This window comes from Motacilla alba, chromosome 3, assembly GCF_015832195.1.
Source record: "Motacilla alba alba isolate MOTALB_02 chromosome 3, Motacilla_alba_V1.0_pri, whole genome shotgun sequence".
NCBI lineage: Eukaryota > Metazoa > Chordata > Aves > Passeriformes > Motacillidae > Motacilla > Motacilla alba.
Genome location: NC_052018.1, coordinates 24,200,718 through 24,314,352, shown reverse-complemented (window position 1 = coordinate 24,314,352; position 113,635 = coordinate 24,200,718). Strand labels below are relative to the sequence as shown.

The following is a 113,635-nucleotide window of genomic DNA, read 5'->3' as shown; positions in this document are numbered from 1 at the left end:
AAAAAAAAAAAAGCATTAATTACTTGAAACAAGTTAATATTTTTTTCATTTTCCCCCAAAATTACATTTTCGGTGCCTAAAAAGTAAACTACAGAATGGACATGTCCTGTAGCAAAACCAGTGGGCTCACTGTGGAAACTCCTTCCATTACCTTGTTTGTGTCACTTTTCTTAATATAACCACTAAGACTTTCTACACTTAAAAAAATTCGGTTTTGTTTGAATCACACATAACTAAAAATCAAATTATTTCAGACACTCTCATTTAATGGGATTAACAGCCTACATTGAAACTCAGAGTCCTTCAGCTGGAGCACAGACAGGGGGCTGCCTGTGCACTCCTGGTCCTCCGCAGGAAGAAGTAAAATAAAGCCATCTAAACAACTTGGGGCAGACAATTCAGCTGCAGTGTTGGCTGCAAAAATTCTTTCATACTGAAACAGGATAGGGACAAGCCCACAACTAGTTTCATGCTTGAAAGCAGTTTATAAAATAAAACGTGATAAATGAGATGTCTTGCCAACAGGTTAACATCTAATAATTTTTAACTTCCAGATGCACACATATGCTTTCCTTACCTACTTCTAGTCAAAATGTTTGTCCAAAATGTTGCAGAAGAGTCCATAAAAGACGGTTCATTATGTCTTTTTATAATTTTTTTCTAAACTAAAACTGAACAGAACAAACCCCATCATCTTGTTTTTCTTTTATAAGCATTTCCCTTACCCTGGCCTCTGCCAGCCCACAGATCCATACTCCAGTATTATCCAGAGAGGGAAGTTCTCAAGGCAACAGTCACAGCTACAACCCAAGATTCTCATCAAAGGCAGAGCGAGCAGCGACAGGGCAAATCGCAGCTGGCATCAAGGCCAGCTGCTGGGGACAGAGGCTACAAATCAGAAGGTGAAATGACACATGAAAGGCCAAAGTTTGATGGAATAAGGGCAGGAAGAAAGAATTTGGATTGACCTATTTTAGCAAGAAAACCAGACATACTTTTAACTCTAGTTCGAACAGATAAATTTTAAAAGAAAATATTCCCCAGCTAGAAAACACCTGTAATAGGGATGCCTGCCTAGCTCTGCTCATATTGAAATTTGTATTTAAATAATGCATATTTTTAAAATTTGACTTTACAGCTGATCTGCACTGACTCCAGTGCTAAGGATGGTAGCCTTAACTGGGGAAAACAGGGGAAAACAAAATCATCAACACAGTTGAGAGCATGTGCAGGGGTTTATGGAAACCTCGTGAATAATGCTGTGATTTCATACTTAGTCTTATCTGTTTTGTCATCGCTGGGGATGGAAGTAGTTTTTAGACCTGAACAGCAAATTTAGACTTCTCACTAAACAATGGAAACAGTCCTTTTGCTAGATGCAAAAGATCACATTTAATAATGACTGTATTCACAGAAGAAACTGTCTAAATCTAATTTAGTAAAGTAGGGCATTTACTCATACCTAAAAAACATTACACAGCTGGACTTATAAATAACTTTTAAAAGAGGATGCAAAAATGCATCCAACACAACAGCAGAGAAAGGGAAGATCTGAGTGCATAGTTCACAACAAACCAGCATCTAATAGTGTTCTTAACTGATGTCAGCAGCAATAGAAAAAAAAAATCTTCCCAAAAAGAAACAAGGAAATACAAGTCAAAGAGAGAAAATGAGATCAAATTATCTCCTTGTGAGTCCTTTACTCATAAGCAATCCCACTTCCAGGTGGGAGCGGGCACAGCAGCCAGGGCACAGCTGGGGCAGGGTCAAGGGGACAGAAACCAGCTGATGCCCAGCTGTGTGTATGAAAACACAGGATCCTGGAAACCCTGTCTAGGTGTTCAACACAGCTCCCCTTTCACAGCATATCAGGGATGTTTCAATAAGCATGTGTTTTATGGTTCACCCTCAACTCTGCGGTTGTAGAAATCCCTGGCTGCATCCCTTTCCCCAGCACTTTACAATGCTATTTTACTGCTGTGTTTGACGTCTGGCCAAACCCTAGAATTTGTAAAGTCGGATGGAGAGAGAGGTATAAACCTCTCCTACACTCTGGGGAAGATAAATCTTTGCTGAGGCATGGATGAAGCACCTCATTACACTTGTCTACAGAGGACCTCTGCACAAGGAAAGGTGTGTGACCTGTGCTGCTGCACTCAGGGAGCAACTGGCTCATGACAACACCTTTTGTTGCTTGGGGTCAGGAGAGGGCAGCACATAATTCAGTTCATCCTTGCCTTGGAGCAGCCATACCACTCTCAAGCACTGAAAGAGGAGCTTTGACACCATGCTTTTGGAAGTGCTGCCTCAGTTTTGTGTGCAGCAGCCTGGTGAGGGCCCTGAGCAGGGGCTACCCTACCAGCCCATCCCTCTGCCCTGTTGCTGTTCCCACACTGTGCACAGTGATTTACTCCAAAATCTAATTCAGCTCAGTATGATTTCCTGGAAGTCAATGAACCAGACAAGCAGTGAAACACTGGAACAGGTTGCTCAGAGAGGTGTGGATTCCCCATTCCTGGAAATATTCAAGGACAGGTTGGACAGGGCTCTGAGCAACCTGTTCTAATGGAAGATGTCCCTGGTCACTACAAGTGGGGTACAAGACGGCCTTTAAAGGTACATTATGACCCAAGCCACTCTATGATTCTATGGAAATTTCCTCTGTGTGAATTTTCTAGATATCGATATATTTTATAGCCCAGTTTTAAAACTGAGTATTTTCTCTACTTCTTGGAATAGCAAGAGAACATCTTGCATGTTTCATCTGTCCTCCAGCATGCAGTATATAAAACATTTGGTCATGTCACATTTAGAGCAAAGCTCCTTTCTGTTCTTGCTCTCTGCCAAGTGCCTCCCAAGGGCAATGCACAAGGCAAGGAAGATGGAGCTCTGTCAAACTCAACACAAAAATGGAAGATCAATTCTCATCATGTCATATCTGCAATGCTGTCAGGCACAAAAGGCTTTTTATATGATTCAAATTGTGTATGAAAAATTGTCCTTGGTCCATTTCTTTCATCTTCTAATGTACCACTGGACAGTGACTTCCCTGACACTGGAACCTGACTTACAGATTTTGATGTAAGTGCTTTCATGTAAGTGTGTAATCATTTATGGTCTGATGCTATGAAAACATCAAAGAAAATTCATTGCTCTGACCGCATCAGGAGACTTAAAAGGCATTGCCCCCATAAGCAGTGCTGCCCGTGGTCCAAGTTGCCAACCCTTTGATTTTTTTAAAGAAAACTCATCACCCCTGTGGAAGGCAGTGGCTATCTGAAAGCCTGCAGGAACTCTGTGCAGTTTCTTCCCCTACAGTACTCCCAGAGTCCATGAGGAGGCCTTTCACGAGAGGACATTGTTTATCATTTGTGTAGTTCTTTCTTTTATTCTCAAATAATATGCTATCCTACAGCACAGTTCAAGGTGCCTTGCTTGAATCTGTTTTTGCTTATATTGCCTACAGTGCTTATATTGTCTACCATATGATGGGCTCATATTGTAGATTTTCTCTAACTTGGACATATTTTAATATGTAACTTAAAAAGATCAATTAATGTCCTGTTTTTAAAAAAGGTTTTTTCCTATTTAGCACTGTTAATTACAAGCTTTGCAAAATCCAAGAACTTGAAAGGAGTCGGTTTTGACTGAGTGTGTGAGAAAACTACTTAAAAGGAAGAGAGAAAAAGATACAGTGTGCAAACAGAAGCATTTGTTGGGAGCAGGAACTTAATTTCAAATTCCCTACCCACTACACTATGGAGGCAAACACAGTGTCTACAACACACACCTTTTATGTTCCATCTTTCATTGTGACTCAGAAATACTCAGTTGCTTAGATAAAAGCAGAAGGAAACTAGGGGATGAAACAGAGGAGGCAATCACATGGCACATGGGTGCTCACACTCCACTGGAGCTCACACAATGACTAAGGTTACCTAACCCAACAAGGCTCACAGGCTTCTTTAGAAACATATGTAAACCCGCACAAGATGCAAGGCAGTGGAGAGTTAGATTTCTGACTTCTTAAACAAACTTAGCTTGTCAGAATTGAAAAAAGAATAACATAAAAACACCAACACCCTTACCTGACAAGATTAAAAGAGTCATGAAAATGTTTTGGAGAAGAGAAAAAGCAGTTCCTCATACGAAACTTGAAATAGTAGATCTTACGGTGCTATAGGTCAGTCAAACACTGTATGTGATGTGAGCAAGGTCTTTACTGTTAGAAGCAAACTTAAGAAGAAACCTGGCTTTGTTCATGATAAGGACATTCTGAATCTGACTTTAGTTGTCTCCTTTTATTCTGCTTCTCTGACCTGAGTACTACACTGGCTTTGCTTTTAAAATTCAACAAAGTAAGACAATGATTAAGGAAACAAAAGTTTTATTTTATGTTGTATGATTTCAGTTTTCTGATATGTTTAGAACATGCTCAGATGAATAAAGAAAGGGTTTGATAATTAGATTTTTGAAGATTTTTAACTAATGTAAGTGGATCAAGGTTTTTTTCTTGGAAAGTCTTTATCAGCTGGAAATGAAGAAGGTAGATCTGCTGGGATTCTCATCCATGTAAGATTTCTCATGACTTGCATATGAACAATATGAGACAAAGGCAGAAGACCTGCAACTGCATACTGTGGGAGATGGTGTACCTGCTTATGCATCTTCTGCAGGCACAAGAGGATTTCATTTTGATACATGTCACAGGTTCTAGTACACTTGTCAGTTTTCTCAGCAGATTTAGGAACATTTGGTATCTCTAGATTTTTAACAGAGCAGCTAAAAACTTTGGCTTTTTTAGCCTTCTAAAGAAGTTCTTCAGATTTTTTCAGTACTGTAAGCTTCACCTTTTATTTATTTATTCACACAATCACTTTTAATCGGTAATTCTTATTTTAACCTTCTTTGAAAATCCCAGTATCAGTGACTCTTGTACCCCATGTGAACTAAATGAAAAAATATAATTGAGGAAACTCCCAGGGCAAAGGCATAAAATTAAATAAAATAATGTGCTAATAATTTAAGTTAAGTACTAGATTGAAATATCTTGAAGATTTGATAATAATTATAAACTACCTAATATCCTTATTATGTTAATAGCCCCAAAAATGACTCAAAGAAGATGGCATGATGATACATGTTATGAAATTATAGAATATGCTGAAACCTGTCAACACTCTCCATTCAGTCAGACAAAATCCTCTGGAAATTTCAGTCAGAGGTTGAATGAAAATGTTGATGATGGAGAAAGATTGTGAAGAGTTTGCTCTATGTTAGAGAGGATGGATAGGAAACAATAACAAAACTATAGGAAAAACAATAGGAAATGGAGACTCCAGAATCCAAGTTAAAGTTCCTTCTGTTACAGTCAGTATGGGCATTTGTTGATACCCCTCTTTTTAGTTTTGTTTAGGTTCAACTCAAATATTTGTATTTATATATATATATATTAAATAAAGTAAAATATATTTTATTAATTTTGAGGTGTGATTAGCACAAATAAGGCAAGTCTATAAAATACTGTATGTAAAAACTATCTACTTGTAATTAAAGTTCTGAGCCCTCTATCTATATGTCAGCAAAACACTCAATTATAATTAAAACCAAGGAAGATTCTCATTTTTCCTTTGCAAAACAATGACTCACTGTGAAAGAACATTTAGTTTGTCCAATTAATTACTGGTCATTCACACTGTCATGAAATCTTTAAGCTGACACAAAGGGTTTGAAATTGAGTTTGGCCGGATGAGTTAACAATTACAGGAGTCTTTTAGAAGCAGTTAGAGCGACCAAGCCTGTGGAAAACAGAGAGGAAACCTGAACCCAGCAGCAGCGTTGCCTGTTGTAATGCCAGAGCAGCTGGCTCAGAGATGGGGTGGGCTGTGGCTAGCAAGAATGAGACAAATATTATCACAGAGAGCATATGCAAAGAGGATGTTTATTAAAATTCAATAAAAATAAACAGATGAAGACAGTATCTGCTGGAAGGCAGGATGATGACATGGAAGAGAGGGAGAAGAAAGATGACACCATCTGGCTCACTCAGTTTTTGTAGATTAGTAATAGGAATCTCTGGTTTCTCTGCCATTATGCTTCAATCCTTCCCTCCCTTGACGTAGACACAACCATCTTCTACTGAAACCTGATCAGAAACACAAAGCAAATGAACCTTCCTATATTCCTAGCACAGAAGAAGATTCTGCATTAAGGTCCTACTGCCACCTGCTTATCTGAACATGCAAAGCAAGTCCCCCATGAGAAGCCAGGCTCTAAACATTTTTCAGATAATAAGATTTCCTTCAGTTGCTGAGGAATAAGAGAGACTTCAAAGTGAGAACAGATGAGAAATTGAACAGCCCCAAGTCAGCAGGATACTCCCCACAAGCCCATAATCCCTAAAATTGATGAATGCTGCTCCAGGTTACAGGCAATAACATGTATCATTTGCTACAGCACCAGGATTTTGATTTCAAAAAAGAAACAAAACCAGAAATACAAATGTTTCTTCACAAAAGAACTTGCACATTGGTTACTTTTGACACTTGGATCATATTCAGCCAGTTGACTCCCTCTGAATACTCTGCTCTAAGTATCTCAGTCTAATCTGCCTCTTCCCCCCACTACACCTGAAGAACTTTAAAGGGAGGCATACAACATAAAAATACAGTAATTTCTCCTTTTTGGATGAAAATACTATAAGTCAGATACTACTGCAACAGATCCAGGCCACTGCCAATGTATGAATAAACCCTTCCAACAGTGGATCCTCTAACAGGAAGCCTCAACCTTCCTGCACCACTGATAAAGACTAAGAAACAGCTACCAGGTAAACCTGGACCAAAAAACCCCAAACTGATTAAAGTGTTTTAAGCTGGAAAATAAAACTGGTCTAAATGATGATCTCTACAAGATGATGTTGGAGGCCAGAGGCCTCAAATAAGTTTCTTTAAGCAACTAATAGAAGGGAAAACTTTTCTTAGTCTATCTCATGGACAAAAGCTGTAGCTCAACATGTAGTTGACTGTTGAGCTGTAGCTCAACATGTAGCTCAACAAATAGTGACTAACACAGGAAACCAGAGAAAAACAGTTGCATGATCTATTTGCTCACTTTTCCAGTCAACTGACAAATCACGTTAGTTATCTAAATGGTTGACAAAAACTGCTAATGGTCATTGATTACAGTCTTTTATACAAACTTTCATTTTTTGCCATCAACTGGGTTGTGAATGGTATTCATGGAGAAAGATTTAAACAAAGACTGAAAGAAGAGGAATCAAACAAAGCATTCCTCTGGCATTTGCTGTAGGAAAAACAGTTGTTGCTTCTTGGTACTTCAAGCTCCATAGAAGTAAGATGCTTTTTGACCTTAACTGTTCAGATACCTTGATCTTATTTTATCTTCCTAGTGAAGCCATAGTTTCAGTGGTGCCCATAGATGACCAAGATGAGGGCGGGTCTTCAGAGAGTTGAACTTGCTAGAGAAGTTCAAATAAGTGCATTTCTAAAAGCCACCCTGCAGGCTCAGCTGTTGCCTTCTGTGACATGTGCAGTAGGCTTTCTCTCACCAGTCGCCTAAAATACAGGCATGTCTTAGCCTGTGACACAAGTTCCCCCTCCAGTCAGATGAGAATGGTCACCTCCAGGTAGCAGTTCACCCTCTCCCTCCTAAAAAGAGGGACCCTGGAAATGCTGCTCCTTCCATTAGCTAGAGACAGAGTCCAGACAACAGAATGATGACTCAAACTGGGGGGAATGGACACCACCCTGGAGTCCCCAAACCAGAGTGCTTCAAAAGCTCCGCTCTGCTATGTGGGAGCTCACCCAGGAGCTGAGCTCCTCCAGAAGCCACGTCCCAGCTGCAGTGACAGCCACCTAAATGCTTGGTAGGGTCTCTGATCTTTGACATGTGTTGAGTTCTGTGCCAGTCTTTACTACCATTAATATAAAGACAACACAAACATTTAGACAACACAAATTTCTTAGGTAAGAGTGACTGGTTATTTACTGGGGGCATCCTACTTACTGTTATGACATGGTTGACTGTCGGGGAGGGGCTGCCCTTGGGGGAAGCTTCAGTCGGACCAGCATTGAGGGCAGCAGGTTCTGAAACAAAGGTTGCCTTTAAAAGAAAAAAACAGAAACATATTTTTATTCTGAATGCTGTTTTAAGAAGAAGAGTTCCCTCCCTCTCAAGTTAGTATACTAACACCTGGCCCTATTGCTACATGTGGTTGTACAACAAAAGCAAATAAAATTGCAATTCCTGCTGTTTCCCATTTTTGGTGAATTTTATATTTGAACTGTTGAAATTACCAGTTCAAGAATAAGAAGTTGTAACATACAGTGTCAAGAGAAAAATGCTTGTTATTTGTACACAGATTAGTCCTGTGGTAAAAACAGCAGTATTTCTATAGCACACCTCATTAATTCCTTCTCATCACACACACACAAAAAAAGCAGAGAGTTGTTTTCTATATTCTTTAAACAGATGAATGATTCTGCCATCTTGTGGGAGATGGAGAAATCCTAACTATTTGTGCAATAACAGCAGGGCAGAATAGGATGGAACAGAAATTTCTTCTTTTTCACTTGTTTCACTATTGATTAAGTGAACAGACATTAACACCTAGTATATTCCAAATAGTCCCCCCAAATAAATAATTAATTATAGCCTCATGGAAGAACCTGAGCAATGGGGTTGATTTTTAAGATATTAACTTCACCATAAACTCTTCTCAGAAGGTAAAGGTACAGCAACTAAAAACCCTGTGTTTTTTTCCCAATGATCTGATAATGTGAAATTTGTAGAAAATTATTTACATTCTCTCCCATTCGTTACAATATCTTTCATAAAAGAAAAAATGTAAAATTATACCAATTTTTATCCACAATTAACCTTTTAAGTCAGTTAAATACTTTACCACAGTATTTACATATTATGAAACACCACCTTCTATCAATAATTCTATAGTATAGTTTTACAAAATTATTAGATTAATTTGTCATTAAAGTCTTTGGCCGATACAGGTTGTATCGTTATTCCTGACAATTCAACAGACATACAATATTGCTTGCTCTATCCCACCTTAATTCAACATGGACTATGCTGGAGTAAAAACTATTAATTTAACCAAGTATAAATGACAGTTTAAGAGAACAAGAGCTGAGAGAAATATGGACCAGTTACACTTTATAGTAATTCTGTAGAGGTTCTCTTCCTACTCCACCATTCTCAGCAGGTAAAACCCAAACGGTACATCAAAAGTGTGTAACACAAAATTGTATGTGACCACTTTTTCTCCGTTGTTCTTGGGAAATTCTGAAGCTCAAGAATGTTTCTTCTGCTAGGGAAGATGAGGCTTGAGGTGGAGCAGCCCAAGGGGAACATTTATCCCTCGGCACTTGGCACTGCAAGCCTCCATCGGGAGAGTTATTTTGAGCTGTTCTCTTCCCACCAAAAATTACCTTGGGGAAACAAGCTCATCTAGTTTATATTTCTTTGTTGCAACTGCAATGAACTTATCTAGTAAATCTAATACCATGTCACAAGAAAGCTTCTTGGATCAAATACTTCATTTATACTTACATAACCACTTAAGACCATTATTTTCCTTTGTAAATCATTCATTTAAGTGAATAATATTTTGTTAAGCACTTTGAACATAAAGATCTGACAACTAGAACATAATAAGAAGGAATACAACAATTTAATGTTATTATCATTTCTTCATAATGGCAAGCATCTAAAAAGCTAAGGCAAGCCTAGATCTGGATGTCAAGTTTCCCAGCTCTAAGTGGTTTGATTTAAAGACAACAACAAGAGAACACACTCCACAGTGACAAACAACCCATCTACCTCAGCCACTCTGTCTCCTGCTTGTACACCAGCAAAGTCTGGTGGACCATCTTTTGGCAGCCGTGCAATCAGGATCCCCTGGCAACAGAAAACATAGGTTTCAGAAGTGACAGTTTCTCCCATTGTTCTCCGATTGATATAAAAAGCAAATGGGAAGTAATTAATTTTCAAGACTTACTGTTTTGTTGCCTCTATAAAATTAAAAATTAGATGCCTTAGCACATAACAAAAACAAACAAACAAACAAACAAAGCCTCATGGCTGACACATACAACAATGAACAAGAGCTAGCAATTGTTTACACTGTGCCATGGGGAACAGACTGGAAAACAAAGATTTATTTAAAAGATAAACCAGTGAGAAGATGTGTGAAATATTTCTCTCAAATCAAGTTGCTCCTGGGAATGAGCAAAGGAGATGGAAGAGGCATGTGGATTGCCAAGAGAGTGACCCCAAATTGAGGCAGAAAATGAGAATTAGAACAGTGTTTCAGCAATCAGGTTGCCTTTGCAAAATCATTGGTTTACATTTGGGTATCTCTCCCAAATCATCCCTTCTGGAGCTTCCCATCAAAATCTAATGCCATATCCTACTCTGGGAAATAAGCTACCTTGTTAGCTTTAGAAAGACGGAAATGTTACATGAAGGACAATCTCAGAAAGCAAACAACAAAACACAATAACTCAAGGAACTACTCATCAGTCTATTCCTAACAATCACTAGATATATTTTTAAAAATGAAATGCACCTCATCACTTTCTTTACATGAAGATGAGCCCTTTCCACCAGCAATGCTAATACCAAGACTCCCCATTTGACTGCACACAGTAATGGTTACCTGGAAAAGAATTATAATGGATAAGTGAGCTGATTAATCAAAAATATTGTCTCCTAATTATGTAAGCATTGAAAATCTGCCTCCCACTCTGAACACCAGCAGACATGCCCCTGAAGAGCCCAGCCCAGAGAAAAATGGTGCTACACTTCAACATGGGCACATGCAAGACTTATCACCATTGCTTTGAAACCATGGACTGAACGAAGACTCAGCTCAGTGCCCATCTGCACGTACCTTTGAATTGGCCTCAAAATATTAAAGCTGAATATATAAAGCAAGATGCATGGCAACAAGGAAAGTAGACTTTGTTGGGGTTTTTAAATGGGAAATTCTTTTTCCATGGGGAAAGCCGTGGGGAGCAATGACAACCCTTATCTTACTCTCTTTAAGGTAACCCTCATGACTTCTGCCATGCAATGTCCCCTCTTCTTTGCATCTTTGATAAACTGCCTCACCCAAAAGGAGTTCCCCGCAGACACAGGGAGTGCCCCACAGACATGCAGAGCCCCCAGCAGCAGCAAGCCCAGCCCTGCAGCAGTTCCAAACCTTCAGCGGGGGCTGCGGCACTTCCAGCACCCGCAGCTCCTCCGCGGTCCGGCCGCTGTCACTGGGGAAGCTGCCTGCTGCTGACACAGGTGGCTGCACCCTGGTGTTAGAACCTGGAAGAGTCTTCCCTTTCATCGCCAACTTGTGCTTTTCTTGAAGCGTTGTTCGGGTATTTCTTTGATCTCGCATGCTTTCGTTGCTATCAAAGAGGCTGCCGGAGAACTTGGAAATAGGTTGCTGAGGGTTAAAGATAAAAAAGGTAAACACAGCAACAGCAAGGAGAATCTGAAACACAGACCTTACCCGTGCTAACATGAACTTGTTCCACACTCTCACATTGCTGTATGATAGAATTTATTTCACTGAAGACAAAACTGGAAATTTACAGCAAACATACAAAGATTTCCTTTACCATTATTTCTCTGAGCATGTTTTGCCTTCAACCCTGGGGTTGAAACTATGGGAACAGGGAGAGGACTGGGATTTCATATATCCTTTCACTAGATTCCCTGGCACACACAAGCACAGGTAACACACACATATCCATGTGTGCATAAATCCTGCAATGCCCTGTGAAAATGGCAGAGCATGAGAACAAGACTATTTTGGGCAGCCTCTGGCAGTTCTGTAGCACTGAATCCACTGTTCCGGGGGAAGGAACCACACACACAAGGCAAAGGAAAGATATTTCCATATAGAAAATAAAACGTTTCTTCTAGTTCCTCAAAACTCACATGCCATTCTTGGGAGCATGGGTGTGAGAGGGAAGGCAAGTCCCTACCTTGCATCTACGTATTTAAGACTTGTTTCAGTCATTGGATTTACTTCAGTTGCAAATGGCAGCAAGTGGAGACCTGCAAACTTAAATGATTTAGGAGTCCTCTGGAAATGGAACCTCAAAGGTGATGCATACTCAAGGTGACTCTGAGAAGCCTGGCCCTAGGGTGAACCTACTGTGGGATGCAGTGAGAAGCTCACAATGTCACCCTATGCTTAGCTAAACCACACAGGCTTGAAGAGAGAAATACACAATTAAAATACATCCACCAAACAACTAAAGCTTCAGACAAGTCTGACTGCAAAATGTAATGATGCTTTCCAACTATCAGTTATTCCTGGCAAAGGGTTAAATTAAATTCAGACACAATGCTCAAATTCTGTTCACATTTTAGGAATGCTTTACTTATATTTAGCTGATTTTTGCTCCTTAATTTGATGGGTTCATGTCAAATCAGATCTTCATATTGCCCAAATCCTTCTATCTTCTGTTGGCACTAAAATGATGCAGCAAACACAAATCAAAACCTCTGAAAATAAACCCCCTAAGTGTTTTTCTAAGCTTGGAAGTTTAATACCAAAATAAAAAGCAGTGGTATTACCTTGAACAGCTGTGCAGAACCCCACTGGACAGATTATTTTTCAATCTATATTGGCGCTTTCCCACAATCTCTTTTAGGTTGGGAGGGAAAGAAGTATTGCCAACCCCAGGGAAAGCATACAAGGCATGATTGCTTCCCATTTTCACTTAAAAGGGAATTTGCTTAGCTTTGACTCACATAAAACATTCATTACCTTTCTTCTCTTGAGAGAGATTTCTCTTTACAGTGCCAGGCTAACTAACCTGGACACGTCTGCAAGGCTGTGGTGCTGTGGGTGCCAGGGAAGAGACTGTGGCTGGAGGAGTCAGACACCAGCAGCACTCACAGGGGCTAGGAAGGAAGCAGAGGTCCTGGAAGAGGAGCAGGAGCCCCAATTCCTGCCTCATCTCCCACCTAACATCAGGAAGAATGGTGAGCAATGCCCTGAAAGGGAAAGGCTGCAAGAGTGCAATCACCACCTCCTTTTCCCAGGCTCGGACCGAGAGGACAGCCAGGCTGCAGCACAGGTGACAGACACCTGGCAGGCACAGGCTGGAAGAATTACAGCAGGCAGGGGCTCACAGACATCAGCAACCTGGAAGATCAGCACCCAAAATCAACATGAAGTGGAGGAGCTCTGCAACCTCACTTTTCTAGCATCCAGGCCTAGGGAGACACTGAGCCCCAAGTGCTGCCAGCAACCTTCTTACCTGAAAGAGATGGAGGCAGCTTGGTAACTGGGGATGTATGCAGGAGTAAAGTAAAAAATGTGTCCCATCACTGCTCAGGTTACTCATCTTAACCTGCAGGTCAAACTGTACTCTTGAGGGTTGGATTAACTAATTGCAAGCAAAGTGAAGGAATAAAACATTGGACATAGCTCTGTACCCTCTGCACAAGCAAGGACATGAGAGTATAAGCAGTGCAGGTCCCACAAACCCAAACACACCGCAGTGTGAGCAGCTACAGCCTCTTCACAGATACACACCGTCTCTCCCAGTTTCAAGACTACTTACATCATCAGGATCCTCGAGTTCCTCTGCTTCTTGCTCGGGACTGATCCTTCCTTCTCTCCATTTTCCATTAGCAGAGCTGAATTTGTACAGGTTACCACCATGAAAACCTTCCTTCCCTTTCAACGAGGCCCAGCGAGAGCCCTGGGAGCTCCAGTTATGGCCACTGTACAGTTTAGGAGACTTGGGAAGCCACTTAATAGAGTCCTGAGGGAAAGAGGACAGAAAAAAAAAAAGGCAATGAATAGATTTGAAGAAAGCAATTGAGGTATGTAAGTGCAGAAACTGCCTGGCAAGTTCTGCAAGGTATTTTAGATTCTTGAAAATACTGCATTTCCCTTTTTTACCTTTAGAAGTACCTTCAGTCCCACAGAGACGCTTTGCCAGTTAATGGGTGTTACTGGTGATACAAAGAGCAAGCAGAGGCTGCTGAAAATAGTGGAAGCCTTTAAGGACTTACAGGAGCATGGGACCAACCCTACCTTCAGCATCGTAAAGAAGAATTAATGATCGACAACAGTCTTCAATAAAGTGTATGACTGAGAAAATAAACGAATACTTAGACCTTTAGTGACCATCTCATCTCATGACCTGAGTTAAAAAAACTATTAAGTCACTCCCCTCTTCATTATTCATTAAATAAAATGGTTCATTTGTTGAATGGTACCAATAGAAAGCACAACACTTAACTGATCTTTTAAGGATTGCTGATTTACAAAGTCATTATAGTTCAGTTCAAAATGTCCATTACTTATTTGCATCCAAAATACTCCACCTTTCTCACTCAGAAGTTTATACATGACAAGCTGTGTCAAGGTTGCTTACATACCTAAATTTCACTGAATTTTAGAAGTAATTTTTCAAAGTAACCTTTGTCTTTCTTTGAAGCTTTCTTTACATCTCACTTCTGCATTTTCTTACAGTAATACAAATCCAATGGCAAAAAGCAGCCTGATGCCAAACAAAAAAGATACATCAATGGAGAAAACAAACTAACAAAAACAATTTTCAGCAAGCTTGTGGTGGAGCAATCAGAAGCACATGGTGACTTTCACAAGTTTTAACAGGTATTTGATTCAGATTTAACAGTTCTTTAAGTTTTTGTTTTCCTTTTTAAATGCAGAATGGTTACATTCACACACACACACAGATACGCTGCTGCTACCAGCAACCCAGATGTCACCATCTCTATGAGATCTAAGGTAAAAAAAGACAAGGAAATAGGACAAGACTGTTCATGCTGGACACACTGATTCATCTTCAGCTGCCAAAGAAGGTTGTCCCCTTGGGATTCTTCATTTGCTTTCAGTTTTAGGATGGCTGAAAACACTAGGAAATGGAAATGGACAGTATCCCAGCATGTCATTGGAAAACAGCATAGACCTTTCTGTGAGTCTTGAAGAGATGATAACCCCATCACAGGATTATTTGTATTGTACAAGGAAGGCATGATTGGCCTTTTCCTGCAGGAAATTTGCTGTTAAACCACATTTTGAACTTCACTGACACTCAGTGATACTGCTATTTGCTGGTAAATAGCCCATATTTCTGGTTATTCTAAACCACATTGCTCAGGACAGTGGAGCTGATTGTCAATTTAGTTGATCAATGAGAAAGCAGCACGAACAATCACAACACAGCAGTAGCTCCCTTTCCCTCTGACAACTCAAAATGCAAGGCAGAATATCTCCTGATATTTCTTCACACTCGTCTCGAATAAGGAAGCATAGGCTGCCCTTAAACAGAAACTTTGCCTTCTGTGAATATTAACTAGGGGGATAGCAATTCTAATCAGACAGATAAACAGTACATTAGGTGAAATTGTTTGCTATTGGCTTGGACAGTTGTATTTCAGACTAACTAATGTGCCATCTCTCAGTGTTCACAGTATTTCAAGACACAGCTTAAATCCTTGTCAACTTTTAAGCTCATTAGGAAGTCATAAAGCAATTTCACTCTAAAAATAAACATGGGTACAGTGAAGCATTTAACTTCTTCCAAGAAAACATCTCATTCTTGTTTGACCCTGATCCCTAATCCTAAACAACAGCTTCTCAAATTCAGCCTGCCAAATTCTGCAAAGCCAGTAAAAGACTATTCTCTCAAAATAACAGACAGATTTCAAATTAAGCTTATGCTGACAATTCCTTCATCTTTTGAGGCATAGACTCAGCTGGAGTGGCAGCCTCCTGTATGGAAAGGTGATGAACATCAGTAGATTTCACATCCCTATGCCTCCTGCAGTCCAGCTGGGAACACAGAGCTACAGGGCACTCCTGTTCCCTGTCAGCCTTCTCCTACAGCAGGAGGCTGTTCCTCATGCTGACATACAGCTGTAAGGAAAATTCAGTACCTGTTTTTACCCCAAAAAATTTAGTCTTTAATATTATTGATCTACAGTACTGCAAAGCAAAATTGAAACAACAGAACAATTCTGGCAAAGAATTTTCACCAGGTCTACACAGTACTGTGGATAGCATTATCTTTATGAAAGCAGTTTCATGATTTGGTTGTATCAATAGCAAAAGATGAAATGGAACAACTAGAAATGCTCTTTAGTCTACATTTTCATGTACCTGCAAAACACATGAATTATACATACTTCCACAAAGTAAAATGGAGAAACCAAGCCAAAGAATACTACTGCTGTGAGTGCAGGCTAATATTATTGTGCAAACAAATCTTAATCCCCAATTGTTTTTTAAAACTTGATCCTTTTTGATGAAACAGAAGAGAGAGAGCTGGAAATAAGATAGAGAATTCAACCTCTCAGTCTGATTTTTTTTTACTGGATTTTGTTTTCCCTGCCAAAAATAAAACAAATTCCTTATTCTAATGTATTAATGAAAACTGATTTCGATAGGCAACAAGCTTCCATTACCCCTCAATGTCATTCAGGTAATAGACAGCAGATTCGTACTCCAAAAATGAAGCTCTCTTTAAAAACTTGCAGTAATTTATTAGCTCATTCTCATTTTATTAAATACTACAGGACCATGCTTTGAGACAGGAGGCTACAGGCAAATACCCTAATATGAAGAAAGAAAAATCAGTTCTTACAGAATTTTACAGATTTTAATTGGTTTTCTTACTACACAAGTAGAGTTCGGAAGTTCTGTTTCATATTTGGGGAAGCTAAGACTAAAAAAGATTAAAAACGTGATTGGTTTCAGTCATTAGCAGCAAACACAAAGTGAGATGCACATAGATTTACATTTTCTTAACAGTAACTGGAATGAAACTAAGAAGGCACATTCTGTATTTAGGACTTAAAGCTCCATGGGTGTGTGGGTGGTGTAACACTGCTTGTTTTGTAAAACCAGAAGTGTTTGGAGGGAGAAAATATTTATCAGCCTAGCAGATATTATGTTCCATGGAAACACATTTTTCTTCTCCCTTCACTGTTAATGAGTCTAACTGATTGGTAACAGATCATTTTGCTTCAGTATTTCACCAGCAAGTCAAGTGACATTTTTACCTCCTTTCAACACATTTTTAATCTTTGCAAAGGCAGTCTCTCCATAACATAACTACTGCTCTGTATCATACCCCTGTAGTTAAAAGGACAAATTGTTCTCATAAAGCACAAGGTGTCTATTCTGATTAAGATCTCACTAACAGATGCCCTAGAGAATAAATTTCTTCCAGAAAACAAAGGTGTGCAAATGCTATGTATCACCCTAAAACATTCTGGTAAATGAAAGAGAATCCAAACCAGCCTAACAATAAAGGCCAAGATATTAAGGCCTCCCTTGTCTCTGAAATCACAGTGACAGTGAAACATCCTGCTTACAGCCACAGCCTGGTTTCCACTGGCAAGTAGGATCCAGTTACCTAGAACATTTTAATGGTCATAAACCTGCTATTACAATTCAACTCAAAACCCCAAACACACATTCTCACCTATTTTTCTGTTTAAAAGATTATTTGCTTAAATAGCACAATTATGGGAGAGAAAATGGTTTTAAAGATGCATTTCCTAGGACATAAACACTTTCCTGCTTCCAAGTACAACTATACATAACATATTCTACTAATCAAAAACTATTTCAGACTAATTCCCTTTTTAAAGTACAAAAGACTATTTTAAACTTTGTGTAATTCACATTAAACAAAACCTCAACAAAATGCTGCTGAAACAAAGGCATCCTTGAATATGCTTCCACTGGAGGAGAGGCAGTGTAAAAGCTGCCTGAACTGATTATGCAAGCAAGCCTTATACACTTTGCTAGCAGTAAATACATGATTTAATTTCAAACTCAGATAGTCAAGTACTAACTATCCAGATGAGATTTTTTTTATTTCCTGAAAATACAATTTTTTAAAATTTCTGTTGGTTATCCTAAAAACATCCACTATGCAAATGCTCTTCAGACTTGAAGCTTTCTCCCCTTATGAATGAAGAAAAGTCATCAGTAATATTCAAACAAACCTTTTTGTTAGTTAGTTTGTATTTGGTTTTGGTTTTAAGTTGCTTAGTGGAAGTCCAGGATGCCATTAACAAAAAAGAAAAGAAATGTAAAGAAACTATATAGAAAATAAAGAAATTCTATAAAGAAATTCACTCATGTTTACAATTATGTAGTCATGATTATAATGTTTAATGTCCCAGAAGTAAGGGACAATCCTATCTCCTATGAGCAACTTCAGAATGATTTGAAGCAGCCCATTTATTTTGGAACTGAGTAAAACTGGCAAGTTACTGAGAGTGATCATAGCACCAGACTGTTTCCATCACAAGCACATTGCCACAACTTGCCCAAGTTTGCTGCAGGAGAAAAAGACAGGATTTTGAAGCATTTAATTAGTTTGTGTCCAGCTAAAACTTTCTCTGCATTATACTGGGGATGTTTACAAACTGAAATTCAAGCTGCTGATGCTTTAGTGGTATTTCCAAGCTCTGTGTGCATCTGTGGATCTTGGGGAAAGTTACTGCAGTCAGCAGTGGTCTTCCGCAGTGCATGTTGGTAACATGTTGTGTTTGGCTGTTAGCACCAGCTGCACATCAGAGATCTCAGCCAAGACAACAATCCCAGCAACAGATGAGCACATCAGAGAAATAGTGTCAAAGGTTACTGTACATCAGGTGTCCACTTCCTGGTTTTAATGCTGAGGAAGGTTTGCTAAAACCCTTCTCTGAAACATCACTGAGGAGCCACACAGTTCTCTCCATGGGCAGTAGTGATACTGTATTTTCAGGAGAGGTCTTCTCCTGGGAAAAGATAAGCTTCTTGTTAAGATCTCAGAGTTAATGGAGTAGTAACAACAGTGTTTAGAGGCAAACACCCTGAACAGGTTACAAATTCAAAAGCAGACTGCCATGAACCCTCGAACCTGAAGTTAGCTCACAGTCCAGCTACACTCCTTGAGCTCCTTCCTCCAAGCCCTCTGCTCTGGCAGAACCCATGACTGACCAGCCCACTGCCCCAAGAACTGCACAAGAGGGAATGAAGCAGCGTCTCCAACACCCACCAGAAGAGGAGACAGGATGGCTTCTGCAAAGCAGCTCACTGAGGCAACTCAAATCAGGCATGTGCTACCCACTTTGGGAAAAAAAATCACATTCTTCATTCAGCTGATGGAACAATGATTACAGACCTGACTTTACAATAAAAGACACGTCTGCAAGGCTGTGGTGCTGTGGGACGCACTGTCCCACTGAAAACTTCACAATTGCTTCAGGCAAAAGGGAACACCCAAAACAATTACTGATAGTCAAGACCAGCTTTTGTCATATTCCCTGACAGCAATCTGAGCACAGAAATAGATTTATGTGTTTGTCAGAAACCCAAGATGGGAAACACTCTTATCAAGCCAATTGAAAAACTAAAGTAATTTTATTTTCTGGAGTCAAGGCAAAGAATGGTGGTGAATTGTCCATTAACAAAAGGTCTAGACATTTCTGATAAACAGTGTGCTTGTGTCTCAGTGGGAGGCAGACCTTTACAGCAAACCTGGATGGCATCAACCAATATACTAAAAAATGCACTTTTAATAAAATTAAATTACTGGCATCACTACTCTCTCTTAAAAACTGAAATTATGAGCTCCAACTAGTGAAACCTGCTAAGTAGCTAATCAGCAAAAAGCTGCTCACCCAGCACTGGTAAAGCATCAGTGCCAGGCCAGAAGCAGGCCAAGCAGGACACAAACAAGTCACTTGCTGGAAAGAACAGCGTTATACAACTTTCCAGTACACACTTTCCTACAATACAGTGATTATCAAAAATATGGAACTTAAGCCAGAAAAATAATCTCAACACATAGATTTGTGGGAAGTTGTGGGAAAAGCCTGGAGCAACACACAGGGGATGGAAAAATCCATTGCTACACTAACTACGGTAGCACAAGAGTGCCTTTTGTCTTCTTATTCTTTTAAGACTAGGAATTGTCACTTTGAATAAAGAGAACTTGTATGCAGTGACTGGCAGGTTAATATTAAATCCACTCCACCACTGTGGTCAGTTGATTTACCCTGTTTATGGCTAATAAAACAGCATGCAAATTTTGTCGCCTCTTTGCATTAAACTCACCTCTCAAAAGAGAAAGTAAAGAAGGAAAAGTTTATAGAGAAAGAAGTCATATTCATATTCACTACTCAGGCTCGTCACAGCATCAGCAAGAGAAAAAATCAGAGACTGGGAAGAGAGGGCTCAGGCTTTCAAGGACAGACACCGCTTCATCAGAAGATATGTCATCAACTTTTTCTGGCTATAAAACAGAGTTGAAACTGCCTGGAATGTTATCAATGCTGTTGGGTGGAGAAGGGTACTTCAACCACTCTATAAAATGGCACACACATGGATCACTTAAAGAGATGAGAGGGACTCCTGAGGTCTAGACTGATGGAAGTTTGATCAAACAGAATGACATGCAAGTCACTCTGAACCAGCATTAGGAGGAGAGAGGGTAGCCACTTGTCTCTGTTTGCACAGCAAGAATCCAAGCACCTTGTCAGCCCTGAAAAACACCACTTGATCTGCTCTTACTCCATACCACCGGCTGTTGCCATACCTCAAGGTGCAGCCTGGAAATTGCACTTACTGCCAGACTCAAACACTACCCTACCTTGCACACACTGCTGAACTACCTGCAGCAGAGAAGAATCTCAAATTGCCTCACCAAAAAGCATAAACGAAAGATATTAATGAGATACAGTGCTACACAGTATTACTGTAGAAGCTTGAAAAATACACCTCCTCCTTTATCTCTCCCCAGACACTGACTGAAAAAACATAACAAAAATCCAGATTTCCACTACACAGGTTAACCAAGTGAAGAAAGATGGCAGTGAAAAGCAAGGAATGCCAACACTCCTCTGGGGATAGTAGCTGGCTGGTCTGATGATGGACTTCCACTCCTCTAATCTCTCATTAAGCAAACACCTTCAATATGCAATACACCCATCATATCACCCATCTTTGGCTGAGATGACCACAAGGAAACAATACCAGCCACCCTTGGGTGCAGGAGTGTGGAACTGCTCTAAACAAAGGCAACCAGCCTGGATCACTCACTCATTTATCTAAAGCCAGAGAAACCACAAGTATTCCTTCCACTATTAAAAAAAAAAAAAAAATTAAAAAATCACCAAAGTAAAAAAAATCTGACTGCTGACCAGTTACTTTGTGCCAAAGTGGATGAAGCAAGTAGTGCTGGCCTTGTGGTGAGTTTGTGGGCTGCAGCAGCCTCCACGAGCCTGCTGGAATGTACAAAAAGCAAACGACACAGCACGTGTCACAGAGCTGCAACAGGATTTACATCTTGTTCTGACTGCAGCAGGAGAGAGTAGGTAATAGGAGTAGTGAGGGCAATTAATTATTTTCATCTGGTGGCAGGTCAGGCAAGGCCCAAATCCAGGCTTTACACACTCATCTTGTTGATGGAGCAGATGCTAAAAACAAAACAAGCCACAGCCTCCAAATGAGAAACTGGCATCACAGGATCTTGCTGCCTTTGGCTTTTTTAGGAACGGTCTCTTTTAGGAACTGTATTTTTTAGGAACTTCCTTTCATCTCAAACATGTTTGTTGCTGCTTTCTTGGGTACAGGGTTTACTACAGTTTTAAACTTCTGTTGTGTCGATTCCAGTAAGAACTTTAAAAAGAAAATTCTACCCAAGGCTGGAGTCAACCAAAAGTTGATTTTATTTTTGGTTTTATTTTAACAGCAGCTTACCAAGAATAACCAGGAGAACTCTCCCTTGAGAAGAATAGAACTGCACTACCACTGAACTGACCTAACATCTACAAACCTTCAGCATCCTTCTGCAAAACCATGTCTTGAAGCTTGAATGAGGAATCTTGGGGAAGCAAAATGAACAGAACCCAGAGACATCAACATCAGTCTTCATCAGGCTTTTTGCAAAATTGTTATTTACTGAATGAAACTCAGTTAATACTTACCTTTATTAACAAATCAGAACCCACAGATTTAGTAAGACCTTGAAATCAGCATTGGACAATTGAAGTGCAACACAGTTACAATGACAGCATTAATGCAGAGATACTTTAATTGCTGTTTTAATGATACATCACATCTACTGAAGCTTTTAAAGATGTTTTTATTATGGTTTTATAAATTTTTATAAAACCACCAAAGCACTTTAAAGAATCATGCTTTCTTGTGTAATACATAAAACTAATTTCATACTGAATTTCATACTGTGCTTCTGAAAGTCTATCGTGCTGTTTTTCAAGTTATTTTACAGATGGCACATTTAGAAAAAAAACAATGGAAGCATGAATTTCTAGTGACTGCAACGCAACAAGGCATCCAAACCAAGATGTTTCATTACAACTAAGTTAAAGTGTGAGTGCATTATGTAATAAACAATAGCAGTTTGGTCATTTCATCTTAATTCTGTTTACAATAAAACTAACATTTGTGCTTCACATCCTAAGATCCCATAATATAAACATTAAGTTCTCTGCTGTAAAATTCCCGACAAATTACTGTCCAAAAAGAAAAACATATCTAAAGCAGGAGACCAAATCTACTCACTTTCCTCAAGAATTGCTATATTTAAGACTAGTATGACATACCAAACACAATAAGGCACAATGGGTGGTACAAACAAATGAATACAGTTGTCCATGAAACTTGTTCTCTTCCACAAATACTAAAATATGTACCGCTCAAGATAAATTTTCTCTTAAAAATGAAATACATCATCTTGTTATGAAAGTCCTATACAAAAATTTAAAATTTACACCATCTGAGCTGCCAAAAAAAATAAAAAAAGTGTATCGATTTCCCACAAAACTATATTTCTCACCAGCACATCCAGCCACTGGGAAGAAGATATCCCAGCACTCTGGAAAAGAAAAGCATTATTTCCCCTGTGTTTAAGACAAAAATATTGTATTCTGCATACAGTAGTGTATTAAACTTAAAAAAGCCTAGGATTATTAAAATTACAATATTGATTTGGAAATTATTGGTTCACTGCCTGGATGAAATAAGGCACTTTCTTCCAGCGGGCTGCACTTTTCGTGTGTATGGAGACGATGAATCAGGTTCTGGTTAAAAACAAAAAGGGGCTCAGTGAGGTCCCAGGAGACGACAGGAACATTTCAACAGCAGGGGAAGACACAGGAGGTAAAACCTGGAGATGGAACTCTACACGGAAGTGGTCACTCTGTCAATGGCATTATTGACCTCGTTTTTGTTTGAATCCAGTCCTTTAGCAGCATTCATATCATTCCGTAAATTCTCCACTGTCTTTTTCATGTTCTTTAATTCTCCAGGGTGTGGAGTGGCTCGCCTTAGAAGTGTTCTCTAAAAATAAACAGTGCAATAAGTGGTTTTGCCTTTGTCTCTGCAAAAACAACATACACTTACAAGGCTTCAGCATTCACATACCAAATAGTAAGTATCAATTTTTTTCCTTTTTTCCCCCATTTTCCTTTTCAAAGTACAATGCTCTGTGCTGAGCATTACTTTAAAAGCTACTTGTTTATGAAGACAGGGAAAGAGGTTTTAAGAATTCTCTAAGAGCAAATTTTGTCCTATTTTGGACTACTAATCTCAAAGCCACTCATGTGAAGTACAATTACAAGTTATGAAGTGAAGATTCTTTCATAACTATACTTGGGGATTTTTTTCTCCCCGAAACCATACAAGTGATTTAAGATCACACTTAAAACATTCGTCTGATTCTGAAAGAACCCCACAAGATCTCTTTATCATTTTAAATAGTGTTTGTGTGGAGCTCCATTTGCCTTTCAGCCCCACCACACAGTCTGGTTCTCTAGTGAATTGAGAACAAGCACCTTGAGAGGGAGCATTTCTCTCCCACCTTAGACAGAAGAATGTATATCATTGTGCTGAAACAATGGAAAACACAAGAACTCCAGTTAGCATCCAGGCTGGAGACAACAGAACACCACAAATACAATGTATGTAAAATACATGTATGCATGCAATTACTTTTTAGTGGCATGCATGTAACCTGTGCAGAGAACAGCAGAACTGATGACCCACACGTGGCTGCTTTGGTCAAGACTGCTTCAGAAATCTGCCCTTCCTTCTCCTCACTGAGATCATAACCTTTTTTCCCCTAGGAAGGTTCTTGCTTCAAAGCAGGCAAATCAAGCACTTATCTTCAACACTTGAGCCCTCAGTACTCTATGGACATTCTTGGGTTGGCATAGATGTTAAGCAGCATCATTCTGAAGTCCCTATCAGTCAGTGAACCATGCCTGTTAAAGAGACATTCTGTTTCTGCTGCTTTGGAGTAAGCAACTACCTTACTTGCTCATTTCCAAACTAAAGTAAGAGTTTTTGTAGTCACTTTTTAAACTAAAACAATCCAGGCATTGCCCTGAAGTACCTCAAGCTGAGATCTAATGAGGACCACCAGGAATGTTTTAGAGCATCAGAGCACGTTTAAAACGTGATTGAAGCAGTGTTAATCTTTACAAGGAGTTTTAATTGTTAATAAAATCTAGTAAAACTACAGTTTGTGTTGTGTTTTGATCTTCAGGATATGCAGAGCCCAACTTAATGGAGAGGTCTTATAAGTACAGTGACAGATGTTCCCACATCCTTTGTTTAAGTGGGAAACTAATGAGCAACATTCCTGCTGTTTATGGACACTATGGTTGGTTCAATGCAAATGGTGGAAAAAAAGAATGAAAGAGAGCACAAAAGAGATTGGAAAGAGAAATTAGAGAGACAAACAACAGCAACTTAATGGAGACACATGCCAGAGTGCTGGAATCCTAAATTAGACCCTGTATACTTTCAGGCAGCAAAGCTTCACAGATGCAGAGAAAGATCCTATCTTCCTTCTCGAAAGAAAACATCCTGAGCAGACAGAGGAAAATAAAGCAAAACAGAAGACTGTCCTGCATCAGAATATAAAAGTTATATTCAAAGCAGAAAAAACAAAGGCATTCAAAGTCAACATAAAAAGTTTCAGCAGCCAACATGAACAGTTTCTTCTCCAAATGTACACACAAAGCATGCAGTCCAAGCTGAAATATTTACAGCAAGAATGCTCAGAGACTTTTTATACTTCTGCATTAATGTCACAGTGTCTGGAGGTATCCAAAGGCTTGGAAAACATACCATTTCATTTTCCTCTTCATCTTTTTCATCTTCTAAGAAGCGAATTGCACTGACTCTGTTCACTGCCCGCTCATTCCATGTTTCATCTGACATCTCATTTACCAAACTCTCCAATGCACCACATCGTGGTAGGTTATCTGTTGGAACAGGAAAATGTAACTCAAGATTCACAGCAACATGCATGTGAAGTCACCCAATCAACATGCTATATTGTTCATAATTGCAACATCTGAACAATCACTCATCCAATACCTACAAAAAGTGGCTATTTCTACTGTTTTTGGAAGAAAACAGAACTTGCATTAGTTTTCTGTTATCAAGTACATATACTAAATGGTTTCTGTACAAATTAGGTATTTCTGCACTTGGACTGTTTCAGAGTTTTAGAGTACTGGTTATATAATTTAATATACTTGCCACTATACATGCTTTTCTTGTGGAACATGGCTGCCAGCTGACATTAGCCAGTTCCCTAAATGGCATTCCATAACATAGGACCATTGCTTTTACTAACCTCATCCTTCCAATATTGCTAGGCACATACATCCAACAATCTAAATTCCACACCTTCTATCCTTGAAGCCACAAGATTCATCTGGAGAGGAGGAATTCTAATTTCTAGCCTTTAGAGAAGGTCAAGTCAACCTCTGTTACTCTTCTTGAACTAGCTTAATGCTCTCTAACTCTGAAGGGGTAAATTCATACTTTTATTTTAATTCTTAACTATTAAAATCCAGGAGCTGAAAACAGAGAAATTTCTACACTGCTAGTGTTTTAATGGTTTCTATTTGCTCCAGTCATATATTATTGAAACTTTGGAATTAAGTCTGGGTACCTATAATACAGATACCCACAGCTGATTTTTTCTCCTCAAGCCCCTTTGTACTCAGCGGAGAAGAATCCACATGATTTTCTTTTAAAAGTCCATTCCTGGATGGGATAAATCCCTCTCCAGTCATTACAGCAGAAATTTAAATATTAGCTCAGAGGAATCCCCCTGAATGTTCACATACAGCTCTAAAAGCTTGAGGACAAAAAATATTCAGATGTTACTGGAGCAGCAACACAGCCAGCAAAAGAGTTTATGATTCCACCTGGCCCAGAGGTAAGTTTCATCACAAAAGGTAAAAGCAACTTATACTACAATTCTACACTTGTTAATGAACATAATAAAGTTACTGTACGGCACCTCAGCTTGAAAGCAAATTAGCTTGCTAAAAAGTAAAACGTCCACTGTTTACTATTTGCTATGCAATTGATTTTACTGGTAAAGAGATTGAAGATGGAAAGCCACCATTTTTCCATTTATATATATTGATTATAAGATGTATCATCAATGTACACAAATATGGACACCACTACTGGGCCCACTGGCAAGCCTCAAAATAGTGATATGACTAATTCGTATTCTTCCAGATCTGTATTTTATTTATTGTAGCTGTCACTGTATTTTCAACAACACTCAGTGCCAAGTTTTGAAGCTTTCTGAAGACTAACAGGATAACAGAAAAAAAAAGGCTTAATATTAAAAATTCAACCAGAACTTTGCTACTTTGCTCCCTAGAGCACGTTTTACAAGCCTTTATGGGACAACTCAGTAAACAAAGAAGTAATAATTCTGTACATAATGAAAAGCTGACTCTAGGCACTTACCTTGGCAACCAGATTCAGAAGGCATCTGAGGAAGTAATACACATGTTAAAATCTTTTCTCCTGTTTCAGGGTCTGTGTCAGTCTGAAATGTCAGCAGAGGCTGGGACTGGTTATCAGACAACCACAAAGCCTTCAGCCTTAACGTAGTCAGTGAAATGGGAAGATACGTCAGCCTAGTTCAAAAAAGGAAAGTAAAATAGTCAGGGCAATCCCTGGGAGTCTTAACAGATGGTCATGAAGTCAACTCAAGTATACATTGTTGAGTTGGAACAAACAGGATTGAAATTAATGCCTTTAACAGAAGGCATTGCAGTAGTCATCAATTCCAACTACTCCATTCTTAAAAAAAAAAAAACAATAACAAACCAACAAACCCAAACCAGCAGCTTAACTTTATTATAACTTTATAATCCTCTGAAGCTGAAAACCAGGTAAAACTATGCTGAGCTTTCTCTACTGCAGTAAAGTGCCCTGGAAGGCAGACAGCTGCTTCCCATCAGGAGCTTTACATGTGAACAGTGGCTAGAATAGAAATACGTAAGGGCCTGTGAGACAATGATATTGCATAGATGACATACCATTCACTTTTCTTCTGTTTTGGGGTTGTTTTTTTTATTTCATTTCCAGCTAAGAAGCTGAAGTAATTTGCTGGTTTATGCTTTAATCCACTCATTTTTGCATGTTGATGTTTGAAGCACTAAGATTTGTGAGAAGCTGCAATGTCGAAGTGGCTTTCCTTGTTACTCACACTGTATCGTGAAGATACAACACTCAGTATTGCTGCCACTTGACATTACAGCTTGGTAGCTTCACCTGAAGCTCTATCCATTGCCTAGATTCTCACTTTTAATACAGAAATATATGTATCCAGAGGGGTTTTTTAAAAAATCCAATTGCTTCCTCAGGGTCAAAGTAATCCAAAAATCACACTCATGACAACACACAATTTATGCTACTTTTGGCCCAGGGGGAAGACTACTTTGACAATTTCAACAGTAACACTAACATGAATGTCATAACTGGTTTTTCATTACTCTCTTCTTAGACATAATATCTTTTTCTACAAGAATTAAGTAAATACAGCAAAAGAACATGAAAATACAAAAATCTCTTGCCTGTTTCCAGCAACATCCAGGACATGAAGTTCAGTGGCCTGTGAAATTTCAGAGGGAATTCGAGATAATCTGTTGTCACGTACAGAAAAGACGTTAAGACTGCAGCAGCCCCCAACCTACATTTGAGAAGAGAGGGGGAAAAAAAAGCAAGTCTGGTTTTGTTGCAATACCACAGTGTAACAAAGGCATGCAGTGCGGGTCACGGAGTGTGTCACAGCACATTCAAGTTACAATGCCTGCCAGACACTTCCCCCAGAGGTACAGACTGCAAACAAGGGTTAGCTTCGAAGAAGTCTGACCTGAAGCAAGGCTGTAGGAGCACTGTCTTGAACATCTGTATCAGCAAATAATGGATAACTTTACATATAGGTCACATTCTAGCTACCTTTCAGAGCCTTCCACACCCAGAAAAAATCAGTAACCCCACAGAAGCTACTCTGTGCCCAACATTCTCAAAAAACTCTACACTTAACATTTTCTAACTCTACATTTTACATATTAATTCATTCTTTCCTCATGGCAACTCTATATCCAAGCAAGTTCAATGGGCCTTGAAGCAAGGCAAAATGGTAAACATACCAACCAACTCCCAAAATTTGTTGAGTCCACAAAGATTAATGAAGAGCTCGCGAGAAGCAGAACACTGAGTAAAATCTTGGATGCCCCGATACATTGGAAGCACCTCATTTCAACACAATTCCCACAAGAACTGGCCTTCTTTAATCTGTTTTCATCTAATATCCTCTGTCTCTATCCAAATATAAGCATTTGCATTCTTTGGGTGCAAAGATGGAATTTTTCAGTTTTACCTTTAAAAACCACATCTTGCACCAAGAGTAGCTGCTTTCAGAAAGACCCCACATCTGATTAAAACCCCCCACATCTGATTAAAAAAGCACATTTCAACTTTATATTCCAGAGGGAACTTCTATAAACAGGAAGATTACTAGTTGCAGCAACTCAAAAGCTGTTTCAAGTAACTCTTTGTTCCTATTAACAAAGGCAAGTTACTTTTGTTTGCTTATCATACAGAGTTTCAAAAAGCACTGTTGTTTGTTTGCCAGTTCCAAAACTCACCATAAGAGGGGGAAAAAAATTTTTCTTTTCTTACTCCAAGTAATAGAGGCAAAACATGCCAATGCCATTTGAAGTTTTCAAGTTAAGCGGACTTAGAATGTAATTACGGAGTTAGAGTCCAAACTAAACACAGTGAAAAATCTCAGTTCAAAAATGAGAGGACATCTATAGTGACATACATCTAAGAAGGTTCTCCTCTCACATTACAGCCAATATTCAACTACACCTTGGCCAGGAGTCCCCAAAACCTAGCTGAAATTATTGTGTTCTTGTTAACTGTCAGTTGTGTCTTTGCAAAACCCACAATTCAGTCCAAACCCAAGACTGAGATTATAGACAAACAGCACAAAATATTTTAACTAGTCAAAGGAAAAATAGTGTTGATTTATCGCACACTATTTACTAAGGAAAAAGCCACTTTTAAAGGATGCAACTGTGACTCACAAAATAAAACAAAAGGAGCAGTTACATTCCACTCACCTTCCTTTGTATCATAAATGCTTTTTAATAGAAGAAAACAGCAATCAGCTGCTCAAGGCTTCTGATTCACAAGCTATTTACATCAGAAAGTTAAAGTGCTACATTCTTGACAAAACAAAATCTGTGCTATTTCCCTTAAATCACTGCACTCTTAAGATGCAGCTATTTCACAAGATTATCAGTTTTCCCAGCCCTGTGTGTACAACAGAAGTATGAACCTTGCAAGCCATTTCAGCTTGTGAATCAAAGCCCTTAGAAACCAGCACTCAAATAGTAAGCAAACATTTCTTGGTTCAAGAATTCTGCTATTCACTTTAAAGCATGTATAAATTCTTAAATAATGTGCCTTCACACGTTCACAGAACACAGTGTGATATTAAAAATATATATACACACTAAGTGTCTAATTGGTGTTGCTAACATGAGGAGCCGTGAAAAGCAAGAAATACAATTAGGGAATGTTGATGAGCTGGCAAGTGATGCCCTCAGTGTACACAAAAAGTGTTCCCTTTTCATGAATGAAGTTTGTGTTACTCAGTCTTGGAGCATGGAGATCCAAACAGGTTAGCCAAACAAACAAAGTAAAGCCATGCAGCCCTGATGAGACCAAAATTTCTATGCTTTTGACAATGGAAAAATGCAGCAGTGGAACTGGGACAGCCTGAGTCATCATGCATTTAAAGCAGCTTAATGAAACGTAATAGGAGAACCGTGGACTGAAGAATACTTACAGGGTTATCAATTTACCTGACCCATAATTTTCCAAGCGGCTAACAATTAAGAAAATACAAGAGATGTTCAATTTATTTTTCTTTATCCATATTGGACAAGAGCATGCCAACAAATGGAGACAGAACATACATTCTTCTACTGCCAAAGAGGGTTGTAACTCCTAAATCATTTAAACTTCAGTTAATTTAACTTTGCTCTCTATCAGTCAACAGGCTGCTGTTCAAAGGTTTTGTTTCATTCAAAGGTAGTGTAGACCTTTTATTTTAATAGGGTAGTAGGGTAGATAAAAAAGAGACACTGAATTTTTTTTAATGAAACTGTTTTTAGAAAATGCAGACAGCATTTAACGAGCAGCATTGAGTGAGATACCACAAAGGAAAAAAAAGACAAGCTGACAGTTAAAAATCAACTAAAATTCTTTGTCATTTCAAACAAAGATGGCACCCATCCAGCAGTACAGAAAGACATCAGGTCCAATGTTTGAAAACCTAAACATGAAGCCATACCACGGAGGCAAAGTGCACACACTACATGGCATGCGGAAAGGAAAACACTGTTGTGGCCACCATGAAGTTACGCGGTATCAGAATGTCACTGGTTTGGCTCAGAGTGGCTAACTGAGGAAGAGCCATGCCTTCCAAGGGTCACATGCTCACAACAAACTGTGCCAGACCACCACATCTGCACCAAGAACACAGCTGAGGCCACAAGCCCGTTCACCAGTTAAGCACACACTGCATTTCCAGCACAGACTTCACTTAATGGAGACAAGCAGGTGTTTAGTTCTAGGCACGTGAGTAACTGTTCCAAGGACTGGAGACTTAAAGAAGTCCTCACACTCTTCTGTAGTGAGCAGGACATCAGGAAAAGATCACACATGAGTTGTGCATGCCTAAGTCGTAATCCTGAGACTTAGTTCATTTTAGCAACTTTAGTTTAAGGGTTATTGACTTGTTTCATCACGCCAACTCCAAAGAACAGTGAGCCTAGATAAAGGAAAACCACAAAAACAAAGCCCACGGGTCAGTCAGGCAGTAAATGGTCATTACTATGAAGTGCTAGTTTTAACATCATTGGTACTATGAAGATGGAACAAAACTGCATATTTGCATTCAGGTGGGCTTGATTGAGAGGATGATTGTCACTAGGAGACCTCTGGATTCCACACAAAACTTCAACTCTTTAAACCCTTTAATGGATGATCTTATTGCTCTTTTCTTCTATCTCAGTCGAGGCCCATCTTTCTAACAGCTTTCTCATTCTGGACAAACAGTAAGGCTTGGACAAACATAGACAGGAGGTCAGCTCAGTTGCTAAAACCCCCTCTATGTTCTCATCATGACCAGCACTTAGCACTTCACCCTCCTGCTTTTTTGCCTTTTATACTCCCACTACTAGTGCACCTTAGACAGTCCTCCACAAACTGCAAGTCTTAACAGAATGCTTCTCTGCTGGTGTTTATAATGACTCTAAAGTAGATCTGTTTACTACTCAAAAGCTATGAATCAATTCTGCTGTCCTTTACCAGTTAGCATCTTTCACACAGCTATAAGCAATGCAAAAAAAAAATACATTATGACAAATACTGTAATGATCAGTCTTCAGTTGTCATGTCAATAGCTAAAAGTCCAGTGACACATTTCTTTTATTAAACTCTCAAAACAGCTGTCAGCACCAAAAACTCTCACAGACTTATACAAGTCTGATAAATACAGTGGTAATTTAAACACAGTTCCTCTTGTGTTGCAAAATCTTTTTCAACATGTCATATCCAATATTTTGTTTAGGTTCAAAGTAAATAAAGTCAGAATTTTCCTTGGCTCCACATAAAGCATACTAATTCTTTAACTGCAAGCACAGAATACATTTAGGGGTGGGAAAAACTGCCCAATTCATTATAATTAACTATTATTCTGTTGTTATTATTAACTTTAAATTGGCTAGGAAAATCTTCAGCAAACTCACTTTAACATCTCCTGCACCACTGGTGAACAGTAGGAGAGGAGCTCACCAAAACAGCTTCTCAGCCCTCTGACTTGTCAGCCCTCTGACAAGTTTTCCTGCACTTTTCCTTAGTGCCCCCTTTTTTTTTTTTTAAGCACTGAGACACACATACTTCTACACGAATAAGGGAAGAGACAGGACATCAAAAGTTAAAATCAGAAAAAACAAAATGGTCCCTACTCATTAAAAAAAAAATAATTAAAAAGCACAGTTATTGCCAAAAAAAATAACCCTGTATTTTTACCTAATGGAGTAATAATTCTCACGATATACCTCAGAGCCAGGAAGGACACATTACCAGATCTCTGCTGGGTGTAAAGACTCATTAACAAAAGCATATAAACTGGAAGACATTCCAAGGAGGTTATTTATGCAAGTGCCAAAATCAACACACCAGTTTCATCAGCGTTCCTGTGCCAGGGTGGGATTTCAATACCAAAGAGTCACCAGGCAGGTCTTTCAAGTTTAAGGGGAAAAACATTTCCAACTATGAACAGGTTTAGACATTCTCAGTTCTTGCTGAAGTCTGTTTTACCACTTCAGTCAGAGAGGCACTAAGCTGCAAAACGAGATGCTGTAGATGAAATCTGTCAGTGACTCAAGCCATGGTCATACATTCAGTTCCTCCAGGTTTTACCTTTATCACCACACAATACAGAAGAACCTTTGAACCAGGAAACTTTGAAGGTGTATTTGCATACAAACTCCTCAATAATCCCAAGTCAAGACATTTTACACCAAAAGGTAAAGAAGGGTTTTACAAGTGTGCCTTGAAGCCATCTTGCAATGTAATGGTTTAACACACTGACTCAAAATCCAATTCTCTTAAACTGTTAACAAAACAAAACCCAATCAACATCCTTCTACCCCCTTCCCCAAAAAAACACATACCACTACAGAAAAACTAAAACTCAGAGATTATCTCACCTGGCACATAATTTTCACCATCCTACCTATAAAAGTGGTCTTTGCTACAGGAATAATTCTGGGTGAAACAATAGCAACACCAAGCAGATACAGTATTGGGTACATGTACTCTTCTCTCCAATTAATTACACTTTTTTCTACACACATTAAAAGACTGTGCCTCTATCCTCTCCAACAGAAACCAGTAACAGCCTCTCCCACATCCATTTTTTATCAGGATGAAGACCACATATGCACAGCTGCTCTAGCACTCCATAAGGCAGAGAAAGAATGGAAGAAGTAAGAAAAACACATAAAGGAAAAGATACTGAGCAAAAATATCTGCAATGTATACTCTACTTCTGCATCCAACTCTGCTTCTGTGAGTTGGTACTCACAAGTACTAATTTTGTACAATACAAATACTAATTTTGATGTGCAGGGGTCCGAGACCCCAGTCTTGGCCGTACTGTCTCAGGAAACATCTTAAGCAACACAGAGCAGGCAGGGGTGTTTAAAATTACTTCTGTCAGAAGCTTGTGCTTGAGTTGTTTATTCATTCTATTTGTAACATTACCAGCTTGGAATTCAAATGCACTGATCAAGAGTGAGATGACCCCCCAGTTAGAGAAGGGCTGACTGCCTTTAAAATTAAATAATAAAAAATTAAATATTGGCAGAGCACAGCGTAAAATCTTAATTTACATGTAATTTCAAGGCATTTGTTCTAATGAGACAGATACATTTGTGTGGACACCTTTAAAGGAAATATAAAAACTCTATTTCAAAATCGTTGATAGGGAGCCAAAGAGCTCTGCTTCCTCTGTTTCCCTGCCAAGCTCCCTTGGGAACCACCCTCTCCCATTTTAATTTCCTGGACTTCCACAACGCCCCAAAGCTCACCTGATTCCAGACACTACCTTCCATTTTCTCATTATTCGCCTTCTCCAAACCCAGGCTCATCCCTGTCTTCATTCCACTTCTGTGCAGGTGTCCCCCTCCCTCTCTCAGGTGCACTGATGTTCTCTAGACACATTCTCATTCTTCTCTTCACCCTTGGATATCCCCCAACTTCTTCACCAACTGAGCAACACATTCCACCTCTGAAAAATGTTGCTGGTTCCAAGCCTTCAGTATCTTGCTCAGTACTAATGCCTCTATTGTCCTGCACTGAGCTCCTGACCCCACTATACCCCCAAAGAGACACACTCCATATTCACCCTCCTTTACCTGCTTCGGCAGCTGAGCCTTCTCCTCTTGCCTGCTCCTGTCCCTGCTTCTTCCAAGCCACACTGATTGCCCTTATGCACCACCTCCAATACCATACATTCCATTAACTGAGAAAAGTGCTTATACACTACACAAGCTATTAATGGCCAATCTGGAAATAAACTGTACCAGTAAAACTTTCCATGCAAAACTCAGAACAATTCTGCACAAAGGTGGAATGGACATAAAATTACACAAGTCTCAAGTACAGGTATTTTAGCAGAGAAAGTCTTCTGCTGAATGAACACAAGATCAGAAAGATATTAAGCTATTAGAGAGCATCCAAAAGAGGGCAACAAAGATGGTGCAGGGCCTTGAGGGGAAGCCGTGTGAGGAGCAACTGAGGTCACTTGGTCTGCTCAGCCTGGAGAGGAGAAGACTGAGGGGACACCTCACTGCAGTTACAGCTTCCTCATGGAGGAAGAGGAGGGGCAGACACTGATCTCCGCTCTGTGGTGAACAGTGGCAGGAACTGAGGGAATGCCCTGAAATTGTGCCAAGGAAGGTGTAGGCTGGATATTACAAAAAGGTTCTTCACCCAGAGGGTGGCTGGGCACTGGAACAGCTCCCCAGGGCAGTGGTCACAGCACCAGCCTGACAGAGTTCAGGAAGTGTTTGGACAATGCTCTCAGGTACATGGGATGACTCTTGGGGTGTCATGTGCAGGGCCAGGAGGTGGACTCCTGATGAGTTCCTTCCAATTCAGCATATCTTATGGTGAAAACTGCTATCACATATCAATCCTAGCAGTCTTCCCAGGGTCTTGTCTCTTGCTAGCCATCATGCAACCTGTCACAATTCTTTGTCCAAAACCAGAAGCACCACAGCACGGAAGACACTGTTCTGCTAGAAAAGCTGCAGTCCTGACATGTCTCACCCCTCAGCTTCCCTCAATTAGGTGGTTGGCCTGTGGCAGCTCAGACCTACGACACTGGAATTGCTGCCAGCACCACAGCAGCATCATCTGCCCCTGCTTGATCCTTCTTCAGACAATCACCTCTTGCCCATCTCCTTGCCACTTCACTTCCTTTTCACACCTCCTTCTTGAGCTGTCCAAGCTCCATGAGGAAGTGAGCCAGAGCTGATACTCCTCTCAATTTCCATCCCCTGGCTGTCACCTGAGTACATAACCCTCCTTCTCCTTAAGTGACTGGAAGTGGAGAACAAAAGCTCAGAGCCACATGTTAGATATCAAAATTTAAAGGGAGAACTACTTGGATAAAAATTACAGAGAAAAAGTAGTACAAACAGAACCAACTCACAGCTCCATGCTCCCATCACAGGATGTTGCTTTCCCAACTTCTTTCCACAATTTACTGCTGAACTAAACTTGTAAAGCCTTCATTATATTTAATTTCACAACACAAACTCTAGCCTCATTTCATTTCACATACTGTTACAACAGACAAGAAGTCCTAGTGCTCATAGCTGTAAAATTTGAGGTATCTTGGTCACATCAGGTTCCTATATTTAAGGGCAAAAATAGTCCAGAGCTCTCCAACACCAAAAAGACTGTCAAGACAGTCACTGAGCCACTTTTCAGAGTATGAAACCTTCCCTTTGGTATTGGTCACAGGAGTGAGGTGAGGAAGAGTGTGGCAGTAGTTTCATACTACATGCAGAAGAGACATATTGGTGTTGCATTCACCCTACCAGAACTCCAAGTCTTCAAATAGTGCGGGACTTGACATCCACACTGGGAATTACCAGTTAAAAGCTAATTAGACCCAAGTTAGTTACAAGCTAATTAGACCCAAGCCTTTCTGTTCAACTGCAAAGACATTTTGCAATGCCAAGCCACCAAATCACTACAGTTCAGATCTAGTGGACAAGTTTCTGGTTGTGATCAGTTTGGAAAGAATACCCACTGGACCAAAGTTGCCTGCTACTTCTCACAGGCATTTGAAATCAAGAGTTTTCTGTTTCTACAATGTCATCTGGGCAAAACTTACCTCTTTGGGCAAAGATGTTAATTTGTTTCTGTCAGCATTCAAATTGTTCAGCTTCTTTAGTTTTCCAATGCTCTTCGGCAATGACTGTGCCAACAAAAACAAAATAATACACAAACAAGTCATAAATAAATAGTCAGGAAAAACCACTTAACTCACTTTTAAAATTAATTAACAGTCCGATCCACTTTTGAAATTGAAGTGTAGTTAATCCTCATTACTGCCAGACTTTCCAAAGAAGATCCAAAGGTTTATATTGCAGAACAAATATCTAGGAATCTCAGTTTCTAACACAAATTCGCTCATTAATTATCTCTGCACTACAATAATAGACACACAACAGCTGTGTACAGAATGCATGTACATAGGATGTATTATCTAACTTTACACTCCCAAATTTGCTTCTCAATGAGCTATCTCCTAACTCAGGAGCTATGAATTGACTGTTGGAGAGGCATCTTCTTAACAGTCTTAAGCTTCTAACTCAACCAAGTACCAACTGAGCTTAAGAAATGCTCAAACCTAGTTTATTTGAAGACAGCTACTCTCCAAGTGTCAGTGTCATATGAAGTTTCAAAACAATAGAAGGAAATACCTAACAGAAGGAATTCTGAGATTTTATTTTAACTGACCACATATCATAGTTAACACCTGTCTAGAGCAGATCAGCAGAGCAAGGAGCAGTACAAGTTCTGCAGTTCTCAGGGCTTCTATTCAGTTCCAGCAAGACTGATCCAGATAAGGCACAGCAAAAACTGGCAATAATGCCACACAGCACAAACCCCCACATCAAAACCACAACTAAGTAAGTGATACCTGCACTCCACATGCTCCAATTCTCTCACTGGCCATGAAAGACTCCAGAGTGAATATGTAATTGCTTAAGCATTTGAAGGGTGGATTGTCACTACACACAACGTGATCTCCACATTCATTTAACAGGTAAGAAATAATATGCATTTAAAGAAAATGCACTGCTTAGCAGTAGCAAGGGTGAGTAACCTAATGAGCTAAGTGATTCAGCACTTAACAGCAGGTCTTATTACCACCTGCCATTTGAGCAGCCATGACCACGCATACCTGCAGTTGGTTTTCTGTGAGAACTAGTTCAGTAAGGCTTTCACAGTCTCCAATGGAATCAGTTAGTTGGATCAGTTTGTTCTGATCAACCTTCAATATGGACAGCCTCCGCAATTTTCCTGGACAGAAAAAACAACATGGTTTTTTAGTCTAGTAACCTCCCATACCTTTAAATACATACATTTTTACTGCTGCAAAACTCCCAGAAATCTTCTAAAACAATGAAGTTTTTTAGGTAAAATAAAACAGCCCAAGCACTGCTTCACTTGGTGCTTGCATTATTTCTGCAAGTTTTAATATCACTGAATTAATATTCAATATACATATTCATAGCCAACATTTAAGCATAATAAATTGTAATAAAGTTACTATCTGAAGGATATCCCATGTAAATATCAAGGATGTGTCTACCCAAATGCCTATAAACAAGTGAACTTCATCTGTTTATTCCTCACTTATACAATGTTTATTAATAAAGGAATGTTCAGAAGATCACCCACAGTGAGAACATGTTGCACTGAAGTGACAGCCCAAATCCAAACAGGATCATGGTCTCCTTGTCCTAACAGAGAACCTAATTAGCCAGACAGGAAACCCAAGTTTATTCTTTAGATGAGAAATCAAACTTCTCTGAAGGTGATTTTCTCATGAAGAACAAAATACTGTTTCAGGGCAGAAAACTCAATTTGTTCTACTCCTTTGTATTAGAATGGTCTTTGGTGCAAAAGCTGACTCAGGCAGAGCCCATAACAGAGAATTCAGGAGACAATACTAGGTGGTGATACCTCACTGCCATCCCTGTGTGGTCCAAAACAGCTGTAATAGTCCAAAGTATCAAATTCACTGATGATGCTAAATCATGAGGAGATGTTTGACACACAGAAAGACAGCAACCAAAACAGGAACCTGAAGTTTAGCACAGAGAAGTGCAGAGCTCTGCACCCAGACAGAATAAACTTGTGCAGCAGCACAGCCTGGGAAGTGAAATATACAGCTATACAAGAGCCCTGCTGGAAAGGACACAGATACCATGGTGAGCACCAGGCTGAATACCAAGCAGCAGTGAGCTCTCATCAGAAACAAACATCAACTAGACAACATTAGAATTATAGCCAACAGATCAATGGAAGTTGCTATATCCTATCAACCTGCAATTAGTGAAACCACACCTGTAAAATCATTCTCAGTTTCATGTGATGTCCTGTCTTCCCCCTCAGCTCCCCTCTTCAAGTGATGGGGGTCCAGTAGTTACGGACATGACAGAGCCAAACTCTTCTCTGCAGGGGCAGGTGAGGCAGCAATGGCTGCAAATTGCAGCGTGGGTGATCCCATCTGGACATCAGGAACAGCTTCTCAGTGACAGGGGGTGCAGCACTGGCACAGGCTGCCTGGGGGTGCTGGAGCTCCATCAGAGCTCTGGTGACTGAGGAGACATGGCCACAGCTGACCTGAGCCACTGGTGCTGGTGAGAGCCCTGCTTCCAGAGCTCTACAGATCCACCAGTCCCAAGGATTCAGTGATCAGCTGGGCAATGCCCAGGAGCTTCCACAGAGACCAGCAAGGTTCTGTTCTCCCAACAAGCTCCGTCCAGCCAGGTGCATGGGCTGCTGACTTTCAGAAGCTACAGCTCCGTTTCTGATGTACAACAACTGTACTGGCCAGCACACATCACCAGAGAGGGCTGCTACAACTCCCCGTCAAACACAGATTAGGCAGCTGTAGGACCCACAGTTGTCAGCCCACTTCCCCAAGTCTAACTTCTAGAGAAATTTTTCTTAGTCTTATATAGAATATATATGAAGGGGGAAGGTCTGACCACTCTTTTCTGAATGTTAAATATAAACCATATTCTCCTACAACGTGGAACTTTCCAGAAAACCAGCTGATGAGTAGAGGAAAAAAAAACCACTTGTTTGTCTACTTGTCACAACTACTGTATAGGTAAAAAACATACACCTTGAAAAAGGCACTGGTAATGCTTCAGGAAACATTCTTTAGTTGCTGAACCCAATCTAAGGGGTCAGACACAGAAAGGTTGTAGTTTGAATCCTCAATGCAAGGATTCATGCTCTGCAAGGCAAAGAGTCTTCCACTAGGTTCAGCAGAGGATTAATCACATTGCCCAATTGAAGATAAATACAGATCACCACTCAAAATTCTGTATTTTTTGCAGTGATACTTTCAGCCAGTCTTATCACGTGACCCACAGCATGTTACAAGCTAAAATTTTGCAGTGTTAAAGAGTTCTGATGGTGAAATGGATACAATGGGAACTGAAGGGATATATTAACATTTATGTTGTTTGGGAGGTATCAAGTGAAGATTGAAAGGGAGGATTATGAGGGAGTCATTATGCAGACAATTGAAATGCAGCATTAATAGAGCTATGCATTTGCTACTAAGCAAAAGAAATAAAAACCAACATGGGACAAGCTCATCTCTTGCACAAAAAGACTTTAAAAACCCAAATGACTTCCAGTTACAGTGGGTTGCATGGTTCTGTGTGATAGCATTCACTTTGTACTCACCAATGCCATCAGGTAAGACCTGAAGTAAATTCTGAGAAACAAGCAAGTCTGTTAAAGAAGTCAGACCACTAATTTCTTCAGGAAGGCTTTCCAATTTATTTTCAGAAACATCCAGACAAAGCAGGTTTTTCAGGTTTCCTACTTCCTGCGATACAAGGAAAAAAATTTAAGTCATGCCGAAACACGTAAGAAAGCACTTTGAAAAATGTACCATCACAATGAAAATTCCACAAAGAAAAACAATTATCTGTATGACCTCTTAATTGGCCATTCTTTGTATGACCTCTAAAAGCAGAAAAAAAGTAAATATTTACACTTGACTGAACTAACCAAGTGATTCAGTCACACTTTCTTATTTTAAATATTAAACTGGCTTCAGTAGTCAGGCAAGCTATGCTGAACACACCCAGGCAAGCACCAGCCAAACCTGGAGTTTTCCTCAGTAGAGACTGCAGAGCTGTTTTTTTCAGAATGGCAGATTATCAACCACCACATAATTAAAGTCTACCCCTCCCAATCAACCCTAGGCAAATTAGGATTAGTCTCTCTTGGCTGCTACAGCAACATGCCATGACATCTAGGGATTTCATATCTTCACATCTCCCAACTACAACAAATGTAGAAATAAGAATTGGGGGTGTTGCTCTAGCAAGCATATTTGAACTGCCAAGTTATACTGCCATCACCTACTATTATTAATAACTAATTAAGTTTTTATCGTGGCAATCCGACCACTGGACAGAGAAATACCTTTGTCTCTGTTAGCTATCAGAGCACCCCCCCCATTCCCCACGCACACAGACATCCCCATACACACTGAAGGACAGGTGTCATTTTAGCCATCCAAACCACCTTTCAGAGAACAGAATGGCTGACAAAGAAGTGCCTTTTACTTTTACATATATGAAGTTTTCATACAGCAATGGTATTGATCCTAACTTACAAGATCAGTTCTTTTACTTTTGAACTATCTGCCCCTCAAAAGGATCTTTCATTAAACACATATCCTTTATCCTACAAGTTCATCCTTTCAACTCTGGACAAAATACACAATAATGGCCAGTTTCAATAAAAATGGCTGCTGAAGTCACACTTCAGTTTTTATGAGTGATCATCTCTAATTACTAGGCCAAGCCAACAAAAACAAAGTCAACTAAACCCACTAAACTGTAACTGATTTACAAGACACACAGTTGAAAATGAGGTCCATATAGCAAGTAGCAGCAAACTGCAGAAGGAACAGAAGAAAGCAGGTTTTGACTTGGCTGTAAGGGAAAAAGAGGGAAGAAGAACCATCCCACATATTATGAAAGTTCTTAAGAAAGGGAATTTAGAGTGCTATAAGCTTTAAATGCTAAGTTCCCTCATCCCATGACTGATGTCAGAAGGAGGATTTCCCTGCATAAATCAAAATTTCTATTTATGGCAAGAGTTCCATTATTGCACTTCTTCCAAACACCATGCCTAAATGGATGAAGAGGACTACAAAAAAAGAAAAAAAATTCATACTCAAACCTTTTAAAACTGCAATTCAGATAGATAACCATCACCTTGGGTATCTCAGACAACTTACGGCTCCCTGATCTTTGGGCAAGAACTATAAACAGACGATGTGTCATCCTACAAACTGAACAATTTGCCTATTAGGAAACAATTCCTTTGTCAAAAAGCTTAAAAGAAAATTTCTGACAATGTACAGCATCATGGCCAATCCCTTGCAGAGGAATTTTTCAAGACAAAACCCTTACACACCTAAAATGAAACCCAGGCAAAGCAGACTGAGAAAAATATTCCATTTTAAAGCACTTCACTGTAGGAATGAATGAAAATGCTTTCTTTCAAAAACATCTTCAAAACAGTAGCAGTAGAGCTCATTTTTACCTGAGGTATTTCAGCTAATTGGTTTCCATCCAACCAAAGGTCTTTAAGATTGAAAAGTGCACCAATTGTTTCTGGCTACAACAGAAAAAGCAGTAAAGTTAAGTAGCATAGGAGCGTCAAGTAAAAAAAAAATTGCCACCCCACAATTACAGTCTAAATAAACCAATTCTTACTGCAAGCACTATTTAGAGGTACCTTGGTTAGAAGTAGCAAGGGTAACTGTAAGTATTTGGGAATTCCATCATACAAATTAATTGCTGTAACTTCATAATCTATCATTCTTTCCTGGCATGCACTAACAAATTGCCTGCACACCCTGAATCTACTGAAAATCCATCCAACGTTCACCTGAATCACCTTAAGGGAGATGACAGATATATTTTTTTGGTAGACCGATCTGTGACAATGTAGGACCTCTCGACCCTCAACAGTTTTGTTTCAGCCCTTTCCCAAAGATTCTCACTCTCACCCTGGAAATTTAACTTTCATCTGTGCTTAGGCCATCCAGTTCCTGACACAAGTCCATGTGGTCATCATAACTGCAAGCACAGACAAGATTTTGTGTCCCTCCACTCGTTTTTATTTCCATAAAAAAAAGCTGTGCCGCACTGTCATTTTCTAGAGATCAGCTGCAGTTTTTTGAGAAAAGTGATACTGTACTGAACAAGACTAAACAGATATGAAAGCACCACCTCACTCTCAAAATTCATCTGTACCTGTAAAAAGACTCTCCCTCCATGCATCTTTCTTTCCTCAGTTTTGGACATCCTACAACCTATTTAATCTAAATTATGCATGAAACAAGACCAATGTGCAGTTTCAGTGGTATGTTCTCTTACCAAATGATAAAGTTCATTGTTTCCTAAATCAAGTTCTTCTAGTCGCTGCAGCTGGGCAAGTGATCTGTGAGATGAGATAAATCAAAACAAAACCACATTAGACTAAAGCAACAGAAACCCCATGTATTTTAATAAGCTCATTTTACTGAAACTTGCTTTTCAATTACAATGTACTGTAGGCAGACAGTTATTTTACCAGGCACAGACTGTTTGCAGTAGTATTTTCCTGAAAAAATAATTTGGTTTGTCAGTGTAACTGTATGACCTTGAAACTTAAAACTTACTATAGGCAATCAAATCATTACTTTTTTTTTTTTTGTTATTTCAACAATAAGTCCCCAGGGGTAGCAAATACCATATATTTCAGTATAGTTAGTTAGATTTACTTTTAGAGGAAATTTACAGTTAAGCAACTAGATAAAAATTCCCTGTAGTAATCACATAACTATGTAACTCAAGACTCAATATCCATCATTTATCTTCTCAACATGATCCATCAGTTTCTGAAATACTTCTGGTTTTGAGACTGCAAACAGAGGGAAGCACAAAAGAAAGTAAAAAAAGTTCAAAGCACCAGACAAGAGAGGGCCACCCTTCAAATCAGGCTCATAGAGCTCTTGCTTACTTTCCCCAAAGCTGCAGTAGCACCAAAACTAGAGAGAATTATCAGCCACATTACTGACAGTCAGAATTTTCATGGAGCAATAAAACTGTCAACATTTCGGATAGCTTCATAATGACACTGCATGGCCAAACTTCACTAGCAATTGCTATCTTCTGACCACTGGCATTAAAATGTGTTGTGGCTCACTGCTATGATCGGCCACAACCAAGGCACTTGGGTAGACTGACAGGCAAAAATTACCCCAAAGCAACTGGGGAAGAAATTCTGATAAAAAATAGTTAAATCTTTTACAGTGTTACAGTATTAGATTACCTAAACAAGCAGAACAGGAGTCACCAGAACTCTTGCAAGAAGCAACCAGATAGTGAAGGAAGGAAGGAAACTCCTTCACTAGAGAAAGAAGAGGCCGCTCCCAGGCAGACAAAAAGGATCTCCAAAGTATAAGGTACCATATTAGTCTGACAAAAGACTACCAATTCCTCTGCCACAATACGGACAGTACAGAGATATCTAGAACACTTTTTTCTCCAAAAATCACAGTGGGTGAAGTCAGACTTCAGATATCAGTAGGCCTAGTTTGCTACCAAGGGTTTCACCTCTAGGTTTTAGAAGCTTTTGGCTACTCAGCCCTAAATACAAACACTTATTTAAATGTGATAAAGGTCTAGAGTGAAAATCTCAGAGCTCTTACTGCTCTACTTTCACAGTTACAAAATTTCACCATGAGAACAACCCAAATCACCACTCCCACTGCAGATGGGCTTGTCCAATGCATGCAGGATGTGTTTGGTAATGCTGTATGTCATAGAGAATACTTTTTTAGAGAACAAAGACAATCCATGCAGACTGCAGGTTCCTGCTATTAATCAAGTACAACTAGAAGTAATGGATGTAAGCAGATGTTGCTAAAAGAAGGCTGTATCTCATGTTGTCAATTAGCTTTGAATATTTTTTCTAGTTGTCATTCAGTTCCATATGTTAGCAGATTTTAAGAATAAGAACATTTTATGTTAATATAATGAAACACATGCAATGTGACTTACTCAGGTAAATACGTCAGCAAATTTTCTCTCAGTTCCAGTGAAGCCAGGTTATAAAGACTAAAAAAAACCCAAAAAACCACATTTTTAATGCCATCTTACTTTTTATATTCCACATCCTATGAAGAAAAGTGTGCAGTCACACAGTTTAAAACAAGTTGCTATAAACTGATTTTTGTTGTTTTAATTACACCACATCATCTTGTGAAAGGCAGAATAGAAAGACCAAGTTTTTGCTTGTTTCTCTGTGATACTTCGACACATTAAAGGTAGAAAGTAAACATACAAAACACAGATTTCCATTTGTTAAAAGGTTTGTAGTTACAAGCTACTAAACAGAGCATGCTATATTACATCTGAACTGCTTTTACTTACTTGCTTTCAGAATCTGGCATGGGCTACCAAAGTCAGAGAGCACCAGGTAAACCCATCACTGTCCTAATGACAGCGTGCTCATTACTCTAAGTGACATTATGCTGCTAAGCGGCTCACTTACTCCAGATCCCAGGCTTTTACTAGCATCACCATAGCAACATTCAGATTTCCCAGGGGTTTATTTATGACTAAATGGAACACAAGGAGTCAGACATTATCCCAACACCATAATCTGCTCTAATCCTCCGCCATCCCAGGGAAAAATGAAAATCAGATATGGTGACTGCAAATAAGTTTTCCACAACTGAAATATGTTCTGTCCTGGTGCGCAGGGAAGGGGGACAGTGTGCTAGGCCTTGAATAAAATCTAGATAAAAACCAAGGATTTCACAAAATTTGAAATAGCTGTTAATTCTAAATTGTACACTTTAAGGAAAAAAAACACAAACAAACAAGTCCGTGCATTTAGACTACATAAAACTGAAATATTTTCTCATCTCAAACAATACCAGCTTACCAAATTACAGAATAATTAGTTAGCTCCAGTAAAAAAAAACAGTTGATAATAAAACTTAAACATAAAAAAAAAAAAAGAAATCTTCACATTGCAACTTCAGTACAGTTATCTAAGCAGAGAAAAGGAACAGAATTGATGTAATGACTAGTTAAAAGGGAAAGAAGATTTTTCATGGATTGACTTTTGATGGTGTCTGAAAAATAAATCCTTATCTCATGCAGCTGTTTCATCCTGCATTCAAGAAAACAGTGAATGAAATCTCATGGGAGCCTTGATTACGGTCTCAGCAGCCCTTTCCAGCTTTTAAAATAAGCATATTTTATTCACTGGGTTCTGTATCCCTCCAGAAGTATAGTTTAAATATACCATACTAAAGATACTTTAGTAGAAGTCTATTACAAATTGAATTAAAAGCTAAGTGAGAATAACTCTGCTACTGCCACTCAAAATCATTGACAGGAATAAGCAAGCCACCACTCCAACAACACAAGAGAATCTTCACACATAAAAATTTTAGCACTATAAAACACAAGTCAAGACGGGACAGGGTATCCAACATCCTTGAGGAAGCCAAACAAGTGGAGTGGGAGAGGGAAGGGGTGATGAGAACGGCTTCTCTCCAAAAGGAGTGTGAGTCTGGTCTTGCTGGCATTGCCACCCACAGACTGCCATTACATTCGTGTTTACAGGTTTTCTAGAAACCTCTTTCCACCTTCCTTTGAATGTTCCACTTTCTCTTCAAGCTTATATTAGGGAAGATCCATGATTCATTTTTATCAAGAGAATACAAAAGGGATGTGCACACCTCCAAGCTGCCTTGTAATCCTGTGTTTACACATCACCCCGCATCTACTTATCTCCCTCCCCATCACACTGAAGCGTTGATGAGTAAAATGGTGCAATCTCTTCATTTCTTTTCTTACCTCAGACACCACTTTGGCTGTGGCTGAACAGAAATCTTTGCCAGAAAAGCATATTCAACAGCAAGAACTTGGGAGCCACCATCTTAACCAGCTGCATCATATCATTAGGCTGAGGCAGTCCAGTGAATCAGCTCAAGAAACTGATCCTGCTTAGAAACAACTCCACAAGGAGAGTAGCACAGATCCCCAATCCAAAACAGACTAAATCCCCTTAAACACCTGGGCCAGTACAGCTGCCAAGAAGATGCAAGGAAGGCAGCTGTGCAGCAGCACTGTGAGCACTCACTGGCAGCTGTGCCCTGGTGAGCATCTCTGCAGAGTGACTGTAGCCCATCACAGCCCCAGCCTTGGTTCTCTTCTTGTGGGAAGCAACCCGCCAGATTATGTTTTCATCTCCAAGGACACAGCTTTGTGAGGGAGAAATGCTTTATTCATTCTACAGCTATGCTCACCCAGAGCATGCTGACAACCCTAACTCTGCCCTGGAACGAAAGAAAAGATACTGCCCCACACACCTTTATCCTTTCTACTTCTTCCAAGGTCTTGAGTCCAAATCCACTATAAGCAGACCCCAATAAGCAAAATTAAGCTTCCCACCAATATAGAGACCTAAGTCTATGAAGTTTAAATGAGCAAAACTGCATCATTAGAATGAAATACTATGTTTAAGATGGATCCATCTCATAAAGAGGCCAGAAAATGAAAGGAAATTTGCCAAATATTCTTAAATTGTGACTAGTTACAGAAATGGCTCCCAGCAAACCTATGTGCTGCAACCTAAAATGTGCCAGCTACCGTATAAAACAGTACCGTATAAAAGACACGCTGACGTACTGAAGCACTAATCTCCAATACATTAAAAAGCAGAGGTATAGCTCGTCCTTACATCTACCAACAGGGTCTTAACAAATTGTGCATGTACTAACATTTTTCTGATATTACATTCTATTAAGAAACACAATTTTAAGTCTTTTTGCAGGAAAAATTCTACATGAATTCTTAAAAATTCTTATTATTTTTCAAATATCTTTTCTGATTTAGTAACACTCTCTCTGGAAAGTGCAATCCTTCCTCTTCTCAGCTACAAATAGATATTTTTCACAATATACTAAATGAAATAATTTTTTTTTCCCTAAGCCTTTAATTTTACAGGTGCACTGCCAGTCCAGTATTTCTAAAGTCCCTGAAAAAGAACTAAAGCAAGCCATACTTTATTGATTTCAGAATCTTGCCCTAATTCTAATCTCCATCTTGTAGAGAAAAAGCAGTCATGGGAAGTTACCATAAAACACAAAGGCAATAGCAATCTAATTTACTCAGACTAAAGAAAGATCCATCAGTAGCTGTTCAACAACTGCATTTAGAAATGCAAACCACAGAGCATTGCAGGCTGCTTTCCAATGAACAGTCCTTACTTCCCAAAAAAAAATCCAACAGAAAATGCACAAGCAAACATAATTTATATTCTAAAGGAGAAAAAAAATCCAAAACAACAACAGCAAAGAGAAAAACAAAACAAAACAAAACAAACAAAAAAAATTACAAAAAAAAACCACTATCAGAAGATACTATTTCACCAGGGTTGAAAAAAGCATTAATATTGTAATAATTCTCACTAAAAAGCCACCACACAGACTTCAAACACTGAGCACGTGTGAGACATTACTAAGCACAGGGAAACCAACAAACCAAGCAGAGGGTGAAGGTAACTGAAATAATTACAAGTTTTCCATCTCAGCAGTCCAGATGACTTCTGGTGTAAGGCTGGAATCAAGTTGAATTTAAAGGTACAACATGGCTAAAAATGTCCGTTTCAGTATTAACCAGATGTAATTGTTGACCATTCCTGTCAGGTTTTGAAAGAGAAACGTGCAATTCAACACAATCTACAGATAGGGAATACCACAAATATTCCTTCATCAACTGCAGCACCCTACACTAAAACAAAAAGTAGACTAGAATCATCCACTAAAACCAGAAATAAAGCCTGTTCTTTTTCTTCCCAAGCAAGTCAGTTTGGATTGATTACAATGAGTTTATCAGCACCACCATGTTCCACAAAACAACCTTTTCACTGACAGATGACTCTCTAAACAACAGAGATTTACTGCAATAGGTTTAAAAACATCACTGAAGTAAAAAAAAAAAAAAAAGAAAAAAGAAAAAAAAAAAAGACAGCTGTTCTGTAGTTACTCTGGATGAAATTACATTTTCAGTGTACAGCAGACATTAAATGTGCTTCATTTTTTGAAGTTATAAAATACAAAACTGCTATGAGTTTATCCTAGAACTTTAACCTTGAGAGACAGTTCCCTCTATCCATGGGGACAGAAAGTCAGCCTTAAGAGTAACAATAGACAACAAAATACATACACCCCATATCTATCACAGTCCCTGCAAAAAGACTAGGAGCTCCAAGCCCTTGGCAGAGACCAGCAAAGGTTTCTGAGAGAGGCACTGGGAAGCATAAGACATACGCTATTTCCTTGTGGGAACAAAAAAAAAATGCTAAAATTACAAAAGTGGAAAGAGAAATGTGGGAAAAGCTAGGAGAAAACAAAGATAGATGGCAAAAAAGAAGTTATATAAAAGTTGAAGTCAATAAAAACTGAATAATGCCCTTCTCTTGATTAATAAATGCTACACTTTTTCACCTCATATCAAAAGCATGACAAGAGTACAGGCTTTGGGAAATAAGGAAGCAAAGTTGGAAGAGATGAAGATCTAAAGCACTTGCAGAAATCCATGGCCCAATACACACCCCTTCCAGCAAGTTTCAGCTGGTTGGGGGAATACAAAATCCCAAATGCAATTTTTTCTCACGTTTGTAAAACTGCAAAAAGAAGGGGAAGACAGCATGGGCATAGCCCCCATATTTATACAGAATAAGATAAGGCCCTGCACAACAAGGATAGGTAAGGTGAGAACACAGTATAGATTCTGAATATGGTCTGGTGTTACACTCTTTAAGCAGCAGCAATAAAGACACTACAGAACACAGCCCAAGGATGCAGCACACAGAAATGAGAGATTTAGTCCACATTTTGACCAGTGCACCAGTTCCAAAGGACTTCAGTTCACTGGGCCAGCATCTGAAGATTACTGGTACTTACATGCCCTGCCTGGGTACACAGCACACAGACTGAAACATCCATCATGACAGTACACTGGGAAGGAAAGGACTCTAAACTAGGCAATTGACTGTTGGGGTTTTTTTGTGCAGAAAACAAATATGGTTTCTCTGTCTATTCAAGGGTCTTCCAAGACATAAGGTAACTGTGGTACTCTGACAACAGCAGAACAATGCATTAAACTAGCTATATTTAAATGTATTCCAGCCCAATGCCACTGGCCAAATAAAACTACCAGTAGCATGTATGACCCTGCCCCAGGACACACCAGTTAGATGACTACAGACCCATGTGAAAGGATCCTAGTAAGCTATTCCCATCCCACAAGGCTTCCAGCTGCAGATCCACAATGCACTGAGAGCCTGATATTTAGCAGCTTTTATTCCCCAAGAAAATGACAGAGTTAATCAATAACTAGCTAGCTCTCAAAATACCACTTACTCAGACTCTAAGATTTGAAGGTACAGCATTCACCTTTGGGATAGGCTCCTGTTACAAGCCACTCCCAAAAAACCCTCTTTCTCTTTTCCTCTCTTGACTATTTCTTCAACTGCACACAGACCCTAAAAAAATCAAATGTCCAAACTCCCAAGGCCACATCATCCTGGTCTGCATAAAAACAGTGTGGCCAGCAGGTCGAGGGAAGTGATTCTATTCTGCACTGCTGAGACCCCATTTGGAGCACTGCATCCAGCTCCAGGGGCCCCAGCACAGGAAAGGCACAGGCTTGCTGGAGCAGATCCAGAGGAGGGCCACAAAAATGATGAGAGGACTGGAGCACCTATCCTGTGAGGACAGGCTCAGAGAGTTCACATTTTTTAGTCTGAAGAAGAAATTTTTTACAATGAGGGCAGTGAGACACTGTAACAGGACACCCTGAGAAGCTGCAGATGCCTCCTCCCTAGAAGGCAAAGTCAGATAAAACAGGGCTTTGAGCAACCCTATCTAACACAACGCATTTCTGCCCACATCAGAAGGGCTGGATTAAATGATCTCTGAAGGTCCCTTCCAACCAAGCCAAACCACACCACTCAATCAAATTAGGTGCTTAAAGCTGGATTGTTTCAAGAGCTCCTGTAGCATGTACCCATTTTCAGAGTTAATTACCACTTCAGTTCTTCCCTGAGTCTGCCTTACCTCACCCAGTTACTATACCTGCCAGCAACCTCTCTTCCCTGTGTCTGAACAACCAGCCCCACATGGGTTTTTGGTGTAATGACATTTCCAATGCAACAGAAGCAGTATCGGCCACCTAAGCATTCATATCCATTATATGGTAACGTATAAATAGTAGAATAGTCCTGCCTTGGTTCTTTTTTGCTCATAGAAGCTTGTTTTACAATGAGAATGATAAAAAAGAGCACTGATGAACTTTTGTAAATCTAATCTGACAGAACTGAAAAAGAGACCTTCTGTCCCCACCATGCAATAGGGGAGAGTGATTTATGCAAATTCTTAGGTACTGAATGCCAGAAATTCTTAATGAGTTAGAAATTACAGAAGTATTAATTTCCTAATTGAGGGCACTTTCTTATTTCAAACCAAAATGATCTTCACAGACATGAAGTCCTGTCTGTGGTTCTACCTCGGAATACAAGAGAAGCTGGAAAGGCAACTAGAAAGCAAAGTAACTAGATTTGGTTTTGATGAAATTGTTATTTTGTCTCACCAGTATTGTTAAAGACCATTCTTCCAGAAATATCTTTGAAAGCCTTCCTCCTCCTCCTCCTTATTGGAGGCAAAGTAACTTCATGTAACTTCTATCTAAATGGAACATTGTTCTTTCCTCTCAAGTTTAAATGTGTAACATTCAGGGGAAAGGCGTGAGGCTTTCTGTAGCAGCCTACTTCTAGAGTTTGATAAGTGGAACTGCAGTCTAGCAGTAATTCTTGTAACAGTATCTGAAATTAAGGATTATGTTCTTAACATTTGTAATTTCTATGGAGCAGGGGGAATTGAACACAAATTAGGGCGGGGAACTACTCCTTCCAAAGACTAATTTTAAATAGGGACCAAAGAAGTGAAGTTGACAATTATCATCCTGGATGTCATCCTGGATTTTAACAGAAAGCACTCTCTGACTGAAAGTCAGAAAAAAGTGCATTTGCATAGTCAGTTACTTGAATTGAATTGTCAATACCATTAATTTGCTACAGATCTTCCATAAGTAAAAACAGGATAAAAAAAGCATTGTTATCAGCCACTAAGGGAGGGAAAGCCTCAATAGATGGCCAGTAGTACAAGTCACATTCTAATTTTAAAAATAAAGTTCTACATTTTATGCCAAGGAATTCCCTAAATGTGTTACAGAGATAGTCTAAATTGGTCTTACTTCTTTATCAAGACTACTGAAATGGACTGAGAAGGCTAAGCCAGCCCACTATTACAACAAAATTTTTGTTTTTGATATATCGTCCCTTCATGCAACAGCAATCATCAATGACTTCAATAAAAATGGAATTATTTCACTTTTAAAAAATACTGCTAAATATATGTTAAATATCTTTTTCTGGTATAACATAAAGGATGCAACATCTCTTATTTGAAGGCCAGATGGCACTGCATTCACTATTACATTGCTAGTGTTCCTGAAATAAACTTCCGAGTTCTTAACATTCAGTTTTGTCATTTACCAACCAGCTGTGATTAACACTGAATGCTCTACCTACTCAAACTCTGTAAATATTTCTTGCCATGCTAAATTCGGTTAAGCCACAGTAGGAGTTTTTAATACTATTTATATCGGCCTAGCCAGACCACCTACATATATAGTCCTCCTTCTACGTATTTGTGAAATAAGCTTCCCCATCACTTCCGTCCTATCATGTAAGACTCTATGTTAATTAGACTTTATTATGATAAACCTGAAAAGAGAATTTAATTGTCTTGTTCCACACAATTTTAAGAACATTTTCCATTCTGTGTGATGCTACCAGATGCAGAATCTACACTTGAAACATCCAGGCATACACTAAGAAAAACACAGGCACGGACTGGCCTAAGAATCCATTCTAAGGATTAGTATTCCACTCTGATCTGCTTCTGGACCATCTGTATTGAGCAGGTCACCCTTGCCTTTGAAGATCTTTTATTCTCCAGTTACTTCTTCCATGATCAACATTAGAGATTCTGTTTCAGAAGCTGCTGAAAACTTTGAAACCTCTAGAATTAAACATGTATGCAAAACCATCACCCTCAGTGACTAACATGAAATCTCTGGTTCTTGTGGTTCCATGACTGCTGAAAAGTATGCCTGTAACAAATCTTTCTGCAAAACAATGCTCCTAAAGCACAGCAACATTTGTTCTATTCTTTTCATTATGTTCACCTTCATAATGAAATGCCTTTTTCAGCATTCTACCTGCTAGCTGCAAATGTTAAGAGGAAAATATCTCTGCTTACCTGGTAATTCCCTTTCAGTAGTAACGTTCCACAGATCCATTCAGCCTGCTTGCAGCTTGGGGGCAAACCAGACTCATCAGTCATCAGCATCAGAATATCCTTCACATCTCAAGAAATTCACCCCTCCCCACATCAAAAGTTTCTGAAGCTAAAATAAAGCTATGCTACTTTCTTGCATCACAGATTGTGCAATTGTCTTTAAAAAAAGGGAGCGGAGGGGGAGGGGGAAACTGTGAATGATGGGGATACTACAAATCATTCTATTTCTGTGATCTTTTGTTGACCCCTCAGGATTTTGAAATCATGTCCAAGTAGGAGACCATCTGTGTATTTTTAGGGGAGGAATAAAGATGGTGTACAGCAGAGGAAAGCTTTTTTCATCTGTCATGTAGGGAACTTTCAAAATATCCTACCTGCCAGTCATGAATAATCTTTTACTTTAAAGCTTAACATCAAAAAAAAAAAAAAAAAAGGTAACCTGGTAATCTTTATCTTTCCCAGGCACAGACAAGACTGCTGAAAAAATGGTGAAAGCTAAAAACTGGATATAAGTTAGGTATCTGATGTGCCAATGGGCAGCAGGTCTTCAATCATACTTTAAAATACACTAGTGGAGCTCTGCCCTTTGCTTCAGCAATTTAAGAATTTAGTTGATTGTGCCACCCTTAGAGAATGTGACAGATAACTGTCTTTTTCAGATATGCATTTCATGCTGAAAGGACTGTTTTTTCAGATAAGGCAAATTCCTCATGAAGCACTGTTCTGAGAGTCCAATGTTAGATTAAACATTGGAAAGCCTTTTATGTGTCTGTAAAGAAGGCACCTGGATCTTATTCAAGCCTAAGAACCACAAATAAATAATAAACACACAAAGCTGACACAATCTCTCTTCTCTTTCTAGACATTAAGCCGGAAGACCACTATGCAGATCTCTAAAATCACAAGTCTTTACTGGTAAAAAGCCAATATTACAGTGGCCTGAAGCCAACACTACAGAATGAACACATATGGACAAGAAAGGTGCTGGAATATTCATACTGTTATTATAAGACAGAAGCCTCATAGACATCCCAATTTATTCAAATATCCTTACGTACAAATACTCAGATTTTTAAATTTCAGGAAAAAGTCATGCCCTGTGTTTTGGCTGCTATGTGAGTAAGGAAGTATTGAAGAAAAATAATCCTAGAAGCAAGGGGAAATTCCTAAAATTTCCGTGGGGAAATTACCCACGCTGGGAGGAACAGGTTATGCCTGCTTGTTGGGCAGCTCTAGACATAGACGGTCCTGCAGTATAGGCAAGGAAATTAGACTTGCTCTCATTAGTCTGAGAAAGGCTGTAAAAGACACTCCTACTCACAGCTTAAATGGTGCAACTTGTTTCTCCAAATGGTTCAACTGGCCAACAGGACAAATCCTGCTCCAAACTGCACCCACCTAATTATCAGCTTAAGTATCTCCCATGCATTAGCATTCACTGCTTTACTCCAAATAGGAACCAAACCACGAGTTAAGAGAACAAATCACAGAGAAACACAAAAAGCAGCACTGGTAATATTAGGACATCTAGTCTGTTATCCAGTCCTGTGTTCATCACACATCTTTCTAGAAAGCCCTGAAACAATACATGAGCTTAAAGAAGTAGGTTTAATCCAGCAAGAAAAAACAGCACACTTAAGAGCACCAGAAAAGCAGACTGAAGTGGTCCCACAGAGTAAGAAAAGTTGACATACTCGGAGCATGGCTATGCATAAGCAAGAGGAAAGACAAAAGGTTCAAAGAAAGCCTTGCCTATGTTCTTCAAACATCCAGTTATAAGTACTTAAAAATATTCCTTTTGGCATTACAAAGGAAAATAAAAATATAAAAGATCTGTGCAGAAGAATGCTTAACAGCACAGTAAAAGTACTGATGGAACTCTACATATCAGCCAGAAGTTGTCTGAACAAGTTCAGACACTGGCCTGAGACAGTGAAGCTGAACTCTGGCACTCAAACATCAGACCATGGGAAAAACAGACTGGAGATCTGAATTCACAAGGAAGACACACTTCCAGTAAGGGCTCACCGCAAGGCAATTCAAGTCTATTATCTGCCATTAGTAAGAACTTACTAACAGTACTGCTGTTTGTAAAAGATTTGCCATTGCTTTTGCTGCTTTCCCCATTTAAGGGCAAATTTCCATCACCACAAGATTGTAAGTAGGTAGCTAAAAAGTAAAAAAAAAAAGGAAAAAGACACTAAATAAATACTGATCTCTGTACTAAATGAAGATGAGTTAGAGATTTCACTGGCTGTTCTAGGCAGTTTCCTAGACAGCACCATAAGACTGTAAGTAATTAGGATGCATTTCCCCAAGTTTCCACATACTCTACTGTTCAGGAGATCTACAGCAAGCACAAGGACTTCAAATCTTTCCCCGAACAAGCCCAGCTCTAGCAGAATAAATACCAGTATATATTTGTTTGCTCACTATTTGGCAGATCTCATATAGAGCACATCGTCCAGCCTATACCATCAAATAACAACATGCATTATTGTCCAAAGCATATTGAAACTCCAATAAAGCAATTGCAAACATATCCAAACACCTTTTACAGACTTACTTAGTCTACTCAGCCAGAAAAACAAAATTAGCACTACCTTTCAATTCCCAGCATTGAGGGAATGGGGTCCCAGCAGACGAAAAAGAACAAAGGAAGGAACAGCAAGTTTGTGAGTTTTTCCTTTGGAAAAGCCACAGAGCATTCCAGTGCTTTTACCAAATACAAGGTGATTGGCAGCACCATCAAATTCACTTCCAGTAAATGATGAAAATTTTGGCAACTACAATAGGACAGTTGCACTTGTTAGTAGCCAGACACAAAAAAATTTCTTACTTATAGATCTAATGCTAACAATTCAGTAAAATTCACTCTCAGAAGTGATCCATAAGGACTTCAGGTTGCAGTTCCAGTTCACTACAAGACCTCCCAAAAATTTTGAGTTGGAATCAGATAGGATCTCTCTGTTGGACATTCCTCAATAGACTGCAGGAACAGTTACATTTTGGGTGGACACCCCCTGAGTTTCTCTCATGCAACATTATCATTCTTCTGAGCTTGAAACTATGCATTTTCAGTCCAAGCTTCCTGTCAACTTCCCAACATATTCCCACCTATTTCGAATACCTGATAAGGCAAAAACAACAGCCCCACACATCTGTCTCTACTTCTTTAAATACAGACCTGATAATAAAAGTTTCTACTAATGAGATTAAAGTGTTTTTGTAAAAATACAATATCCAAATTCTAAACAGTTAATGTGGGAACACTTCCCAGATCAAAGCACCTGTCAGACTTGAATAAAGTCTATCTGTCCATGAGAACTTACCAAGACTATCAAGACAAGCTTGTGGCTCTTCCTGGTGCAAGTGAGAATGCCAGATTTTTAGTTTCAATATCAAAAACCAATACTGATTTTAAAAGAGGATGGGATTGCATTGCTCTGTTCTGTGACAGCTCACACTGAAACTGCTTAGGATCAGTATGAGGCAAATTTTTACCTTTCTTTCTTGCACAGATCCACATATCAACATCGCTACAAATTCTGATATCCCCATTTTAACCATACTTGTTTCCAGTCATCTGCTCCAAAACAGAGACTATCACCAGTCACACTACCAAATGAGAGGCAGAACAAGCAAGAAACCAGAGCCACCACAGCCAGGGGGCTCTCAGGGAAGCCAACAACCTTCCTGCAGCTACTGTCTGCAAAGCAGCAGTCCACACCAAGCTTTTGGAAATCGTGCTTGTCATGTTTCTTCTATTTATTTTCAGAATCAGGCAGGATCCCAAATTTTTTGCCTTGATTTTCAGTAAATGCAAAGCCTGAACAGGCCTTTTCTTAGCTGCCAGTGCTGAAAAGCTGCATGAAAAGTTATGTGAACTTTTACAGTGAAGGAAGAATACCACAATATACCACAGTACGAATATCCCAACATGGCCCATGCAATTTTTAGGTAAGACTCTGCCCTAGTCACTGGGCACACACTATCTGTACCTGTTAGTGCTTGCGGGAGGTTTCCAAAGATATTTTCCACTTCTGTTGCAGCTGGTGTGGAGCCAGCTGAGAGCTTTCATACCCATGGGAAGTGGCTAAAGTAATGCCAGTCTGAACTTGACTACATTGCAGGAGCTCTAATGATTAAGATCCTTTCTGCAGGACTCCTCTCTTTAGAAACATCTGGATTTCACTGAACTAACAACAAACCAGTAAAATGGGTAATAGTTGTGTGCAGCTATTTGCCAGGAGAGAATACTAAAGATGTTTACATATGCCCAAGGAGAAACTGGACAAGAACACAAAAGAGATTCATTATGGGCTATCAATTAGACAAACCAAAATCCAAAGCTCAGGAAATTCTCTGAACCAGAAACAGTCAGGGGATGGAAAAAAGAGTCATCCCACACACACATTGTTCTTCTTCTAAACCCTCACTAGGCATCTGCTTAGGGACATGGCAGAAGGAAGCTGGGCTAGATGAGCCTTTGAGCTGAATCAGCACAGTCAGTCATTCTCATTTGTTTAAGTGAGGAAACATGGAACTACTACTTCTCCCTCAAATTGAAAGAGACACCTTTCCTCCACTAAGGGGAAAGAGATTTCCCATCTGCCAGTGTGGATGTTTATTTCAGTCAAAAGGAGGCACATAAACATTGTTCATTTCACTTTCCACATGTATCCACTTTGAAAGTCTCTCCTTGCAACGCTGATCTTCCTTCCAGAGTGAACAAACATCTTAAAAATGTATAACATTTCATCTTAAAAGCTGTTCCATAAGTTTCATCACCACAGCTCCCACTGAAGTTTTTTTTCAAAACCAGACTGCTCCCATAGCTAGTTAGGAAGCTTCTAAATTTCCATCTTGATCACAGCTAGCTTTTACCCATCTGTTCTTGTGCCAGCAATTGCCTGGTTTTGAGCTAAGCTGCAAGCCATCTGACATGTTCACAATAATGGATCAATGGTCTACTTAGGAAAGCAAAAGGTCAGATCAGCATGACAAAACACCAAATTAATTTTGCACCTAAAATTCCAAGTTATTTTAAATCCTAAATAAGAGTTGAACTGTACACGTACACACTATAGGTTCCGCAATAACCTGCTAATGTCAAGTGAAAATGCCATTTTTAGGGTTTTCTTAAACAGATCCCTCCAACTTGAAAGAATAGAAAAAGCAAGGGTAGACCTGTAAATAATTTTATAGGTGTATTAAATACAATTATGTGAGTCATTTATACAAGAAGTGCAACAATAAAGAAAAAAATTAATTTAAGAAGTAATAAAGTGCAAAGAACTTACTTCCCAATGTTTTCAGGTAGTGCTTGCAGAGAGATGTCATTTACTGAAAGACATGTCAGATTCTGCAATTCAGGAAAGCTTTCAGGCAACCTGTGGAGATATTAATTTAAATCAAGGACTTCCAGAAGTGCTCTCTTTCATGCGAGTAAGACTTTATTTAGCAAATACATACAGAGGGAGGAAAGCCCAGATTCTAGCATGACTCTCAGAAAATTCTAAAGATCATAAAAAACCACCCGCGATTTAGGGACTTCAAAGTTTATTCTGTGTCAAAGAACAGGTGATATACCACTCTCTTCCTTGCACCCAATCTGCAACTTCAAAATGCTATATGGTTTGAGAACATTTTAAGCATTTTCACAAAATTGAAAAATAAAATCAAACACCTTTAAAAAAAACCACACCAACTTTTTTACTATTATTTTCCTGCATAAACAAACGGTAAAATGATTAAATTTTATTCTTATTCTGGCTCTATTTACATACACACTTATAGCATGGCCATTTTGTATTAGCTGCTAGGCTGCTCTTCAATTGCTGCTTTTTTGAAGAAACATGCTGTTCACGATGAAGACAATGTTCTGCTGGTACAGCATTTCACATTTACGGGTTCACAGCACAACACCATATTAACCCTCACTCCCACACTATAAAACGCAGTCACATGCAGAACACTTCCAGAGTTCCCAAAGCCTTTAGGTCCATCACCCAGCTGGTCTTCTGCAAGGCATGGCTCTCCATTCCCTCACACTGAGGGGCTCCTGTGCCACTTGCTGCTCACCGGCAATGCCAAGAAGCTCAGTTTGCAGTTGCACAAGAGACAGGATGAACTAAGGGGGCCAATTAGGTAAAGAAGCAGAAGTCCCTGGCCCAGCCACTCAGCTTCCCCTCAGCCCGCAGGGCATGCAACCTGAGATCAAGCTGTAGCATTTGGTTTGGTTCCTGCTCTCCCCATCACCCAGCTCAAGGCACATGGTATGATCTGCAGGCAACTTGTCAAATGGAGACACCAACAGGCAAATACAACTCTGCACTTGTTGTATGGGGGGATGAGGAGAAGGAAAAAGGCAAATTACAGTGCGGGGTGAAAGGGAGTTTTCGTGTGATCAATTCTGTACTGCACTGCTTCATATTGTGGACCTTATTAACAGAAGATGCTCAATATCTTCAAAACGGAGCTTCAGAAGCTCCACTGGGACCACTCATTACCATTTAGACCTTTAACAGATTTAAGAGTGGAGTTAAATGGATTGATTGTCTTTTGCTCAGCCCTGATGTTAACAGGTACTTGGACTCAATAACTACCGTAGGTCCCTTCCAACTAGAACGATTCTATTCTCTCCACAGCAGGCAGTGGACTTCCATATCTAAAATAAATCTATACATGTGTATAAATGTAAATAAATGCATCTGCTTTTTACTGATATAAACCTGAAATAATCTGAAAACAGCTGGAAAAAATGGTATGCCAGCCATCTTTAAGGCTCGGTTTCATCAGTGATTTAAGTTTGACAATGAGGCAGCATACTGTATTACTGTATTAGTGGTAGGACATCGATTGCAAAGATCTCCAACTGGCTTTTAAGCTTAGAGGAAATAAGGACAAGAATCAATGGCTAAAAAAATGTTCCAGAATATTACACAAAAATAACTATTTGACTTTCCCACTTTGCCTGGGCAAATCAGTGCAAAAACTTACATGCTATTACATAGGTAAAGCTGAAATTCTGGATCTCATCACAGAAATACCTGGCAACCATATGTAAACAGTTCCTGGAATCTGTGCTTTCTAACTTGGACGGCTTGGAGTGATGTTTTCCAGGACATGCATACACTCTGGAGCCACTTTATCAAGAATTTTTAGAATTCCCTTAAATTATCAACACACAATTATGTGATCTATTTCAACATCACTGAAAAACTCTTTTATGAATGTCACGAAGCTGTAGCTGTGCATTTACAGGTATTGTTTAAGGAAACACACTACTTGGGCCTCAGGCCTTACTGAGTACACAGAATGAATGAAGAAGAGTAACTAGAACACTATTACTGACACTTTTGATTTCAATATCACAGGACACAGATCTGAGCTTTATACACTGCAACCGATGCCTGGAAAAAAGCTGCTCAGTGACCCTCACCACTTGTGTATCTAAACATCAGTTCAGCCTCAGTTTGCTTTGCCGGATTTTTGTGGTATTATTATCCTCACTATATAAATAGGCTACAGAGCCACGGGGATTAAGATCACAAGTGTCCCTTTAATGCTCAGCGATGTGACTTTCAGAGAACTTAGGAGGCACTATGGGCAATATTCAAAGCACACTTCTGAAGAATCTGCGCTGTACACGTGGGAGAAGCAGTCTTGCAAAACCACTGGAGCGGCTTAAGCTCTTACAGACTCCTGTTTGTTAGCACTGCAGCAGCCCAGCCAGCCAGCCAGCCCTGCAAGTATCTGGCCATCTCAGTACAAAGCAAAGCAGGTCAGTGAGCACCCGCTGTGAACACTCCGGCTTATGCGACTTGCTCAGCATCACAAAGGAGCTCTGTGGCAACCGGTTGGTTCAAGAAATAGTTCTCCAAATAGTATTCAAAGGCTTTAACTAGCAAATCACCTCTTCTTTGCCAGTTCCACCCTCGCTTTACTAGATAAATTCCAAATTCTTTAGCAAATTGAACAGAAAAATGTAAACAAAACTCCTCTTCCATACTAGAAGTGTGCATAACCTCCAAACCTCAGCTCCTCAGAACACAGGCTGGCAGCAGACACAGCAGCCACTGACAAACACAGCGCATTTCTGCTTCATGTTACTGCATGTCACTGCGTCCCAATTGACGGGAGGGTGATGAAATGCTAGTCCAAGCTTTAATCATTAGTAAAAGCCATTATCTGCAGCAGCTGATCTAAAGTCTATTCCAAATCGTCAGGCACCTGGGTTTGTGCCAATTCATTCGCTCTAACCGCTGCTGTATCCTTCCCACGAATGAACGTGGTTTTCCTATGCATTTAAGAAAAGGAATGAAAATCATTTTATAGACAATCAGATTTACCAAATTTCACCCCCACCCAAAGAAAGATGCACATCACTTTTTAAATCTGAACTTCTGCTGCAGTCCTTGCCAGAGGCAAACACTCTAGGTCACAATTTTTTCAGGGCTTATGTAAAATCATAATTGCTACAGCAAGACTGCAATTCTGGTATGTCATCTACTAAGAGGAAGGTGAAGTTACCTAGTCAGTGGATTGCCACTGAAATCTGCTACCTGTAGTGCTCTGCAGAATGAGATGCTTTCTGGTATTTCAGGAATATCTGCAGAAGAAAAAAAAGGAAAAAACTGTCAGCAACTGTACTGCATCTTCATTGAAATTATTGCTTAATGTTAGTAAGTAACTCACTACTGCAAGGTGTTATCTCGGCATCTTTCAAGACATTTCAACATGCAAGACTGCTCCCTGTCCAAGTACAGAACTATAAAAGCAGACCCATCTTGCGCTTTTTCACACCCCATTTTCCCCTCCTGCTCCATGCTCATCTTCCTACTACTCACCTGTCCTTGGACTGATCTTTTTTAGACACTGCCCATCAAAAGAATCACACAACCAATATGCTAGGGCTACCCTAAAGAGCCAATTACAATCTGAACCTCTGGTGAATTGATCAATACATGCCCACATTCTGTAGTGGAAGAAAGAACATGGGAAAACAGTGAAAGGAAGAAGACAATGTGCAAGTCTCTCCACGTGTAACTTACACTCACGGAGCAGAAACATCCTCCTTTACACCACAGCCAAGTAATTAGAAAATTATATTTACACTGACAGATCGCAAATAGGTGCAACCATAACTACACCATTTCAGATTGCCAGGAAGTAAACAGAGATATTTGTACATGAAAACAGGTGGACTTCTTTCATGGAACTTCAATACAGCACATATATCTGCTCAAGTCAAGTACATCTTAGAAATAAAATTGTCTTCAATTTTATTGAACTCTTACAGCAAACTGAATATCCACAAATAGGCCAAGAGTCTTCTGTTTACTGTCACTGAGATCCAGCAAAAATTTAACAAATATTTTTGTTTCCTTGAATGTCAAAATTAATCTTTATAATTGATTTTGAAAGTAATTTTTAAAAAAGTAAAATTTTAAGTAAAGGTTGGACTTCTGTTTCAAAGTTTTTGGCTATTTCCACTGACCTCACCAGCCATGTATGATCTGAATACATTGAAAAAAATTATGGAAATTACTTCTTTTCCTACCTAGTAGACTAACTCAGAATTGACTACCTATGTATTTTGTTCAGATTTTCCCCCCAAAAGAGGTGTGATGGAGAAAGAAGCGTAGAAAAGAGGAAAGTACCTGCTCACCAGGTCCATCTCTTGCAAGGTAATCTCACCAAAAGCATCTGTTTTGAATATTTCCAAACTCAGAACAAAATCACAGAATGGTTTGAGCTGGAAAGCACCAAAAGCAGCACCTAGTCCCACTCCCCTAGTGGACACCTTCCACTAGACCCAGTTGCTCAAAGCCCCATCCAACCTGGCCTTGAAGACTTCCAATAATGGGGTATCCACAGCTTCTCTGGGCAACATGTTCCAGTCCCTCATCACCCTCACAGCAGTTAATTTCTTCCTAAAATCTCATCTAAATCTAGTCAAATAGATACTGGAACTTTCATCTTGCATTACAGCAACAACAAATATGGACACTGAGCTTGAGTAACCAACGGCAAGTAAAAAACTGTCATCCACTATCTGGTCCTCATGCTGTTTTTCCCTGGGAACTAGCTGGAAATGTTCTGAAAGGGACATCTCTATTTCAAAGCTCCTGAGGACTGAGAATTACTTATTTCTTTGCAACCAAGCCAGCATCCACAAACTTTAAAATGCATTTATGTACACACACAACCCTTTCACAAGAGATACATGCTTTAGCATGACAATCATACTCACTGATTAAAAACAAACCAACAAGCAAATGACAAAAAGTAAAGCTGATGTAAAAATAACTATCCTAATTTGTTTGGGGAAAAAATACATACACATAAAAATGCAACATATAAAGCAGAAGATAAATCCCCAATGCAGAAGTTTCCAAAACTAATCATGCTACTGATTTCCTCCACCAAAATACAGTTTCACTGCCATATTGCAAATAGTTTCTCTTGTACTTCTGTATGATGTACTACAAAACCCGGAAGATATGCCTTCTCAGCAAAACTATTTTGACATGCTTTTTCTGTTGTAACAGTCTATCTGAAACATACTATCTGAAAAGCCAACAATCATCCAAGCCAGGGAAAAAATTACTCCAATATATGTAAGATACCATTTGCAATAACACAGTATAGGCACTGCTTATAGTTTGGATGCATTTGCAAATTACTGAATCTGTTCTGGAAAAGAAAATGTGCTTTCCCAGACTATGAAGTCACTACATGAGCAAAACTCTTCAATAAGAAATGCAAACAGACACGGCAAAAACAAGAGAAATTTAATTTTTTTGGGTTTTTCTCACATAATCTCTGACCCAGGAGACGTGGGCAAAACAATGTTGGAAGGAAGACTTTTCCATGGTCAAGAGGCATTGGGTTAGAGAACACCTAGGCAGACCTGACTTCTACAAGTCCAAGGGCCCTGTTGGTAAACGCTCACACGTGCTGAGGGAGCTGGTGGACACCACGGCCAGGCCACTCATGATCATCTCTGAAAGGTCATAGGGATGAAGAGAAGCATCAGAGGATTGAAAAAAGCAAATGTCAGCCCAGTCTATAAAAAAAGCAAGAAGGATTATCCAAGGAACTGCTGGCTTGCCAGCTTCACCTCAATCCCTCCAAATGGATGAGAAGAAGGTGATCAGGAACAGTCAGCATGGATTCACACCTGATGAAATGTACTGCCTTCCACGATGAAACATCTGGATGGATGAGGAGAGAAAAATGGATATTGTGTCTTTGGACTTGAGCAAGGCTTTTGACACTGTCTTCCACAATAACCTTGTAGGCAAACTCAGTAGGTGCAGACTGAATGGACAGTGAGGTGGACAGAGAACTCAGTGAGCTGTGAGTCCACACCTGGAGAGCTGTGTCACATCCTGGGCTTCCCAGTGTGAGACAGGGAGCCCCTGAAACAGCTCCAACAGAGGGCAACAAAGATGATTAAGGGACAGGAGCCCCTCTCTTACAAAGAGAGGCTGAGGGACCTGGGCCTGCTCACCTCAAGAAGAGACAACTGAGAGACAACAACTCATCAATGTCTATCAGTATCTGAAGGGAGGGTGTCAAGAGGATGTTTCCAGGCTCTTCTCGTGCACCAAGCAATAGGACAAAAGGTAACAGAAGGACACTGATGCACAGGAAGTTCCACCTGACTATAAGGAAAAACATCTTTACCGTGCAGGTAGCCAAGCACTGAAACAGGTTGCCCAGAGAGGTTGTGGAGTCTTCTCCCTGGAGATATTCAAGAATCAGCTGGACACAATCCTGTGCAATCATGTGGTCTAGGACAATCCCACTTAAGCAGGGAGGTTGGATCAATGACCCACTGTGATCCTTTCCAATATCACCCATTCTCTGATTCTGTAAAGTGCATCCCCCTCGTTTGATTCTTTTTCACTATTGGTTTCTCTCCTCTGCCTATCTGGACAAAAGGATGGACAAAAATTCAGGGCAGCTCTCTGAAGTGAGGATCATTTTACATTTACTGAATTCAAAAAGGTTAAAATGTAACTCATTTTCATTGCCAAGCATCTTAAAAAGATTTCTCAAGCAAAACACATGTTAAGATACTTTATCACTACGTGTGAAGATTAGTGTAACATTGCATTGAATAAATGAATTCAGAAGAGAAAAGAAGAGGCACATTTTACTATATGACAAAAAAACTGAGTGATAATTGTAGTAGAGAAGATAACGGTACATAACAAAAGCACTGACATAATCAACTGGAATGTATCAGAGGATATTAAAATACATAAAGAAGTCCTTGTGTCACTTGATGAATTAAGAACCTTTCACCATTAGTGTTGAGTACTCGATTTTGTTACAGACATTAACATGTACATACCTGCCAGTATCAACAACAGGAAGGTTGAACACTTTTCTTGCCACTGCTGGATAACCAGCTCAAATCCTACTTAAATATCTAGGATTCTTCTAATGCTACATTCTGATGAATGCTTTGCATTTACACGATGCCCCAGATGTTCTGGTATGCAGATTGTGCAGCACTGCTAATAATAAAGCCATAAACCAAACATAAGCCCTGTGACGTGTGACAGTACAGATACACTGACAGCAGAAATGAAGTCGTGGCAGCAGCAGTGGATCAAAATCAAGCTCAGCAGTCATGTATACAAGAGGGCATGTGTCCCCTCCTCCATTCAAAACACCTCTTCAGATGTTTATATGTTTATTGTTACAGTTTGCATAAGAATTTGCTAACAATTCAGCAAGCCCTGTACAAGTAACTTTAGAAGCAAGTTTGACACTAGGGAATTCTGTACTGCCTAGATAAGGAAATTACTTTTAAAAATCCTTCTGATTGATGATAATCCTTTCCTCCTCCCCCTCCCTGCCTCTTCTTTTTGGAAGATTTTTACAACAGTTACATCACTCAATCCACATTCCCCCACTTTTCTTCCTCTAATGGCTGGGAGGGTTATTTTTAAACTGACAAAAATTTTTAAGGCACATTTTTCCAGCATTCTATATTAAATTTCAAGAACTGATAATATTCCATCTACACAAAGGCTACAGTGCAGCCAGAACCCTTTCTACATCCCTACAATATTGAACATAAATTCCAACACCTAATCAATATCACAACAGCAATGGCCAGCAAAGTCCTAGCCTGTGACCGGGCTGCCAGACCAGAGCAACTCAAACACTGACTCTCAAGTAAAAGAGTAGAAGTCAAAAAAGTATTTTTGCAAGAACTTTGCTGAATTCTCAGATATGAGAGATGCCCCACATTCCTTAGGGAGAGTTTACCATGCTCAAGAGTCCTTCAGGGAGCAACTACTGGATGCAGTCATATTTTCCAGCTATGAAAGCAACACAGAGCATCGTTTGTTAGGAGCACTGGAGCTGGCACACTGCATACACCCCAGCCAAAATCAGCTGAACAGACCTCCTTTACCTGGTCATAGTGGAAAGTCCACCAAGAGGTATATACAGCACTTTCACATAAGACAAAACACCTTTAACTGCTTAGCAACTAGTAGTAATTCATAAATGTCATTCAGCAGCTGATTAGTTTACACCAAATTTATACCCAAGGAAGCCCATTCTAGACTCAAAGACTGTGAATCCATGCAGCATTATCCCTCAGGAGAGATAGCCAGCAGCAAACCAGGTCTCATCCATCCAATTCAATACACAGATTATTTCTCATCCCCCTCTTTTCACATATATAATATACACTATCAACTACAGTATTTACACATACACCCACACACCCCAAAGTTCCATCAAAGCATTAAGCACACCAATACTGAAGTGCTTTAGGAGTCTAAAGGTTCTCTTGTCACTCTCAGGGGGGTTCCCCTGTGCCAGCCACCCACCTTTTCAGAGGGATCCCTCAGAAGCCTGCTCTTGGAAAAGCTCAGTTTTCCAGCCCAGCTCTCCACCTCTCCTCCCTCTACTAAACATGGAAGGAAAGCGCCCACTTTGTCAAATACCTTCCAAGTGGGAATTTGTGCTGCAAGCATTTGTCTTTCTGAAGGGCTCTCCAGCTGGAAAGCCCAGCTGAGCAGGCTGCTGTGACACAGATGTCCCCACCACATCTCTCCACCCTCCCAAAAGCAGCCAAATGCAGCTCCCAAGCGTCTGATCCTGCAGGGGAAAGGGATGGAGAAAGGTTACTCATCCTCTCCCTCCATTTCCATACTGAGATCATGACATGCACATTGTTCAGACAGGTTTCCCTTTTTTTACAACCAGGAGGCTCTACTACTAGACCTGAAGTCAGAAGTAATCAACCTCTTTCAATGAAGTGCTACAAGTTTTGGGACACAATGTGACAGGAGTCATGTGGTTCTTGCAAAGTCTATTGAGATTAAGTGGTTCTTGAACTGGTTGTAACATTTTCCTCTGCAGGCCCTGAGGCTGACGATATACAACATACAAGTGATAAAGCTCTTTCAAGACCTGTCTTTAAGGAAAATTCACCAACAGGTTCAGGTTGCATTTTCTCCAGTAAATCCCTTACTGAATAATTAACAAGAAACTGAAGAGACATGTCTCATTTGTCCTCCTCACTGCTTCTGGAAACATCCCTTTTCAAAACAACAGGAGCACCAGTGACAAAACCCTTAGAAAACAGCATTTCACACATACATTTACATTAGACATGTCAACTTGAAAGAAAACTGTGCAGGGACATAAGAACAAGCTTGGTTTTTGAACAGACAGCATGTTGTAAGTCAACAGACTATCCTTCTCAGCTGCAGCAAGCAGCAGGAACAGAGATCAGGAGCTGTAAATTTGAAACAGGAGGAAAAAAGAAAGGGGGGGGGAGAGAGGGAAGAGCTGGAAGACCAGATCACAAGGAAACAATAGGTGAATTAAGTGGAAGAGCCCAAGTTTGGCAACAAATTTATGTATTCTACCTTTTTATTTATACATGCCAGTGAAGAGTTAAACAGAAAAGTTAATGGAGATATTTTTATAAGAATTTCCACCTTGGACTCAAGGACAATAGGCATTAAATACTTTTAGTCTGAGAAGTAAGGGTAAAAAATGTGAAAACTAGTATTCTACCTATGAAGCTGTGGACGAGAGAAAGTGTTTTAAGTGTTTTAACAGTAAAATTCCAGATTAATTCTTCATTAACTTCATTGTCATGTCATCTTACATTCTCAGTAAAATAGAAACCAAAACCCAAGCAAAGCTGTGAATACAAGAACTAACAATTTCTGTCTGCAGATTACCATTTTATGAACTCTAATCTAGATTATCCAGAAAATAAAATCTTTATTTTATGTCACTCCTCTATGTACTGTCTGATGTTTAACACTCTAGCTGACACTTGAGGCAGGTGTAAGCCTTCTGCCTCCAACTTGGCCTGCTCCTCTCCATAGCCTTCCTTTGACTTTGTATGAAAGCACTATTGCTAGATGCACACATAAGTACATTAGCAAAGTCTCATCAGAAAGAACAGTTAAATCTGGCAGAACATGCCATGATGGAAAAATCCACTTTTCTGTAATCCATTTAAAAATAACATCTTCTAGACTTCTCTAATCAAATTACTCTGTCATGAGATTTCATTTATCTTCTCTTTCTCAATCACAATCAGCACTTGCTGCTTCTTCCCTCTCCTTGATGAGAAGCCCTGCGCAAGGACATGGTCCAGTAATTTCTCTCCTCCCCTTACTTCTCCTGCTGCATATAAAGCTCCCCTCTTTCTCCAACCTACTGACATCAAACTAATTTTCCTGACACGGATTCACAAATCAGATTCACTTTTACATCACTTCTTCAAAGTAAGAAAGAATTTCTACACGATGGAGGAGCTCCAGAGTCCAAAACTAATTTGCAGTAGGTGTTTCTTTTCTTCCCTAATATGCGCCTTTGTACATCGATCCCTAAACCTCATGTGAAAGACATTAAAGTGATGATGTTTTTAAGCACAAATTTTAAACTAACCTCAAGAGAGAAATGAGAGATAATACAAAGAAAAGGTATGTCACAAGAAATTAGACGTGTCAAAAAACCCCAACATCAAAACTCAAACATGCAACACAACTGTTAGCAAGCAACCATCTAAAAGAGCAAAAAATTCTCTTATCTCCAAGTCTTTGCTTTCATTAGCTCAAAAAAAGTCCCCAAAATCCCCACAAAACCAAAACCCAGTTACTATTCAGACTATATGCAGTTACTATTCGGTTACCATATGCAGACTGAAGCTTAAGTTACTCTACCACCATAGAAAACACAACAGTCTCTGGTGGGGTGTTCCATTGCTTTCAGGTGTACACACCAGGGTTGCAGCAACTGCATTCACAGGATGCTTTCTTGTACCAGATAAGACATGTCCATGCAGGAGTAGGAGAGCTAATCTTGTTTGTCTGTAAGCACTCACTTGGACACAAATCAGTTCAGAAGGCAAACAAGCAACATCCAGCAGTTGCATATGTTAACAAAATAGATGCATTTGTCAACTATACTGCCTTCCAGCACAGGTTGCTGGTTTGGGTTTTTTTCCTTGTCCACTGAGCAAGAAAGCATCAATTCCCATCTATTTCTTAGCATCCTAGGTTTTGCTATTTGCCAACAGACCTGTATTAGCCCATTCATGTTAAGGCAGGTGGTAGCAGGCAGAGAAGAAGAGGATTTCACGGAGGAAGCCTTGCTCAGATGCTGGGGAAATGCAGCAGAGATGGACAGCCAGACTCCAGGCAAGAGCACAAAGCAACAGCAGCAGGTGCCAGGCAAGAGAGCGGAGTCCACGTGAGGCTGCGGGACAAGATCAGAAGACCCAAAGGTGCTTCTCCCTGCTTATCTCATCTCTTCACTGTAAAATAGCTGGATCACTGGCCCAGGCTGAACCAAAACAAGTGTTCAAGCCTTTCGTCCATCAGAATATCTAGTTTGAAAAAATACTGGTTGTCTTGTTTTCAGTGGGAGAGAGGAAAAGAGGAACACTTACTCAACTGTGGGCAGAAGGGAAGGATCCTGCAGTACAGATGAGAGGCATACCTTGGAAAGCAGGTGGCTGAATTGAAAAGATAAAGCACTGATGTGCAGGCACTGATACAAACAAGTGAGCTGAGTCTCAGACAGCAAAGCAAAGATTCTATACCACCCTTCAGCAAGATGGACTGATGGACGCTCTGCAGGAAAGCTTCTGCCTACTCACCTGGCCCTCTAACTACCTGTTGAATAAAATGTACCTATCACACAATGCATGTAGCGTCCTGAAGATGACCAAGATCTCTAAAGAGACTTTCAATTGGGTTGTAAAGTGACTAAAAAGAACAAACACTTAAAATAAAAAGCAGAAATATCAAATTTCCTGCGGCTGAAAGTAGGACAGTTGTAGAGTTCTCCAAGCACCCTGAGAGCTGAAGACAGAACAAAATACAAGTTTCTAAATTTGCAACTGTGATCCACTTTGGAAGCAAGGAAAACTTAAGAATAAGGCTCATGGAGCACTTGGGATACTGGTATTCTAGAGACTGACTTCCAAAGTCTTGGACCCTGCTCAGACCTTGCATAGCAGCAATTGTAGTCTTTCCTCAAACAGTGTAGTGATTATTGACATGCTTGGAGGAACCATCTCTACTGTTATGGTAATTCTAAAGTAGCATATTTATCTTTGGTTAAATCTGTGATTATTTTCATATAAAATGACAGCATATGGCAACGGTGTGGAGAGAGGATTTTGAAATGAGAATATCCTGATGTGGCAAGATTTATGTCCAGACCACGCTATCAATACAGTCATGAGCTCAGTTTAATCAGAAACTACAAAAATGGGTAGCAACTAATATATCATGTAGCCAGAATTCATCTCTGTGGTGGGTATGAAATATGAACTCTATACATTAAACAAACAGTGTTATCCTTATTGGTTATCATAGTAAAGAACCATGTTGAGAGTTTGCTACCAAGCATCAGGCAGAGACAAATATAGCTTAACAAGATGTGCCCACACACAGATTTCCTCAGTAGATGCCACAGCAAAACCCATTACCCCTCAGTTCACAAAATAATGGATCTCAGCTCCAGCGAGAGCTGAATCAGCAAACAGAACAGGAATAATCTATCTACCAATAAGAAAGAGAACAATTTAATTTCCCACTGCACTCACACTTGCATCTTTTCCACGGTTTTGAGTCTCGGGGCTTGGACATAACACCAAACTGCAAGGTTACAGACCACTTCCACAGAAGACCAAACCATCTGAGTCCCCTTACCTGCTGCCAGCTGGAAAGTCACTACAGACAGCCAGTACAAAACTGCCAGCACACAGCAACTACCAATGCTAAGGGCTTGCATGAGTCCTTGGTACACATTCAGTGGAAGCAAGACGAGCAGCAGAAAAGCCTGCCTGGCTTTGGTGACAAATAGACAGCAACTCACAGGTAGACACAGCAGTGCAAGAAGCTCCTCTCCTATAAAAGCGACGGGGTCAGCCTGCATCAGAGAAAGGGGTGGACAGCAGGATGGCTCAAATGGCGCTCCTGAAGCTGGGAAGGATAGGAAAGCCACTCCAGTGCCTAATTCCTACTATCCTAGCTCACAGTGGTTTTCTTTTTATGCTAAAAGAGCTGAATGAAACAAGCTGCTGACAATCTGTCAATGGTTGTGAAAGGTGCATGACATTAAGAACAAAAAATCTGGCTTTCACAGCACACCTGTTGAGAGAAAGCGCACAGGATATAAACTTCTTTTAAATAAGAATACAGCAGTTAAATTAACACCTTCAGGGCATTTTAAGGAACATGCAATATCATGACAAAAACACATCAGTGGAGCTTGGAGGATTTAGTATTTGTCAAAGGCAAACAATACCCCTCTTCTTGGAGAAGAGGGATACTAAAAAGGATTGCACCACCTCTGCAAGAACACAGCATACATGCATAGTATACATAATCCCGAATATCAGCATGCATTAAATTAACTACAGAAACTTTATGCATTGCCCCTCCTGTCTAGAAGAAGCTACAGAACAAGAAAAGCCATTAACATTTTAATGAACCCGGGACAGCAGGGCCCTAAGCTTTAAGAATTTGGCCTCCGGGGGTTGTGCAAGAAGTAAAGGGGGGATGGAGTGGCTGAATGAAATCTCTGGGGGATGAGCAGCACGGGAAGCAACCTGCTACAGCTCACAGGGATCTGAAACACAGGGCATGCCTTTGGAAGAAAGGGAAGCTAAATGAAGCGCCAGTCGAGGCACCAGGAAAGAACTGCAGACATCCGAGCACATCTTTCTATCTTTGGAGACTGCACTTTATAAATCCCAGGGTCTTTCAGGACCTACCCGAGAGAAATGTCAGAGTGCTGTGGGGAAAAAAATAGCACATAGGCACTTCTGACTGTGCTTAGAGCAGAATCTCCCCATGCACGGCACAGACCTGCACTGGAGCTCAATGCAAAGCACCTGAGCCCTACCCAAACTTTAGGGTCATCAAGCAAGAATGTGACCCAGTGTCCCAGACTTGTGACTTCAGTGACCCAGTGTCTTCACAGAATTCACCCGTGGTATGAGAATCCAGGAAAAGATTTAATCAACCCTGGGGAGTCTGAGAGAGCCAGCAGTAGCTTCAGACACACAGCAGGTGAGTGTCTATCTCAGAAGATTCCTCAGGGAACACTCCTGAGTTTTAGACATGCTTGGCCAGCAAGTCAAAAGCTCAGGCATGTACTGTTGAAATCCTACTGAGTCTTGTTTTCTTTAGCCTTAGAATGAGTACATGAGCTTTTTGAACAACTTGATACCAAGAAGCAGAGATAAACTGGACTGCCAAATAACCTTCAAAGTGCTCACCATCACTATGCTGTTTTCTTAGCACAGCTTCTCTGCCCTCTTATATTCCAGTCCTTGATTCATCCTTTCAACCTTAGCACAAATAACAGCCTCAGCCAGACTAGAAAAGCACAGTAGGGATGCTTCCTAGGAAAATCTGCATGAACACATGGGCCTTGCAAGGCATGAGAAATAGCATCAACATGCAAATACTCCAGGAAAAGTTTAAGAATATATGGCTGCTAGCCTTCCAAAATCCTTTTCCTTCCGCACCACTGAGGCTGTCCTTACCCTCCCCAGACTTCTCCCACATACACAGGGAGCATCAAATTTACATCTGCTCAAGACTTTTTAGTTTTATTTCTTTGAAGGGTTTTTGTAGTTCTAGATTCACTCGTTAACCAAGAAACTGCCTAAAGAATTTATTACTGTAGCACATTTTTAACATATATACTAGCATCTCTGGGGCATTTTAGAGCACCTGAGAATTTAAGAGGCACACATTTCAGAGTTTCCCTATGGACCCTTGCCAAGTGCCTACAAAGCAGGGCTACCTACATGGCACATGATGCTGTATGGCACAAGTACCCAGAGCTACCTCCAAAGATCAGCTGAGACTGATCCCTCCTCTAGATTGAGCACCTCACAGCTGCCCCAAGCACAACTGGCCACCGCAGCTTGGAAGGGGACCCAAGTCCACCAAGACATATCCCACTATGGCACGTGGTTTCAAAGATCATATGTTGGCCAAAGGGTTATAAAGTAGGAGAAAGGAAGACATGTTACCTTTTCATTATGGCAGAAATGGAAGTACTCAGTTTATTCAAAACCCTTTCCTCCTTCTGTGATGAGAGGTTAAAATAGAAAAAGCTATTCCCTTGCAGAGAACATTAAATGAATTTATATCTGCATTTTTAAGCTCTTGAGGAAACAGAATGGCCAGCACTGAAGGCAATTAGTGCACCAAACCAGACAACTAGAACAACAAAAAACACAGAACAATGATCTCTTATTTCCCAAGCTCAGATGTCACCATCACACTTTCCTATTCATGCAGCATACTGCATTTTGAAAAGCAGGGCTGTTTTTCTCTGCCTGAAAGGAATATGAAGAGTTCCTATTTTCTTTTCCTAAGTAGTTTTGGGCAGTCAGAAAAACAAAACCTTTTGGAGTGCAAACAACTGAACAGGACAAACCTGTGGCAGGTTTAGAATGAGACATACTGGGAGGTGGATTCAAAATACCAAGCTAATAAATTAAACTACTACAAATCTCAAAAACCTTTTGTGAGAATTCCCCCTGCAGCATCCCAGATGGTGTGTTATGCCTTTTGATTTGGAGAACCATGAGACAATCATAAAAATGGCCAAACAGTGGAAAGTAAGACTAGTTATTTTCTGCCACGGCCCCCCTGGACCACATTGCACGGTGCATTTTTAATTTGAAGAGTCAAGTCATGCAGTAACTGTGACATAATTAAGCAGAGGGAAATGGTATCAGTCACCTTCTGCAATGAACCACAGAGAAAAGAAAGCAACGCAATAAAATGGGTAATTAACACTGAACCTTGGATATAGGAAAAGAACTGCTCCCTGCCACCTGCATTAGTTCAACCCATTACTGGAAAAAAATACTTCCCTGTGCAGTAACTTCTATTGACACACGCATCTACCCAGCCATAAACATTCACACCATCTGCTCTTGTTACAGTTGAGTTCTCAAGCCAGCTTCCAAGCCAGGCTGACAAGAGTTCACATGGCTCTGATCCACCAGCTCTTTTCCAACTAGTTATTCATTTGCAAAGAGAATTACTAAGCCAACAGAGGGTTTCTTTTTGTGTAAGATCTGTCACTGACAGCGCCCAACTCAGCCAAACTCAGTAGCCAAATACCACAACAACTAATGTTCATGTATTTCTAAAATGTTTTAAGTAATCTGTCTCTTCAGTCTCTGGGGTTTTTTCCAGTTTTCTTCTCTTAAAAGGTTTTCCAAATGTGCATAAAATTATATGGTTCACAGAAATTTTTCAGCACTTGCCTGGAGACTCATCACGCTTCATCAATTATATTATCAGATAAAGACAGAATTTAAAGCACCAAACAAATAAAGGAAATATGCTACAGAAAGGTGAAATACCAACAATATTCTTCAGTCACAAAGAGTCGATGTGAAGTTAAACCATCAAGAAAAAAAGTCTCCCTGTTACACTGTTTATTTTCTTGAATATTCAACTACAACCCTCATTTGATTACAAGGTTACAAAACCTTGATCACTCCCACCCCTTCCATCACAGCTGAGAGAGCATTTTGTGCACATCCCCTGCATGTAAGGAAGCAAAAATAGCTAACAGTTGCTCTAATTTGGTAACACAGATTCACTGTTTTTTAGATCACTGGGACAAAAGACTGCTTAAAGGTGACCCACCAGCCCCTGAACTTCTTGTAGAACTACTAAGTTCACCAGGGCACAGAAAAAAAAAAAAAAGATGTTTTCATTCCATTACAATGGAGGACAATATACACGGCAAGCATTGCAAGCAAACAATAACCCATGTTGTTTAGAAGATAGTTTCTCACAGCATTCTTTTCTTAATTTATGTTTGCAGTTGACAAACAGACTGATCTTCTTCCAAAAGTACAACTAGAAATACCAGCACTCTGCCTCTTGCTAATCCCAGGTAAAGAGCAAAGCAGAGATAAAGAACTGGACTTCTAACCCACAAGCAGTCCTTTTTTTAGGACAGAAAGCAGCTTTCTTTTTTTTCAACTTCTTTTTTTTCTTTTTTCTGGTTTTTTTTCCCATCTCCAAATGCCAGGCATTTCAGAGAGCTTGGGAAAAGAAGTCAACATTGTGACAGATACACGTATGAAACTACCACACGAAGCATTTTTTAAATTGGAAAATAAAGCAGGCTCTCAGAAACACAGAACCACAGTGACTACAGTCAAGCACTATTTTATTACTGTATTTATACCACAAGCTCCCTTCTGCTCCTTCCCTCCTTCCCTCTAGAACTAGAGGTAAATCCATGAATTAGACAAGAAAGTGTTCTGTAGGACATAGATAACAATTTCTGAGACAAAAAACCCTACTAACACAGTTTTCTAGACCATGTAATAGGACAGTACAGGATCAAATAAATTAACCTTGGAGCTTACCATTTCGAGACAAATCAAGCTCCACCAGCTGCATGAAATTTGCTATTTCTGGAGGGAGCCGTTGGATCTCATTATCACTAAGTCCAAGTTTCCGTAACTTCACAAGCTGGAAGAAAGGCTGAAAGAAAGAAAAAAAATCACATTTCAGAAAATATTCACATAACTTACATACAGGCATGATAAATGATGAGGAATAACTGGAATCACTTTCAAAATGTGAGCTAATTTAAGCTATTGCAGATATTTAAGTTATGCAGATCTCCCTCACACCTGTACCGGAACGAACATTTTGTTTTCATTTTCACATGCAGACAAACTGTAACCTGTATTTTAGCTAAAATTAAAATGCATGTAAAAAAAAAATCCATAAAGCTTGCTGTTAAAGATCATTGCAGATAGACACTAGCAAAATCCAGAGTGCCAGCTTCAAGTCATTAATGGGGCAAGGCTACCAAGCAGGGTAATTAAAAGCATCCTAATTACACACCAGGGCTCATTAGGAAGTTAATGCAGAGGGACACTTCTAAAGAACAAGGTCCAGAAAACTGACGAAGAGGGGCTGACAAGGTCTTCTTCAGCTGTGAACACCAGAACCAACCAGGTTACAGAACCAGCCTCCCCCAGGCAGGCTTTTTTCCAGCCTCAAACACCCTCTGTTCTATGGCCCAGTTTCAGAAGGACGAATGAAAGTTGGGCAGCATTTCAGGTCTTCTTTGCTTGAGGAAAAACCTAGCCCAGCCCTGTCCACGTGAGAACACGGCACACCAGGCAGACAGCATGCTAACATTCCCTGACCTCAGCTATGGGCTCATGGGGTCTGGCAGCCCCCAAGACAAAATAACAATCAAACAGGCTAAGCTGAAAGTCAGGTCAACCCCAGGCACTGGGAGCAGCTGGTGATTGAAAAAGGATCATTCAAAGCCCATTGAGATGTAGGCATTGCTAAGAAAGTTGTGGAGCTCTTATCGCAACTTTCCTTCCTTCCAGGCAGGCCTTTCAAAGAGAGAGACTGCAAGGGGTGAGGATTTGTGCAGAATGAAATGACTTTACACACAAGTCATCTTGATCAAAACTGAACAGACTCCTCCAGTTTTGAGTGAGTTTTGTGCCCCTGGAGTGCACAGAGAGTTTGGCCCAGGAGTCAAACACGTGCATCTCAGCCACTCACAGCATGTGTGCATGCCTGCACCCCCATGGTTTTGCCACCCTAGGGTAACTGGAAGATATTGTAAATTTGGGATACCCACTTACATTTAATCATCTGCAATCCCTTCTAGGAAATTAGCACCTCTCTTTGAGTTTTTATTTTATTTAGGTAATGCAGGATGTGCTCTAAAAGTCACTCAGGTATGACTTAGATTGACACAAAAAGTGGCAGTAAGGCATCTTACTAGGACACAAGACAAAAGCAGTTTCATCAATCTGTATTACAAGACAGGTTTTCAATCTTGTTTTGACTGTCTTGTGGTCAAGATCATAAATCAGGTTTTTAAGTGCAAAGTTTTGCACTTCTGTATCAATCTTTCAGTACACACTGTGTCACAGAAAAATAAACCACAACTGAAATAAATGCCTTTTCCCTCAAAAACATGGGTTCCTTTTAGGGGATAAGAAGGACAGAGCTTTAAAAAGTTTATAAACACTCGACAGTAAAAGATGCGCCAGATCTGAATGTGGAATTTCAAAGGCATTTTTGAGTCAGAATGGCAGTCCTCTACCCTCCCCCATATTAAAAGTGTTTTATAACAGAGTTGAAATTTTAAGAGGAAGGTAAAATCCTCTAAAATTCCATATTTCTGGCTCCCTAAAAACTTATATTCCAATTAAAATAGCCCCAAATGCTTTTTAATCCTTCATTGTCCTCAAAAGATCCATAACTGCATTTTCATATCATTACCATTCCTACCTTAAAACAAACGTAGCCCTTTCTCTAAATATTTATTAATATGACTAAACCAAGAACCCATCAGAAGCTTAGAAAAGCACTTAAGGACACTTTTCTGAAAACATAGCAGGAGTACGCTCCACAGAAGAGATCCCAATCTGTCCCAACACTCCAAAATAAATACTTGCCAAAATGTGTTCCTCAAAGCAGTGTGTAGCTGCTAAACTATATGAAAGTTATAAATATTGATGTTCTCCTACAAATCTGATCAGAGCAACAGTTGTCCCTGACAGATATTCAATGGCAAGTGAGCAAAGACAGCAGGAATATGGTTAAAAGACAGAGCAGTCATCCAAAGAGCTGGATATCCTCAGGAAGGTTTGAGGGCACTCACAGTACCACGTGTCAATGCAGTCTGTATTTATTAATGTGCAGAGCACGTGTGCAACAAGCAATATTGCACAATATTTAAAGACATTCCTGTTCCTTCAGCTGACTACTACTTAAAAGAAAAACTGGAAGGTTTATTTTCCATCTGCATAACAATTTTTAATGAATGACAACATTTCCTAGATAAAATCAAACTTCAGTTACATGAATGGCATTTCTTTGAACTTCTGGTTTGTTGTTGTTTTTTTTTTCCTTTAAACTACAGGACTCAATCACCCTTGGATGTTTAGTGCATCCTACTCCCATTTCATTAAGTGCTCTTCCTTTCTCTAAGACACATCATTAGTTCTCTGAAGCACTGCTGGAGAAGCAAGCAACTCCTTTCGGCCATATATATGTTTTACCTTTCAAAAAGGCAACAAAGGGAACGAAGGGAAAAGAGGGAACCAAGAGAATTAAAAGCTTACTCAATAGAGTTCAACAAACATAAACGTATATATATATATATATATATATATATGTAGTGTATAAATATCGGCAATTTTTAAAATACATGCCCACAAGAAACATGGTCCTACTTTGATGTTTCTAACACAGTTCTGCCTCTATTTGATAAGCTCTAACATGATCCAAAGTGCAATGGGGCTGTTGGCCAGAGCAGCATATCCACCCAGCACGCTCTAATAGCTGGTTTTGATTGCAGACCCAATGCCTCTATGAGTATCTTGGCAACACTTGTAATGCTGCTTAGTTTAGCCAGCCTAATTAATAGTGCCTCAATGAGAAAAATAATGCCACGAGCATAAGCACTGAAGTAGCCTACAACTTGCTATTTAGTACCAGTTCCTGATCCTCAACTGAAGCTTTTCCTGCTATCAAAGAATTTATAGAGGTTTCTATTATATGTATTTTTTAAGAATATACATCTTGAACAGATCCATTCTCTCACTGGAAAACTATCCAAGACTCTCTCACCCAGACACATATTTATAAAAACTTCATTCTGACAAAATTGGGTTGATGTCAACCAACAGAAGAAAAAAAGTAACAGATAAGTGCATGACTCACTGAAAAGTATAAACAGACAGTATGATCCCACAGCCCTCATTTTTTATACTTTTTTTTAAAAATACCACTACAACTGGCACTCTATTCTAGAAAAAAAAAAAAAGTTAAGAGAATTAAGCCAAACTAGTAGGATATCTTCTTCCATGCAAGTGGCCAAGACAACCTGTTTCTTTCAATGGTTTTCTCCCAAAAGAAAAAATACTCATGCCAGAGAATTTTCCCTGAAAATTCAGCACCTTAGCTGATAGGAATAAAAAAACCATAAATGGAAATACATTAAAACAATAAACAGCTGAAGTAAAACACACAGGAGGGAACAAAGATGTATTTGCAGCTAATGCTGTTTAAGGGGAGGAGCAACATTTCAGCATCATCTGAGCTGCTAGAGCCTTTGCAGTGCTAGAGACATGCCACACTCCAAACCCATCTGGTACAGGTAGCATAACTAAAGGTTTACTGTGCTAAGCAAAACATTTCCATAAAAAGGCTACTACTAGCTATTGCAACCACAAATAGCAGCAAAGAGAATTAAAAATTCTCTTTATGCAGAAACCACTGCCTAATTCTCACAATGGGCTAGCATAAGCAGTAGAAATTAGAATGAGATGTAAAGGAGAAAGAAAATTGCAAATTAACTTGCTTCACAGTTACACACACACCAGATAGGATGAGTGTGTGGTGGTTTTTTGCTTCAGGATTTTTTTTTTGCAAGCACTTGAGCTGTTCCTGCCAATATTGAGAATTTGTAAGCATTTATTCTTATGTCAGATTTCCCTCAGATGCCAATATGGATTTTCCACATACACATGCTGCCTCAGCTTTTAAGGCTTCTACAGGCAATTACATTATTATATTAAAATTAATTAAGTAAGCTATAAGACAGAGTATGTTATTAGGTTCTGTTTCTTAAGTACATCTGATTTATTTAACCTGTTTTCCAAACTTACAAATGACCAACTAAAGGCTATCTGTGCTTTAGAATCAGGAAGTGGTACATAGTAATTTAAACACAGTTTAACTCCTAAATGCATTCTTGTTTTAAATCTTACTTTAGGCTCCATTTTCTTCTCCTACATTGTAAACAAAAATCAATGGGGACACCATTTCATTTGTTTACTTCCAATCACCAGCTGGGTGTCCTCCTTCGGCCATCGGATAAGGGAAATTACAGCAAATCTGTCCCCATACTTTTTTATACTGCTTCAGAAAGATCTTCTGAGGTCTTTCTTCAGGCAAACACAAGTAGAAGAGGTAACTTTAGTAAGCAAAGCAGTGGATAAGAGACAAGGTATCAAATCCATGAAATAACTTTGCAACATAGCTGCTCCCCATCAAGGTTCCCAGCCCCTTGCTTTTGGCCCCTAGGAGTTACCATTTTGTCTGCACTGTTGCTCAGCTTCAGCGACAGCAGAGGAAACCCAACCCACTTTAGGTGAACACACTGCTTGGTGGTCAGGAAACCATGAGGAAAACAAGGATTAAATCCCGCAGTGAAGCAGCACCACAGAATTCAAGCATTCAGCTTCCTCGGCATGGGTTTAATAACCAGGCTCTGGCACAAGCACACATGCACATTCCCCATCTGCCTGAAGGGCAAAGGCAAAGAGGGAAGGGTGAGCTTTTCCTCATTCCTCTCCACTCCATTTCTGTCAAAGTCATCAACAGAAAGGTCTTTGACACACTATCAATAGGGGTCACTCAGAGCGAAGGATTCCAAGGAGACAGGACACTCAGTGCCCTACACTCACCAACTGGTGGGATTTCAATATCACTTCTACTCCAGTCAGCCAGTGGACATCCCAGTCTGGAGCTCTCAGCAAGCTGTAATGCAACCTGCACTCCACTCCAGCCTCAAGACATCATCCTCAGTCAAAATCCACAACTAACTTGTGAGCAAAAAACTCTTTCTAGGATGCAATCCTGCACATCCCGTCTTAAAATCCAAGCCAGAGATTTCTGCCAGTAGCACGGGTGGGAGCGCTGAGGAAAACCAGCAAGAGCACAGAAAACAGACACCTTTCCTGTAGAAGCACATCCAAACTAGCTGCACAATAAAATGCTGAGGAAGCTGAATCCTACTCTGGATTCATGAATTGTGAAAAGAGATCTCAGCAGACTTCAGTAAAGATAGCACGGGCATTATCAGTTTGGCATCTCCCACAAAGCCTGCTAGCATCATCAGGACTCCTCAAGTCACTCTCTCTGCTTTCACCTGTGAGCAAGAACAGCTCGCAATAGGGTTTCACAAATACAGATCTCATGTGATCCTTTGGGCACACCACCACTTTCATTTTCAAACAAAATACTCCCTTAGATGCAGAAACAATTTCTGAGGGCAGGGACAAACTCACAGTGCAGCACAGCAGGGTCATCATGCAATTGATGACTCTACATCAAAGAAGCAGCTGATGAACTTCCTCTGGAGCCACGAAGAGATGCAACAGCAGCTGGTGATGGACAGCAGCACACAGACCTCTGCCTGCCTGCTCTGTGGCAAGCTGGCAAATGGACAACCACTCCATGCAGCTGAAGTCTCTAATTCTGTCTTCACATGTGCCATGAGCAAAGCCAGAACAGTTATACATACTTGGTATGATGAAAGATTGTTTCACACACCCAACCATATATGCAGACTATATTCAAGCTATCCTTTGGTCTTGCAACATTCCACTACCAACTTTGTCATCATGAATATTAATGAAAGACATCATGGAGGTGGACATTTAAGCAGGAGTCCATACAAAACATTAATAAAATTACTAGATTTCACAACAAGAGAATAATATTAATGAAACAGCACAGTTCATGGGCACATATCCTACCAGATGGGCACATATCCTACCCAACCAGATGCTGCAACTGCTGTCTCTCTTTCCAATGGGTACTTGAAATGAAGGCCCAACAGAAAGATCAGCCAGGCAAGAAGGGCTGCGGGGGAAGGCCTACAGAAGACAGAGCAAAAATTATACCAATGCCTCACTGAAGCTGCTATTCAACATCGACTTGCTACGCTTCTGACACCCTATTTTCAAAGCATCTGCCATTTTCTGAACCACTGACAAGGATGGGCCAATTGCAGGTCCTACTCTCAGTCGCTACCATTCCTTTTAAAAGACAAATAGGGGATTATCCACTCTCAAAAACCAATACACTGCAGCACTGAATCAAAATGCTGTGCTACCAAGAAAAAGCATTGACCAGGTTGTCTCCTACTGTTCCTGGCAGACAATGATTTACTTTCTCTTTTATGTCAATTAAGCAGAAGCAACAAAGGTTAAAGAGCACTCCATGCTGGAGCTGTCTGTTAGAGCTGTCTGAGAGGGACTACCTCTGCCATTAAGAGAGGCCAGAAAACATCTACTACAATGAAATATGGATTCATTGCAGTTAAATGCATTTGCCATTTGGAGGGGAAAAAAACAACCAAAGCCCAAATTAATCTCTCTAATGAATTTCTAGCATGCATTTTTCCAGTATACAAGACTGTTGGCAGGAAGCAATGTCTTCATTTTTGACCAACTGATATAATTAGAAAAATAACTCTATGTATAATCATAAAATTTATTTTAGAGGTACAGATGTATAATCTCTGCCCGCAAACCTTGTTTCACCTATGTACATCACAAAGAGAAGTTAATGCTACCAGTTTACTACAACAGTACGCACCTTACAAAAAAAAGTTAAAGGTATTGAAATGTAACTTAATTACTTTCAACTCAGGTCAAAAATCATAGAGCTGAGCTGTTACTACAGAAAACTGCCATTAGAAAATATTTCAAAACTGCCATTAGAAAGTATTTCAAACCAAGCACACTTCAAAAATCCTCTGAACAATCTCAGGGACACTAACAGGGAAGACTGACTTTCCTTTGTTTAGGAAACAACAGACTAAGTTCTTCTCTGCTTCCATCAGACTGTGGTCTTTCATTCGATGTCGAAAGGTTTACCTTTTCAAGTCCAAAGCAATACAACAGAAAAATCTGGAAACTAGGAGGACAAAACCCAGACATACTTACGGTAATAAACTTCTTTGTAGCCTTCAACATAGAGCTCTATGTTTAGAGGTATGTCAATATAAGGATCCAATGTTGCTTCTCTGCTAACTATTATGGCTTTTAATAATTCAAGCATATAGTGCATGATAGTACTAATTGACTGTAATCACAACAGGTTACAAAAGGTAACATAGTCTCAAGATACTGGTGCTCTTAGCAAGTATTTTAAGTAGCATTTGTAATACTGAAAAAAATCTCAAACTTTCAATAAAACTACTTTTACCCTGGGTGTACAGTCTGCTTCAGCTTCACCCAGTGGCACAGTTCTCTCTCTGACACTAACTGCAAATACATGCTTGTTCAAATCATACAGTGGTATTTCTTTAAGGATTTACAGTGAGATGTGCAAAAACACGATGGCATTATCAATGTAGAAAGTAAAACAATTAAACATTTGAGGGTGAATAAACCTTGAAAACCACAACAATTTAATCTGTATCATTAAAAACACCCAAGTTAAAGACAGGCAAAATCTTTGATATGCCCCCTACAGAATTATAAAACAGGTGAGGTTGGAAGGGGCTCTAGAAATCACCTAGTGCCCCCTCTGCTCAAAGCATGGGCCACCTAGAGAAGGTCACCTAGGACCACATTCAGTCAGGTTTACAGCATCTTCATGAACAGAGACTACACAACCTCCCTGGACAATCCATGCCAGTGTTCAACCATTCTCACAGCAAAAAAGTATTTCATGTTTCAGACAGTTCCCTGTGTTTCAACCTTTGTCCTCTGCTTTGTAGCAGGCTGAATTGCTGCTAGCATAGTCCAGGGTAAGGAAGCAAAAAGGACCTTTGCATAACATCCACAGATGTTTTATTCAGCCATGCAGTGAGATGATCACGTCCCAGACGCACACACATGGAGGGTCCAGCTTTCTCTCTGCAGGGGCCTGGGGGTGACCCTGGTCTCAGGCCAGTACAAAGGTGAGGGCCAATCAGGGAATAGGGAGGAGTGGCTCAGGGACACAGGAACAGACATAGGAACAGGGGAAGGAGCCAATGGAGTCTAACAGCTTTTTGAGGGAAGCTTCTTGTGTCTCCCTAGACCACGGAACGCCCCCCCAGGATCTCCACACACTGCCTCTTATAAGGTCCCAGGGCACCCCAAGCAAGGTTTCATGCTGATTAACATGTATTTATATACAACCATGAGCCTTTTTCTTCTCAAGGCTTAACAATTCTGGCTCCTTTAGCCTTCTCTCCTGAGATGCTCCAAGCCCTTAACAGTCTTTTTGGCCCCTACAGTGTATTCCAGTATGTCCATGTCTTTTCATTTGGGATACCCAGAACTAGACAAAGCACTCCAGGTCTGTTTCCCCAGGGCTAGCCAGAGGACAAGGATCACCTGCTGGCAATGTTTTGTGTTGCACAACCCAGGATATTGTTGGCTCTTTCTGTCATGAAGGAGCATTGCTGACTGACAGACAACTTGTTCACCAGGTTACCCATGGCCTTTTACTGGAAAACTGTTATCCAGATGGTCAGCTCTCAGCCTGCACTGGAGAACTGGGTTCTTTCTCTCCAGGAGTAGGTGTATTTCTCTTTACTGAAATTCATGAGATTCCTCTTTGCCCATTTCTCCAGCCTTTCCCTGTCCTGCTGAATGGCAGTATAAACTATTTTTTTTTACCAACCTCTTCCAAGGAGAATCCTAAACATACCAAAGTTTGTTTTCTCAAGATGCTGTTTATTGTCCTGTTCCTTCCTCTCAAAACCCAGAAGTCCACCACCTCATGGTCAGTACAGCCAAGGTGACCAAGGTCAGTACAGCTACTGCAACCCTGATCTTCACATCTCAACCTGCCTTTTCTTGTTTTTAAGTATGAGGTCCAATAGATCACCTCTGTCCATTAAATCCTTGAGCACCTGTGTTAGGAAGCCATCAAAGCACTTCAGAAAACTCCTGGACTGCTTATGTCCTGCTGTGTTGTCCTTCCAGCTGTCATGTTGTTCAATACCCATGTGAGGGCCTGAGACTGCAAACATGAGACTTCTTCCAGTTATGTGAAGAAGGCATCATCTACTACTATATCCTGATCAAGCAGTCTATAGCAGACACCCAAAACAACGTCATCCACTAATCCCAACCTGCCCTCAGCTGGCCCATCACCCATCCCAAAGAAAAACTTAACAAATCCCTGTTACTCTCATCCAAAGGGCAACTCCCCATCCTTGCCTTTCTGGCCTGTCCTTAAAGAGCCTGTGTTTATTCACTGCAGCACTCCAGCCACCTGAGATATCCCACCACATCTCCCCAAACCCAAGGAGATCTATGCCTTCAATAAAAGGAAATAAAGTTCCTATATATGTACAACTTAAGCAGCCATAAACAGAAATTTAAAGAGAGGTATAGTACGATAATCATGTCTTTCCACAGATTACTGGCCAGACAAGTGTCTTTCAGGCTTATGGTTGCATAATAATAGAAACAATGATAGAACAGTGAAACTCAGTCCAGAACAGGTTTTTTCCTGAGACAAAGGTATGGTATGGGAAGAACAGTGGGACTGTTTCTTAAGGAGCTTTCACATGATTTTGGTAAGATAACAGCACCCTGGATTTCAACACCACACATCACAGAGATACCGACAGTGCTGAACGTCAAGCAGCAGCAGACCAGCAGCATCTCTAACAAAGAAACTGGGGCACAGGAAGAGACCAGGGTTTAAACAGGTCTCTTGGGAAAAGCGTCTCACATCTATCTAGTAACTCTACAGAGAAGCTTTAGTATATAACACCAAGAAGAAGAAATGCAGTTGACAGATATAATTTGTAAGCTTAGAGATGTGAAATGATTCAGTGCTGCACTACATTAGGTTTACAAATGCCACATAAAAATCATTCCCCAAAGGGGAAAAAAGAAAACTTCCTCAGACTCTTAGGCTAAACTAAGTGCATAGAAAAAAATTTGAAAATTTTTCTGCCACTGGAGTTTTTCCATAAACAACATCTGCTAGAAGTATCATGGGAAAGTGGTCTTTATTCTTTGAGTTAAAGAACTGAGCAGCAGCAAGACAAAACAGCAGCAAAACAAGTGTTATAAGCTATTTCCACCACCCACAAATGCAAAGAATGCTGTGATTTAATACAAAGGCCAAAATATAATACTGCATTCAAGGGTTCCTAAGATTATTTTTCTTCCTATCACTGGAGAAAGAAATATGCAGGGATTCAGTTTTGTACTGCAAATTTGAATCACAGAGAAATTAAGCTGACAGGATGTATTTGCCCTGAAATTCTAATGTACGAGAGTAGAAAACACCATTTCATCAACTACAGACTGATCTATAGAATTGAAAGCATTTTACTTTTATCTGATGCTTTTCATTACAAAAGCTATTGAAACGCATCATCCAGAATGTGTTATTTTCTTCTATCACAGCAATTTGCCAGAAAGCCCACTCTTCAGTGAAGAATAGTTTTTGACGTGCAGCAAATGATATACTGCACATTACAGCCTGAGTTGAAAAATTCCTCAAGTTTTCACTCCCAAGGAAAATAAAAATGCTATGGGATTAGGAAAAAAACACACAAACTACATTTTTAAGTCACTCTATGCACACTGGCAACCACCTTTTTTTTTTCCAATAAAATCACATACACAAAATAATCAACAGAAGGCACATGGGATCCAACACAGAAGAAGGAATTATTTATGCAAGTTAAGAGCTACATTTTACCACCAACTCTATACATAGCCCATCCTTTTCAGACCAAAGGGTGCAGCTCTTTAATTTGTCTTGTAAAACAGAAGTGGCGAGAAGCATGCTGACAGCTAGAAATTGCTGTTCTGTGGGAAAACAGCCACATCTGCTGAGAAATGCTTTCAGAGAGACTTCATTATTGTGGAAAACCACCAGCAGTTTAATAGTATACAGCTTGCTCCTCCCGCACATCCCACCAGGCTGGCTTATCCTGCAAGAAGGGCAAGAGCAGAGGAGAGAACCTGGGAGGCAGCAGAAAGGAAGGGGAAAGAGCAGAGTACAAAGGAAAGATATTTGCAAGGGCAGTCAAGAACCCAGCACAGAAGGGGCAGGAGAGGAAGCAAAGCATCAGTAACAGATGGCAGACAGAGCTCTTTAGGTTGGAGGAAATAAGAAAGATCCTGGAACATGAAGGACAGGGGAGGATGGGAAAGTATGAACATGCAGGGTGAGGAGTCTGAGACACCAGTGGTAAAGACAGAAAAAGGTCGCTGTCAACATAAGAACAAGTTCTGCATCATGTAACTGGGGAACAGAGCAAAGAAGGGACCCAGGAATCCAGCACAGCAGCTAAGGAAACCCTGGCAAAGATTCACTTACTGACATGGGAAACCAAATGTGCAGCAGTAAAATTATATAAAAAACCTTTAAGTTACTCTACAAACAAAAATTATTACCTTGTATTCTTAAAATGCTGACAGACACAACTTGGTTAAAAAAGAAGTATTTGTAGGGAAAAGAGGGTCAGAGAAACAGTTCTTTTTCCGGTCCACATATTAATGCCCAAGGAAGCAAACATGGTGAATAGTAGAAATGACAGGGGCACCTCTCTCTGCTTCTCAGACATTTCTTTTCAGGTGTTTTCCAGATGAACTCTTCCTACCCTCTCCCCTTAGAAAAAGGTGAATAATTCTACCATGCATTTTGGTCTGCTTACAGAACAAAAAATAAAACTAGTGAAGTAATTCCCTCAACATGATTCAAGTGTATTCCTCGTTTCTCCTGAGGATATTTCACATGACTCTCATAACATACAATCCAGCAATAGTGCTGAGTCCTGCTAGTCATTTTTCTTCAAGATGCTACCTATCGTCTTCCATATTTTGATAGGATTTTTATGTGTGTTTCTTCTACTGGGTTTTTTCATTAACATCCTAACGTACGCCACGTTCTACTGGCTTATTCTAGAAAAAGAGAAGTTTTAAGTATGCTAGGAAAGACTACAAATTAAACAAAGCCTAGGACTGCTTCTGTATCTCAAAATTGAGATTTTAGGATGCATTAGAATACAATCTTTTACTGGAGTATTGGATCAAACCAATCAAAGAACACCTTTTATTGCAACTTGATACAACTGGGGGCAGAGAGAACCAGGGGGGAGGGGGAAAGTGTGTGCATCCAACACAAATTGCTTCATCAGCCTGACAGAAATGCAGCAGGTCCACATATTTCATCATGCCACTTGCTGATATTTATCTCCCTCAGAAAGCTTTACATTTGAAGGGATGAAAAAAAATACAAGTGGATGGAAAGTGGATGTCTAGAAATCAAGCCATCATCACTGTCTGACTTGTAGCCATGGTGAAGTTGGTAAAAGAACTCACCAGTATCTACTCGATTTCAGAGAAGCTTTACAAGACCTCCTGCCCGCTGTAGAAGACCTTTCAGATCACAGCTGCCCACACTGGGGAAGTGAGTCTGAACTGCCTTTGTGCACAATGAAGAGCTGAGCAGCAGAGCTGGGGTTTCCTCCTCCATCCATGGCAACTTCTGCTGCAAGTGACAGAGTTTACAGGGCAATTCTTCCTCACTGTGCCAAGGTGAGGCTTTACAGCAGCAATTTTCTAAGGGGCATCACAACCATCTCAGCAACACAAACACCTTATCAGTGTTGAAGGATTATATTATGGCATCAGCACAGCCCACAGGTGATTCACCAGGAATTGGCACAGATCACTGTGAACTTCAGGACTTCATCAAGCACTGAGAAACACCTCACTAACCAGCCACTGAGAGTTACATGATTCTCCTGAATTGTTCAGGCCACAGCTCAGCCCAAATCTAGCTTGATTTTGTATTACCACCTTACGTGGAGAAGAAACTTAATGGAGGTAAGGTCAGACTAATATAATGAATTACACTAAATTAAGGATGTATGTAACAACCACTTTTATCTATGCTGACCCAACAGTTTGTTAATTACACATTCTGACGATTTCCATGTTTTCTCTACCACAGGTATGATCTACCCCAGCTTTTTGCACTGATTACCAATTCTGAATCTGTACTTTGCATTGACACTACCCTTTAAATATAACAGGGATGAGCAATGTATGCTGTAGCTACCTTCCACTGAGAGATCTTTCATGATTCTCCTCAACCAGATTCCTAGAGGAGAACTCTCAGAACTATCTGCTGGTAGAAAAGTTGAACTGGGCTCTTCCCGTCAGTTTCACCTTCCATAGATTAGTTTCACATTGAGGACTGCAGCTCTATTTTTGTACCTGAAAATTTTGCAGAGTCAACATTTACATGAGGTGATGGCGCTATATTCCATTTATCAGAAATCATTAATAAGGAACTGACAAGGAAAGTTCATAGGTTTGTGCAGGAAGCCCCAATAAAAATGCCTCCCTGAACTGCTGACAAGACACAAAGTGCTTGGGACAGATATGTTTCTATGGCTGTATTTCATCAGATTCCTCCTAGTCCAGCTAAAAACCCACAAACATATTCCTACAGTATATTTAGGCACTCCTGTAACATGATCCATGCACATTAAAAAAAAAAAAAAAAGACAAAAAGAACCCTCTTTCTAACTTCAACTTCTGCTTGATTCCACCACAATGCCAAGGAGCCTAGGTTGATTTTGGGAGTTTTTTAACCCCCTCAGCTATTTCTTACAGGTATGGGATGTGATGCATAGTCACATACAACTAATGGGGAAAAAGTGGGTTTTTTAAGCATCACAGGGCAAAAAAAAGCTATTTCATATATTATGGTTCAAGGAATAGAAGAGAAACAGTAAATAGCTGCACTCTATTTACAGAAATTAATACCATATAACACCATGAACAGACATCATCCTTTACATTTTTACCAGTCAGTGGTGAATTTATTACTTTTTTTTTAAATCCAAGAGCCATGGGTGTCAATGGGATTTTAGTCACACGTACTTTAAATACCCCTGAAACATGATGTGCACAAGCCTGAAAGCCAACACGAATAAGAAAGGTCTAGTACAAAGGGACTCCTGAGTTTGGTCTGTGCACAAAGCCAGCAAAAACTGCTGGATGTAAAAATAGCACCCACACACAGGCTATGCAAACCAGTTTTGCTCTACTTCAGAAGGATAAAGAGTTCAGTCACAACAAGACGCAAACTTGTGCCTAGGTTTTTCAAAAGAAAAAGCCAAATTTAACGCGTCAGTCCAACCGAATATTTTTACTACTGTCTGAAAAATAACCTAGCCATCACGATTACTCTTACTATGTAGAGCTGAAAAAAGAGAGTGTATGTGAGTGCACTGAATTTCAAAAAGGAAAAAGTAAGGCTGTTTAAGTCTGGGTATGAACAGAGCAACTTTGATTCAGGTACAAACAAAGGTGCTTTTGAAAAATTTTCTGGCTAGTGAGTTCAGTTTCTTGGATTCCAAGTTAGTAAGAGTCCACATAGCTTTAAGATGTAGCTTCCAGATAACACTTCCCGTGTCAAACTCCACCAACCACAACTCGCAAAGGCTTCTGAGTTGTCCAAAGTTTAAAGAACAATCACGGGCAAAAAAGCCCGAGGGTCCTCAAGTCAGAAGTCGAGCATGCCTCCCACCCCTCTGCATCTGTGGAGCCGCAGTGCCTCGCTGGAATCACTCTCATGGCAAAATCTGCAAGTACCACCTGAAGAGGCACACTGGTAGGTACCACTTCAAGGTCTCAAAACCACATTGAATTTAAAGTGAATTCACCTTTGACAATAATACGAAAAAAAACCAGTATGCATAAAACTCTGAGTACATGCTTCAAATGAGAAGCAAAACGCTGACAACTGCGCAGGAGAGACTGACAGAAAAGGCTTATTCGCCTCTCGTCTTTTGCACAACGAAGTTTCCAGGGGTAGAAGGCAGAAAGGGGAACACGGTTATCTGCTGGAGGGTTTTGGTTTTCCCATGTACGGAGCAGATAGTATCTACCGAAAGGGGAAAAAAGGGGAGGGCTGAATACCCTCCAAGGTCTCGTAATTCCGATGACGTGCATGTTAATCACAATATACACTCATGTCCTGCGACTCCGGCACCAACCCCCCTGCCCTCCAACAGGACCTGTCCTGCCGCAAGACGCGGATCTCCACGTTTTGCTCCTGAAAGCTCATTTCCCATCAAACTCCGGGGAAACGCTAACCTGAAACTCCGGCTCTTCCTTTAACTCCAAGGGCTGCTGCCACAGACCCACGGCCCCAGGAGCCCCTCACCGCCGCCTCGGTGCGGACGCTGGACCGGGGAGCTCGGCGGGCACCTGCCGGGGCAGCTCACCTGGCCCCCCGCTCCCGTTCCCGCTCACCTTGGGCAGCTCGCGGAGCTGGTTGGCGTCCAGCAGGAGCTCCTCCAGGCTGCGGCTGTAGCGGTAGATCTCCTCGGGCACGGCGGCCAGCGAGCAGTGCCGCTTGTCGATGGACTCCACATGGCGGTTGCACCGCCACAGGGGGATGCAGTGGAACATCGCCCCGCCGCCGGGGGCCGCGGGGCGGGCGCCGCCGCTCACCGCCGCCCCCTCCTCGCCGCCGGCCGCGGGAGCTGCTGCCCGCTCCGCCGCCGCGCAGCGCGGGTCCCGGCGAGCCCGCGGCCGCAAGCCGCATCCAGCGCGCCGCCGCCACCGGCGGGAAGCAGCCCCGGGCGAGCGCGGCGGCCCCGGGAGAACAATGGGCGGGAGCCGGAGCGGGGCGGAACCGGGGGCGTCCCCCTAGTGCCTCTCGGCGGGCCGCTGCCCTCTCCGCCCGGGCATCGCGGGGCGCCGAGCGCAGCGCTGCCGGCCGCCGCCGCGCATTCCCGCGCCTGACCCGGAACACGGGCGGCCGCTCCCGCTCCCCCTCCTCTCCTCCCCCGTCCCGGCTGACATCAGCGGGGCCGGGCCCTGCCGCCCTGCCCCGCCCCGGGCCCGGACCCGGCCCGCCGCTCGCACACCCCCCCGCTCCCGCCCCGGCGCCGCCTCGCCCCGGGCAGCCGGGGGCGGGCGCCCGCACAACTTTCTGCCGAGGGAAAAAAAAAAAGCGGCGCCGGCACGGAGTTTTCCCCGGCTGGAAGCGTAACGTGCTGCCCGGGCGGCGGGGCTCGCACCGCACCCCTCCGCCCGGGGCACTCGCGGGGCGCGGCTGCCCCAGCAGCGGCCGGGCCGGCAGCCGCCCCGGGCGGCTCGGCCAGCGCCCCGCGCGGCGGGCGCAGCTGCCGTCGCACCGGCGGTATCCGCAATCATCGGGAGTGCCGGGGAGCGGTTTGGGACGCTCATTTTACCGACTCTGGGACATGCCGATCCCTACCTGAAGCGCCCGGGAACGCCGAGCAGGAGCGTGCTCAGAGCACGCTCACAGTTTATATTCAATTGTTAGAATAGTGTCTGGAAAGTAACACAGTAAAATGTATGGAACGCACTCTAGGTACATGGCCGTGAGGGATGTTTTCCCTCTCAAATTGCATTGGTCTAACATAAAATAAAAAAATAAAAAAAAAAGAGAGAAAGATAAAATAAAAGAGAGAAATATATACTATCCTCAAGGCTTTCTGAAATATGGAGCTTTTTAATCCACTTTCAAAAGGGTAATCATTAGGTCACAAGGGTTAACAAAGACAAATACTCCAGTGGTCTTCTGCCCGTGTCCTCTGGCTCTGGGCTCCGGCAGTCCCACTCCACACCCCTGTGAGTGGGGTGATGTGTTCCTGAGCTCTGATGGCAAAACAGTCTTAAAGGATCTCATCTTTCTGGTTGCATAATAGCAATTTTGTAATCTACACAGCAACACAAAATACTTTTGAAAACAGGCAGTTATCAGCATGTTCTTGAACTATTGCTAATTTCTTGCATAATTATAATTGGGTGCAGATACCTATACCTGCATAGGGAGAGAGGGAGAGAGGGAGTTTATTGTAATTGCCTCTGTTCTTCAATCCCTGCATGGTACCAACTTAATCTTACAAAATTGCAATGTATTTATTGTTGGGCTCTTCTTAAATCAGCCGGTAAACCTTACAAGCTGCACTTGTTAAATTTCTGTGGGAATTGGAATGACCTGCCTATTTTTTGGTTTTAAAAATGACATTTTAGGTACTTGCATGCTGTTTCTCTTTGCAGACCTACAAAACAAGAAACTTTTAAAATGTTAACTTTTTCTTATAAATATCTTTTAAAAATAGCTGTCAGAACCAATAGTTTCTTCCTTCCATCAACATATTCAGTAATTACAAAAGAGCATTCATAAATGTGTTCACATGTGCTCGGAAACAGGGCAGGCACACACCAGCACTCCCGAGCCTTCCCAGCCCCGCAGCAGGAGATTAGGTAACTTCAACAGCAGAAAATCAAACTAAACTGTTGTGCACTGGCAGACCTTGGCAAAGACAGGGATGCAGGAAGTTGCCCAGCAGATTTCAGAGGTGGAGATGAGGAGGAGCATCTCTGTCACAATCAGTGGGTCCCAGCCAGGGCCAGCCAGGAACTTCAGATGCACTTCTTGCAGCTGCTGGTGAGACTCGTCTTCCCTGATGCCCAGCAGAGGAGCTAGGTTCAGAAAATCAATCTTCTCATGGCAGCTGCAACCCAAGATTTGACCCTGAAGGTATTGAACCAGATGCAGGGAACATGGAGGCTCAGCAGAGATCAACTGAACAAATATTGAGGTAGATATAAGGCTCAAACTGTTCACAAGCCTCTGTGACCAACAGCAGATTTGCTGCCAAGATTGCTCTGCCTAAATTCAGTGACCTCAGTGCCTCTGTTCCTAGGGAGCCCTCTGAAGAAGTGAGACTACAGGGGAGCCATGCAGCAGGGCACATGAACAAGGGAGGGCTACTGCTGACTACCCCCAGTTTACCTAGGACATGCAGTACTACAAAGGACTACATCATGGGGATGGGATAAATCAAAGCATTTGAAGCTGGAGTACAACATGACTTGCTTAATTGCCGAACAGAAGGATGAAAGCATTGCCTCCTGAACTCCAGCTCTAAAAGCGGCACCTCAGGACCTCGTGTCCATCTTCTGCTTGTCTGGAAGCATTCACATTGTCCCACAGCTGAATCTGACAACAGGCAAGAGCTCTAGCAGTAGCCTCAGTGGAAAGGTTCTCTCACCATCTTACGCTGCTCTCTGTCCCACCGTCCTCTGTGCCATTTGGGAGGAATGCTCAGCATGCCCTCCAGACAAAGAGGACTTCAGATCCCAGCACTGCACTGATTATCTCAGATCAGCTTAAACAGCTTAAACCTTTCTTCCATGACATGGACACAAAATCTGACATGAGATGTCACTTCTGTAGATGCTGTCACGTGTCTCATGACTAGGTCTCACTGTGACAAGTCTAGGCAGTAACAGGAGAGTGACTGACAATCGGGTGAGTCTGTGTACTTGAATGAAGAATGACTCAAACTATTTGCACGCTTCTCATGAGTCTCAGGGAGTCCAGGGGACAGACTGATGGCAAGAAAGCTTAATACTTATTTATGAGATCTGCCTTCGCCAGCTGACACTCAATACAAGGATAAAGATCTTTCCCTTCTCTAAGGTGGACAGCTACTGTCATAGAATTTCAATAAAATCCTTGGAAGCTTAGGACATTAAATCAGTGCTAGTGCCCCTGGCCCACTGCAGAGGTGAAGGTATAGCCTGAAGCTATGGTGTGGAATAGGCATTGAGGAAGCCAAAAGGCAAACCAGTGCCATTCTTGAGGAAATAGTATTCTCACTGCAGAAAGCAACCTCCCAAGCAAGCAAACTTCTTCAGCTTTGATCAGTGTAGTAAGTTACTAGTATCTGTGGTTCTTCTGCACTAGGAAATAGCAGCAATAAAAAACCTTCCCTAAATGAAGAAGATATCTCATATTGGGACAAGTTTTGGTGGGAGAGGTCTTGAAAAAAGGGTAAGAAAAGAGACTTGTGATACAATACAGTAACTAGAAGCTATAGCCAGGCATACAAGTTGTGAGAAAGGAGGACAGCAAGTTGCCAGGATTCATACTAACATATACCTGACAACCTTATTACTTGGGGCAAATGTGCCCCCCAGGGATCAGAGCAGTGTTGCCCTCTCTGATAGAAGCAGTCCTGCTGCATTACACATTTCCACAGCAAGCGAAGGTGTGGCTCACATGCAGAAGGAATTAAGGTGTGCTGGTCTCGCAGTCCTGCAGGAGGATTACCTGGTTCCAGCTGCCATTTGATCAGAGAGACAGAGCCACTGCCTCTTCTGCAGGAGGAGTAGATGAGTGTGGGGAGCAGCTTTGTGCTTCTTTCCCAGCCGACCGCTTTCTTCAGTCTTGTGCAGACAAGGTCAGACTTCTACCAGCTCTGATTCAGAGGGAACAGATTAAGTTTGCTCTCACTGTGAGATCACAGTTCACATATCTTCCTGCTATATGATCAGGCAACCCACATCTGGGTTTGTGATAGTCCCTGTTGCCCCCATTAAATGGTGTTAAGGTGCTCATTAACAAAGATTGCAGCCGGTTATTTGCAGGATATACACAGCAGGAGGTGAGCAAACTCTCCTGCATGGCATTGCCAGCTGAGCTGTGCTGAGTGCAAGAGATCACCCTGCTGAACAGCTCAGTGCTTCCAGGGCTCTCTGTTGGGAATGACACCAGGAGTACCAGTTATACACACAGTCACTTCAGAGTTGAAACCTGGGAGACTGGTCATGACCAAAAAAATTAATGTCTGAAGTCCATTAAACAAAAAGCCATCCTTCAGTCACTCCAGCCTGGTCTGGGCATATAGCCAAGAGCTTCAGTGCTGAAAATCTCAATTTTTCTTACTAGATACCATCATCCTGTGTGATCCTGAACAAAAAATTAGGTCTCTGTGACTTACAAAGAACTCAGATAATGAAATGTGAAATACAGATAAGGCTGGACAGATCTCAGGAGTGTTCCTAGAAGTTATGGTTTGAAAGAAGCAAGAGCAAGGTCATGCTGTAGCTCCTCAGCACAGCTCAGAAAGAATTGCTTTCTGGCTTGTCAAAAGGCAATTCAAGCAAAGAATGCCAAGTTTCAAGTTGAGATTCTTAAAAAAAGGCCTAGAGCAAGGATATCCATGGGCTTGAGTGAGTGCAGAGGAGGTTAGTGCTGCTACAAGGAAAGCCGTAATACTCAGAAGAATCAGAATTTAATGGTAATGTACACTGTGGGAGAGAAAACATAAAGAATGGACAGAAATCGATTTTGCATCACCATAGTTTTAGTAATTCATAAAGCTCATAGTTCAAAATCCACTTAGCACTAGGAAAAGTACAATGAATAACTAAAAAATGCAAAAAAAAAAAAAAAAAAAACCAAACCACAAAAACAAAACAAAAAACACACACACAGATAAAAAATAAAGCAGGCCAAGTTCCTGAAGTCTCTTTCTGCATTCAGGACTTCTTCCTTCCCCCAGATTTCTAAGCCTCGCTATAAAAAACATGGTTACATGGCACAGAGAATCCAGGGCAAAAGAAGAAGAGTATGAAGACAGAAAGACCCAAGTACTATAGCTAACAGGACTAGTTTTGGGGAAAAATAATTTGACTAGCACTGGATTTCTGCTGGGAAATTAGTTCCCCAGCATCTCTGAGCAAATTAAACAGGAATACTACTGAACCCACTGTATCACAGCCTGCAGAGCTGCTGAGAGGCAGCCCTGGCAGGGTGCTGGAGGTAATTAGCACTGACATACTTCTCTTTGCTCAGTTTTGCTGGCTGAGGACTCTGGTCTCATTTGTTCTTCATTTCTATGTAAATTGTTTAGAGGAGGGCTGTAAAAACAGCAGGTAGGTGTGACTGTAAAGCGTTCCCATACCGATTACACAGCTACAGTTACAAATTATGGTTTAATCATCACAGGTACCACCACATCTACAAGGTTTTTGTATGCCTAGAATAACTGATACAGAATCACACAGTGTATTACTAGTACAAAGGCAAGGCTAAGAGCCACAATGAATTATTATAGCCATAATACCAAGCTGAAGTGGCACGTGCTCGTGGCAGCGCATTTAACACGTTCACTGTGGTTTTACAGTGTTATAAATAGCAATCACTGTGAGCAGAAGTTGTAGCATCTCCTATCCTCTCCACCCTCACCACCAAACAAATCACTCATGTTAACGTCAGCTTTTATTTGAACACAATGAGCTGTAATCACGAGGTATTACTTTGATTTAATCCTTCTTGCTTCAGTTTGGTTTGTAAGGAGTGGCCCGTCCTATGTGGTTGCATTGTATCCAGTAGTTTCATATTTCACACCAGCTTTCAAGGGCTGACACCCCTCATCTTCTTTGGCCAGGAGAACAAATAGATGTGTTCATGCAAATATGGAAAAGACAGTCTGGCAGCCAGGATGGGCTTTTTCCTTCTTTTTCCCCCCCCTTCCCAGTTGCTGAGCTGACTGTGGCAGCTGATGTGTAGATTCTGGGTCCCAAGCATTTTTTCAGGCTTTTGCTGTTTTCAGCTGGTTCCATACAACTTTGCACAGCAAATTTTGCTTCTTCAACCACCATAAAGAGAGCAAGTAGAGACATGCATTCAGGTCTATGTTTATTTTTTCATATCAACACCATGATGTAACTAAATAAACCTTGACTGGATATAGTTTGGTGCTTGATTTCCTTTGGCCAGCAGAAACAACAACACTGCTGGATTTAGCATGAAGTTTTGGCAGATACAAGATTTGGCTGGATTTGGCAGATACAAGCACAAGGTAGGTCACCCTGCTGCCTATCAGCCCAGCGTGAGGATTTGGGTAGGCATCAAACCTCACCGTCATTTTGTGATCTCTATTGGCCAAACGGTGAGAGACCCCCGCTTCCCGTGGGCTTCCAGCATTGCGAGGGTCAGGAGGTCACATCTCTCTTGGGGAAGCTGAGCTGGTGGTTCCCACCAGTGCAAGGGTAGCGACAAAAGAACACCACTTTGCATGTTAAGAACCCATGTCAGGAGCATTCCTACAGCCCATCATTTCGTGGACTCATTGATGGACCTGGAGCATGTTTTATGGAGAGGAGGAAGAAGCAGCTAGGACCAGGGCTAACGTAAATTTTACAGCAATTAAGAGGATTTTGACTGGCTTGTAATTTTTTTAACCTAGGGTTTTTTATATGTGGCTTCTTATTTTTTTCCTCTCAGCTGGAAGGGAATTCAATGCCCTTACAATAGTCAAATGGGGTATTATCAACAATTGCACACAAACAATTCCACATTTAGCACTCAGAAATGCAAGCTTAATGTTAAGTCTACCCTTCACTAATTTCCTATATTAGCTCATATAAATGCATGTTAATTGGAAAGCTGTACTTCAATGAATTTTACCAAAGAAGATTTTTTTTTTAATCATAAAATACCATGTTATAAAAGTGTTATTGATCTTCAGGAAAAAGAATGAAGAAATTTCTGACATTTCTCCTTAGAGAAAGATGAACTGAACTGTGAAAGTTGCTTATTTAAGGAATCAGACCAAGGACAAATAAAATACAACAGTAATTATTTGGAATACCAAAAGGAAAAATTATAGTAAGCCACTGCACCAGGTAAAATATTTTTCTGCCTTTAATCATGTCACAATAAGAACTGGCATTAAAAGCAGACATCTGAACCCACTGAGTTACCTGGTATGATGTAGCTACTCAGTAAAAATCACAACTATCTTCAGAATTAAATCCCTTTCTGGAGAGATGTTATGCTGAGGACTGAAAGGTGAACTAATAATTTAGGACATATATACAACAGGTCAATCTTACAGTTAGAAAAAAAATATAGTTTAAGAAATCAGTAGCATTAAAAAATAAATAATTAAAAAAAAAAAAACCTCTGCTTGTACTGTTGACAAAATGTCAGAGCTCGTGAGTCCAGTTCACAGTGCTTGTGAGTCAGCTACCCAGCTCTGTAAAGCCTGTGCTAAGTTGTCACAAATGATGGTTTTCAAAAGAATTTAGGTCAAGTAAACACTTGGCAAACAGAGATACAGTGGTGAACTGGGAAGTCCATGTACGCACCTCCAACGCTCTGCAGGCAAAACAGAAGGAGTAAATGGAAAGCAAAGTGGGCTGGGTGTGACCCTTCAGGAAACTCCTAACTGCAAGGAACTTCCAGCAGCCCAGAAGCTCAGCTAGATGATCACTGCAGGTCCCGTCACACAGAACTACTCTACCTATCCTTGGTCATTTTATGAGAAAAAAGGTTTCCCCACATACCATGTGCTCAGTTAAGACTGTTTTGTGTTGGAAGAAAATATTGAAGTTAATTCGATTCTGAGAAGATCTGAGATGACTGCAAATATGAAATGAGATGACTTGAAAATATGGGGACCAGAAAAGGGCCTGGTGCTTCAAGAAATAGGCTTCTTCCAGCTGACACCAGAGGTGCAATATACATCTTGTCTTGCCCATTGTGGGAATCCTGGCATGGAAGCACCTCCACCCACTGTGGATACTGCTCAGCTTTAATTGTGAAATGCCCACTAGTTTTCCAGCCATCACAGGAACACAAACCCTGAGCCTGGACATTTTATTCAAGTTTTTAATTCTGTATTTCTATTTCCAGTTTTTAGCACTTTGTCCAGGCACTGTGCAGAGGCGTAGGCTGACAGGAGGCCAGACAGGGGTGAGAGGAAAACCCAGTCTGCTCTAGCATGCTCCTTCCAGCCACACAGTTGGCAAGCAGCAGCTTGTAATTTTGGCTGTAATTTTGCAGCCTAGCTGTCCATACCACTTTACTGTGCATGGCGCCAGGCTCTTTGCTTGTGGCAGGGACTTGACTTCTCATCTCCCACTCCTTACCATGGGTTTCCTTGGTTTAGGCTGTTTAGGACAGCCTAAACCAAGGAAAGATAAAACAGTGCTTTCAGGTTTAAGAGTCGTACAGATGGGGTTGTCTCCAGGTAGAAGTGCTGCTAGGTCATGGGCTACTCCCAAGAAACACAGCCCACCCCAGGTCCACTTTCCTGTATGTCACTTTTCCTCCAACTTCCCCAACACAGCCATGGTCATCTTGTGGCTCACCCTGTGTCTCTTCCCAGCAGGAAGGACAAGCTGCCCTCAAGCAAAATCTCAGCAGGAATCTGATCCCAGGATAAAGATGTTGGGCCTAATACAGATATAGCTGTATGATGCAGTTTTTCCTTTATTCTTTTCAATCTCTCACTTCAACCCCGTGCATCTCCTACAGGACCACCATGAGATCACATCATTTATTTTCTGGAAGGTGGGAAGATTTATGCTGTATTTTTAATTGATCTCAGGGCTGCAAGCTGAAAAGAGGGAAGTTGAGAGTACACAACAGCTATAAATAAAGCCAAAACCAAAAGCATCTTGCCCTTTCTAGCTCCTGGAGATATTTAGCACCAAATGGGCAGCTTCTACCTCACACACAAAACCAAGCTGCTGCAGGGTTCCTGTCTTGGCTTCCCTGCTAACTTTCCTCAGCCGAAATCCCCCTCACCAGAAACAAAGGCCCTTTCTCTAATCTGGAAACCTCCCTAGGAAGCAGAAGGGCATCTTTTGTCCTTCTGTCATCAGGAGCAATGCAAAGAGATTATAATCTCCATCATTAGCTAGCCCAGTACTTCCTTCTGTAAGATCTAGTTTCTACTTGCTTGCAACCTCCCCAAACTGCAGCTGTCAGGACAATGTCTTCTGCCTTACATGTCTGGCTCAGATTCAGGTATTTTAAGAAAGTTTCAGCTGAAATTATCATCTGGTTCTAAGAATACACTTAGCAGACAATACACTGTGTGTATCTTGAAAAGATGCACAGTGGTTTTGCTGCTGTGACTATTTGCTTTGGACAAAAAAGAGCCTTTATACCAGAAAGCAGCAAGCTCAGCCTCCTGCCACCAATGGGTCTTTTGGTGCCACAATCATGAAACTTGTCCAAGATTCCTTTGGGAAAAAAATCAGTTCACAAAGGCCTAGCAGCATGTGCATGTAACAAGCCTAGTATTTAGCAGCTGAAAATCCTGCAAATCCTCCATGGACTGTGTCGTGCTGCCCAGGCTGTCCAGGTGCTGCATTAAGCATTCAGCTGGAGCAAAACACTGGTTCATTAACCGGCTGAAGCAAAACCAAAATTCCCACAGATCTGTTGTTAACATAGCAGGAATTTTTATCTACATAAGGACTATAGATGTGTGACCCACAGCTTGGAGTGGTTGCACAGCCAGCGATCTGGGATACAGAGCACCAAACAGGGAGAGTCACACTACGTTTGCTCAGCGTCATCCCATATTACAGCAGAAATAAAAAGGGTTTATTTGGAGTTCAGCCTTACTGGCTGCATTCATGCTGCTTATTTTGAGGCAGCTTTGTAGCCCATGCAAACTACTTACTTTGGGGATTGCTGCCATTTCTCAAGAGGTAAACCCTGGCTGCAGCCTCAGCTTTAAAGGACTCTGCACTTCCCTAACAAGCTGTGTAACAGTTCAGCAGCTTCCATCTGTCTTGTCAGTCAGTCCTACTCTTGGCTTCCTGTAGAAAAAAAAATGTTCCTGGCTCATTTCTAGAAGGGACTAAGTGTTGCCCACTTGATGAACAGATACATATGTAGGCAGCCTGAGTACAAGCTGCTTAAAAGGAAAATTTGTGCCCAGGAATAAGGTTTCCTAGCCTGAACGAATGCAGATGTATCTGTACATGGAAATAGATCAATTATTGATTTTGAGATGCACCAGGGCTTTTGTACTGAGGAAGCAAAATCCTCTGTGTTTGCTATAAATCTAGGGTTTGCTGCTTGCAAAACCTTTAATCTCTTTTCATCACCCCATGTTAAATCTCCAGTTTTACAATATCTAAAAGCACCACCCGACATTTTCCAAAGAGTTCTTCAAAAGCCACAAGAGGAAAAAGTAGGTAGACCCCTGCAAAATCCCAGCAGGCTTCAGCTCTCCCAGGATGACCATGAGCACCAGAAGGAAAAGTGGAGTGTCCAACCTCAGTACATAGATGTTGGACTCCAATCCCATTTCTTCTTCACCTGTATTTGCCACCACTGCTTGCATGGCCCACAATGCCCTTCAGAATGACAGAAAGGGATTAGTAAGTCTTCATCTAGAGGGACAAGACTGAGCAGTCTGCAGGCTGTCACCAGTTCCTAAGCAGTTTAGAAGCTGTGTTTTCTGAGACAATCATTTAGCCTAAGGTGAGCAAATTTCAGAGCAGTATCATAGTTTCTAGGGCAGGGAAATGACTTCTGATTCACTCCCACAGCCAAGTTACTCTCCAAGATTGGAGAAAGCTCATTTCCAGTCAACCATTTGCTGGCTCCTCAGCTGCTGGCAGCTCTGGGATGGGAGAAGTCCTGCAACACCCATGTTCTTCAGAAGCTGCACTTTGCTCCTCACTGTGTCTGCAGAGCCATCTGCTCCTACCACCCTTGGCTCTTGTCCCCGTTATGGAAACATAAGCACATACTTGGGATTAAGGTAACAGAATTGTGACAAGAATTGTGTCATCCAGATCTGCCCATGGTTGTTTTTTCTCTGTCTTCCCACTTCTGAATCTTTCACATGAATTTTGAAAGAAATTCATGAACTCTTGTTCCAGAGTCCAGAAATCACCACAGTTACTTAGCTGGAGCAAATTCCAGGACTGAGACTCCTATCAGGAGCACCCCAGGTTTCTGCCCACCTGAGCAGCTCTGGAGTCTGCAGAAAAGAATGCAAAGGAGTGAGCAACTTTCCATGAGCATCTACCAGTCCTGCAGAGCTGTGTGTGGAAACATAACACGTTAATCTCTTTTTCTGAAGCACTCACCCAGTGCTGAACTACTGAGTGAGGAGATAAATAAATGCATACCTGGCATCAGTCATCTTAGGAGACTGCAGCAGCTACAGAGGCTGACTCCTGCTGGAGAGGTGCCTTAGGCACCGGCCTGGTAAGAACAAAACTGCCATCCTGGTACATGAAGGGTAGGTATCTAGTATAAGTGTATCCATTAATACCAGAAGGTGAATTTCCCTAATGAAGGAAAGAAGCCTAGCCTTAATGTTTTTTCAGAGCTGGTCTTCCACTCACAGTAAAACCTGCTTTCACAATTTCAAACAAATGTTTAGCAAGTACAAGCTGATGCCTTGGTAGAATGTGGTTTAAGAGCAGCTTAAATTACAGAAATAAAAGGCAGAAAGCTAAGAGAAGTCGACCTTTTTTCCTTGAACTTTCAAACTGAAAAACATCAGCAATACAGATTTTCATGAATGCATTTTCCACATTTCATGAGCAAACATGAAGCCCACATGCACGACAGACAGCCCATTGTCAATCTTTCTGCCAGCTCAGATTTTTAGAAGTTGTTGGAGGGTGTCTGACAAGCAATGTCAAATCATAATCAGAAGACAAATGAGGATGATGCCATTAGAGCTGCAAGAATGAGGAGGCTGGGTGAGAGCTTTGGCTGCAGGGGAAGCTTGGGCTGAGAAATGCCCTCCGTGATGGTGCAGGCAGGGGAGCCTGCAACCAAGAAAAGGTGGGTGAAGATGGCTCATGAGCTGCAGGAGAAAGCAGGCCAGGTTGGATGGGGCTCTGAGCAACATGGTCAAGTGAAAGGTGTCCCTGTCCATGGCAGGGGCATTGGAACTAGGTGATCTTTGAGGGTGCTTCCAATCCAAACCATTCTATGATTCTGAGAGGAAGCAAAGTTAAGCTCTCTGGGCACGTGTAGCTACACACACAATGTGATTACCTAACCCTGGTAAAGTCTTTGCGGGATCAGACAATTGGGACTCCTGCAAGCAGAGGGATTTACTCTTGAGAATTCACAAGAATTTAAAAAAAAACCAAGATGCTGTAAACAAACAAACAAACAAACAAAAACAAAAACCCAACCAACCAAAAAAAAACCCAAAGCCACAGTAAAAACTGCAGTAAATTCCAGCAAAGGTAGCACTGGAAAAAGGAAGAAATGTAGTGTACTTCTCAGTGTTTAGGAATGCAAGTCCTGCAAAGCAAGGTGTTACATAAATTACTCTTAAGTCATTAAAAAAGCCCCAAAAAACCAAGAAAATAAGAGAAAAGAAAGAGAGAATTAAGAATGTTCTGCATCCAGCAGTAGTTCAATTATCTTGATAAGTGAAACTGATTCCATTGCTACATGGGTGGTAAGCTTGGAGTTTAGCAACACCCAATACACACAGAATATTTTTATGCAAGAATATTTTTATGCAATGCTCTGCAAACTGTCAACAACACATGGCTTTCCAGCTTATCAACCTTTGCAGACCTTTGAAAATGAGGACATCCAGTGGCTGAATATTATAACTGGGATTTTCATCAAGGATTTATGTCTGGGGTAGAACTTCATCAGTTATGCCAAATTTCTGCCCTTCACAGAGACCTGAAGTAGGTCATGTGTGGAGCAAAGGCATTTACAGAAATCCTCTGTGCTGGAGTGAATATTATTTAATTACAGGGCTCATAGTTGTAACAAACTGAGGCAAGCTCCAATCACTCAGCAATACCCAGAATAGATTGTTTCACCTTTCTTTCTCTGCTTCCCTGTCATCATAGGCTCGTGATAATAATTACATTAAAAAAAGAAAACCCAAAAAAGTAAAAACAATTTAATAAAATGCAAGCTTCCAAATCCCGTCATGTTTCTAGTTTGGTCTCTAGGTCTCTTATTTAGCAACAGAGAGTAAACATGGCTGTGAGCTTTAGAAACCCTCAGCACCTAGCTAGTCCCTTTGGAACCAATCTGTACAGCAAGTGTACACCATGTTTTCAGTAATTTAGCCTTAGAAGTACCAATTTGAATATTTACACCTAGTTCCTATATTACAATAATATTTAAAGATCAGTTGCAGTAGATAATCTAAATTCTAAATACACAGTGTAGGAGAAGAACTAAAATAATAATAAATCAAATTCATGCATTCCTGCCATGAAAGAGCAGTAACACATGACTCAAAAATATCACATTCTAGGATGAGAATATTGTGCCTTGTACAGAACATAGGAGAAGCAGAATGAAAATATGAAAAGAGTAAAGTAACATCTAAAGAAAATGGGCCACTAGAGCTTTTGCACATTTGCAGGCCATGAATTTCCCTAGGGAATGGCCTGTATAACATGTATAATATCACTGTCTGCTATAAGAAACATCTCACCCAACATTAGGCACTGAATTTCATTTGGAACTGAATGTTGCAGCTCAGAATTGCGAAACTGTGTTGAGTTTCCAGGATGAACGGGTTAAGGCCAGCAAGAAGAAAAACCCTTACCTTCCTCAAAAGCTGATTTGAACAAACGTCACTCTGGACTGTATCTACATTCCCCTGCATAATCCCTTGAAGATTTTTCAGTTATTGCTTCATACAATTCATACCTCTGAACCAGCAAAGCCAACTGCTTAAAAACAGAGGGGAAAAGAGCACCCCAGACCTCCTCCCATCTCCACCAATCCATTTCAACATGGGGTGCATGGTGCAGTCTCCACCTTCTGCTCCCACTGCTTTTTTCTGGTCTAGGCTGATTGTAGTTGCACTGGTTAAGTCTCCCCATCTGGACAGATGTAACCTGCTTCTCAGCTCACTCCAGCACAAAATGTCATTGCAATTTAAGCCTGTGATGCTGTAGCCTTGTCCTCCTCTCCCCTGCTCTCCCTCCTGTGCCAGCCAGCACTAATGCTCATGCAGGCACATTACAGACAGTTCATGCAAGCTGATTCAACTGGAATCCAATCCAGCCATCATGAGCAGCTGAATCTGCTCTCTAAACTACTTCAGTTCCCAATTCCATGGGACAAGTACCAATTCAATATACTTTTCATCAGTTGCATATTTTTAGACTCTGAGGCCACACTTTCAGTCTAAGCTTAAACCACTTAGACAGTGAGCTGCTTTAGGCTTATACCACTATGGCAGAAACTGAACCCAGTGCCCTTGTGATCAGCAAAAGAGAGGGTTTAGCCCTAAAACTCCCCAGCAAGAAAACTCTCTCACACTTTGCCAGTGCTCTTGCAGCCAAGCACAGGCTGGATGATTTCTCAGAAGGCTTCAGGTCAATTTTGACTACCCTGAACCACTCTTCATCCTAAACCTCTCGAGTCAGGCAACAACAAAAAAAAGCTCTTCTCCTTTGCCTCCCCTTCCTCAAGCTCTCCTGTGAATTGGTCACAGCTGTGGGGTAAGAGCAAGCTTGCTGATCCTTGTGGGAAACCAAACCAGTATGAAAAATACAAAGAAACAGACAATTTTTTTATTTCATTGGTTTTGAAGGCTGAATCAACACAGCATATAGTACATGAGCATTAGATCTGATTGAAGAAAGGAGGGGAAATGTTTGGTCAGCAGTTTGGGAATCTATTTTTACCAGTTTGGCTCACAGCTTAGTCAGAAAAACACTCAGCTTGGTGCAAAGAAGGTGCCAGGAACATACAGCAAGAGGAGAGAGCGACTATATCAATGCCAGTTTTATCAGTTCACATTGTTCTATCTTAGACTTGAATTTTACAGCTTTTTCATTTGGGAACTATATTTAGAGCCCATAAAAATAAAATGGTGAGCAAAAAGTGTGCTGGGAAATACCAGGAATCTACTTTCTTTGAAGGAGAGCTGTAGTGTTCACAGACTGACTCTTTAGAATTGTAAGACATTTTTCTTCTCTGGCTTGGGGCTCATAAAGAGTAGAATGAGAATTCCACCATGCATTTCTGGACCCTGTATTGAAAAGTTCCTGTATGATAGGTGGTATTTGGGGTGGCCATGCCTGCTGACTAACAGCCTATAAGCTTCTGTTGTCTTTCACACATTGTAATGTGGAAGCAAAGAGCATGAGTGAGAAATTCAGGTTATTTTTCTCCCCGTTACTCTTAGTGTTCTGTGTCTCTAGTATCTTATGTACTTTCTGGACCATTAGTGTCATACTCAGCTACTTGATTTTACATTGTGTTGAGGAAACCCGTGCACTAAGCATGTCAAGTAAAGGATCCCAGTCAAACTTTGCTCTTTGTTCCTCCACAAAGGTTATTTTAATTACGTAAACTTACAGAGGAGCTCATGAGGCGCACCTAAATTACAGGCAGCAGAGAGGGACAGGTGGGGAAAAAGTGCCTTGGAACTCTGAGAGGTGTTGCAACCTGTGGTGAAACTGGCAAAACAACTGAATACCAATACTGGAAGGTGCTTTTCTTCCCTCAACAGCACTGACACATGTTTTTTACATAGAGCCTTGCCAGCTCACAAGAACTTCATCCTGAAATTAGAAAGATCTTTCCAATTAGCATAGTTTTATGGCTAGATTATCCGGGCTTTGCACAAGGTATCTGCATTTCATTGAATTCATTATGAATGCAACCACAAAGCATGTACTTATTTCTCCAGAGGCTGCTTTAGATTATATGTTGACAAATTATATATTGACAGATTACACGGTGACAAGCAACTCATCCTTGCATTCCTTTCACCAGCCCATCAGACAGAAACCTCACTGTACGCAAGCTGAAAATGACAAAACAACCACATCACTTCCCGCTCATGTGTCTAATTTGCTTTCAAAGTGCCTGTTTTCATCTGAGAGGCATAAAGGCAAAAAATTTGTCATCCTTTCTACTTCAGGGAGAAAAAGTGTAAGTACGGTAAGTAAAAAAAAACAACAGCAAATATGTATTTTGATTTTTTCAATTATACAAAGTTTATAGAGCCATTATTGATGTAACAATCAAACTTAGATGTCTGTGGAAGCGACTAAATACTCCCTCCCCCTTCCACTTCGTATGGAATGAAAGCTGTTCTTTTCAGCTAAAAACATTCAGAAAGTTTTGCAGACCAATGGCTCATCCTCTACAGAGTAAAAATATAAATAAATAAATCCCTATTCTCTTTTAATACAAACCAGATGCTACAACATCATCATTTTGTCTGTATCAGCCTGAGCCAGTGATCTGGATCTAACCCAGTTGTCTGTAAAAGAACCCAGAAAATAGAAGAGAGAATTCCTGGCTATTTCCTGCTGAGGTTTGAAAATAGAGAGGCAACATATGCTGTGTTTTGAAGAGATTCATCCATCCATTCACCAGATTAGCTTACAATTTTGAAGTCCTAATGGACACAAGTTACATTTAACATATTGAAAAATAACCAATGTATATCACAGACCTTTGGTTTTCTACTTTAATGATAATGGATTTTTTTATTGGACTGTTGTGAATATTGGAATTCATCTGACTGTTTGAATGCATATTGCCATTCCTGTGTTTCTCAACTTCCAGCATAATTTTCTAGAATAAATCCCAAGTGCTGCATATTAGCACAGATTTAAATGGTTCAGCTTCACAGCTATCGCCTGCTGACCGATTATGGAAACAGCCTTTGCACAGCTACTCATCCACTGACACCCATTCCACCCCAACAGAGGCATTAATAAAGAGAGAGGATCTTGCCTGATGCTCAAAAAACAGATTCTGAAGGGATTGTCCAAGCAATGGAAAATTAGTTTTTCCAAGTTCGATCTGCATGCCCTCCACCTGTCCATCCACTGCAGTGTTTGGAGTCAACATCTCCACTCAGATTTAATCTCCGATCAAAGTCCGGAGGAATTCAGTGGATGACTCCTATTAACATTCTCCTAAGGTAAGCATTATCACCTCTGTGTCCTGGCAGCGCTGGGTTTCTCTAACTTTCTGAAACATCCATTTTGATGTAAGCTTTATCTCATGCAAACAAGAGATTTTTAGATGACCTAACAACCTGCTCTATTTAGAACGGGTAAAAAGAGGATGAGTATAAAGGGCCAGTGAAGCTCCCCATAAAGAGAAGCAGTGAGCCTCGTAGTCTGTACACAGATACTTTATGGCATATCTTGAAACTAATGTCACTCTCCATCAACCTTTTGTGCTTAATTTTCTGTAGTGGAAAGTGGCAGGCCATTAGCGGGGCACTCAAGTGAATTGCTGGCTCCTCCTGAATGAAACCTGGAGCTTTGCTGCCTGCCACAGCCATGCTGCCAGTCACCGGGCCAGACCGCAGGGGCTGGTGTGACAAGAGGATTCATTTTACATAGCTCAGACAGAAAATGATGGTGCACTTACAAGATACGTGAGGAAGTCTTCCCTCTAGCAAGCCTTCCTCTTATTTAACAGGGACAAGTGACACCTGATTACATTACAAAAAATGCAAGGGCAGACACTGCTTTCTGGTCTTTGTAGACTGCCATGCTGAGGCCACCAGAGCCATGCGTGGTCTTGTATGGAGACCAACATAGTTACTACTGCTTTGAAGCATCTTGTCTCAGATAAAATAGCACAATGTTCTTCCTCTGTGAAAACAAGAACAAAAAACAGCCTTTTTTTAAACCTGCCAAAAGGCATGGGAGCCAGGGGTAGGTGAGCAGAGGACAGCATGTTTATCTACTCGCTTCCAAATAGGCACAGCCCACTCATCATCGGAGGCTGTAAGCAGAGCTGCAGACAAGCAATACCTGAGAGCAAGGCAGGTTTTGGGCAAAGAAAAAGCTCCCTTTTTTTTGTAAATCCCATTTTCAAGCACAGGAAATTACTTTCTAAACCTGAATTTGAAGCACCTGCTTTCAGGAACACAAGCACCTATTTCACGCTTAACAACAAATCAGCAAGTCAAAGTGCAAAGAAAACAAATTTGGCAGATTGAAAAGTATGAGCAAACACTTGAAGACAGCAAACACATCCTAATTTTTGCGATTATTTTGGGATACATTAGCAAGGAACAGCTGCATCTCTGAAACTAGGAAGCTTTCATTTCCTGTTGGAGTGTTATGAAAAATAAAAAATGCCACTGGAAATACATTTATGGAATTATCTGTAATGAGGAACAGGGAATGGTTTTCATGTTGGAACTAAACTATGGTGACACCCCTAAAAACAAGAAAAGAAAAGCAAGCATGTGCAACACAAGAGGAGGCAGAGTACACCCTAGGGCTTCTCACAGAGACATTTCTTTGTATAGCGTTGCTATATGGCATCAGGAGCTGGAGGAGGAGGGGTTATGATAAAAACAGAAGGCACAAAGACAGACTGCAGGATCTGGGTGAACACAGGGGGTTGAGGGTGGGAGGGCAGGTAAGGATACAACAGGCTTTGGGTAAAAAATTAGGTAGAATCAAAACTCGCCTTACTCAATGTTACTGGGAGAGCTGTCAAGGCACAGTGCTACACTAGCATTTTGGATAACAGACTGAAAAAACTTTATATTATTCTTGACCTCTCAGAGGTTTCTCAGATCTTTCAGATTTTCCATGCTTGTGGCTTAGCATCTGTCTTGAGGAAATAAACCCTCTGAGCTGCACACCAACATTCTCGGAAAGGGGCTGTTAAGGCGGAAATGACCCAAACAATAATTTCCATAATTGCCCAGAGGAGTTACAGAGTCCAACTGTACCCAGCTTCAGGAAGAAACAGGGACCTGGTTCTCAGACCTTCTTTGCAGCACTTGAAACCCTCTGTAACAATCCTTCCTGGGCCATGGAGCAGCCACCAAGAAGGATGGACAAGTAGGGACAGGAGCCATGCTCCAAGAAGGGCACAGGAGATGGGATGCACAGCACCCACCCAAATCCTCACCACCCTCAGGACTGCAGTCTTGTGGTGACACTGTTAGCCTTCTGCTGTCAAAATTCTTACCACATTCTGTACCTGATAACTACCTTAAAAAGACTGAATAACCTTTAAACTTAGGTTTAATAAGCATAATAAGAAAAATGCAGCTCTTTGCTCTCTCCCCACAGGTAAGAGCCCTAACTTTCCCAGCATCAGCATGCTGACAGAGAAAGCAGGGAATAACAGATAGGCATCCAGGAAGACAGCCAGCACCCAAGCAAAAGTGTCTTCTCTCCAAGGGAAACAGTAGTGCCATAGGAAATTGTCATTTTTTGAGAATTATAGCAATTCACTCCTAGAAGAAAAGCATTCTCAAAATAATTCAGCAGATTGTTATAAACAAGGGATAAGAGATGAAGCTTCCTATTGCAGAGCAATGAGAAAAATACTGGTGAAAAAGAATGGCTGTCTTGTCACTGACCAGCTCAAAGATATCCGTGGGTTTTAACTACCAAGAACTAAGAATGTAAACAGCTGCTGCTAGTCACAGCAGCACTAAAAATATGGTCTGTTACATCCTTGGTTTTTCCCTTAAATCTTCAGAAAAAATCTTTTTTTGCTGTAAGTGCCATAATTTTGAGAAAATTATACCATGTTTTCCATGTTTAACACTGACTTATATGCAAAATATAGCTCAGTCTTATTTAAACAATCTAGAAAAACAGTTCATACATTATGCATGAGTTCTTCCACAAAGATCTTGATACAAATTATAGAGAAACAAGATACACTGAGTGTTGAAAGTTTTGATAACACTGAATGATTAAATAACTTCATAGTAAATCAAACTCTAAGGTCTTCTTGAGGAAACTCATTCCTATGCTTCTCTTGCTAGGCAAGCCAAAGAGACTCAAGCTCTCAGTAATGAAGAACATGCTGCTGTACCAACAGCAGAGCAAACACATGTACAGCTTACTACAGCTCTCCACATCAGGAAACTTCTGGAAAAGGCATTCAATACAGACCACAGACATTTCCCTTCTTAGGGACCCATACTTTGCTGAGAATGTTAAATTTTAACTTCTTATTAAGATCACTAGAACCTTTTATGATCCCAGTCAACCCTGAACATACATGGGATCTGCTGTTCCACCTGGATCCCTGTAAGTCTATGGGACCTGACACAACTCATCCAAAGATATTTAAAGAGCTGGCTGATGTCATCACAAGATCTCTCAATGACTTTTGAATGGTCTTGGGAATCTGGAGAGGCCCCAGCTGGCTGGAAGCTGGCAAATGTTGGCCAAATTTTCAAGAATTGCAAGAAGGATGAATTACGCAGAATATGATTTTGAAAGTTATTAAAAAATACCTGAAGGACGACACAGTCATCACTCACAGCCAGCACTGTTACTTTGATTTTTTAAGACTTTAAGCTTTTTGATGTTTACATTTTTGTAACAAACTTTCTCACATACAATTCTGTAAATAACTTATGTTTTGCATTATCTCATAGAAGAAGAGAGAATTAACAAACTGTTAGTCTGTCCAGTATCATTGGAGAGGTGGCACTGTCACCCTCCAATCCACTGTCACTTTTAAAAAACTATAAATGTTAGAATCAAAAAATAAACTTCTTTTTTATTCACCTTAAAAGCAACAGTGTCCTTGTCGTCATTTCGTGTCCTATAATAACACAGCATGGCTTCATAAGGGGAAAGTCCTACTCATGAAACCTTATTTCCTTTTACAACAAAGCAGTCACCTAGCTGATCAAGGGTGATGTAATCTTGGATTTCAGCAAAGCTTTTGATACCATTTCTCACCGGATCCTTCTGGACAAAATGTCCAGCACACAGCTGAATAAACACATCATGTGATGTGCGAGGCTCATGGGTCAGGCACAAAAGATGACAGTGACTGGGGTGACACCAGACTGATGACCTGTCACTAGTGGGGTTCCAGAGGGCTCCATCTTGGGCCCTGTGCTCTTCCACACCTTCATAAGTGACTTGGATGCAGGACAGGAAGGGATACTGTGCAAGTTTGCAGATGACACTCTGTTCTCATGCTCCCTTGAGAACAGAGAAGCCCTGCAGAGAAACAGACAAATCAGACAGCTGGGCAATCACGAACCATATGAAGTTCAACAAGGAAAAGTGATGGATCTTGCACCTTACCAAAGAAAGGAATTTTAAATGATGCCAGCTAATTAATCAGCTGGTGATCAACATCCAGGTCACAACAAAACCTTGTGGCACAGAGACCTCCTTGTCATAATGAGGTGCCAGTGTATCGATTTTGCCTCTTCAGAGCCACAAAGAATACTTTTCTCCTTACCTATAGAGGAATTGCTACCTCTGGTCAGGGCCTGTGATCTTCCATCCCTCAGCTGCAGAAGCAAACGCAAGTCTCAGGCTTTCTGAAAACCTGGAGAAGCTGCTTTGTGCATAAGCCTTTAACACATTTCATTCTTTAACACATTTCATTCTCTCCATGCTTTTCTAAATACCTCAGCCCAGAACTCAGCTGTCAGCACAGCTGAAGCATGATACTAATGCTCTGAGAAGTCACACTTTAATACACCACTTTAGTGGTTATCTAAAATTTGAGACAGACTAATTATCTAACTTTCAGACTGAAAGGTCTGAAAACTATTAAAAAGTACATCAACACAGGTAACTGTGGGAAAATGTGTTTTGCAGAGAGCTGGCTACAGCACAGCCATGGGAGAGAAAAGCTGAGAACCCTGAGCATCGTGAAGAGCTGCAAGCAGCAAAAGTGCCTTGTCTGGTGAAAGAAACTCACGTAACATGCAGAGCTAGATAGCATAAGGAAGAGTGCTTCAATGTTTGCCCCGCAGAGAGGTCAGCAACTGGAAAAGAGGGAATATTGCTTCCCAGTCTGGTCTCAGCAGGTTTTTCCCCATCTTGCAGGTTAGACTTCTTCCTTCTTCCAGAGGCTAGCAGTAGTTTGCTCCTCTTTATCTCTGCCTGAGCAGCTAAGTTTCCTGCTTCTGAAGCAGCATCTCTTTCTGCAGCCTCAGCAATTCCATAAACACAAAGGGATAGGGCCTGGAGATGTCAGAAAAAGCTTCATCTACTGCTGGGATAC

The 113,635-nt window shown here is 40.8% G+C and overlaps 1 protein-coding gene across 3 annotated transcripts; it reads right to left on the bottom strand.

The window, feature by feature from the left end:
• Positions 1-5,554: 5,554 nt before the first annotated feature.
• On the bottom strand, positions 5,555-91,855 carry LRRC1 (leucine rich repeat containing 1). Of its 3 annotated transcripts, XM_038133954.1 has the most exons (19): positions 91,348-91,853; positions 75,694-75,811; positions 61,290-61,368; positions 58,058-58,147; positions 44,371-44,427; positions 42,703-42,766; positions 41,864-41,938; positions 39,983-40,127; positions 37,455-37,573; positions 36,378-36,461; positions 27,958-28,073; positions 26,843-27,015; positions 25,190-25,326; positions 13,620-13,823; positions 11,246-11,482; positions 10,610-10,699; positions 9,862-9,939; positions 8,029-8,124; positions 5,555-6,145 (listed from the first exon to the last, which is right to left on the bottom strand). In XM_038133954.1, exons 1-19 carry the CDS (start codon positions 91,504-91,506, stop codon positions 6,098-6,100), a joined length of 2,169 nt encoding a protein of 722 aa, XP_037989882.1. In that variant the 5' UTR covers positions 91,507-91,853; the 3' UTR covers positions 5,555-6,097. The 3 variants fall into 3 exon arrangements, with proteins under 3 accessions (XP_037989882.1, XP_037989881.1, XP_037989883.1); XM_038133953.1 differs by lacking the exon at positions 5,555-6,145 and having other exon boundaries at positions 6,177-8,124; positions 91,348-91,855; XM_038133955.1 differs by lacking the exons at positions 5,555-6,145; positions 8,029-8,124; positions 9,862-9,939; ... (1 more) ...; positions 11,246-11,482; positions 13,620-13,823 and adding an exon at positions 22,159-23,395 and having other exon boundaries at positions 91,348-91,842.
• Positions 91,856-113,635: the final 21,780 nt, after the last annotated feature.

Excerpts from the sequence above, each read along its gene's own strand:
- LRRC1 (XM_038133953.1), bottom strand. The coding sequence starts at position 91,506 with ATGTTCCACTGCATCCCCCTGTGGCGGTGCAACCGCCATGTGGAGTCC. Across the intron at positions 40,128-41,863 it reads AATTAGCTGAAATACCTCAG|GAAGTAGGAAACCTGAAAAA; the intron begins GTAAAAATGAGC and ends CTTGTATCGCAG. Across the intron at positions 13,824-25,189 it reads ATGAAGAGGAAAATGAAATG|GACTCTATTAAGTGGCTTCC; the intron begins GTATGTTTTCCA and ends TCTTTCCCTCAG.